This window comes from Columba livia, chromosome 17 (assembly GCF_036013475.1).
Source record: "Columba livia isolate bColLiv1 breed racing homer chromosome 17, bColLiv1.pat.W.v2, whole genome shotgun sequence".
NCBI lineage: Eukaryota > Metazoa > Chordata > Aves > Columbiformes > Columbidae > Columba > Columba livia.
The window spans coordinates 7774186-7882053 of NC_088618.1; the positions used below are offsets into that span (position 1 = coordinate 7774186).

The following is a 107868-nucleotide window of genomic DNA, read 5'->3' on the forward strand; positions in this document are numbered from 1 at the left end:
TTCAAGGTTACCCTACTCTGGTCTAACGTGAACTGGCAAAAGGTAAACATGAGCTGCCTACAAGATAAATCTAGAGAGGAACACACTCCATTGCATCTGTTCACTTCATATGAACAACTGCTGCAATCCAGCATTTCTGTTCCAACATATTTATGAGTTTCATACATCAGTGGTAAGCGATTAAGCAAAGCAGTTCCAACACTGCAAAGAGCTCACCAGCTGAACCGTGCGTGTGTGGGACGATCAGCTGCCAGTCTGAATCCACATGGATTTTGTTACCTGTTGCCCCTGTGCAACACAGTAATCAATATTAAGGGATTACCCTCTAAGAACATGAGTGGGGTTCAGTTTTCTCTAAGTGACCCAAGCACATGCTCAACGTGTTTGTATGAGGAGATCAAGTGAAAGATCCATTAGACAATAAAGCAGCACAAGCCCACGTTCCTGTGGGCTGAAGTCAAGGGCACATTTTCAAGCTCTGAGTAGGCTAAAGAAACCTGATGCTATCTGAAACAGCCCTCAGTCACTGTGTGCCGTCTGGTTAGAAAATTCTTATTATCTTCTTATCCTGCTTTGTACCTTGCTGTGTTTTTGCAGTATCTCAATAATAAAAAAGCTAAGTAGCATCCCAGAAAGAGAAACTGAAGTGCCACACAATGTTTTCTTTATGAAACGCTTCATGTGAATGCCTCCAATAGCTTTGTCATAGAAGTGAAGGATATTCATGGAGAGAGGCACAGCAGAATCAATCTGTGTCTGGAAAAGTTGATATGCTCCTTATTTCTTGTAACCTGAAGCCGTTGCCTTATTTTTTTCTCCCTTTCCTTTTTTTTCTTTTTCTTTTTTTTTTTAATTACTGGTACACGTTTGCGACCTGAGCCAAAATGATGTTAGAAGGAATCCTGCTGTGGCTTTGCTGATTCTTTGAACAGGTCCTTTGACAGCAATAAACACCTAAGCTGATAGCAGAGCATAGGGCAATTTCAAATCATAAAGCAGCAAAATCAGATGAGTGCTGAAAAAGAAATACCTAATGTAAGTGCATGTGGTGATCTACTACTGCAGTGCAACACCAGGTGCTCTGATAACTCCTGGCCAAGGGGGTTAGAGTGCTTTGAAAACACTCATGAGCTAAACACTGCAGCAGCACGTGGAAGCAGAGAGGTGCCGTTCATTCCATTCTGCAGCCTGGTAGAGCTGACACTGCTCCCACCCCTGTGGGGCTGGGGACTCTGATCCCAGCAGGACCACAGGATGCTCAGCCAGGAAGCCACTGATTGCACTGGGACTGAACCCACAACTCCCAGCCCTTTCCCCAACCAGGAACACTGTCCTTCCTCCAAGATGGAAGAAGAAAATAGACAAAGGTATGCTGACAGGTTGATCTGAGGGCAAGTGCCGTGCTAAATTTTCACATTAGACAGTGGTGATAAAGACAATTATTCCTATATTGAATACATGAGAAGATTAAAAACACATTTTCTTTTAATAAGTATTTAAAGCATGGCAACATAGTGCCAAACACAAGCACTCAATTTTATTATTTGGTCCCAAAACCCACAAGATTAGTATTAAGATAGCATAACTTGGTAGGTTGTTGTTTTCTTTTAAATTTCTGAGCCTTGAGTCCTGTTTTCCAGGTTTTTTTTTTTTTTTTTCTATGACAAGGAGGACTAGAAACTGCCTTGGTTTTTGAAAACTAAGATTCTCCTTTAATTACATCCATGGTTTTAGGAAATACACCAAATATCATATAACTTGGCATTCTTGCCATGTTTTATGTTCAAAGCACTTTTCAAACCTCAGTTAATGAATCCTGCAAGCACTGGTATATATGGAGGCAGTCAAAAACTATTGCTTTGAGCAGCACTTGGGACCCTGACAAGGCTTATTGGAGGATCGGGCCCTAAAGCAAGCTGTCTCAGGGTCATTGGAGGACTCATAACTAGGATCACAGCTTTGGATTCCTCCTGTCCTGAAAGCACATATTATTAGAGATATTAGCACTGAAACTCATTGGCTCTAGAGCAGCTGTTTATATAGCCTAGGTAGTTTTTCCTTTTTTATGTTACTCTATGATTCTATGATCTAGCCAACCCTGCAATAATAAAGCAGCATACATCAATAAAAACAATGGGAAAAAAAAAGGTTTTTAAATTGAAACAACACACACCTCTGTAAGACCTGGAAAGCAGCAAAGCACAAAATGGCAGCTCATGTTTCCACACCTACCTTTTTCCCCCATCCACTCACCCAAAATTTTAACAGGAGTGTTTATCTGGAAAAAGAAAAATTTAAAGCTAATGGATAAGAGATGCACACTGGGGATTCAGAGGGCTCTGGTCTGGGGACAGGGAAGGTCTCATTGCACCTGGAGAGCCCTTTTTCCTTTCACTGCTAAATCCCACTCTTGGGTGTCCCTTCTGGAAGGCTTTCTGAGGTTGGCAGTGTTTGCACTGCTTTGAAATGCAAGTCTCCCCCGCTTTGTTTGTTTTTGAAATGCTTTGAAAAGGAGGAGCAGACGTCCTTGGCTACTAAAGCTGAGCTTTCCCAAAACACAAGCTGCTGCTCTTTGTTTGCTTCTCGTTAATTAGCTGTGTGTCTAATTAGTGACAGGTTCCCTTTGGCTTTCCTGAAACCAAAGCCGCTCCATGTCAGGAGAGGTCCATCAGGGGACCTGTCAGTGCCCGAATGGTTTCCAGCTGCTCGGCGCCCCTCCGCACAAGCACACGTGCATGCACGCTGACACTTACCCACTTCAGCCGACTGACTGGTGATAGCCCTGCCAATGGAGATACAAGTCACTTGATCTGCACTGACCCCCTGATTTCAGCCAGATCCCATCTGTAATATCCTGATTCCATTGCATCCTAATTCACCATAGAGACAGATCCACAGCAGATTAGAAAACAGAGTCTTGGCTTCTAACCCTCGTCTCTAATCCACTTTCTCTTCCCAGTGCTTTGCTCTGACACCTTGGTCCAGATTCACCTCTGAGTTATTGTAGCCCAATAACACTAATTTCACCCAAGAGTGAAAACTACTTTTCAGCTGCACAGAGCATCGCTCAGCTTTCATGGCACTCACCACAGGATAGTGTTATTGCAGTTTGTTTATTTAAACCAAGGTGAGCTCAGCTTGTTACCAGCTTTAAATTCACCTTTTTGGGACTCAGTGAAAAATCCCTTCAGCTGTACATGCTGGTGTGTAAAGAGGAAGGACACAGACTTGCACCGTCCCAGGGCACTGCTGAGACTCTTCCTCCCCCATGCACACGCTTCCTGGTCTTCTCTGCTCACTTCCCCCCTATGGGTTTCCATCAGCAGGTCCCTAAAGAGAGAGGAGCTTATTTAATTCCCTACTGATGTCAGATCCTGTTGGTGCCAGAATGATTGATGGGCAAGTCCCATGACTGATGGGAAGATGCGCTTTCAATTAGCAGTGTGGGCTGTTTCCCTCTTTCTGCCCTCGCTCCTCACAGTCCCTTTGGGGCAGTGCTCTCATTGCAGGGTTTCTCTTTGTACCAGAGTTCTGTATTCCCCACCATCTCTTATATCAGCAGCGCCACTAAAAAACAACAACAACCAAACAAACAAAAAAAACATGGCTTATTTTAAACTGTGTAAAGCTGAACATGGAACTATCTGTCTTGGGCATAAAACAACCCCAAACCCCATCAACCCGATCCCACCAGAGAAGACATTTATCCCAAGAAAGCCATAGGGTTCACAGCATTTGATTCAAAACATTTCTGAAACCCAGGGCCTGTGGTACCCGGCAGATCACAGCTACAGGGAGACACAGAACCAGGAGAAAAAGCATAACCCTTACATGGTTTTGGCTCCTATTTTGCAGTAAATGTTCTAAGACTGGACTACACACACAAATTAAATGCCAAATTAAAACACCTAAACTAAAAAGCTTTTGCAACACTAATAAAATCAAGACAACTTCCAGCATTTAAAATGGTGATGGTTAAACAAAAGCACCTTTTTACTTTTCTATACAGTCCTGTGTTAAACTGTGATTAAAACATTCACTCACAGGATCCTGGTGTAGAGCGTTAAACCATGTATTAGTGAATCCATGAAGTCTCTTCCATAGCCAGCATCCAAAGGACAATCTCCTTTGACAGCATCACATCCTGGGAAGTATTTATCTTGTAAAAGGCACTTTCTGTAGCAGAATCTGACACTCAGGAGCGAAACACAATTTTCACAAAGGTAATATGCTGATTTTTCTTTCCAGGTTGCACTAGAAGTAATACCGTTTCCTGGAAATATTTTCCTGCACCAAGATTTTCCATGAAGAAGAAACAGTACAATCTAAACATTGACTACAGCCCAGAAGACTGAAACCACTTTCCTGTGTCAGAGTTTTAGCAATAGCCAGATGTGAATGAACAGCAGGTGCCAACAGAAAACATCAGCTCTGAGCTCACATGCTCTTCACTGGCCAAATCCAAAGCATGAAGCTCAGTTATTTAACTTTCCACAGTACAGGCAATCTAGTCAACGACAACTATGTGGAGATGAAAGAAATCAGGGCAGTAATGAAGAACTGGACCATTCTGGGACAATCAACTCCAGAAACAAAACCAGCAAAGTAAGAGATGAGGAGACACGTAGACAGACTTTGCTGGTGGCATACTGAAGATATGAATATGTAAGACCTGCTCTCCTGATCAAACAAAGCTGTTTTGAGGAACATATATGAAATGAAATCATGGCCAGAGAAACCTACCTTAATGTAAATCACCTGTGATTCATTCTCTGTGCCTCATCCCTTCATCCAAACACATTCTTGGGTTGATCCACAACCAGTAGATCTATATAGACCACATTACAAAACTCACTACTCCTAACCCACCAGCTTTATACATTTCCAGAAGCAATGTTGCCTTCTGGAGTATACGAAAGCATCTTCAATTCAGTTTTGGAAAAGCACATCTAGAGATGCCCAGCATTTATATATAACCGATGAATTTAAGATAAACACTTATGTACTGGCTGGTACAAAGATTATTTACACAAATTAAATAGTGTGCCAGTATCAATAGCAATTCAATACAGTTACAAATTTGTCTGTCATTTCCAACACTGAGCCAAACCTTCCTTGTTTTAATCAGCCACATAACTCAAAGTCAGTTACATTATACTTCTATGGTTTGAGGAATAACACTCTAGAACACTGGAAAGAAATAGCTTCTAACAGAGATCCTTTCCCACATTTCCATGTAGAAAAAGAAACCTCCAAGGAATGGTTCTGTTGTAGCCTTCCAGCCTCTTTTACTTTTCTCGTTCAAGCTAGAAAATGCCACAGTACATAGAAATGAATGAAAAAGAAATCAAACACCTGACAGATTTGGTTTGGGATTTAGGTGACATGCATGAGCAGATGCGTAAGACTTTCCTATATGACTCATTGCTCATCCTTGATCATCCACAATTAAGAAAGCAACAGATGGAATTAAAATGGAACAGAAATCCACGAAAGAACAAGAGCTGGGACATCAGTCAGCCTGACCCCAGCCTCAGTTACAACACATGAACCTGGAATAAGTCTGCTAAAATCAGTGCCATTCTTCCAGAATTACATACATGAAACTGAGATTAGAAGGTACTTCTGACAATAAATCAGGAGGCGTGCAATATCATCACTAGTTTCACTGCAGCTGGTGTACTGAAACACATGCCTCTCTGACAGGGAGGTGCTATAAAACAACTGAAGCCTGACAGTCAGAACTGGTTTGGACTCCGAAGGTTGGACTGCTTCATTTAGATCACACACGGAGGGATGGCAAGGTTGTCTATACACCACCTGCTGAGCAATTTGAAATGAAAAGGGAATATGGCTTCACTCTCCACTGTTCATCTGTTGGGAAAATAATTAGCAGAAAAAAAGAAAATGTATTTCTTTTCAGCTTTCTATCAAATTCCCCTGCAACTACACACGCTTTAAATCTAGTGTAAAGATGAGACAAGGGAGAAGGGAAATAAGGTTGTCTTTGCAGAAGCAGCTTAATTAGTGTAACTTGGAGCCAGAGAAAAAGGTCATACAACAAGAAGTTCAGCAGGCCGTGAGGGAAGTAGGAGTTTCAGATGTAACAAAACCAAGGAAAAAGGTATGTCTTTTCAGATACCACATGCTTTTAAAACCAGGGCAAAAAGGTACAAGGAATGCCATTAGTGCCAGTCAGTGCAGCATGTCTGGCTTCAAAGCTGCCAGTGCAGGACAGCAGGTGTTTTTTCCCTTGTGTCTGTAGACAAGAGCAGTAAACAGTCCTAGCAGAGCTGTGGTGGTCAGATTTGAGGCGGAGTTTGAAAAAGCCAAGTGAAGGTTAAGTAGGAAGTGCTCATACAGCCAATGGTAACTCTTAAGTTGGCTCTCCTGATCTAATGGAAATTCACACACAAAAATGCAGAAGAGCTGCACCCTGATCTGGGAATGTGTTCTCTGTAAAACACCTCCAGACTACCTGAAGTACTCAGCAAAGGAAAAGCAGAAGGTTCTGATCCAGGCACTGACTCTGTCAACATTTGCTTAGGCCACCAGCAGCAGAGATGAGCAGGAGACATGCGTGTCTGTGTGTTCAAGCCCTGTGGGCAGGCGATGAGATTCGAAGAATCCTTTTGTGGGAACAGCCCCTGGAGCCACCGCCCCAGACTTGCCGGAGTGAGCCAGCGGAGGGAAGATCCAGCTGGAGGAGGTTTCTATCCGAACTGCACAGAAACCTGCCCCAGAGTAGGACGTTCCCTTTTTCTCCTCTGCTCGCCGGTGGAAGCAGCAGAGCGAGCGCACCCCGAGGCCTCTCTCCGGGTGACTGGTGCCCTCTGCCGACCAGCGGGACACACCTGACGGGAGCGAGCAGGGGAGAAAAAGACCCCGGGCATCTGCCAGCCTTTGTCGGAAGGACTCAAACGCAATGCATAGCTCACCCTTGGCGTAGGAAACTCCTTCCGCCTCGCCAGTCTGACCAGGTACCCCATGCAGCCACACATCTGCAAAGGGACGATGAAATCATGCACACGGGATGACTGTGAGTGCCATTCTGAACCTCAGCATCCCTGCCACTCCCAGCCTCTCTCCAGTCACCAAGGGCAGGGCTCAGCCACAGGCATTTTGAAAATCACCAGCATCTGGGGGTTTGTTTTCAATGAACAGCCCCCTCAGCACTTACCAAGGTGTATCAGCCCCTATATTCTTGCACTACAATGGGGCAGGGGAAGAGCAGCACAGGCCAGGAGCACTCTGTTTGTTCGGATTGAAAGAGAGGATTATCTGACTGGGACTAAACAAGTGCCCTGAAAGTTCAAGTGATGTCCAGAGACAGATGAAAACAAGCTATACTGCGGCCACTCTGATGACATGAGATAAAGAGGCTGATGGCTTAAAGAAAAGGGCTCATTGCACAGGATAAATGAAGGGTAAATTGCTCTTTTTATTTCCTGTTCATGTCAGCTGGTGATGAATTAGGAATACAGATCCCTGCTGAAGAACTCCAGTGAGCTGACCAGCAGGCTGAGAGTTTGGGAGGTTCAGCTCCACAGGGACCCATGGGGCTGCCTTGTCCAGCAGCATCTTGCTGCTGATGAAGGGGATGAGGAGAGCAGAAGTGGGGCTCTTTGCTAAAGGTGTGCCAGCCTTTGAACTCCAGACCTTTCCTCTGCTTGCTCTGGCCTGGTTGACCCCAACATTTCTTTTCACCATACAGACAAAATTTAAGTTACAAAATTGGTTCTTATTTCCAACAAGGCCCCTTTCTAAAGGGGCTCATCCAAAAAGCAACATAAAGTAGTTCAAACCAGACAAACAGACAAGGCACAACTTTATCATGGGGCTGCAGTACAAATACTAGGCCTGAAGGACCCAGGGCACTTGCAAGATGTGCCTTCCTTCAGGACAGGACTTTCCAAAGCAAAGAGGGTTTGATCTACAGTGCTCAGTACCAACCTTGTGCAAGACAAATAAAGAAATCCCCAAACTATTCCTCCGAGGCCCAGAAATGAGATCACACATCCTACAGACAGAAAAGCTTACTGAGATTATACTCAGATTTTAAGAAGTGTTCATGCATCCAAAGCTTTTCTGCTTTTCCTGGCTGTATCAGCTTATCTGAAAAAGGATATTGCCTCTCCCTAGAAACCCAGCCTTGCTTGCCAAGCTTTAGGATAGCATTATGTAGAAGGAGAGAGATGGGCTAGCTGAACCCTTTTAGTGCCACTGGGATGCAAGGACATTGGGATATTTATCACTCAACAAGTTCACTTTCATTTCCATACATGGGACACGTGGCTGCTGCATCCTGTTCAGTTGGGATTTACTGAACTAGCCATGCAAGAAGTGACTGGGTGCTAGGTATGATTTCATGGTAACCTGCTCCATGCAGGCCTGGGAAGGGAAGGAAGCTTTGCAGTTCATCTGACAGCATCTTTAGAGCCTTTGCCCTCCCTGGTACAAACCAGGCTAAAAAGGCCTTCCCAGAGCAAGGAAGGATCTCCCTGTGAAGGGCATAGTGACTGCATGGTACTATTTATGATACACGCGTGCTGTAAATAGCTGAAAGGAAAGAGAGTGGCATTTGTGTTTGTGGGAGAGCCAGCCTAGCAAGAGAAGTTGCTGTAACTTTACACTGGGCCTATCAGGGGTTTTTATAGGATAGAAACACTGCTCTCTTAGCACAGCTTCAGCGGGGACAGCACATGGACTTCACGCCCCACCAGCTCAGAAGAACAAGCAGAGCTGCTGGCATCCTTTCAGCTCCAGCTTGTCCCCATACCCAACAGCTCAGGAGCAGCCAGAGCAGGCTCAGGGCACCTACACTAGAAGGCTGTACAAAATCCCATAGCCACAACACTGTTTCTCACACAGAAAAGGGTGAACCAGCCCCTCCAGGCTGATCTGCCACTCCCCAGCTTACAACACGTTTAGTCCTTGGCCACCCACAGCAATGTTATCTCTTCTTCATTTGTTAGGGTAGCACTGGGCTGAAGAAGCCCTTTCCCAGACCTGTCTTGGAGCCAGCTGACCTGGGTAAGAGCCCTCCATCCTTGCCTGACTCAGTGCATGCACTCTGCACATAAACATGCATCATTCACTGCATCCCACACATCAGGTGCCAAAGAGGAGGGCTGGCCTTGGCATCTTCTCTGCAGGCCCAGGAGGTGCACACTGCAAAACAACTGTTTTCAGGCTATGGGAACAACCCTATCAGGTCTCCATTAGAGAAGGCGATGACAGTCGCACTTATACAGGTGACTAGGTTTCACCCACAAGAGTCAGGCAGGAGGATGCTTTAATGAAGGGCACACCATGAAAAAGCACCTTCTCTTGGTTAACCTCTGCCCCCTGCTCCTTGCCACCCACAGTGAGCTAAGGATGCTCCTTCAGCCAGAGCAACCAGTTCTGGTGGCAAGAGCTTAGCTTGCTGTCACAGAGCAAGGGCCAGAGCTTGCAACAAATTGTGCTTCATACAAGCGCTTTCCTGAGGGTTTTCCCTTTGGTGGCACTGCAGCACCTCCCCTTCCCAGGTGCCCTCTCCTGAATTGGACCTCAATTAACTCACAGCCTCAGGCTATAAATCAAGTCAATAAAAGGGGCTGTAAAACAAACACGAACAGGTCTTCCCCTTTCCATTCAAATGTACTGATGTGGCAAAGCCTTTTTCCAAGCAGAGCTTAGACACCCTGTGCTTCACTGGCCTCACAAGAGGGGATCCAATGTGCTCAGATATTAATACAGGTGACCTGGTCACTGGGATGCAGGTAGCACTAAGAAGTGCCCCTGGCTTGGAGGTCAGCCTCAGGTCACTTCTCCAGAGTTTCCGTGGGGTGGACAGGTCTAATTTCCAGCTCACAAGAGCTGGAATTGAAAATTTTAGAGATGGAGGTTAAATAAGCAATGTTGTTGTTTTTTATTATAAGGTCTGGCCTACCAGAACATGAAGGCATAAATTTCACCCAGCAGAACCACCTGACACCTCAAATAAGGAAGAAAAGTAGAACTTCAGCCTCTGAGCCAAAATCTGCTCTAAGGGATGCCCATGGGGTCAGCAAAGTTGGCTGTGTGACACTGTCAACACAAAGGACTAAATTCTGCTGTCAAAGCAGCAGCCATGAGAACTGTGACCTTTTCTAAACAGAGTAAGGGAACAGAGGGCCCATAAACCATTGTTCTTTGTAGTGTCTATAGCTTCTAGCAGAAAATAGGGCCACAGCATGCTAGGTGCTGTAAGCTGAAGTGAGAGAAACACCCTGCTCTGAAGCAGTGAAATCTCTGTAGGCAAGGGGAAAAAAAGATAAAGTGAGAAGAGCAGAGCTTTAGCCTAGTTCTTCTGGTCCACTCATGGCCCTGTATTCTCCCCTTGGCAATGGAGCAGAATACTCCCTCCAAAAGCTGTCAGGAACAATCTTTCAAAGATGACCCAACTCAGGGAAAGTTCTGCCTCCACCGTCTGCAGAGTTCAACCAGCTCTTCACACTGCCCAGCAGCGCAGCATCCTCACTCATCCGGTCTACAGAAAAGAAACCAGCTTTACTACCCCAAACCACTGCCATTTCCCTCCATGGTCCAGAGCTCACATCAAACTTTTTTATAGCCTTTAAAGCTATATGGAACCTTGAAATATATTGTCTACCTTCCTGGGTCAATAACACCAAAGCATCAGTAACTCCTGAAATCACTGTACTACCTCACCCTTCGGACATCTTCCATCTTCCTTGTAGCTCAAAATCCAGCCCTCTGGAGCACCTAGCTCATAAGCAGACCGTTTGCTAGAAGCTGGATACCCAGCATATTATCATGAAGGAATAGATGAGGCAACTGCAGCCCGTTTTCATTAGCAGAGGGTCCAAAGCCTTTTCAGAACTGAGCAGCTCCTTGCACTAAGGAGTGAGCACATGTGCACACATCTGTAGTGGAACAAGAAGGGTTAAAGACCTTGGGTCTATCCTTTTGTGGCCACTCCTTCCGTGTTGATTGTAGGTTTGCAAATAAACGCTCATTCAGAGAAGCAGGTGAGACATCTTTAGAGTAATGAGATGGATCAGAAGATATTGAAAAAAAAGAGTTCAAGAGAGGACGGAAAAAGCTGAAAGGGACTGAAATCTTCCTTCAAGTCTTTGTGCCTTCTCTGTAAATGGGGAGCTACGACAATGCTCCTGTAGTTTGTCCAGTTAATTATAGAACAATACAAGGAGGAGGGCTGTGATGGATTGGTGATTTACAAGATAGGGGTGTGAGGGCCAGAGAATGGTAATTACACGAGGCTTCCACACTGCCTATACAACTGACTGTTTGACTAACCGAAAGAATCCCTCCTATCTGCCTTCCCCTTGCCGATAAGAGCCGAATGCCACACAGGCCGGGGTAAACAGCACAGCTTGGCTTTACTCAATCTCGAGGGGATGCTGCTTGTCCTTCCCCCCAGCCTGGTCCTGGGGAGGCACCTATGGAGAAGGTGAAGCACTAGCAACTGCTCACCTTGGCTGCAGGGAGTGGATGCCCAAGGCAGAGATAAGAATCACTGAAGCAAGGCCACAGGCGAGGGCACAATAGTGAGGCTTGGGCCACAGAGACATCCATCATATAGGAAACAAAGCTGTTGTCAGCAGGAACGGCTGCATCCTCCAGGCATGTCAGTTGTCGAGTGAGTAGGATGACAGGCTCATCAAGGACTGACGAAGCCTCCAGGGAGATGCCAAGAGAAGAAAGACCATACAGCCACTCGACTCCACACCAGTGCCAGGAAAGACCATGCTGCTGTATTGATTCCTTCCAGGTAAAGAAAGTGGAAATCTCTTGATATCAATGTTGTTTTTTTCTTAATTGAAAGATTTCTTCAGAAGATGAGGATGCAGGACTTCTTGGCACAAGGGAGTACCACAGCTGTACAAATTAAAGCCTTTTATATATCCTGACCAAAAATCCAAGCTCAAAGTATTCAGGGATTTTTTTTTTTTCCCCTTTTTTTCTCAGTGGTGTGAGCCTTTTCCTAATTAGAGTGTTGTAATGCTGAGCACATACAAGAAATCTCACCTGCCCTACAGCCCATCCTATCTCTTCCAGCACTGTGACCGGCAGCTAAGTGATACAAGCTTTGCTCCAGTTACCCTATTACAAAATGGAAGAACATAGCAGGACAGACTGTTTGACAGAAAGGTGGCAAGAAAAGAGAACTATAAGGTGGTACCCATGTTAGTCTTCACTCTCCTTCACAATTTATGCGTGTCTCAAACCATTACTTAAGGCCTAGCTCAGAAATAGCTTTTTTAAAAAGCCCCTTCAGTGGCTACTCTTATTTCAGACTAACATAGCTCAGGTTGACGCCTTGGCCCGCTGAAGTCTAATTGCCCCATATAGACAAGCCATCACATTAGTAGTTCCACCAAATCATCCACCTTGAAGGAACAAGCAAATTTCCCATAGATCCGCCTTTCTGAGTTCTGTACTGACCAGAAAACAGGAATGAAACACATGATTCTGATCATTTCAGAAGCTCCAAAAACAGTTTGATTCAGAGAATGGGCAAGAATTGGAAGGGGAAGAAGGGAAACACATGTCCTGTTTGAAGTGTAAGGTCTCATTTTTTTTATTAAGCCATCTTAGCCACTCTTAACACATGCATGTGAAATGTCAGCCCAGGGCAATGTGCAAAGTAGTTCATAATGCAGATATTAGAAGTTAAGGCATCCCAGAGCTTGGAAAATGCTGAATCTAGCAACATGGTCTGAGCTCATTATAAAGAAAGGTTAAACTGGGGATGAGTGTCTGAACTCAGACTCACAAATACCAGGGCTTACAGTGGGGTACATCTTGAATTACAAGCTGCTCTCTCTCCATTCTTTCTTCTCATTGCAGCTCCTGGGACTTTCCTTCTCTGTATCATGTTTGGTGACTTTTTGCTTATTTTTCTGCATTTGGGAGAGATGCCACAAACCTGGAGCTGGGCCCTTCCACCCATTAATCAAAAGCTACAAGTGCTCTGCAGGGAGACAAAACCTCTGTGTGTTTTCTCTGATATTTCTAGAGCACGGCATGGAGGGCAGGGGGGCTGGGCCAAGGACCCCTAGTTAGATTAACATTTTATTCAGAGACCTATTAATCAAAGTCAGAAGTGGCGTGAAGCGGCACCAAGGGAGAAAAATAGCTGGACAATCAAGGCTCTTTCAAAAAAAAAAAAAAAAAAAAAAGCCAACCAACACACCACCCCTCTCAGCTTGTCCTGATTTACTACAACTCACCCACAGTACTAGATGGGAGAGGGGGGATTTGCAGCCTCTATCCAAACAGGAGTGGACCATACAGGTAAATTCTGGCTTTCTTCACATTAAGCAAACAACTCTCTGTATCCTGCCCTGAGCACCAGTCAAAAAGGTCCCTATCTTTCTTTCTCCAGAGCATAACATGCTTTCATGCAAGCTTATACTTCTTAATTATTATTTTTGGAAGACAGCACAATTAGATTTCTTTTTCTTACAAGGAAAGACAGGCTCAGTTAACGGGAACGGGTCTGGCCAGCGTTCTGCTTGATTAAGGCCTTTTGGAAGGGAGTATTTTGCCCCACAGAGGAGGCAATAAATGGCCTTATACAACATGATACTGAAGGGAGTCAGGCATTTATGCATCAGGAGACTGAACAACCCAGCGTTTGTTCCCTCCGGCACCAGCACTAACCCATCATGAGATGAAGCACAGTGACACAGGTGGTATGAGCCTGAAAACACACAGATGCACTGGGCACAGTGCAAAAGGGGTATTTTGTTCTGAGATAAAGATCAGCCAGGAAAGAATTCAACAATTGTCTCTACAGTTTGCCCCAAGAACTCAGCTGCTGAAGTCCAGCATTTTTCAGTGAGAGTTCAGTCAATGCTTGAGCTCCATCTCCACAGGCTCTTTGGAGAAGGGTATCTCCAGGACCTCTGAAACCTCAAGGTACAGAAGGGAATTGGGTCCCATGGCCCGAAAAGGTAACGGCATTGAAAACATTGTTCTGCGGGGGTTTCACCAGTAATACCACATAAATTAAACAGAGCCCAGAGCAAAACCTTGTGCTTTCCTCTGAAAGTGGGACAAGCCTACTGGAAGAAAGAGGACAAGGGCTAAGTGGGAGAACAATGTTATGACCAGTCACACCAAGCAGTTCCTAGGACAATGGCAGCTGCTTTGTACAAAGTCAGTTTTGCTGCAAGGAAGGAAAGACTTGGCTTTTTCTCAGAAGAGATCGGGAAAACTGCATGTGTGCAACTTCTGCCCAGGAAGAGCTGAAGGATCTCCAGTGGCTCTGGTTTGGTTTTCTCCCATGGTAAGTTCCTGGCAGCTGCTGACAGCAGGAAGACTGGGGTGAACCTTCTCTCTTGCCCAGGCATCCACATCCTCCAATCCCAAAATGCAAGTATATGGAGGAATAAAAGTATTTTTCCTGTACAGGTACATGAGATGCCAGGCAAAGAGGGGCTTGTGGAATGCACAGCTCAATGGATCTGGTTTCCCAGAAAGACCGGCCTGGCCTTAGCAGAAGGTTAATTAACTCTGGCAGCTCAGGGCTGGAAAATGTCCATTTCATGCACTGGAGTGCCTGTCCACGGGTGAAGAGGGGGCCAAGCAAACCATAGGGGCAAAGGTCCATCTGCAGACATCTATGAAAAGCTTGGCTGGGCTTGTGCCTGGGTCCTGTGGGAGGAACACAAGAAAAATTTAGCCAATTGCTACAGCCAGAGCAGGGTCTTGCAGGTGCAAGGGGAGAACAACAAAACCACAAAAGAGCTAGAAAAATACAGCCATGCCAGGCGTAGGTGGAGATGCTTTATCTTATGGGACAGGCGTGCACTCTGCCTGCCCTTCTCTGAGCATCACAAGTGCCTTTGTATCTCAGCCTCCAGGAAAAATAACTGAGGCTTTGAAGGGTCTTGAAGACACATCCCTCAGTGATTGTTGTGGTTCACAAGCAGGGAAGCTAAGAAAATCACTGTGGCATAGCAGAGAGAAATGAAGTGACTCCAAGGCCATGCAGATCTGAGGAAAGCAGGATTTGGCCTTTCTTGTACAATGAGAGAGGACATTGTCCTATATTTCTGTGCACACTTGAGTAAAGTGTGTTTGGGACTGGAGACGGCTGTTCCTACTGCTAGTTCTGCACGTTGCCAGACTGTGGGATGCATTTCATGCTCAACAAGACCAGAGGTAGAGAGATCTCTTTCCAGTACAGCAGCTCCCAGGTGCACCACACTCCAAAAAAATGCCCTTGTTCTCTGCCATTCCTGTAACACCCACAATTTGAATATTTTGAGAAGACTGATGGCAACATTTTACAAGACTTCTGCTCATCTAAGCAGAAGGCCAACAGACAGACACTGACCCCAAGACTCTGGTGTCAGCCTGTAACGCCAGCTCTTCCAGCCTCAGACTTACTGAAACCTGCAGCAAACTTGATTAACTTAACCATGAAGAACAGGGGAATATGGTCCCTCTTCTGCAGTGTGAAAACTGAGATGAAAGTAAGAGCTACATGCAGGACAGCCACCTTGGGCTGCACATGCTTCCCTACCACTTCCCAGGAAGCTGGTGTGAGATGCAGGGGTGTTCAATCCCAGCTTTGCTCTGTGAGAACGAGCATGTCCCAAAACTGCTTCAGTTTCTCCATCTTTGCAATGGGTGTAGCAACTAATGTCCAGCTTAGAAAAGCCCTCTGAGATTTGTTGATAAGAAGCATCTATGAGACAAATGTTTTTATTTTGCTAAGTATGTTCTCTGCACTTCCTAAAACAGCAGGTTCACCACAAGGTAGGTAAAATGTTGAACGGTGACTGGAGCTATTTTAAAGTGTCCCATCATCCAAGAGGTAACAGACCAAATCCTCTATGCTGTGTTAAGATGGAATAAACAGCAGCTGGGGAACTTACAAATCTGCTCAGGGAAGCCTCTGTGCAACAAAAGGAGGTTGAGACATTAACTCAGCATATCTGTGATTCCTTGGCTTGCTGCTCAAGATTAGTATCGTAGCCTTAAATATTTGAGGGAAATACTAAACCTAAGCAAAGTAAAGTAAGGTTTGAACAAAATTGTTTGCAAAGAATAGGGAGGAAAAATAGAAGGAATAGAGGCCACTGGGCATTGGACAAGCCAAGAAAAATATTTTGAGAGCGCCATGCCACTTAGTGTAGTCAAATGTATTTCAAAAGCAAAGAAATAGTTTTTCGGAAGTTATCGCATAGCCAAGCTGTAGGCAGGAGGTATATCCTTGTCCCTGCTTTGAACCACAGATACATCCTCTCTTGCCCAGCATTTTTCACTTACTAATCTCAAAGCACTTACAGATGTTCAAACTTAGCATACTTCTGAGATTAACTTTCTAGATTAAATTTCTTGATAACTCTACTCAATACAACAGACTTCAGCTTTTTTCTTCTGTTCGCAAAGTCCCAGAAAAAGTTGCTTTGCTGTGAAGCTACAGGATTCCTCATGGCAGTCCACAAGTTCTACTGTTTTCCTTTCCATTGCAAGCATAAGCACAGCAGGTCTAATATGTTTAATGTTTTATTTTATGTACAGCTTGGCACACACTGTCATGGCCACAGCAACTCCAACAGAAGAGCCTCCCTTTCCTGCTGTGTTGGACTCTGAACCAGGCTAGATTAGCCAGAAAGGTAGGAGGGCAGGGCAGGAGGAGCAGAAAGCCATCATCAAGACAGGCAAATCCTGGCATTCCTCTCTGAGCCTGTAACCAGATCCTCCCTCCTCTGTTATTCTTGCCACTCATTCTCCATCTGCAGGAATTGCTGAGGATACAAGTAGGCCAGCTTAGTAGGTAACAACTGCTTCAGCATATGTAAATAGTCAGTAATCAGCCCAGATAGAGCTCCTTCTTGCCAGGAAACTGCCCATCAGGTCTAGCCCTTTTTTCTGCCCACTCCTGGTTGGTTTTCTTGGTCGTGTGCATAGACTTCATCCTGCGGGATGTCTGTGGTCAGCTTGCTTTGAGCATCAGTAGCAGTGATGCTGAACTCCGCAGTGAGGCAGTGTTTTCCAGGCAGCTCACAACAGTGAGTGAACAGCCAGCTCCCACACACCTGCAAGGGACCTCTCCAGCCTCTCTGTTGGCCACCCTGGGCAGCTAGTGAGGCCACCCCAGCCATGTTGCTCTTCTGCAGCCCTGGTGAACTCCCTGTCACCTCAGTCCAACCCTGCAACTGCCAGGTGGAGAACAGCCCATCTCATTCAATATGGGGAACATTGCCCATGAATCCACTCATGGCCCAAGGAATCAGAAGTTCTCCAGAGAAGGGTACAAATTAGTGCCCATGCTGTAGTAAGTTCTCATTTCTAACAGGTAGTCATTAAAGCCACAGCACAGTTTACACAAGGCTCCTGCTGGCTCTAACAGCAGGAAAGAGCGCGGTTCCACACAATATCTCGGCTTTACATACTTCTTGTCTTGGGCACAGGCATCCATCTCTGTACCAGCCTATCTCAGTACTGAGTTACCTTATGCCCTTGCTGGTGCCAGTGTTGGGGGATGCAGGGACCTGGCAGGATGCAGCTGTTAACTGTGCAGCACCCGAGCTCAGCATCGCATTCCACCCACTTTCCCAACCAGCCATGACAGCACAGTCCAAGAAGATGTCAGCCCAGCATCTCTGGGGCCGCAGGCTGCTCGCAGTGGGCAGGGGACCCAAGGCCCCTGACTTCCCTAATGCCAGGCCATCCCTGTGCTGGATCAGCCATCGGGATTCCCACTTGCTCCCTTCCTTTCCATGCAAGAGGCTGCCTCCTGCCCTACCCTCCTACCCCAGCAAAAACTCCTGTTTTATATGCACTCCAGCTGCTTCCCGCCAGAGGAGATGTTCCCTTTCTGACTGACATTTCCTTTGAAATAAGAGGAACACAGCAGGCGCTGGACACCCAGTGTGTCAACACATGTAGCTCAACACCTCCAGGGGTCCTGGGACCCCTTCCAAGTTCTGCTGGATCGCTGTCGTTAATAAACTCTCAGCCTCTGAGCAACAAAAGTCTTCTCCCTTTCAGGGGAGAAACCCCAAATGCTGTCAGTGCTGCTCCGCTTCCATCAGCTGGATCCACTTGCACAGCAAAGGAAAAACAAAGCTGTAATTTTGGCAGGATCCATCCCCTTGCAGGAAAATTTGTACCACAGAAGCTTGGCTCCAGATAGGACCAACCTCCTCAACAGCAGCAGCCCACTAGGTCATGAAGTCACTGGGAGCCCTACTAACAAAGATCATTTACCCATCCTCCTCTTTTTGTTCCTCTGCTGTCTCACCACACACAAGAAAACACACTCCAGCAAACAGACCCACTTCACTGTGCAAGATATAAAGTAGGTGGAAACCATTCAGTGAATTATTATTTTATTATGAAACCTCCAACTTGGCAAGACCAAGGAACAGTTGGTATAAGTATTTATTTTTAAAACATGTTTTTTTTTTTAAAAAAAGTATATATATAAGTCAGTGGACTTGTTCAAATGTGTGTTTTCCAGTCCACAAATACTGAAGGTCCAATTTTTGGATTAGAGGCATTTTTCACTTAGAAAGTGAAGTGGGTTGCTAGTAGGAAGGATGATGAGCATGAAGATGAACCAAGTTGTATGCCCTGGGTTTCAGCTGAATCATTTCCAAGATAGACTCTTTTCCCCCTACCTAAGATGGGAAATTTCTGAGATAATTTCCCATCCCACATGGATTTCACAATTTCCCATCCCTGGGAACGTAGAGTGCCTAGCACACGGGGCCCCACAGACATCTACAGATAAAGGCAAGGCAAGGTAGGAATGCTGGAAACTCACAGACAGGGATTGAAATTACATGCTAGTTTCTCCACAGCTAATTAACCACTGGAACCAGTTTAGGGGATACAGTGCCCAACTTTCCCCCCAATTTCCTCTCATTCTTACAGGACTTAGGTACTTGTGGTGGTTTTAGAAATACTTGCCTTACTTTACCTAACTAATGTTACACTACCAAGGCATGCACAGTCAAGTGCCCTTGCCCCACAGCTGTGCCTTCCTGCAGTGGATCTCATCAAATAAGAGATTCATCTTGGCAGTTTGTGTGCACAGCCTAGCACATTTCTACGCACTCCCAAGGCTCCTTCAGTGAACCCTGGCTTTATGAAGTCAAAGGCAGAACACAGCAGAGCTAGGATTTCACTCCCTGTTTCCATTGCATTCAAGTTACAAGTTTTCAGCAGTTGCATCTCCACATCATTTTTTCCCCCGCACGTCTAGAAAAGAAACTAGGGCACCAGTTTATTGCAACACACAGCCATGCACCCAAAGGGTGACTTGTCCCAGAGTGTGAACACCACCACATAGTTCAAACCACACTGCACTTAATACAGAGCTTTCAGGTGCACACACGAAAATATATCTTGTGATATATTTTCAAATTACAGACAACACGTTTCTTTTTCTCTGTCCTTGCCTTATGTAAGCACATCTCTTTTTCTTCTATCTGCCTCACACTGTCACATGGAAGCAGATAATATTACAGTCCTTTCTTTGCTTAGGCCAAGAACCAGCAATGGATAGCTATAAATCACTATACCTGAAGCACTGTAGAAAATTGCAGGGGAATTTGCATGCTGAATTTCAGGCACAGCACTTCATTTAGGGGTAGGCACCGCAGAAATGACAGCATTACTTCTTGTACTTTTGCAAATCTCAGACAAGGGGGAAAAGCAGCAAAAGAATCATTAACAATGCCATTCTTGACAGATAGTGGCAGCGGGGGTGAGAGTAGAGGAAGTGATTGAGAACAACAACATCATGATGAAAGCCTGCACTGGATTGTCAAATTAATCAGGTTGATGGTTTTGGTGCAGCTTGGCTGGCAAAGAACCAAGCATGGGAAAGTAACAAGCTATATTTTATGTACAACTTGAGAAATGCTGACAGCACTGGGAAGGGTGGGAAAGAGCAGGTACCAACAGAATAGGCAGCAGCTGACAGCAGAGCCGAGGATGAGGCAAGAAGGATGACGCCAGCTTTGGTTTGAAGTGAACAGCCAGCCCAGGGTGGAGGCTTTGGACTGGACCTGGAGAGAAGTGTTACAAGGCAGATAAACATGTAGAGCTGCACAGGGAAGCTGCCCTCCACTTCGTAGGTGTAACGTCAACAATCCTGTCACAGCACATAGGGATTTATGGAGACTAAATACAAAACGCCACTGTCATTTTGTCTCATGTCCCCATGGAACAAAGATTTTATGCTTTACCTCCCTTCTCTCTCCCTGCAGGAATCCAGGCAGCTGATCTAATATGAAGATTCACCTGAGAAAGGTACAAAACAGCCTGGGGAAAAGCCTTCATTTCACCAGCAGGTTCATTCACAGAGAGCACAACACAGCACATAAGGGGGCCATTGTTTCTGGAATAAAATCTGCATTTGAGCTCTCTTCTTTGGCCATGATCAATGGGAGCGAATTAAAGTCTCATCCTGGGAAAAAAATAGCTTGCTAACACTATGTTGAAAGATCAGGTAATGGAGATGCTGAGCAAGTGTGGGCACCTGCACCATCTGTTGGTGAGCTTGAGAATGTCGGAGGTAAAAGCCCCTGGTGGAAAAAGCTTGCCAAACACAGGCACAGCCCTTATGTTACCCCATGAGAGACAATAGAGTTAAGGGCTGTGATTCCTAACAGGAGATGCTGCTGTTTCACAGTACTTCAATACAGATTTCGGCTCCCCACAGCTCCTGCCCAGTGCAGGGGTATTTAAGTTCCCTGGGTGCTTACATGTTTGCCTGTTCAGCCTCTGAATTTTCCAACCCACAGATGCACAGTGATGATGGGCAAGTTTTTCCCCCACCTGCCAAGGGGTGGATTTCAGGCCTCCAAAGCTCATTGGTCTAAACACCCCACAGAGAACTAATACTATTCCCATTATAGCCGTAGCAACATTTTGTCCAGCTTCCCCTCCTCTCAGTTTCAGTCTGATGTTTTGGAACACCAACAAGAAAAGGACTAGTTAAACTGGTAGTTATAGGTTCAAAAAGCCACATCTGCTGCTTGGCCAACTAAGTTTGAAGCACCATTGTCAGTCTCTCTGGGCACACACACATAACACTTGCCTTCATTCTCTCTCAGGCCCACATGGCACGTCTATTTTACTAGTCAAAGCAAACAGGAGATTAAAAGCTATTTGCTGCCCTCTTCCGAGCAAACCCAATTCCATGTCAGTATGGGTAACAGCTCTGGAGACAGACTTCAATGAGCAGAGCTGCGTTTTCATGCAAAATTGATGACTCCTACGGCATCAAACAGCTGTGACAGGACAGGCTAGAAGTGATCATCAGTTATTACAGATGAGGGTGTCAGATCAGAGCTACAGAGCCTGAATCATTTTGCATACATAGAGAGCATTCTTGGCATTTTGGTTTCGTAACTCTCAGGTTAATGCTTCTATGTGGAAATACAAACAAATACCTCCCAACATATTTTGATAAACTAGGAGATGCCACACTTTTGCAGGACTTTCCTCCATATCATCTCCAAATGCTGCATAGAATTGGCCTGTCTCAGTGATCAAGCCCTACAGTGGATCAGAACAAGTTGTTCTTTATGTGATATTTTCATCCCGCATATGAGGGTGCAGAAACTATGAAAACCTATTTAAACCAACAGAGGTAAATTCCCAGGTATCACATGTAAACAAGCACCTGTAGCTGCCCCTTTGAAGCCACTGTGCAGCCTTGGACAGCCCTCCGCTTCAGAAAGAAAATCAGTTCTCTCTTCAGCAGCACGACAGAGCAGGAAAGCATCCGAGTCGTGCAGCTTTCTGAGCCAGAAGAAGCCAAGACACGCAGGCTCTAGATTTATGGATTAGACATGCTGCCGTGGCATACAAATCACTCTGCGCAATTCATTATCACATTGCTATGGCTGGTCACATTCTCCACAGGTGCAAATGATGCCAAAAAGGCTTTTTACCTTTCATGTGCTAAGACTTAATGATGCAGAGTCAGGACCCCTCCTGGCTCCCCAGGGAAGTGAAACCAGAGTCAGCAGTTGTTGTGTGTTTGTGGGCACACAGAGTCCTGAAGGTTTTCCAGCAGCCCTCAGCAGTGCTGACAGGCAGGCAGCTGAGCCGTCACAGCCCTGGGATCGTGCCTTCTCCCAGCCCAGCCTTTTCCATCAGCTGAGCCCGCGCCTGTCGCACTGTCAGTACCTGCCCGTGTGCACTATCAACATCCTCCAACCCAGCTAAATTCAGCTAAAAATCTGCAGGCAAAACCAGGGATCCATTCTGCCACACTAGCACACTTTGAAATAGCATTGGGGAAGCAAAGGGCCTTTCACATCCTTTGCATGTATCAGTAAAGGAAATGGACTTCAATAACAGGCATAAACCAGGTAAAACAACAGTATAATTGATCTAAAGAAGTGAGAAGGAAGGGGTGAGGGGAAGACAGTAGGTTGAGCTACTTCCTTAGACATCTGCAACTTGATTTGGGGAAAAGGACACTGGGGGAGAAAAATCCAGAAAACAGGCTTTGTATTCCTATGGAAAGCTTGTTTGTTTCTTTTTTCCCTAAGGAACAAACAAAAACCACCCAAACAGAAACCCAACCCAACCAAAAAGCCCCAGTACTTCAAATTCAGGGATTTGAAGTGTCAGGTGTCCTCATGGAGTGTTAGTCTTTGCATCCCCATGGAGCAGGCTCCTCTGGAGAAGCCTCTTGGAAACCACGACCACTGGTGATACCGCAGGGATATCACAGCCCCTGCTGAGAGGTGCATCAGCTCCAATTCGGGTTAGCGTTGGAGGGACATGGGGCAGAGATGGCAAAGGGAGGAAAGAGCCCCCTGAGGCAGAGCCAGGTCTCACTCACCTCCCTTCAGGCTGGCCCAGGCACACGCAGCACAGTGGGTGAACTGAAGCCTTCGACGCCATCGGCCACACCGCACATCGGCGCTCCCTCAGCACAACGCAGGACCTCACCTTCCCACCTCGGCCTCCATCTGCACAACCTCCACCCAAGCACCAGGGGCTTATTCCACTGCAGCACGTCACACTTTTTGGGCAGCAGGGAACGCTGAGGTGAGGCAACCTGAGGCAGAGAAGCCCCAGGACCCGCCTTTTCTGCTCAGGCAGCCCCTGAACACCCCTCCCGCTGTCCCGGCCTTGGCCACCAGGCGGGGGCTCGTCTTGCGAATAAACTCAGCTTTTATGTGGAGAACTTGAACCTCCGTGAACTGGGGCTGAGGGCACAGGGGCCGTTCACCTGCAGCCGGCAGGGCCGTTGCCCCACAGGTGTGCTTGCAACAGGAAACACCCTTTGCTTTCCAGCCCGCATCATATAAAAATAAGCAGCAGCTGAGGAGAACAACAAGGAACTCCTGTGGCAGCTGGCAACTGTCAAGTTTAACCCTATGGGGCACTTCTGGTAACACATCCACTTGCCTTCAGTATTCATTCTGCTTGGCTCTAAGCTCAAGCATCAGGGAGGGTGACAGAGTGCGAGACACCTAGTGCAGAATTGAAAAATAAGCCTTTTACATCATCATGCATCATTATTTTATTTCAATTTTGCTTCATTCAAAAAATAATTAAGAGACATAACCAACAGTAGGCACATCGGTGGGTATTGCAGTTTGAGTCTCTCTTGTGCCAGATGCTGTACAAGCATTGCCAGAAAGAGCCTCTGGTCTCAACAACTCTTGGCTTCAGGGTGAATTTCTCATAAACATTCAAGGCCCCAGGTTGACTCAGGACATGCTGAAGTCAGTATTAAAACTACCAGTAGATTAAAAGGAATGAAGATAGGGTAAGTAGGTAGGTTTTCAAACATCCTTCTCCCCCTGCCAGAAAAACATTGGAAATGATCCAACAGGCAACAAGAAACATCCTTTCCCTTACCCTGATAAGAAACTGAGTCAGGAGAAGATTAAGTCACTTGTTCAAGTGTTACTAAGGCAACCTGTGGTAGCATTAAGGAAACTGTATTTGTCCATTGTCCTAGTCCAGTACCTGAACTGTTCACTGCCTGTCTCTGCCCTCACCTGACCCAATGCAACCAGAAGCATCATGGAAAGTACAGCTGAAACACTCTAGCATAGAAGGCATCAAGCACTGTAGCCCCTATGAGTTTATAAGCTGTTTGAGTCAGTTCTGATTGCTGTAGTTTATGGTTTCCTTAGTCTACCAAACCAGAACCATGCCCAGCTCAGCAAAGCAATAGAAGTTTAAAGCAATAAAAATCACAAGGATCAGGTCTTTGGAAATACAGCAAGTGTCTGATCAGTTCAATTTCTGCTTTGCACTGCAGTCAGGATCAGATGCTGCACTAAATTGCCCCCTCTGGATATCACAAACCACATATCACAGCATCACCCAAGGGGAAGGAGGGTCTTCAGTCTTGTGACGTTAATCACCGTTGTAGGGGCTTCTTGAAGAAGATACCCAAGTGTCTGCTTGCAGGTCTAGATCTCGGGTGGCACTGCGGACTTCAGCAGTCATTCTCCGAAATTTCTGCAAGTAGACAATGATGAAGATAACCAAGATACCCTGGAGGAAAAGGAGGATGAAGAGGCATAGCTGAGAGAGGAGAGCCAGGTTGCAATACCAGTACTGGCATGTGGAGATGATCTCATCTTCTGTCAGGTAGGCAATGACCCGGTCCTGCAGGTGAGCTGGGGAGCTGCATCTCACATCCCTGTATAAGGTTCGGTTCTGCTGCCACTGGAGCCACGAGCGCAAGTAGAGGATGTCACAGTTGCATTCCCAAGGGTTGCCCTGCAGGTAGACTACCTGGAGGCTCTTCAGGTTGTCAAAGAGCCCACTGGGAATAGAGGTGAGCCTGTTGTAACCAAGGTGGATAATTTCAGCTGAAGGACGGAAAGCAGCTGGTAGTTTTGCTACAGTCAGGCCTTTTGATGTGCAGTCGATAATACTGGTGGCACACTTGCATGGCACAGGGCATGTAGGTGTCACAAGAGGGAGGAAGCCAAGGAGGGACAAGAAGAGAATTCCACTCTTCATCTTGAGCAGCAAACACCCCCCTGGTGAAACTGGATAAGGTGGGGTTCAGGCAAGTAGACACCACACACTCTAGGACTGACACCACAGCCCAGGTCTTTTGTTGGCTTGTTCTGAGGATGAGTTTCCAAAGCTGGGTAAATTCGGTGTCCTACAAGAGCTCTGAAAAAAACAGAGTTAAGAGAGGTGTGCAAATTCTTGGTCTCTTGTTACAGGAGAAGGAATGTTCCTGGTCTGCCAACCCTGGATTTGAGGAAGGATATGAACAGATGGCTACTGGGAGGCTCAGATGCAGCCATCAAATTTTCACTAGTACTCAGAAGTATACAAGAGCTGCTTGAATTTTCAGCATTACTGGAGGCACATTATTAGGGTAGCTAAGAAAATTTATGTAAAGGAATCAAAAATTAGAATATGAAACTGCTCATGTATTATCATAGATGTGAATTACATCTGTAAACAAAGCTTTGTTTGTGCAAACTGCAAGAGGAGATTCAGAAATAAATTTACTGTTACCACAAGTAAAAAATAGCCTTTCCAGTTTTGAAAATAAGTGATAAACAGTCCTTGGCCAACCCTTGCGGGTTGCTGACCACCGGGGTTGTAGGTCAGCAGAGTTTTCCACACTAGACATTGTTCCAGCAGGTGAATAATCATCAGGTGAATAATTTCCTTCTGGAGCTGTGACCATGCTGGGAGACTTGGGTCAATGAGCTGTCTTTGTACTGCAGTCTCATAGCACTGCTGAACACGAGCTGCTAGAACTTCTTTAGAACAAATACACACATCTCTAACAAGGCAGTGCTTTTCTGCGCAATCCATCAGCCAAACAAAAATAAAACCACAACAAAAAACCCCACAAATCAACAAACAACAACAAAACCAAAAACCAGAAGGTAGCTTTGTTGACTTACCAGAGTAGTTCAATCCTTGATTTCTTGCTGGCTTTACAAGAGACCTTACAGGCAGTCCAGCCAGTGCAGGAGTGTTTGCAGCTGCATAGCTGAGCTCCCGGATAATCCCCTTGCAGCTGGCTGCCAAGATAAGGGTCAAGCTCATCCCAGGGACACCTCCCACATGAGGCCTTCCTGTAAGTTTGGTGCATGTCACTGGAAGCTGAGGCTTCATTGAGCAAGTCTTCCAAGAAATGGGAGCTGACACTGCTCACAAGAACATGTTTGCTGGGAGGGATGCTGACTACTGGTAACTGTGATTCTGGGCCACCATGCTCAGTCCAACAGAAACACTGCAATGTCTCAGTTGCAAAACACAAAACTCAAAACACATTTCAAGCTGGAAGGTGATGTTACTGCTTTGTACTGCACTCCCTGAGCACTTTGGCCTTTCGTTTCCCATCTCGTCAGGAAGATTATCTTTTGGTAGAGTAGTGAGAGCTCACACTTTGCAGTGTTCTGGACCCTGAGGTTTCCCTTGAAACAGTGAAAAAATCTACTCCTAATTAGCAGTGGAAGACCTGCTGAAAGAAATGGACTTGCAGTGACCACACTGGTGTCAACAGCTGAGCCAAGGAGAAAGATCTTCCACACACTTGCATCCTCCCATGGTTGTTATAGAGGTAAAATATAACTCTTGGTGTTTCACTGTCTACATCAAAATAAACTAGTTAGATTCACAGGAAGGATGACAAACTGGGAAAGACAGTGTTCTGAGGGATCGCTCTTTTAATAGCTAAGTGAGCTGGCAGCTCTTAACAAGTGCTGCTTGCAGTTACTGAGAAAGACTGACCACATCCTGTATTCAGAAGTCGCATTACACGAACACTTGAACAGATAAGTCCAAGGGTCAAAACTACATTTAGGTAGAATCTTGTCTTCTCGAGGCCATTGCACCTTCACAGACATTTTTCTGCCACCAGCCTGACCCGAGGCATCGGCGACGTTTCTTAGGGTAAGGCCACCAGAATTCCATTGCAAAACTGTTGCCCCATTGGGCCCAACTCTCCATTACCCTAGTACTGGGCACATTGTACAGAACAGAAATCATGAGCACCCTGAATGTGCTGATGTTAACATAATTTAGGGTGCAAATAACAGTAGAAATAGGGCCTAAACAAGGGAAAAATTCTAATGCTCTAAATGAATCAATTAAGCTCTAAGTTTCTAGTAAACTGGAGATCATTCCAGTTGTTTCACTGTTGCAGGGAGGCAAAGTGGGAAAGAGATCTTAGGCTAACAAATGAACACAGTTTTTCCTGCAGCACCTGCTCTTGGGAGCAGCTTGGTTATTGCATGGTAAGTTTGCTCAGCAAACTTACTCATTTCATGCACCTGCTGCTACATTTATTCCCAGGCAGGTGCTCAGGTCAGGTGTGGCATGGAGCTGATCTAGAGTCAGACCCAACCTGGCTTTGCATGAAGCACAGACTCTGCAATGCTGCTTTAACCACTCACAAAATGGATTTCCTGGGACTGGATCCTGCCCAGCTGTCCATTGGTGGTTCAGGCACCACTCCTAGGGAACCTTAAAGACAGAAGATCATCTCATCCGGCTTCTGACACAAACACAGGCCAGGAATCCCATACAAGAAGGCCTGACTGGAGCCTGCTTTGATGGAATTGGATAAAAAGAGAAACAGTCAGTTTTGCTATCCTGTGCCCATATCACCAATGCTGCTCAAGGGGACTGCAAATTAAACAGAAAGAGGTTGGTTTTTTTGAATGTATTTATTTCACTGATCAATTCAGGTAGTAAACATTATTAATAATAATAACAATAATCATTTAATAAAATGGATATGTTTTTAAAGGTTTCAGTTTTCTTTGTTCACAATGACAAAATGTTCAAACGGAAATTTACAAAAAAATATATATTGTAAGAACACAACAGATGGACAGGAAACAAAGAGCCTAGGAATGGAGCAGGGGGTGAGGAAGTCACATGGCAGGACCAAGCCAGCATTAAAGCACGGGGGGGCAGGTTGTGAGGAGGAGCAGGGAACGCCATTGCAGAGCATGAAGAATAGTGGGACTCCCTCCTTCTCTGGGGGAAGCATGCAGGGAGGCAGCAAGGACTGCACGGGCAGGACCAGCACAGCAGCGGGACACAAGGAGTCCATGCCACAGCTCCCTCCCCAGTCAGGCACAAGGTCCCAGACATGATACCAACAGCCCCAGCTGCAGCCTGGGACAGCTCTGCGGAATGGGAGCCACCCCTGCAGTGACTCACTCAGCGGGGCAAAGCTTGGCAGTGGTGTGGGAATGTGCCTGAGGGCGCAGGGGTCGCATGTAAGGCTGTGGAGGGTTGTGTGAGGGGGGCTGTTAAATTACTTTCCTACACACACTTCTCACTGCCTGAGCCAAACGGCCAAGCTACACTTGTTCAGGAGTCTCTGCCTACTGTGCAGCTCAATGCAGCAGTACAAAACACTCCTATGTTAATAAACAGATGCCACCTTCCAGGACAGAGTCTGAATCCATGGTGTCCCCCAAAGCCAACCTCTAATCCCTTTCCACGCAGCCCCCAAACTCTGTTGCTCTGAGCAGCAAACCTTCTACACAGGGATGTGATTTCAGCAGTACCACTGCCCCTCAGTAGAAGCTGTCTCTAGTGCCTCCTGTGCATTTTTTTCCCAAGTGCAACTTGAACCATCTTTGCCAGCTGGTAACCGAAGGCTTCAGCCCTCTGTAGAGTACAGACTTGTGACTATTGACTTGATGTGGGAGCCATGTGTGCTGAGCTGATGGAGACTTCCTCACCCAGAGGGACAGGGGCAGAGTCACCCTCGGCAATCCCACCTGCCTGTGACCAGAGTACCCTGTGCTCTCACCTTCACACAGCCCAGGATAAAAGCTGTCAGCTCCTCCATGGCCATGCTAAAGGGTAAGGGCCTCCTTTATCTTCTAGAAATGAACGTGTTTGAAAGAGGGACACCTCTACCTAGAAAGGGCTCATTCACCATAGAACATCCTCCTCACAGACAAGTGTAAGAAAAGAGAGAGGACAGGTTCTGCAAGCTGTTTCCCATTATGCTAACACGGATAAAGCTGAGAACTCAGCAGTCCTCCTGCTTCAGACAGCAGCAAACCAGCTCCAGAGAACCAGGAGGAAGCTCCTGTTTCAGGCTACTCCACTGCTCACATAAGCACATTGCACAAAAAAAGGTTCTATTTCCTCCTTGGTCCTGCATGTTATTGAAGATGAGCTTAACCCTTTCCCTCTCCTAGGCTGGCACTGCCACTGTCACTCATAAACCCAACACAGGAGAGAATGAAAGAAGAAAACCAAAGCATTGTTGGACATGGCTCTTGCCCAGCTTGCATATTTGTGCAAGGGGCTTCCACCCTCGCTTTGTCCTTCCACACCGCCAGGGTCTCTCCCCTGCTCCGGCAGCCCGTTTTCTGGCTAAGCAGAGGCTCTGTACAGTGAATAACTGAAACCAGCCAACCTATTTACCACTTGGACAAGCTCTGATCAGGAATCTAAAGCCCCACCAGGGGAATCAGACAAACACAGCACCTAATAACAGAATAAAGGGCTTGGCTATTCCTGGCCAACACTGCTTCCTACCCAGGGAGCTCTACTGGGGAGAGCCAGAGATGGAGGAGAAGATACAAAGGGGGAAAGGGGACAGAGGAATTGGGCCAGGAGCCAGAGGAGCAGAAGGGACCAGCCCATGGCAACACTCCCTGGATCAGAGAGAAGAGCCAATTGTCTCTCCCTCCAACAGCCCTGATTCCCTGTGAGCGCGGCAGTGTTGCTGGTGAGGCCTGCCCTGCCAGGCATCACAACCCGCGGCTCTGCTCTGGCTGGACTAAAGTTAAAAATACCGCAGGAAGCAAGAACAGGACAGAAGCTGCTGCCCAGAGTGCTCTTATCTCCGCCCAGCAGATCCACCAGTCTTCCCAGCACTGAGACAGGAAAAGCCTCGGACAGGGGAAGGGGGAGAAGGGCTGAGTCCCAAGGGAAGGGCAGGGGAGCAAGTGCCAAATCTGCTGTCCATGCAGGGACAATCCTGCACCTGCCAGGCTGAGCCAACTCCTGCCTAGACAGGCAGCTGCAGATCTCCAGTACAGGCCTACAAAAACTGCCCCTTTCCCCAGGAGAAGCTCAGAGCCAGCAAAGCACTTGTGGGACCGCAAAGTCTGGGGGTAGGGCAAAGCTCTGCATTTGGGGTTGGATTTCAGCCCTCGGGTTTCCACTCCCTCCAAAGCAGTCCCAGCCAAGCACTCTGGCTGCCATGGTGCTTTTCAGAGCAGACACTGGAGACACTGCAACTGGATGACCAGAGCTAAACCATGAGATACCCTCACTCAGCTACTGCAAGGCCCTGGGGTTCTCCTACCAACACCTCCAGCCTGCTGTGGGAGGAAAGCATGGCTGTGAAGGTGCTCACTCCCATCAGCTCCTTGCAGGCAACAGTCGGCAATCCATGTTCTCTGCCAGAAAGACATAACTGAGAGCATTAAAAGCCATTTTCTTCTAACTGACCTCAAGAGACTCAGTCCCTTGCTGTTCAGTGTAAATATCCTGGAGTTTCTTGACAGAAAAAAAAAATCCAACCAATTAAATAAAAACACTTCAGAAAAACCCAAGCAGGAAACCAGGCACCCATCAGGACCCCTGAGCAGGTCAGTGCACAGAGAAAGCCCCAGCGCCAGCTCTCTGTGCCAGAGCTGGCCCCAGGCTGAGGAGCCCGAGCAGCACAGGTCACATTCACCGGAGGGTACGGCTGCCTTTACAACACTGGTGCTGGTCCCAGACAAGGGGAACGGGGAGGGGAGCACAGCACTTCAGTTGGGAGTAAACAATTACGTGCATTGACACAGACAGTCTTCAAGTTCGTACACCAGAGAAACCAGGACTTTAAATACCAGAGCATTCCCTAACAACAGATTAGTACATGGGAAAGGGAGATCTTTTTCTTTTCTGTTTTTCTTTTTTAGGATGCCTTAGAGACTTCCCAGGCTATTTTCTTTAAAAAAAAAAAAAAAAAAAAAGAAAAGAAAGAATAATTAATAAAAAAGAAATACACATCAGTAAACTGTTAAGTGAACAGCCTCCTCCACAATCCAGCTGACCGCAAAGCCAGCATTGCTGCTAATAAATTAGAGGGTGTGGGTGCAGCTCTTGCCCACAAGTCTCTATACAACAGGAAACCTTTTCTAAACGTCCACAGCTCTTGCCAGGCCTCAGATGGTCACTGGGGAATTCCCTCTGCCCTCCAAGTACCTTCCTCTCACTGATCCTGCATCTGCTGCTGCATCTTCTGCAGCATCTCTTGCATCCGCCGTAACTGCATGAGACAGAGAAGAAATAGTCAAAAAAGGGATCCGTGTGTCCTCCACACCAGCAGCCTGTGATGGTGGGAGGCAGGACCGGGAAGACCCAGGACAGCCTCTATGGGGCCATCTGGGAGAAACTCCTCAGATTCCAGCTCCAACACCAAGAAGGCCCAGGCAGAAAAGGGGTCTCACCTCCTCATCCTTCATTTTGATCAGCTTCTCTGTCTCAGTGTCTGGTGTTGGGAGAGGCAGGATGGGAATCGGGCTTTCTATCCTGTTGTCCTGAGTCAGCTTGCTGGAGAGACAGAGAGGGAAGAAATGCAGTCAGTTGTGGCTCAGGCTGGCTGGCTTTAGTGTCACCATGGCTGTCACTCACGATAGCAGACCTGTCAGCAAGACGGCATCATGCACCCAGCCAGGGCAATCTAGCCCAGAGGTGTGGGATGCACTTGCATACAGAATGAAACAGAAGTCAGTAAAAGTTTTCAAAATAGAAGCCTGTGGTTAGCTAACAGAGAAAACCCAAAACAGGCTTGCAAATGTTTCTGACCACCTTTTGTAACTGCAATGGCAAGCTTAGCAGACACGTGTACAGACAATTTATCCAGTCTACTTTGGCTCACCTGTCCGTACGCTTACATATATACACAGCATCAACACAAACTATCATCATCCCTAAGGTACCACACGCTCACCATGGTTCTTTTTTTTTCCAGGAAGATAAAACCAAGGGAGCACTTCAATTGCTGCAAGTCTGATGACTAACCTGGCCCTCACAGTCAGGAGGTGGGAGACATGAGACACAACAGGCACAGCAGCATTGCAGTGAGGACTGGAGGTGCACATAAGTGCAGGCAGGGGACAGAGAAAAGAGGTGACTTTCTTCCAAAAGTCAGAGCATTTCATAGGTGAGAAGGTGGTGGTGGCGGTATCCAAAGTCACCTGGGCTGAAACTGGGAATTCAAGATGCCACTTGCAGTTATTCACCACTTGGAGTCACCACTGGCTTGTTATTGAGTCAATTCCAGCCCTGGAGCTTGGGATCTCCTCCCAAACCATCTCTCTAGACAACGACCCTTATCCCATTGTGAGAAGTGGCCACAGTGTTTTCTGAGACTTGTTCGCTGGAGTTAGCCATGGTATGAGAAATGGTACCAAACTTCAGCTTTGCTTAAGCTGAACAATTGCTTTTTCATCGTGTTCTTCTTTTAATAGATACATAGCCTACCTAAAGAGCAGCTGTGACACTTCTCACAGATCTCTAGCATTTCACATAGTTATTTTGGGACTCCATATCCTCGCTGTTGAAAAAGACAGGCTCGTCTGCTATGCAAAAGTACTCAGATACATGTGTGAACAGAATGTGCCAAACTGCACGTTTGCACACATGCAGGACTGCTCCCTGGTAAAGCACAGCCACTTCTGCCCTGCAACGTGGCAGCACAGAGCTACCCAGCCAGCCCAGGGGAGGGTTTACAGCAGATGAGCCAAGACCTACTTAAACCTACAATTTTTCACCAGTATTTCAGTCATGGAAGGGACAATGGAAAAAATAAAAGGTTTCAAATGAGAAACCCATGAGCATTCTTTCTTCTGTTTTCTGATAATTGTGACTAAAACCACAGAGAATCAGATGCAATGGGAAGACAATGCAGAGAAATCTTTGGAGATGTGTTAAGAGTCTTGCTAATTGCCTGAGCTCTGTTGTCTGAGAAACAGCAGCATCCCAAGGGTCATGCTGTCATTTGGACAGAACTGCAGGCTGCAGAATGCCTTCCTCTTTGCAATGCACACAGCTACCACCCACCAGAGAGAGGGTTTATCCTTGGTTTCATGAAGGCTGGATATATTTCACCCAGTGCTAGGAACAGCAATTTAAAAGAATTTCCGGGCCTATTTCCCCAGACCTGCATGGGGAATGCTCAGACAGGAGCACGGATTCTCAGAAGCAACCCCTCCATGCGTTCAGACTGTAGGAGACATGCTTGGATTTGCTATTTTACTTCCCAGTGCCATTCCACAGGCTGCAGCCCAGCATGTCCCCAGCAGACACACAGCCTCCTGAGTGATGAGCCATTCTGACAGCAACCTCACATTCACAGAGATAAAGACACTCCTGCTGCCTCTGGTTAAAACAGTGGGGACCCACCTGGTCATTTGCTGGATGCACTGAGCTCGGTAGTTCTCATAGTGGACATCACAAGTGACATCCTTCAGGTCATGCATGTGTGTCCGGATCAGCATGTTCCGCAGCTTCACAAAGTCGCAGTGTGCCTGGTTTTCCACTGCGGAAGCAACAACAGGAGAGTACCTGGATGCCACATCTCACCAGCCCTGTCCAGGGAGCCCCTTTCCCACCTTCAGGCTAGACTAAAATATGCCACAGGTCTCCTTCCTCATCCTCCTCTCGCTCCCTCCCACCACTGCCTGGGGGTCACCCCTGGCCCTGGCCCTGGCGATGCTCCATGCTTCTAGACACTGAGGCCAGACTGCTGAAGTCACTGTGTTCACAAGACTTTTTCTGAGTAAGAGGATTAATTAAGCATGTGCAGCAGAGTCTTGAAAGTGGATGCCGCTCTGGGGTACATGGGATGTCATTGCTATAACCACAGTGAGTATAGCCAGTGCTGGAGGCAAACTGCTCATCTCCTCAGAATTTAGGACTGATCGAAAGGCCCCTGAAGGCAAAATCAGACCCTAAGGGGCAAAGCTGTGAGCTTTGGAGAGCTGAAAAAGCTGCTGTTAGCATGGGGAACCAGGCTCCAGACAGCACAGTAGGACTTTGTGTGGAAGGGCTGTGCTCAGTAGCAGTGTGCTTGCCATGGTGATCTCCGTTTATCTTTCTGCAGGGCTGGGGAAAGCTAGCTGTGTCAGGCCCAGGGTTTCACAAAGTTGATCCCACTGCCAAATGCCAGCACCCCGACAGGCACAGCCTCCTCCAGAGCCAGCCAGAGGGCAGAGCCAGCAGCTGGGCAGACCCAAGCAGCCAGTACCAGCCGATGGGTGCACACACAGGCATTGGAGATCTAAAGCTGCAACACCTTAAAGCAATGTGCCAGCATGAGGGAGTCAGCAACAGCAGCAAAAGCCATTCCAGGGTTATTCTGCTTATGGGCTTTATGAAATTTCTCCCTTTAGAAAGGAAGATAGAGACAAACACATTGTGGATCAGGACAGGCTCCAGCACGTACAGGAGCAGCAGCAGAGAAAGAGGGAGTGCAGGAGGGTTTAAGATTCAGTTTAGCTGAGGGCCCCTTGCTCACAGCGCCAGTTCTCAGGCACTGCGCTTACCTTCCACAATGCCCCAGGGGTAGAGCCGTCCACGGACACGCTGGCCTTTCGCCTCCACCACAGTGTTACTGCCGATGACGGCAAAGGGAGCGCTCTCCTGGAATGAGAGGCATTGCTGAGCCCAGCTCAGCCTGGGGCCGCCCTCAGATCCCTCCTCCAAGGGCCAAGCTCAAGTGGAACAGAGCGGGGGGAGGAGGAAGGTGCTGGTTGGAAAGGCATGGGGACATCCACGTGTGCCACAGCACACCACAACACAGTTGCAGAGAAAAGCCTAAGGCATGGGATCTGCAGGCAGCCTAATTCCCAGCCTGACCTTCTGAGCTGTCCTGAGGGAGGCTGTGTCTCTGCAGGTGCCGGCATCCCTTCTTTGAGGGGAAGCTCTACAAGGAAGCCAGAGCAGAGAGGCTGAGACACCAAGCAAATGGGACAATGTTGAGGCAGGGATGTACAGGCTGTGCTCCTCTCTGCTCAGAATGGAGTCAAAGCCCATTGCATGTCTCTTACAGGAGAAACAAGGCCATACTGCATGCATACACAGGGCTGGCTCTGCTTGAGAGAGGGTCAAGCCTGGCCTGCTGGGGCCTCCAGCCAGGTCTGTATGATCATGTTGTCTCCCCCCATGCAACTAATGTATCACAGTTGTGCCTCATCACTCGCAAAGTGCTCCTCCTTGCTGATGGCATCACTCAGAAATAGGTGCTTACAAATGCTGTACAACCCAGACTCCATCTTAAACATACAGGCTGCAGTGGACTGAAGAAAGACTGACACTGCCTGGTGAGAGAGCAGACATGCCATGCCTTTATGCCACACTTGACTTCATGGCACCAGCAAGGACAGCAGCACCTTCTCCAGGCCATCTACCATGTGAGCCAATGTAGGCTGTCCCCTGGGTATCAGTAGCACAGGCCTTTGGCACACATAGGGCAGCTCTGGCTCCTGAAGCAACTGCCAAATCCATGAGCTTGACTTGCCAGTCCCCTGCTGAGCAGGTTCCTTACCTTCAGCTCTCTGTCTTGCTGCTTGAACTCCTCATCTTCATCAGAGTCACACTCAGGAAACTGGTACACTTTAATGCCAAATTTGTCAATCTCTTCCCGGATCTGTGTCCATGCAAGACAAACACAAAAGAATACAACACTGAACAATACAGAAACGCCAGGTTTATTCCATGTTCGTGCTACCATGGGTTTGCTATAGCCTATGGACAGTGAAAGGATTTGACGTTTCTTCTAGAGCTGGCCTCTCTGCAGAAACCACCTCCCCGCTCACAGTAGAGCACTGCTGCAGTTATATTTGCAGGTAATGTGGAGATATATATACACACACATACATGCTATATTTATATTTATTTATTTATTTATTTATTTATTTATTTATTTATTTATTTATTTATTAACATATATATCCCCTCCCTCCTCAGCCCAACCCTGCCAGCACATCAGGAATACTCCTGTAGAGAAAGAGCATCTCACCCTCTCTTTTAGCTTCCGGATCTCAGAGGGGATCAGGCAGTCAGCTTTGGCAATCAGGGGCACAATGTTGACCTTCTCATGTAGAGCCTTCATGAACTCAACATCCACTGGCCTCAGCCTGCAGCAGAGACATGGAGGTACGTGGTTAGCAAGGACAGACTGGTCAGATCCCCCACCAACCCAGCACGAAGGGAAAAGAACAGCACTGTCACAAGAGCATGGGGCAGCACTGGGACAGCCCTCAGCTGGGGCTGTGTCTTCAGGAAACCTGTCTCAGATTTTAGCTGCTGAATGTCTCACACAGGCACATGGTATTCGCGCCCTCCAGCTGCCCTGTGCTGCAGGCAGACAACACGATCCCCCAGCTGCTCCAGGTGAGGCTGGCACATGAGCCAGCAAGGGGCACAGACAGAGGACAGCTTAAAACTCCCTCTCCTACCTATCAGTCAGGCTTAGCTAGATAGAAGATATAAATCTATGTGGCATTATTTCTCCTGAATTCCAAAACAGGCTGCAGGCCTGAGGGAGAACAGCTCTGCCCTATCACAGACAGTCTGTCACACCAGAGAGGGAGGTGGTATGATGCTCAGCTGAGGGAGAGCATCCAGACAGAACTTCTCGTGTGCCAACAGCCCTGCCATGCCCTGGCCCCAGAGCGGGGACTCTCACCCATGCCCGAAGGGTGAGATGAAGTAGAGGCAGCAATGCACTCGGTTGTCCTGGATGTTCTTACGGTTCAGGCCACTCTCATCACGAAAATACTGCTCAAACTGCTGGTCAATGTAGTCGGTGATGGGCTTCCAGCTGGGAAGGGTAATTCAATCAAAACAAGATCACATGTTTAACAGGTCAGTGTCTCCTAGGGACTATGAAGCAGCATCATCCCGTTCCCACTGCCAGACCCCCTTCCTGTGAAGCATCCACAGAAAACAGACGTGGCCAAGGACTGGGAAGAAGGCAGCAGTGGCCTGCTCACCACTCAGTGTTGTTAACAGCATCTCCAAAGCCTGGTGTGTCCACTATGGTCAGCTTCAGCTTGACACCCTTCTCCTCAATGTCCACCGTGTGCTTCACAATCTCCACGGTCTGGCTGATTCTCTCTTTGAACAAGAACACATGAGTTAAAGCTAGGCAGTAAAGCTGGGGATTCCTGCTCACACCCATCACAAGCTGGCTCCCTCCTTATCACTGAGCACAGGGAGTAACATGTTTTTCAAAAAACCCTGATTATCCTCTAAGGAGCCTCAAGGCAGTGGTACTGTGGGAGGACAACAGCAGGCAGACAGACTCAAGAAGATACACAGACCTCTGAAGTGCTTGTAGCCCTGAACATTTTCTCCACTCATTTGGTAAGAGGAATCCCTTCCACACTCTAGCACCCAAGAGCAAAAGACAAATCTCAACACCTCAACCCAACAAGACAGCATTGCTCTGCAGCCTCATCTTCCCTTCACAGGACAGAAGAGCCCCACAGCCAAAGCCTTCTTGCTCAAATACTAGTACCTCTGCAGCCAAAGGAGAGCAGAGCAACAAACAGGGCTGGAACGTGGCCAAGCTCATAGCTGCTGCTGAAGCAAGGAACCAAAGTACTAGTCCCTAGGACAGTCTAGATCCACAGGCACAAGAACTGTTCACTCCCCTTTATCCCCAACTTACCCTCTGCATTGAGGAGCTTTCTGTCTTTGTAGAGGTCTGTCAGGAACAGGCTATTCACCAGCGTGGATTTGCCCAGACCCGACTCTCCTGATTGACAGAATGCAAAGGAGAGGAGGAAAAAGCAAGCAACATGACCCACTAATTGACTTACAAATGAAACTCTGAACAAGGCTTTGAATCCTGAGTCAGAGGAAATGAGAGAGATGAGCTGTCAGATGCTGTTTATGGGCATCACATTTTTCCAGCAGTGGGAGGACTTTTGCTGTAAGATGTCTCAATCCTTACATAAATGTGATCTCCCAGCTCCTCCACCCTTCCCCTTTCTTTCCCTGGGTCCCTGGCTGGCCCTGCCTTCACCATGCAGACCAGCTGCCCTGTTGGAGGAGAAGCTACACTTGGTGCTGGCTCGAGAGGGCTACGAGTGGTCAGGGATGGCCTGTTCCTCCTAAGGGAACTGTCTGACTTAAGGGAAGTGAGGAGGGCTGGTCCCCTCCACCCACCCACTATATGGCCCAGCCACCTCCATCCATGGGCAGTCTCACCTGCGACCATCAGGGTGAAGTCGAAACCTTTCTTGACGGATTTCCGGTGGACCTGGTTGGGCAGAGTGGCAAAGCCCACGTACTGCTTCTCATGGTCCTGTGGGGCAGAGGTGGATGGGAGCAGGTCAGGGTGTGCCAGCCCTCCTGCTCGAGCCCCACACAGTGACACGAAGTTGGACTCAAGAAGCCCTTGAGGCAGAGCCAGGGGGTGGAGGAGAGGCTGGTCCCCGCTCTGGCAGAGCTGTAGGGCAGGGCACACAGTTCCTTGAGGCTCAGGGACTTCTGCCCTTCCCGCAGGTGGGCATGGAGGCCACTTCCTCCCAGTCACAGCCCTGCTCGGCTGCTCCCACCAGCCTCCCTGCATGGAGAGCACAAGGGAAAAGGCACATCCCACCATTCCCACCAGAGAGCACATCTGGGGCTGCTACTGATACACAACCTTCCTCACTCTGCTTCTCCTGCACTGTTGCAGGGTCCCTTCACAGCAGAGTCACCAAATGTCACCTGTCCCCTGGTCTTTCAGACCGATTTCTGCATCCCTCCCTCCAGAGGCACATGTGGTACGTGATGGACAGCTCTCTGTAACCAACACCCCTGGGTTTACGGTGTCCCAAGCCATGTCTAGAGGAAGGCACGGTGGCTTGGCTTCTGTTTGACCTCAGACAGGATTATTTCCTGCTGTGTCACAGCCACTCCTGGCTAAGCAAGAGGAAATCCTGAGTAATCTCTAGTGTTATTCTGAAGAGACAGAAGTTCAAGGAGCACAGGAACCGGGAAGATGCAAAAGAATTGAGAACACAGGCGAGATGCTTTTGGTGAGGGTTTACATATAGTATTGCTGGATGCTTGTGCAGGGTACATCCCAAAAGGCAAACATGGTTCATAACTGTGTGCCACACAGCTGACTCGCTCCATCCATCCACCCATCGAGCACCCCAGGCCTTCACAGCCCACACCCCCACAGCAGCACCTCCCCTCGCCAGGCCCCATCACAGAGGGAGTGTGGGCATGGACCCTGGTAAACAACTCCCTTCTCACATACTCTTCAAGCTAGAGCCAAGGGGAAGCAGCCGTTCACAAATGCCTGAGCTAGAGACATCATAAGACTCATCTTTTCAACATTACTTAAAATAAACATACCCCTGGGATTCACACCACAGGCAAATCCAGAGAGGCAGGAGTTTGTCAAAACCAGCCCCAGCTCCCACCCAGCCACAGATGCCTTCAGCTATACGGCTGTCCTCACCCCACAGCTCTCTGGCACTGGTTCTCCAGGCACAGCACAGAAGACCTGTGTTCCTAAGTTTAACTATCTCCATTCCTGGGGCACATGCTCAAAGAAACAGAAATTACAGTTCAGTGTGTCAAGCTTAGGGCAATGCTGACTTGCACCTATTTCCATGCTGCAGGTGGGCAATGCAGCTCCTAAGCAGCCTCTGGCTGCATGTCCATCCATGTGAGCATCTTTGGGCATCCTCAGCCACAGTGCAAGGACCAGTGTTGCTCAGTGAGGGGCACAAATATACAACATCCTTCCCCTTGCACTTCTCATACAGCCAAGCTGTGTGTCAGAGCAGGAAAAGACCCACCTGGATCTTCACCAGACTGGAAAGACAACGAGCACCTGCTCTCTCAGCTGAATTGATATGCAAAATAGTACTAGTAATGTGCTAATAAAACCATACCTGAGGCTCAGGGCGTGTTTCTCTTCTTTTCTTTGGTTTTTAACCTAGATGACTAAGGGCTGACAATGAAGACACTGAGGAACTGAGCTCTGGTGCAACTCCACTTACTTCAGCCAGGTGTAACTGGCTGAACCTGATCTCTCGCTTCTGTTCAGCCCAACCGAGAAACCTCTGGTACCTTTGGTTACCTCTGCATAGCCCAGTGGAATCGTAACATTTAAAATTAGCAATTCCCAGCTGGCACAGGACACTGCCCTTTACCCACAAATCATGGAGTCATTTCCTTTGCACTAAGGGAGGTCAGAGCTGAGAGCGACACCAAGAGCAGAGCTTCCCTCGCAGCGGGAGGCAGCCAGAGGCACAGGGGAAAAGCTCTGTCCCCAGCCATGCCTCCCTCCAATGAGCCACAGACGCTATCTACAGAGTGACTGTGTACAGGACGGAGGGCGCTGAAGAGGGTGTAGAGGACTGCAAGGGCTACTAAGGGACGCAGGTGGCTTTCTGGGTTGCGAAAAGCTAAAATCCATTAATTAGATGAGAGACTTGGACCGAGGGAATTCCTGGAGGCACCACAGCCCCCTCCTATGTGCTCCTGACCCTTGTGAGCCAGCTCCCATCAAGCTGACACAGGCTGGGACAGCCTGTCGCCGCACTTTGCTTCCCTGGCCAGCCCCAGCTGTCAGGAACGGGCCCCGGGCAGCAGAGCCAGCGGCACTCCGGCATGAGGAGCCCCTCTCCCCATCGCCTCCTCCACTTGATGCCTTTGTTGCCCCCAGCGTCCCACTCACAAGTGCCTGGGAACGCACCCACACACCGCAGCAGAGGACACCAACACATGTGGCCGATCTTTGGGGCCCAAAGCACTCCATGCCAAGCAAAACATGTCTGACTTCTCCCTCAGCACATGCTCGCTGGTTCACCAGACATCACAGCAACACATCACGACCTCACATCCTTCACCACCCAGCCGAGGTGGCCAAGGCCCCCTGGCAGGCAGTGCTCTCCCTGGGAGTTCAAGCCAACGAACAAAGCACTGGTGGGTTCAAGTCCTCTTCCTGTTGGGGGCAGAAACATTTGGGATCTGTTGCACAGGGGAGAAGCCATCCCTGGTACCGAGGTGTCCGCAGGGCTGTCTGCACCTCCAAGGCAGGGTACACAGCACGGCCTTCATCGTTCCTGCCATCCCTCCCTCCCTCCTCACCTGCTTGGTGGACACACTGTTTAAACCAATACAGACCCTGTGTGAATTCACCATTCAGCCTGAGGATAAATGGAGCCTTGCTGAGTATATTCCAAAGGGCTAAAATCAAGCACCATGGGACCACAGAAAATTTGAAGAATAGCCTCTACCCCAGGTCTGGAGCAAATCCCAGAAATTCTGGACCTTCTGCTGGGATCCTGGTGCCTGCAGTTCTTTGCGGGGGGCTCTCTTGGTGTTGCTGCCTCCAGGGCAGCCCTTCTTCCAGTCGCTCCCCTCTGGCCAGGCACAGCCGCCACATCTGCGTCCGCACGAATGAGCACAGCCCAGCCCCAGAGGAGAAGCAGACCCTTTGCTTCCTTTCATTGCCAGGAAGCTGCATAAATTCATAACGCAAGCAGCACCTGGGGCATCTCCCATGTACATCTGTTTCCTCAGGCCTGGTGATGAGCATGGGAGTCTCAGCAAAACCACTAGCCCACCAGCATTTGCTGCTGCAGAAAGAAAAGAGGCTGGCAAGGGACAGTGTCAACATGATAACACAAACCAGACTGCATCTGAGCACATACGCAGCTCTTACTCCTGCCCCGAGCGCCCCCACGGACACACACGCCATTCAGTTGGGAATCACTGCATCAAATAACCGCACAAAAATATGTCGTGCATCTCCCAGCTGTCCATCGTGCCCCTTGGCTCTGCTCCTGCAGGGGCTGCTCCCCTCCTCCTGTCCCCATCCTCTCTCCCTTACCAGTGTCTTTCCACTCCTCTGCTCCTCAGAGGTCTCATCTTGCGCTGCACACGTCTGCTCGGGCACCATCCTCCCCCTCCTGTCCCCGCCGCTCCCCGGCTTGCATAGTGCTATAAATACATCCCCGTACCTTCAGCTTGGCCGGGTGGCTTCGCTGTGCCTGCGTTCGGGGAGAAAGCAGCCGCTCCACTAACCGCTCCTGAATAATGATTGAATCCATAACCGCGACCGGCAGGACGGACAGCCACCGCGGGCCAAGAAAAAAAAAACCCAACCCATGTGTTCCCTCCCAGCCTTCGCTAAATCCATGCGGCAGCCCCCCCGCCTACGCATGCACACACACGCAGGGCTGGCTCAGCTCGCCTCACAGCCCGGCAAGGCAAGGAGAGAGGTGAGGAAAGTGGAGAGGCGATGGCTCCCACAGCAGCTGCCTGGGATTTCCTGCCTGCACCCGTGCCGTGCCGTGCCGCGGGAGGAGCCTGCCGGCAAGGACAGCACAAAAGCCACCGCGGCTGTGGGCCAGAGGACACGTCTCTTGTCTCTCACTCTGACAGCATCCCATGGAGAGGCTGCGCACGTACCGGATGCTGTCCCAGCCATGAGTCTGACTCCTCCTGTCAGATGGGCTTATTCAGCTGGAGGGTTTCTTAGACATCCTGACTGATGCAGCCGAGACAAAGGTTTGCTGCAAGGAAACCTGCTCTCAGCAAAAATGTGCTGCTTCTGTTTGTGCGTGCGAAGGTCTAAAGGGTCTGAAAAACACCCCAAAAGCCGAGTCCACACTTAAGCCCCAGATCCTAGCCCTGGTTGACGTGGATCTGCCTCCACGTGGTGTAGGTCCATCTGTTGTCTAGTCCAGGCGATATTGCAGCCTCATCTCTGAATCCAATTGGAATAGCAGCTGATGTATTCTGGATCATACAGCAACCTTTTCAGCTTTGAAGACATTTCAAAATAAATAAGTGTAATATGTGTATTTGTTAAGCACAAGTACCCAGCCCAGCAACGGCCTAGCATGCACAGAAAAATCATTTAAATCTCAAGGTTGGATTCTGAACCTACATATAAGACCTGCTTTCCCGCTATGCTGCCATAGAAACCAAACAGGAATTTATTTGAAGCAGACAAAAGCTGATAATATCTTATAATCATATGATTCCAGAAACTAGGGGGTTAATATCACACCGCCTATAATAAAGTCATACAAGATGGCAACACTGGTGGTGCTGGAGGAACCTGCCACTTGCCACACAGGTTCCCGAGCAGCTTTCTGCTCACTAACAGGGAAGGAAGCAGACTGCAGCCACACTCCCACCTCACTCCCAGCCAGAGCTCCTGCTGCTTCTCTGGGAACCACAGGTCTCTGGCAGTGGCTCCAGAAAGCACCTGATATGCAAGGTCTGCCCTGGTCACCTCAGGCCACCACCCAGGGCCTCCACCATGCACCCCAAGCATGGCTGACACCAGGTTCTGCTATAAGGTACCAAGTTACTGCAAGGGTTCCAGTGGCCTATTGGTGGCAGCTGTGAGACTGGAAAGATCTTAGAAACACACCACATGCTGATAAAAATGGAAAGAAGTAAAAAGAAGAACAGTGTTCTATCTATGCTGCCATCCTGCAGGCTGAGGGAAGGCGATCTCAGGAGTTGCAAGCACAAGGTCCTAAAGGCTGAGAAAAATAAATGGAGGAGAGCTGGGAAACAATCCCAGAGCAGGAAAACTCCTGCCATATTACATGCACAAAGCCTTTTTCCAAACCACCCTGCTCTGCCAGCAGCATCCTTAAATTACACCCCCTGGGTTTTGTTCCCAATCGTCTCTGCCTGTAACAGTCAAGCAGAGGGTCTGGACTGAGATCCAGGTGTGACAAGAATTGGCACCTCTCAGAACACATCCCTGTTTGGCAGCTCTGCCCCTGCTTTGCAACGTTGCTCCATTCCTCAGGGAGACAATAATCCTATAACATCCTCCCAGCCCATCAGCAGGTCAAGCCATGCTCATGACACTGTTTTTTTTCTCTGAGATTCACAATACCTAATCCCTGCTTTCCCCACTGGAGGACTTCACCACTGTGGTCTGCAGCTTGTGCATGACCAAGGAGCAATGAAGGTCTGCACTGTCTGCACTGGGCAGCCCAAAGATGCATCCAAACTTACTTGGGATAACACAGAGGTTTCACCAGTCCTTCCACATCATAAACCACAATCGCTGCAAGCAAATCCTGTCCAATCTCCATGAATACTCATGGCTTAGCAAATCCTTGACTGGGGACCACAGGCCACACGGCCAACAACCACAAGCATCTTCCATGGGTACATAGAGACATGCTGTGTCCCCACAAGCCCACTGTACCAAATCAGAGCATTCTTCTGAACTTGGATCACAGATGAAGTCAACAATGGTTTGGTCGCAACAAAACCACAGTGTTGATCATGGCCCCAAGAGCAGTGCTGACAGTGCAGAGAGGAACAAGGAGCCGCTGTCTCCTGAGCGCCTTGAGCTCTCACACATCTCTCTCGCTCTCAGGACTGGCAGCCAGGGAGGAACTCCAGTCAGGAGGCCATGCCTGGGAATGCAGAGAGTGGTTTAAGAAAAGAAACCCAGAAGAGCAGGTCTTGGCTACAGAGAGCATCTTAAGACTGCCTGGACAACTCTATAGCTTTCAAAGTGTTGAAGGAGGGTCAACTGGTCCCATACTTTGCTTCCTCTGCTTTTCCTACAGATGCTCATCTTGGCTCCTCTCCTATCCAGAATCATCAAACCAGAAATGACAGGCCATGGAGAGGACACATTTGTGTCCAGCAGATGTGCCACATGACACACCCATAGCCATTGGCTCAGGTTAGTCTGTGTGCAAACTTTCCAAAGACAGCCAAGCCAACCTTATTTTGCCCCTGTCCTTCCTGATTGTCCCGCTCCCTTTCCACGCAGCCCCTGGAAATGCCTAGAGTAAACCCCAGCCTCTATGACACTCTTGAAAGAGGAAAAATAGCACACAGGACATCCCACATCTGGTGTGCAGCAGAGCAATGCACATCTTTGCCCTTTCAAGACCTAGAATGAAACCAAAGTGTTTCTTCCCCTGGCTTGTGAACCACAGGTAGCTCTAACCTCCTCTCCAGGCAGGCGGCAGCAGCAGCTCGGGGTGAAGCTGGCAGCAGAATCCAGAGCTCTGACTGCCAGGGAGGAGCACTGCTCGGTCCCAACCGGCTGATCACTCAGCTAGGGAAAGGTAGGCTCGGGGTGCACCAAGCCAACTCCACCTCAAAGACCAGCCCTTCTTGTCAAACTGTGACAGCAAAAGAGGAAGACAAAAAAAAATAATCAATGACCACTGTCTGGCACAGCCCGGTCCCTCTGTGTTAAGCACTTGCTTACTAACAATGGAGCCAGGGCAGAGCCAAACCGCACACCCATCCTTCTGCAATGTCCCTCTCCTTCGGCTTGTAAAAGCCAGCGTGGGGCGACCACAGCCTCAAGGGCTGCTCCTGGCAGCGACGCAGCACATGTGGGAAGAGCTGTGGCTGTGCACTAGCAGTGACGGAGCAATGTCCTACTTCTTTTGTTAGAGGGAACTTCTAGCCTGCAGCACTGAAGACGGGCTCTGGGAAGAGGAAAGAAAACACATTATTTCAGGTATTTAGATGTAATCTCACAGAATGTGAAATTCAGCACTGGGCAGCTGGCTGAAGCATAGAAATGCTCCTCAAGAGTAGCCCATCAGCCTTGTAAGAGCAGGCAGGGGTGAACCCCCATGCTGCACTCCACACCGCCAGCCCAGGGAACAAAGAACAAGGAGCCAGGCTTCACCAACAGCACTAACTGAAGGCAGACACAGGGCTGTGCTATTGCACAGTCATCGGATGTGGAAGTGATACACCATTTAAAAAAAAACATGTGTTCAGGACATGGCAGGAAAATCTTCAGCCTGGTCCTGACAGACACTCTTGAGCAGCACAGAGCCAGGCAATAGGGTCCTGTCAGGGAGGCACCCAGCTGGCTTGACCTGCGTATAGGGTGGTGAAACTTGGTACATCCATGCCTCAGCAAGGTCAGTACAGTCACGTCATGACAACATTTATGTTTTTTCCTCTGAAGTGGACAAAGCTATTTTCGGAATTCCCCATAGAAGGGAAATTCGGTTCCCGGCTGTTTTCTACCAGGACAGGAGGAACAGTCCCAGAGGTGCTTGTTCAAGTCAAACAGGAGCAGCAGCAGGCAGTAAACCTGGCACGGGGCAGAAGGCCTGGTCCCAGCTTGGACCAGGGCACTGGAGGCTGAGAAGCACCCCTGTGGGTGTGCAGCTGGGAACCTCCATGGCTCAGTTCCCACCTTCTCCTCCTGCTGCCTCTGCTCCCACTGCATGGGAAGTCGGTGTTGACTCCAGACAGGTGAATCTTATGGGTGTCACAAGGTTTGGACTCTGCTGCTCTGTCACCAGGAGAGCTACACATTCACCCTGAGGATCCTGCTGACTTGACCCATGATTAATTAACCTTGAACTGTTACACAAGGCTCTAGGTAAGTGGTTACTGTGAGCATCAGGGCGCTGACACTTCAGTCAGGCTTCATCCTTTGATACTCAGAGAAAAGCAAGAAACCATACCAGCACTGCAGGAGTCCCAAAGCACAGAATTAATCTCCTGTACATACAGTGCCACAAGCACAATCAGCACAGCAACCAGATGTCTTGCCTTTTCTTTTACCTACACCACAGGTCAAGCTTCAATTTCCGCTCAAGGATCACTGCTGCTTTGCCACATAATCCCTCCAGAAATCAATCAAATTCAATTTTAAAGGTATTTGTGTCCCCTGCTTCCACGTGAAGTGCCTCACGCTTCCCAAGAGGCACCATGTGACGCACCCAATGCCTTCACTTACAGCTCTGAAAAAGGATCAACGGCCATAAATTGCCTCCCACTTGTTTAAACTCGTGACTGCCTCTGGAGCAAGTTCACAGCTCTTGTCACGCCCAGCTCCTCTGCCTATCATTTAGGATCATCTGCAAAACGTAACAAATAGAGCAGATGTAGAACTGGCTGGAACTTTTCCATTAGACGCTTGGCTGCTCTCCTCTCTGCAGATGCACAGGAGGAGCCACTTCCAGCCAGACCTTCTCAGTGCTGTACCAACGAGTTCCACACGAGGGAGAAGCCGTCCTGCAGAAGAGCAGGTCCTGTGGGGCACAGGGCTCAGCTCTGAACTGTGAGCTCCCACCCCAGCTCCCCTGAGCAGGGACAGACAGAAATAAATTTGCAGATCAAACATGCAACACTCATTGCTTCCGCCACATGTAGGGTCATAGGCACTGACATCTCTAACTGCAAACACGTTCAAAACATTAGCGAATAAGAGGTTTCCAAATTTAGCCTGTCCGGAGAAACCAGGTGGTGCAGGAAGGCCTGCAGAAGTCTCTCAGCGCTTCTGCTATTCATCTTTCCCTCTGCTTCATCCTCCAGTTCTGCAGCACAAATCAGGCTTAAATTGATTCTCTCCCTGTCATCTCAAAGCCACAGCTGGGAAAAGCAGAGAGAGGCAGAGCAGAGCCCTGCCAGCCTCAGGAAGCTGGGAACAGGAATGCTTTGGAGACAAACAGGTACACATTGCTCCATGGCACAGAAGCTGGCTGGACTGGGAGCTGTTTGGACGGAGAGGGTGGAAAATAATGGAGATTTAACCTCAGAAATGGAAGGGCCCTGCTTCTCCAGCTTTCAGGTTCTCCATCCAAATGACAAGAGCATCAGCAGTTTTGGAAGCTATTGATGCACATTAACTTCCAAGAACAACAAAAGGCTGGGGACAGGATCCTACAGAAGGTCCACTTTAAAGTTACAGGTAGTGGTCCCAGTCCTGCGATCCTTACTCACCGAGTAGTCCCGTGAAATAGAGACGACTGCTCACGTGAGTAAGGGATGCAGGATCAGGCCTGTCTACCAAAGAGGCTGGATCCTGACCTGAAGAGGACAAAATGGCCCCTGAGCAGCCTGAAACACTCACACCTGGTCCAGCAGGGCTGATCCAAGGGCATCGCCGGGGAAGACAGTCCAGGCTGGGGCACCACACCTGCAAACAGCACACCGAGCGGGGACCACAGAGAGCAAGGCAGTGGACAAATAAGGCTGGAAAAGGGATGCTCCATCCAAGCAGGGATGCTCCCAGTTCATCCCCAGTATACCCATCTCATGGATAGTCCCAGCTGTGCAAGGAGGTTTTTCTTAATCCTGCTGTCCTCCCAGCAGGCTCCTGAAAACAATAGTGGGAGAATATGAGCCAACTGTCTTGGGGCTGCTCCCGACCTCTGTTTGGGTCTCTCAGCTACAATTAACATAACTTTAGGAGTAGCTGATGCCCACAAGAGAGGAGAATGAGTCCACTCTTAGCTCAGTAGATCATTTTTAGTTCCACTAGTTAAGGAGAAAAAAAGGCAGCTCTCTAAAGCAACCTTCAGCCCTGGGAGGCACACAAGGAGAGCAAAGCCAGCCCCAGCCCATGTGATGAATAACCCCAAAAAGCTCTGCAGACTGCACCCCTCAAGGACAGACAGACTGCTGCTTTTCATGACTAGGAGGAAGAGGCATCTTCTCCTTTCCAGGGGGTCTCCTCCAGGTCTCCCCACAGTGCTCAGACCCCCAGGCTCCATTCCCTCACCCTCCCTCCCTGCCCCCGTGCAGACACTCTGCAGTAACACTGAGGAACGCTCACCGAGTCGGCAGAGGCTCGCAGGGGCCTCCACCTTCCTTCCCTCACCCTCAGACTTGCACCACCAGCCCAGCTGACAGAGAAGAACCTGCTGAAAGGTACCAGGCATTTACCCGCCTCCCTGTGCATCTGCACGGCTCTACCCACCCTCCTCTTCCACCGAGAGGAGACACAGCCATACCCGGCTGCAAAGTGCCACCCCTCAGAGCCTGGCAGTATCAAACACAGCTATGTGGCTTCCAGTCTCACCCACCTCCCCATGACGTGTGCTCAACCATCTGCCACCCCAGAGGGGACCCCCGGGAGCCCATTTCCCAGCCCCACCATGCAACCAGTCTGCGCAAACCTCTCTGCCCACATCAGCCCGCCCAGGGCTGGGCCCTGCATCATGACTAGTGTCTGTCTTTGCAGATGGATAATTAGATTCCCTTTCCATTTCCTTTTTCCTCCTGATGGTTCCTCTGGCTGGCAGTTCCCCCGCAGCTCTGTACGATCCAGCAGCATTAGTCAGAGGGAAATTCTGCTCCTTTCCCTCCCTTGGATGTTGCTCTTGGTTCAATACAAACAGCAGAATGAGCTGCACAACAGTTTGAGTATTTCGCTGCAGAAGCATTTGTCCTTTTCAGTCTGGCAAACACGGCTTTCCCTCCCACACCTGCACCCTGCTCCTTCTCCCCAAATGACACAGAAAATGTGTGTGATGAAAATTAATGTGATGTTGTTGCCAACTGGAAGCAATTAGCTAATCAGCACGCCTCAATTTATGAGCTGTGGTGCAAAACACTCCTTTCAGGTAGTGCCTAAAAAAGTACACCCGATTATCAGCAATGGTGAGAGATGCTCTCAGAAAAAGATCATAACACTCTCCTGCAGGAAACCTGAGGAAGAAATGGAAGAACAATGAAATTGGAGTAAATCAACACAAAAGCTGCATCACAGGAGCATATGCTCACATGAAGTATCTGCAGAGATGCTCACTGAGCCCGTAGGATATCTATCTGTCCTTCTCCCCTGTCACCAAGCAGTGGCTCTCTGGGAAGCAGTGCTGGTCCCTGAAGCCGTGATGGTTGCAAAAGCATCCCCAGACCTGCAGAGATGCAGACACACCATTTCCACCTGACAGAGGACAGTAGAGGAGGAGTTGGTCCTGCTGGACCACCAACATGGCTGTGGCACTGGCCATGCAGATGTAAAGCCTGGCAGTTTGCTGCACGAAAGAAGAAAAAGGACTGCAAGGCAGCAAACAGCAGGGGTAGTCCCACACTTCAAAGGCTATCAACGTGTTTTACAGCCCAAGGCTGGTGCAGCTGAGGTTAATGGAGAGAAGCTGGGGACCAGGATTATTCCCCAGTTCCCTGTGGCTGTGCAGCCATCCAGTGTCCACGCCAGCTCCTTGCACCCTGCCAGTGCAGACACCAAAGCCACGTCTGGGAGGATGCTGTCAGAATAATGAAAAAGGGAATAAAGAGACGCTCTCCAACACCTTTCTCTTCCCTTCTCCCCCATTTATTTGCTCCAGCAAACACCAAGCCTGGTTGCACCTTTGCTGCGCAAGTCACCACTTCTCTGTGCCCTGCAGCACAACTGGAGACCCACACTTTTATTAAATGCTACGATGATGAGAGAAAACTTCAAGTCACTGAATATCTAAATCAAATTGTGCTGTCAAAGGGAATGCAAACAAAGCTTCTTTCAAGCTTAAGAATAGTCGGTAACTGCTGAGCGTTGCTTCTCCTCATCAGAAATGCTGACCTGTAGAGAAATAGAGCAAAAGACCCTTTTGGATGGAGAAGTATCTGGCTCAGAGTCTTAGCAGAGATCGTGTTGAATATGAGAGCTACCCATGCCCTTCTATAATGCAGGTGCGAGGTCCAGAGCTCACAATAAGGATGCCCATAAGGATTATTTACCAAGACTGATGGACTCTGATAGGTCCTGATGGCTCTGTGGTACCCAGAGGAACATTCTGTCTGAAGCTGTTACAGGAAACACTGCAGCTCACTGGGCTGGGAGGCTGCTCAGCAATCCCACTGCTCTGCACCAGAGAGGGGGTAACTGGCACCCCAGCACAGAGCCAGGAGCCAGCATGCCCCATCAGCACAGCAGCCTCGGTGTTCTTCAGTGCGGCCCCAAACTTCATTAGCAGTTTTCCAGCAGCGAGATATTCCTACTAACCACTGAGATGACGCCATCTGTTTCCACTTACGTGCTGGCTTGCGGGAGCAGCTACAGAGCAAAGAACTCCAGAGAGATTTTGCTCTCCTGAGCACAGAGGGACTAAACTGTAACCAGTTGGGACAGACACACAGTCTGAATTCACTTTCCCCAGAGCCACCTAGTACTCCCTTCTGTGCAAAGTACACATCTGGGAGGCACAGCAGCCCTCCCACTTGGGTTGTGCTACCAAGCTCCATCATACACCCACCCACAGGCCATTTCCCTGGGGCACAGAGAGCTCCCAGCAGACAGCACAGCTGCACTTACTGCTCTGCATGGCACCGCAGCAGCAGAGGGGTTGACTAAGCTGTTCCCCCATCTCTTGGTCTGCCCTCTACGAAGTCAAAAAGCATCTGCCACTGATAAGCCAGGATCCCAGAATTAACAGCTACCAGGCCCTCTTTCTTTCCATATCAGGGTCCTGCGGAGATCACGCTGGGCAAAGCAATCCTTACGTAGGCTCCTTTTTCATGTATGCATTTGTATGTATGCACTGCTTGAGGCAACCATGTACCCACCTCCCCAAAAACTGGGCAGGATGTGCCAGCAGTCCAAGCCCACACAAAAGCATGAAGCAGACAACAGGGATAGAAACTGTAGTGTGTGGTATAGGAGTGACTAGTCAGCTTCTGAAAACAGAAGCAGGAGGAGGGAAGGGAGGAAAACGGGGGACACCCTGTGTGGGGAGGGCTAAGGAAGTATTTGCCCTGTCTGGCAGCTGAACTGCAGGACTCTGCTGGCTTGTTTTACCAGTCACACCTGCCTCAGGAGGGTAAATGGTTCTCTTGCTCAACAGGAGATTTCATGCTTTGAAACAGGTTGCTTAATTCTTAGAAATTTGAGTTCAGCAACTACCCTTTTCCTGTGGTTGCTGCTTCCTCTCTGAGTACACAGTGTTCTTCAGAGCCAGAAGAGATGTCGTGCTCATCCCAACCTGCCCCCAGGCCCTGCAATGCCCCTTAGCACCCCCCACCTTTGGAAGAGCTGGTGTCTGTGGTGCATTTGCAACTGTGGCAGAACATGCACTAAGCTCTCCTTTCCTTCTCAACAAATCTTTGTAGTCTTGCTTGGAGAGAGCTGAACGGAGCTTTCCATGGAGAATAGTGCTCTTGGGTCAGAAAGGATGAAATATCAGGACATACCACGAATAAAATGCAGCAGCAGCACACTTCCTGTGACACTGAAGTAGCAGCAACCAGATGGACAAAACTGCCACAAAATCAAAAGCCTAGAGCACCCCACACAACTTCATGCAGGTGATCCTTCCCAACACAGTCTTGTCCTACTGCCCCAACCCTGTCACCAGCTTCTCAGCCTGTCTGTGGTTTCGCATACCCCACCACCAACCACACCACTCTGGAGAGGGTGGCACTCCACCACCCGGCAGGCACAGCCGCCCTCAGCTCCGCACCAATACTGCACCCAGAGATGGGAGAGGAACCCCAGGGGACAGACCTCAAGCAGTCCCACTCAGCCCTGAACTCTTCCAAGAGTCTTCCCTGAACTTCTCAAAGCCCCACACACAGTGACGTTGCCATCCTGATCCATTACAGCCCTGTCCCAGTGACCCTGAAGCCATTCCTGGGGACTTGCCGCATCGCAAGGCACACACAGAGCCCGCACACATGCGGAGCTCATGGCTCAGGCCAGGCTGCTGGACACCAGCACTTGAGAGGTCGGGGAGTCCTGCCTCCTGCAGCTATTCAGCACACCGTGGCAAGCAGGACCTGCTGCAGAGACCTCCCACAGCAAAGGGAGAACTGGTGAGTGTGCCGCCAGCTGCCGGTTAGCTCTGAACCAGCAGCAGGGCTGGGCACAGAGCCCTGCATTAGCATCCCATCTCCCAAGCTGACAAATCTCCTGCTGAAGGCAGCGCCTGGTACAAAGGCTCATTTGTTCCCAACACACGAGCCCATTGCAGGCTGCTGCTCGGACACATCTTCTTTATTGTGCCCTCCTGACTTGGGCAACAGGCTCAATGGCCCCTTTCTGGAGTGCTGCAGGGGGCTGCCAAGGACCTGAGCCCTGTCAAGCCACGAGCACTGGCGCTGCGTGTCCTTCACCGCTGGCAGCAGCACAAGGCTCCCTTGGGTTCCGCTGACCCAAACCCCTTCTCACAGACATGGCAGAGCTCCTCTGTCACCCAGCCAGCCACAGTCACCTGCCACTGCACTCTAGTGTCATGCACACAGCTGCGGGATGTCCAGCAGAGGGAACAAAAGGGACATTTTTGGAGCAAAATTCCTGCTTTTGGGTTGTTCCATCACATACAGGCATGGAGACAACTCTGAGGCAGGAAGGAGGAAAATGGGACCATAAACTCTTGTCCTCACCATGATAAAGTCATGATGGGATCTGTTTCCAGTCCATGCTTCCAGTGCAACAGGGAAGGGGGGCAGGAGGGCTGGGGGATATGTCTTGGTAGATCCTATGAATGATTAAAATCTCCCTATTTAACAGTGGTGGGAGGGGATTTATCTCCAAGCAAGAGTCTTGATACCATCTGGGATGAGGCCAAGGGAAAAGTGAATTCCTCCTGTGAACTTATCCCCCCTCCAATACTGCCAACCCAGCTTCAGGGAGTTTCCTCCACAGCCACAGGGACATGAGAAAATACTGCTTTTATTTTCCCACTCACAGCCTGCCACAGCCCAGCATCTCTTCAGCTTGAGCTCGAGCCAGAAGACGATGAGGCTCAAGGGGAAGTGGCTGGACTCCCCCACACAGCTTGTGACACGGCACTTGGAAGCTGTCCTTCTGTCCTTGCTGGAGCACACGGTCATTTACTGAAGTTCAGAGCTGCGCCTGGTAGCCCAGCTCCAGCAGCCAGGGTGGAGCTGAGCTTGCTGGACACTGGCAAAGTCCAAGGACTCCAGGCTCTAACTGTGCAAGAGAAAATCTTGGCCATCTCAGAGGAGCAGACATCAAGGCAGGAGGAAGAAGGGCCCTTTGCCACGTCAGGAAGGAGAATTTTCTGGTAGTTTCTGCAATCAGCTTCTGCCTGCGCTCTCCTGAGCTCCCCACCACTACCTAGGACCTGGAGCTGACACCCCAGCTGGCTCCCACCCCACGCTCCAGATCCTCAGCGCTCCCACTGACATCTCCACTCCTAGAAAGCAAAGCCTCCAGGAGGGCTCTGATCCCCTTTTCCCCTGATCCACAGGGCCCTCAGACAGAAAAATCCCAGCAGAGACTCTTCTATCCACGGCAGACATCAGACATCGCCAAGCAGCCTTAAACCTTGGTAACTGGGGTGAGATGCCAGGACCTCACAGGAGGCCTCAGGGTGACATCTCACCACCCATACATGCCAAGAGCACTCTGCTGAGTCGCAGGCACAGGGCTTTCCCAGAGCCTCGGCCCCTCGCCTGCATCATTCAACTAGTGGCTTAAGCTGTAGCCGTGGCTCCAAATGCTGCTCCACCTCGGAGCTGGAGACAGATGAGGTCACCTCCAGTCTGAAATCACTTCCGTTCTCAAGCTGCTCTCAAGGCTGTGCCACAGACTGAAAAGAGTGGGATGGGTGGGGAGGGAAACCTAAATCAACAGAGCATGTTCCTCATTAAGAGCTCAACACTTCATTAATCTCTGCCTCCCCATTGGCTGCCATCTGAACCCTCCACCCTCCCTCCTTCCCCTACAAGAACTGCTTTGAGTTAAGAACAGGGTATGGCACAAGCTTCACAGGACTATGCCCCAACCTCCAGCTCCCCCACTCCAACCCAAGCAGAGCACTGGGGAGAAATCACAGCTTGTGCTGTCAGACCAGCTCAACCGCGTCGCTCTGCCTCGTGCCCGGCTCCAGCCGCTGGCCCACCAGCACCTGCACTGCAGTAGCACAACTCTCTCTCACCATGCACAAGGTGTTGGAAATGGTTTGTGCTGGCAACTGATGCTATCCATGCAGCACTGAGCACCAACACCACAACCCTGTGGCCTCTCCAGCACAGCCACACAGTCCACTGTCCAGGTGACCACACTGGCCAAAGCAGCAGCAGCATTCTCCTACTTAGATCAGGTGGTACTTAATCCAACACCTAAGGAACCAGGCTGAGCAAGGAGGATGGAAATTCAGGTCACCAGCACAGGGGCATCCTAAGGAAAAGAGCCTTGCAACGGCCACACTTGGTGAGGAGAAAACCGACAAGTTTAGTGGCATCATTTTAAAAACACATTGACCACAGATGAATCAGTGTCTCATTCTTGGAAGCACTAAACTGACCACAGTATCCAACAGTGCCTCAAGCAGTAACGGCCAAGACACATCACTGTCATACAGTTCCCTCCTACACGGTCGTGGTTTTTTCCTCTCACTCCAGACTTTGCTTTACACAGGAAGGCACTGAGGGTTTATGGGTCTCTTCCAGAATTCCCAGTCTCATTGCAATGGCAGCTATTGGATGGGGCCATTTTGTCAGCAAATACAGCTACTGCAACCCATATGCTGTTTGGACGCAGTTCAACTGCAGCCCATGTACATGGCCTTGGCCTCACGTGTGCCACAGCAACCCTGGGCATGACACCTTCCCTCACACCTGTAACTTGGTAAGATGCCAGCAGAAGTTATCAGCACGGTGATGACCCAGTGGGGAAGCCAATGTCCAACCGACAGGTTGCCTTGTTGGGAAGATGAGGAGCAGCGCCTGCCAGCTCCCAACAGGAAAGCTCCAACAGCCAGGAGCTGAGCAGGGTGTGTGTCACACCCCAGCGCCCCAAGGAGCACCCCTACAAGGAAGGAGCAGGTCTGAAGTTGAACATTTGGACTAAGGGACTCCTGAGGCTCCATCGCCCCTGGGAAGCTTCATTTGTGGTGTGAGTGACTCACAGAGGAGTGAAGCCACTTCTTCAAAGTAGCTCTTGCATATCTGTAAAAATCATGGCCTCCAGACAGAAATGTAGAGGGGTTATGTTGTGAGCTAGATTCTGCCACCCCCAAAACAGCAGTGGAGAGAACATGACTACGAACACCCCTGGCTGGGCCAGCAATGCCTGCCAGCCCCTCGAGGATCCTGGGCTGGAGGGCATTCAGAAGGGGTTGTGCTCTTCACCCTGCACCCAGACACCCTGGACAGCTTTGAGCCACCTTCTCTCTCCCAAGGAAAATGCCACCAACGCTGTTTGCAGGAGACTCCTGCTTGCTATAAGCTTCACACTTTTCCAGTGCTCAGCTGCTCCCTGTGTGCAGGAATGGACAGCCATTGTGTCTGCAAACAACTGCACATGAATAATCCTGCAAGTGAGAGCAGCCATGCACTAATGCTCCTACAGAGTTTTCCTACATATTGTTGTTTTTCTGGGTTTTTGCTTGCTTTTAATTTTTAAATTGCTCAATTTACAGGTAAAAGCCATTCAGACTGAAAGCAAAGGCTTCACTTGAGTGCAGCTTAATAAGAATCAGACTGTACTGTACTTGAGGAACTAACAGATGCAAAACCACATCCTATATTTTCCAAAGCTATAGGCTGGAAAGATGTACTGAGGGACTGTTGAATATTGTAGACAGCAAGATCTGAGGATATTAAAGAGATGCTGTGAAATCATTAGAATATTAAGAGCAACAGAAAGTAACCTAATTGAAGAAAAAAACCAAACAACACTCTTCCCAGACAAACCGGCTTCCTCTATGCAACGGAATTCCACAGACGTAAGGACATCAATGCCCTGGCAGAATTAGAGATGACGAAGGTTGTATTTTCCTATTCCAGTAATACTTCGATTTAACTATATAAACCGTTCCTGTGGGAGCAGATCCTATTTCACTGCTTACACAAGAGCCTTAGAAATGGATTTTAAAAGTGAAAGCACCCACTCCACACTGCAGGGAGCCTAGTCAATACTGATGTTCTTGCTATAGCAAGTAAAGAAGAGGATATAGAGGACAACTTTCAAAAGAAACAAGGTAGGATGATATGTTAAGACCACTAACCCACAATGGAGCATCTTTGCCAAACAAAGTCCCTAAAAAGAAGCAGCATTGTAAAAGTTTCAGTTCCAATAAAGAAACCTAGATTTTAGATGGGTCTATCACTCCTGAGCGTGGCCATGATTCTTTTAGAGCCATTTTCACAGAGCTACTGCTCTTACTGATTTTTTGAGACAAAGATGAAAGGGCCATTCAGAGCAGCCTGAAGCCTACCTCCTGCAGTATTTTTCCACTTAGTTTCCTTCATCAACCCCTTTCCTGGACCTGATCCGTGGACCGCAGCACATGAAAGGCAGCTCTAACCCTAACACCAGGTGTGTAAATTCCTCTGCAGCATCCTGCGCATGGGACAGCGCAAAAGCTTGTGCTACAGAGCAACTGAAATCAGAGAGAGCGATGGTGGTGGGCGGGGAGAACAGTGGCAAAGCTGCTCACCAGAGCCAAATGTATGAAAACACAGGAGGTGCCCAGCTTCTCTCAGTTTCAAAGGACTCGGGCACTTTTCATCCATATTTAAAACAAACTGGCTCTTGGTTTGGATTATTGCAAATTGCCTAAAAAACTTGCCTTTAAAAATAACTATATTGTACAATGGCCCTGTGGAAAAGCTGATGTTTCATCCTATTGCATTTCATCCCCACACCACCAACCCTGACCAGAGGAACGTGTCAGCTCCAGGGTTAGTTCAGAATACGCCGACAATCTCAGAGGCACTGCAAATGGGATCATTAATTGGGGGCAGGGGCAGCACACAGCTCTGGGCTGGCACAATGCAAAACTGCAGGGCCAGGAGAAGATTTCACAGATACCACCACCATGCACACACCCAGTATCCCCACCATTCTGCCACAAGGCCCCATTGAGCTTCGCACTAGGAACAAGAACATCAGAGCAGCTGTTATGATCTTCCAAAGAAGGGGTTTTTACAGGGGGTACAGGGGGTTTTACAACCCAGCTCTGCCATTTGGCAAATTTCACCAGTGATAATTAATATAAGATACTGTGGCCAGACCAGGCAACCCAGTTTGACCAGGACAGAGCCGGGATGGAATTTTCTACCCAATTTGAGAGAAGCGTTTCCACTCTCATAAAAAAATCACAGCCTTAGGAACAAATGTTAGCATCCAACTGGATTGCAGGAGACAAGAGAACAAAGCCCTAAATCTCACAGAGGGTCATGAAGGCCACACATTTTGAATCACATTGCTCCACTGCTCCTCAAATCCTTTGCACCTTAAGGTAACAATTTCCCTCCCCTCAAAAACTGAGTGAGGAAGCAGTCACAAGACGTTAGTGCCCCAAGCTGAAAAGCTAATGTCACTGCATCAGGGACACAGCCCAATCACACAGAACAAACTGGGTTCTTGATAACATCTGTTCTCTGCAGGTAACTTTGCTGTGACACTGGTCTTGCTGCTATTTCAGTCTTGATTTCCACTATAAAGTTCATCCCAGAGTCATCAATACGATCCCTATTTGCCCTCCAGCAAAACTGTCAACAGCAACTCATTAATACAGTTCTGATCTGAAGGAACAGATAATTGTAAATTCCTCACTCTTGTGGATTTTTGTAACGGTTTTGCTGATTCAACCTATTTCTTTCTGGGCTTCATCTGAAAATAATAAAAATGGTAAAGTGTGCAAGATATAAGATGGGAAATGCTAACACAGCAGGTGCTGGATGAGCAGAGTTCATGAAAATGTCACCTTTGAAATGATTATAATGGATTTCTGGCAGTCAGAGAAAGGAAACTGGACTAAAGAAGATATTAGACAAGACAGAAAGTCATTTGACTGTAAACACTGTGGTTGTTGGACACACAAGGCACAGCAATACCCAATGTTAGAAAGAACTCTGAAGCAATGGAGTGGAAAAATTGCATTTGCTGGATTGTGCTTCCCCACGAGGCAACCCAGAGGAAACGGAAACAGCCACGTAGGTCAGAAGGGAGAGCGGGGCAGGACAAGGAACACTCAGCTCAGTCAGTAGGTTAGCGCAGAGCCAGCAGCCCCGTGCAACGTCAGCACAAGTGACAGCCACAGCAGGCCCGGAGTGACTTGTCATTCACAGCCCTTTAACGAGAACGGGGTGCAAAATCAGGTTAGGTACCCACAAGCGGCTCTTGGGACCTGCAGCACAGCATGAAGCCAAACCGTTATATTTTTTAAGAATTCAAGGGTAGCCATCTCCAAGCAAATCCCAGAACCGATGTCACATGCAGAACAAGGAGGAATTTTCTTCAGCTTGCCAGGTCAAATCTCTTGAGATTTATTTTTAGGGATTTATTCTTTAGTCATGTTTTGCTGTGGGATTTCCCCTCACTGCACCAAGCAGGTCTGTCAGAAACGTGCCATCCTCTCACAGCCATGCTCTATGTCACACCATTCTGTCCAGACTCGGCAGCCCTACTCCAAGTCACCAACCCAAACAAAAGCAGCTTAACCCAGAGAAGAGGTTCTGCCCCCAACACAGCCGTCTGCCTGGCTCACAGTTGCCTCACATGCCCTCTGACTACAGAAAATCAAGGGTTTTTTCCCTTATCTCCAGCCTCAGGGGAAAAAAAGAATTGTAATGTGAGGATTTGTAACCTGCAGTGCCAAGGGACAGGGCAAGGACAGAGGAAGCCTGGTTTAATAATGTGCACAAAGGGAACGTGCTCCCTCACCCGCACACCTCTGGAACGGACTATTCCCACTCTACCTGATCAAATCAACAGCATCAGGCCAAATTCACGTCCGAGCTATAAGAAATTTTGATGTGACACTTTCCTGACGTAATTTTGCCATAGGTGGGGAAATCAGTTTTCAGGCTCATTTTGAAACCATTACCTTGCGAATACAAAGCAAGAACTGCTTTCCTCCAGCAGAGAAAACATACGCTGGTGTAGTACTGCAGGGTGCTAGCCAAAAGGTGGGTGGATGCCCTAATTATTTTATTTTTTAAAAAATAAGAAAGAAAATTAGTTATTTGTCATAAAGGGAAAGCCTTAATCCCCTAGGGGACAGGTTCTGGGTGCCCAATACACACAGATCCACTGGAGCCACAAATTATTATAGCTCAGCCCTCAGGCATACAGTGTCTGAAGAGGTAAGAGCAGAGGTCTCACCCAGACATTTCCTAGACATCCATTGTCATTAATGTCATCACAGATGAGATCTGAGCCCTCCAAGTCACCCACATCTGTGCTGTGAGCTCTGCCTCGCAGGGACACACGTCGGTACCAAACATACCTGAGTGCAAGATGCAGCAGAGGAAGAGCACACGTGAAGGAGCATCCACACACTTTGCAAAGAAACAGAAGATGGCTCATTAAGCTTTCAGACTAACAAGCCCCATGATATACCTCGTTAGCAACCCCATGCACATACTGCACTGCTGCTACATGAAGGGCAGCTCCAATAACACCATCACTTGTTTACCAAGAGAACAATTCTACTATTGACTGACACCTGCCTGTGACAGTGTGACCACGGGAGGAGTAGGGAGATGTTCAGATGACACTGGCCGTTCAATCAAGGCAGCAAAACGCCTGGCACTGGCCGGAGCCTCCGAGCAGCTGCTAAGGACCAGCCCTACCACCTCAAACAGAAAGGCTTTCACTGACATTAATGAGGGCTGCTGAAAATAATGCCATCACACAGCTACGAGATGGCATTCAGCCTTTCTGTTCAAGGACCAGCAGGCTGAACAGAGCAGGCACTGAGGAAAAGGAACACTGGGCTCCATCCAGCCACTTCTGGTTTATTTAAATTGCTGTGAAGTCAAATGCCGTGAACCTGGTGTGAGCTGAGTGTGGTGGGGCAGGACAGATGAGGCTTATCCGAGTGAAAAGAGGACACACTCCTGCTGCACAGTGATGGTGGGAGCATCCCAAACAGATCAACGTGACAGTACTGGAGCACACACAGAGAAAACATGTTTCTAGCTTGCTCACCTCTGTGAGCCTAGTCTGAGCTGCTGAAGTGCCAGCCCTGGGGCTGCCAGCACACTAGAAGAGATCCAGAGCATTTGGGTGCTCAGTGGACCTGGAGTCCTTCCCAAGCATGTGCCTGGATTAACTGCCTGGAAAAAGCACCAAGTCCTGTTAAATAACTGTCCTGTCTGATATCCGCTTGCTTCAAAAATACATGCACTGTCAAGGGCTCCTTCTAAGGGAAGGAGAGCTCTTTAAAGTAGGCGGAGGAGCAACAAAGGTATTAATCTCAGGAGCGAGAGACAAGCGGTTTCCCTTCTGTGTGCTCCAGCTCAGGGATCCAGAGCGCTGCTCCGGCTGCATCGCAGAAATCTATGCAGGGTCAAGATGGTAAGTGCAGCTGCTGGGAGATGCGAGATCATCTCAGAGAGCATCTCTCTTGCTGTCGCGATGACACACTCTTGCTCATCTCGTCACTGTGCAATCACAGCAGCGAGGCTTTGCTGCAGGCCAGCTGCATCATTTGCAGTTTAACCCCACTGCCTTGATTCAGCCCACCGCCTCCAAAACTGGGTAAACACACACCAGCTCCTGAAGGCTGTGATGCTTCTTCCATTGCTGTCTGATCCCAGCTGGCACCAGCTCCTCTGAGCAGCAGGATCCTCTGAGAATTTATAGAATCCTAAAAGTCATAAACAGCCCTGACATTTTTTACAGCAGACCTTGGGCAGAGGGAAATTACTATTGGTCCAGCTGGGCATTTCCAATACTGCTAATCAACATTTCCAGGACTTCATATCTCTTAATACCCAAGGCAGAGACTCAGGAGAGCTTTAAAATAAAAAGAAAGCCCAGCCACGGTGACCATGTATATAGGGCTGGCAGACAGCAGATGTCTTTGTGACTCATACTTCACCTGAATGTATAATTAATGTAGCATGTAATTTATTTGAAAATAAAAGTGGATGTAAGACTGCAGAATCTAAAGAGATTTCATGTGTGTATGTATCACAGCAAGAATGACCTCAGCGCAGCAGGCAGGATTAGAATAGTTCCCACACTAAGGAAATAGCCAGGAGACATTACAAAAGGCTGAAAGCAAAGCGACTTGCCTGGGAAGTCATCTTAAAAATAATTGCAATACAAAGTAAAGCAGTAAAAGGCCTGGCCTGTGCTCTCATGTGTGTTCACACAGCTCCAAGCACCAGGGGTCTGCGAGGAAAAATGAAACATCATCACTGGAGCCCAGACCACATCTGTACCGCCACGGGCTTTGCCTCGCAGAAAGCAGAAGGAAGATGTTAAGCCCTTGGAGCCTCTTTTCCCACAAGCTGAGTGGATTTTTTTTCCCCTCCCTTGCTTCTGCACTGAGAATGTCCAGAGGCCAGCAGGACAGGCTTGGTCCCCATGGCCAGTCTCCAGGAGCTAGCACTCAGGATCCCGCGGTTTATTTGCTCAGCCTGCACTCCCCGCTCCTCGTTTTCCCTGCCAGGAGTCACTCTGGGAGAACGGCACCAGCTGCCCCGGGCGAGGTCCGGCAGAGACAGGCCATCCCAGCTCCACATACACACACCCTGCACACGCTTGATAACGCGCTTCAAAACAAATGGGGCACTCCCAGCGTTCCCAGGAAGAGCAAAGAGCTGAGCTGAACAAAGCTGGCAAGTAAAGAACTCAGCTCTGCTGCTCCTTGGCTCCGAGCAGTCGCGCACTACAGCCACTGCAGTGGCACACGGGGACAGGGCAGCCACGGCACGGCTCCACTCTCCCCATCAGCCAACACTTGGGCCCTGGCACTGGCCAAAACTGCTGTCAGCTGCTGCCACCGCGCAGAAAAACCGGCCAAACTGACAAGGTAAAGAACCGGAGTTAACTTCTACTAAGGGCTTCCCACCTCTGGCTGACTTAACGCTACACTGGCTGCCACCCCAGAGAGGCCCAAGCTGGTGTGAAGCACAGCCCGAGATGCTCGAGCTCACTGCACTTCTCAGGGTCAGCCCCGAGCATCCCTGAGCCCTCTCTGCCGCGGCACAGGGCTGGTGCAATCTGAAGGCTGTGCATCTGCATCCAGAGACGTTTGTGCTCTCTCGAGCATCCCCTGCACACACTGCTAGAGCCCTCTTTGAGAGCTGAACTGCAGCCTCAACTTCTCTTTTTTTTTTTGACTTTGGGAGCAGACATTTGTATTAAAGCCAGAAACTAAACCCTCCTCGCCCTCTTGGCATCACACCCTTGCAGATGCCTGTGCAGGGTTTCACTTCCCCTTCAGCTCTTGGCCAACTCTTGCTCATCAGCAAGCCAGTCCCTGCAGCCTTCCAGCACGTTCTTCTCCAAGCCACATCCAGCACATGGCTGCTGTGACACTGCTGGGGGTACCAGCCCCATGGGTAAAGTCTGGGAGTGACAGACCATGGGACAGCACAGCAGTCTAGAGCTGAATGTTAACAGGCCATAATAGATGTCAATTAATGCACTGGAAATACACTGACAATAGAGAAGGAATTAAGAACATTAACCCATTCGGCCCTTAAAACAGAAAGGACTCTTACTTGAGTTGGGAGCAACAGATCTCTTCCACTCTCTGCAGCCCAGCCCCTGCAGCATTGCACATAAAAACGCTTCCTCTTCCCATGCTCTATGCCACCTTCCTCTACTCATTTTAAACAGTCTTTCTGGGATACCAAGTGGTGGAGGAACAACAGCACACATACTGGATGACAAACACGTGTTCTGGGATCCAATTCCAGCTTTTCTGATGCACCACACACAAATCCAGCTCCTGAACACCCTTGTGGGAACAAGACGACTGCAAACCTCTTCACAGCTCCAGGGACAGTTCTCTGGGAGAAAAGGAATGTGTAACAGCAGACAAACATTTTTTCCTGCGCTTCGAGGCTAACCACACTGTAGACATACACACGCGCACACACACAGACAAAATCCAGCCCATGTGGGAATTATTCCAGCATGCTATGAAACAACACGCACAGGCTTCACAAAAATCTGAAGTCGCACAGTTTATTAGAGATGCCATATGTTTCTTTCATCAATATTAGAGTGTGGTTTCTCTGTCTCTGGGAAATCTTTGCCTTGAGCAAGAAGGTGACAAAGGCTTAGTGTTGGTCAGGCAAGAAAGCTGTGCAGGTAAGCAAAGAGGGTGCCCCCTCCAGTTTGTGCTCTGCTATCCAGGAAAAAAGTAACACAGAAGCCATTTGAACTGGAAGAGGAAAAGTGGGAGAGGAACCCTCTTGGCCACGCAAGTGTTCTCTCAGCAAGAAATGCTTAAAGTATTAAGGACGGAGCAGAGCTCTCTAAGCTTGCTTTCAGCACACGTGAGCAGTAGCTGCGGCGCGGACAGAGGAGCCGCCGCTGCGAGCAGTGGGGTGTCCCAGAACTGCCAGGGAAAGTCCTCGGACTCAACGTTTAAAATGAATTTAGCAAAGCTCTGAGGATACACAGCAGGGACTCAACCTGGCCTGGCACGGGAAGCAACCAGCTGGCTGAAGGTGAAATTTCCCCTGGATGTCCAAGATGTCTATTTTATTGGGTATTTAATGAACAGCAATCAAGACTGGAACTGAGGGTGGACAATAAGGGCTCCAGAAGACACTGAACTCCACCAGCTGTTTCTCCCTCTAGACTTGCCTTTCCTCAGCTTTTGCAGGGAACTGCCATAGCATTCATTGCTAGAACAATCAAATGAAGAACAGCATCACTGTGAAGCCAGTATCATTTTTGAGATTATTAAGCAGTTGTGAGAAACTCCTTGACTTCGCAGACTAAAAGTATCCAGGGGCTGGGGTTGTCCTTCATTCAGACGGCAGCAACGTTCTCAGCTCTGCAGCTGTGAGCTCTGTTGTAACGCCCCAGCAGGCTGCAACCCAGCAGCTGAGCAAGTGTCACAAGCACCTCTTAGGGTTAAACGAAGGTTGCTCCTACTTCCTCAGCATCAGCAAGGATCAGGCCACAACATCCGTCACTCTTACACATTTGGCTAAAACGCCCACAACAGTCCTGCGCAATTCACACGAGAGCAGCAGAATTTGGGACTCATACACGAGCAGCCGAGCAGTTTGTGGAAATTCAAGTGACAAAAATCCCCATGCAGGAAACACTTCTCCTTTTCATAAACTGCAGATTGCTGCTCGCACTGAGAGGGCTCAACCTCTTCCCCTGCCCTGTACTAACGACCATTTTATCCATTTGGAGCATAAATAATTGAAGAGAGACATCAGCAGCAGCAGGCGGCAGATTCTGTGCCCAGCTCTCCAGCAGTTCTGTTTCACCATGCAGCCCATGTGCTGACCTCCTTTTACAGCCCTTTTCCAAGGTGGTAAGCAGACAAAGATGGGAGGAAAAAGAAAAGAAGCCAAAGTACCCAGGATGGACGTCCCTCCCCAGCCCAGAACAGCCCGTCTGTGCGACACAGGGACCTGCTGCCGCAGGACTGTTTGGACAGATGCAGAGCACAAGGACAGGCAGGGCTGAACCTCTTGACCTGCTGCAGTTCCACCCAGCTCCTGACACTGTTCTGAGCACTGAGCCCTTGCCCAGCTTAGAGGGCAAGGGACCAGGGTTGTCTTTTGAAATGGGCCAAAAAAAATGAATGAACTACAGAGAGCTTTTTACAGAGAAGTAAAAGCTTCCACTCCTATGATAGGTCTGGCCAAGATACACTAGGACATCAGAAAAACAAGCAGAGATGTGCTGCTTCAAGAGCGTTTCCAGTATTTACCTCCAGATGCTGTGACTAATTCACTACTCCCTTTCTGGCAGACACATCTTGGTAGCCAGGATGCAAGACCAGGGTTGGAAAACACAGAGGTTGGAAGAAACATTAACGTGGGGAGTCAAAGAGAAACAGCCTCACCCAGGGCGATCTATGACACAGTGAGAGACCATCCAGCTGTGGTGAAATATCCCACTCGCCAGCTGCAAATACAATTTTGCTTTCCCCTAGTGAAAAAAAACCTCACCACAACCACCCTGTCTGAATTGATACAGAGCACAACAGACAGCACGGGAGCACAGATCCATACTGCCACTGCCAGTGACTCAAAGAACCAGGACTATAAAATAATTGGTTTAACTCCGAGTGGTACTCTGTTTGCCTTCCAGGTTCCATGCTTTTCTGCACAAGCATAAGCGCCAAGAAAGAGCTTTCCCCTAGCCACAACACTACAAGAAGTGTTAATCTAAGGAAAATAGATGAAAGAAGGCAACACTACAAACATTTAATGCAGGTATGAATCCTCCACGCTGCTCCAGCACACTTTGAGGGGATTCTGTAAGGACCTGATCTTTGTTATACAGTTTGCAAGGGAACTTGTTTATACTTTTCATCACATATTTCACAAAACAATCCATTTTCACCACACAGGTGTCTACACAGAAATCGTGGGTCACACTAAGGTCATCCTCAACCAGCTCAAGACACAGGAATCCCCACTCCTTCCTCCTCTTAATCTGCTCTTTGTCATCTGGAGTCATCATCAGTATGTCAAGGGCAGCATCTAGAAATACCTCGGGTACCTCTGCACCATGCATAGCACAGCCTTTTCAGTGGGTTAAACATTTCTCTTAAGTCCATCTGGGCTTATCTCTCCACATGCACAGGATGGAAGACATCTCTGCTCTTGTAATATCTACTGTTCCAGGAAATATCTGCTTCTTTCCTTTTTTTCTAAGGAAGAAGCAAAGGAGTTTCAATTGAGTTTTTAAGATATAAACCCCAGATTCTCAAAAACCAAGACACAAGTGTAATTAATTCAGGACTTCTCAATACCCAGAATCACACTGAAACCATTCCCCCAGCCAAACTACCTTTTGCATAGCATCTCCTCTACACACAGTACCCCCCCATTTCTATTTTTACTGACAAGCAGACCACCTCAAAACGTGCTTACGTAGAAAAAAACCAAGCTTAATGCAAAAGGCACAGCCCTGTAATTTCAAACCCACTGAAAGAACTGGATCCACCAGGTTAGTCTCTGCTCCCACACCCAAACAGCTTTGCAAGTTGATTGGGCGGGGAGAGATCAACTTGGGATGGAGAGGTTCCCATCCTCCCGATTTAAAAAGAAACTATGACTTCAAAGAACATTAGAGACACGGGCCTGAGCGAGCAGGAGCCAGCTTCAGAGCCACGGCATGTAACACCCCAAACAAACACATGCCAACAACAGGAGCTAGGAGGCATGTTCTGCAGGAGTGTGCCAGGAGACTCCAGTTTAACCAGGTATCTGGGAGGTTTCACCTGTACTCCTCCCACAGCAACACCTCAGGCTTTGGCAGAGCATCCATCTGCCGCACTTGCCCCATTTGGTTCTCAAGTCAATACTCTTTTGACAAATTGCTATGTTTTCCTTACACAGGGCATACTCTTCTGCACATGGGACATTAGTCATTGCTTCTTTTGCCTACTGAGCTTCACCACGAGAATCCCTCTCAGCCCTCCAGTGGTATATACATTGCCAGGAGAGAAACCATCCCTCTTTGAGAGGTGCTGAACCAAGGTATAATGAGACTAAGGAGCTTTGTCTCACCAGGTGACCTGCTGCAGAGCATCAAACCAGAAACTGGTTTCCCCAGTCCGGGGTCTTAAACCACAGCCCTTCCCCTTGGAAAGCTGGATGCTCTGCACACAGACACCAGTATCAAACCTCCACTGACTTCAATGGGGCACGAGTTCCACACCAAATACACCAAGTAGGAGATCATTCCTTGGAAATCAGAGAGGTGGAGAATCTACCGTTATTTTTTCTTCATAAATGGTACCAATTAGGAGTTCAACCTGCAAATCAGAGTTTCCTGGACCCAGACAGTGCATCAGCCCTGACTAGGCTATAAGAGTAGATGAAGACATTCTTTGAAACTACACTGTTCCATTTTTTGGTCTCCACAATCCACCAATGTTATTAAGATTTTACTGAAGGCTACTCTACTTACATGCAATCTATTGTAGTGCCCTCTTAGAAGCTCATTTCATTTCTCAATTATTCATAAAGTATAGCTTTTACGATAAATTTTGAAAAATTGGTTCAAGCAAGAATTAAAGCTTTAGTAAACCTTTTAAATTGTTACCTGCTGCCAGATGAGGGTGGATTGGAACAAGGCAGCACGGGAGGAAAATCCCTGATCTCAAAGGATGCTAAAGAAAAACCATTTATGATTTTGTATATTCACTTTCATTTTAACAGATTGCTTTGTATTCACAGCTTGGTTTCCCTCCACCATCCACAAGTAACATGGCTGGCACAAATTCATAATGAACCGTGCTCTGTCACGCAAGACCCACTCTACACTCTCAGCATAAGATCCACGGACACACACACATTGACAAAGACCCTCCTTTGCCCCAGCAGAGCATTACGCTCTCCTGCTGACACGAGCTCTTTGGGGCACAGACTCCAGCCCACTTTTGCCTATGAGGTGTGACAAGGGCCTTTGGGAATTATGGTAATATCTACAACAGACTACTCTGATCTTCACCTTGCTTCTTCCCTTGGGGAACGAGCAGAAACAAGCCTTATACATAACATGCTTCCCACTTTATTTTAAAACAAATTAACTAAAGAACAGCATGTTTTCAGGGTGTTCACAGCTAACACTGAGTTTTCTACAGTTTCAGAACACATTCTGGATTGTTTCCCTCCAAAAATAAAACAAAAATTAACAGCAATACTCACAAATAACTACAAAACGCTAGCAAAACTAAGAAGCTTAAGAAAAATGCGCCTGATGACCCCATTAACTTATTACTCCTGGATTTACTTTGTTCCTTTCATCACTGCAATTAGCGGCTAAAAAAATTGCACAGGTGTCTTTTCACAGTGCCCAAGTCTGCACTACAGAAGGAAACACCATCTCCTGCACTGGCCAGGTGAATGCTCAAGCTGCTACAAAATTAGTTTGCTTGTCTGTGGTCCAGAACAGCTGTGCAGCACCACTGTCTATGCTAGTAAGGTATTTGCTGCCTAAGGAATTACAGCCCCAAACAGAGAAAGTCTGCACCCAAAGGCAAGCGCAAGCCAGGTTGTGAATGGGTGCACTATCTCCTGCTGCAGGGACCCACTGCACTGCCCTGCTGTGTTAACCATCGCCTCGTCCCCACCTTTGTGAGACAGAAGAGCTCCTCCATATACAGCAGACATTGCCTACATCATGATGATGGGTGCTAAGGAACACATGAAATCCTGCTGATAACATCTTACCTAGACATTCAAGCTCAGCAGGGGAGGATTCCTCTTCTTGTCAAACACCCTAAATCCCTCTAAACACCAAAAGCGAACAAAAAAGCCTGTCGATGTCATCCGATTGCATCACACCCCCCCCACCTCCAGGACTGAAAGGCATATCTCCAAATAGCTATTAGCTTTGCAAAGCAAAACAGACGTTCCCCAACGCCCAAATGCTGGCGGCCGGCGAGGTGCTGACCTGCCACAGCAGCCAGGGACCGGGGCTGTGCCTGCGCATCTGTGCTGCGGAGGGAAGAGCGAGCGATGGGAGACGTGCTCCTCATACTGAAATGCCTTCGCCAGCCCCTGCGCTGCCTTTCTCCACCCGAACCTACTCGACACACCCAAAGGCACCGAAAAAAGGAGAAACCCAACCCAAAACCCATGGACGCGAAGCAACCAAAATGCCTATTTCCCGGGTGGATCCAGTCTAAAAAGGGGCCAGCACGCCAACCCCCAGGCTGAAACGCCGCTGTGCCCAGATAGCAGGACACCCCCCACTGCCGCAGCACCACGGGAAAGCACAGAGCCAGCAGGGCCGGGGCTGCAGCGGCCGCAGACCCACCTACCTGCTTCTCGTCTGCAGGGCGGATCGGCGAGGGCGGGATGCCCGCGGCAGGAGCCGGCAGCGAGGAGAGAAAAGAAGAGAGAGTGAGGGGTGCGCGGTGCGCCGGGCCGCGGGGCGGAGCGGCCGCGCGTCCCCGCAGCCTCACCTGGGTTGACCAGCTTGCTCTTGTACCGCATGCCGGTGCTCATGGTGCCGGCGGCGGCCCGGCCCTCCCGGGAGCGACAACGGCGCCGTGTGCGAGTGTGAGTGTGCGAGCGTGTGTGCGGCGAGGGCCGCCCGGCGCCGCCAATCCCGGGAGCCCGCCCCGCCCCGGCCCCGCCCTCCCTGCCCGCCGGGCGACAGCCGGGCCGGGGGCGGCAGCGCCGACCCCCCGCTACCGCAGCGCCCGCCGGCCGGAGCGGCCCCGCTGCGCCGCCCGGGCAGCACGGCCAGGGCCCGGGGGATGGGCACAGCAGCTCCCCGAATCGCGGCTGTGTCCACCCACCTGAAAACACCGCACGAGGAAGCAGTCCCTGCTCCGGGATAGAAACACAACACCCAGAAGAAGGAATACACCGTTTAAAAAAAAATAAACCAAACACAAATGGAATAAATAGGAAATGTGTTTCCAGATTTAGTATCTCAAAATACAGTGGGAAGCCCTGAATCATACTGCAACTGTACTGTGCAAAGAAGGCATGTGTGCTCCATTTCCATTAAAGCATTTTAAAGAGGTGATACAGAAAGTTATTTTAGGTAAAAGCTGTCAGTATAACTGCGTAAGGAAAGGCAGCGGAGAACTCAAATGAATTCTAAACACTCCAAAAACAGTATAGCACGTGATTTAAGCACAGCTTATAGGAACCTCAGCTCAACAGTCGAGGAGCAAGCAGAGGGGCATGTGAAGCATCAGGACACCCAGCTCCTTCCACAGCTGCAGGGAGGGGTCATGTCTTCTACATTTCAATGACAGGTAAATTATCAGACTTGAAACTCTCCTGAATACAGGACAGGATAAGCTTGGCATGGTGACAGGTGCACAAATGCCAGGACAAGCCCCTGCCTTGGCACAAAACTGACACTGATGCCACAGTACTAATTTCTCAAATTACTGTAGTCACCACAGCACTTATCTTGCCCTTGCTTCCACCATCTCATTCAAAACATGCCTCATACTAAAACAAGAAGACACTTCCAAAACCACAGGTTGGCAATCCCAGGCACGTGTGTTTTAAAAAACCCATTAACTCATCCTGAGTTCACTTTTAGCCATCGATTCAAAGAATCGGAAAAAATATAAATCAGGTAACTGTCAGCATATTCGCTTGTTTTTAAATGCTAGAGCACCACAGACCATTACAGACTACACCACAATTAAAGGCACCAACAAGCAAATCATGAGCTGTTTTATCACCTGCCACAGTGTTTTAAATCTCATGAAGACCAGCAGGACTGCAGTCACCTGCTCCTGATCCTGTGGAACCATCATTAAAACAGTTACATTGGGCACCTCAGCCCAGTGCAGGGAAGTGTGAGCCTTGAGAAGGCTGGGATGGAATCCAGGGAAAGGGACTTGTGTTCCATGGCCCCAGTGCCACTGAATGACAGGCATGGAAATGCAACATCAGAAATTAGACTCCAGCCAGGGTCCTCTATCAGTAGCTTCACAGTAGCAAAGACTTGGCTTAACAACTCTATGTTCCCCCATTAAGCTGTCAAGTATTTTAACAAAACCGAGTTCAAACGTAACTGAAGATTATGATAACATCAAGCAAAAAAGTGGTAGAAGGCATAAAAATGAAGCGTACGTTGAAAGGAAAGCACTCAGTATCAGCAGTACTGCAAGCCCTCCTTGGACAATTATTAAAATAGATCTCAGGTTTTGAGCCAAAGTGCTCCAGCTGGAATCCACAAGCTCAAAGAAGGCAGAGACAATCGATAATCAGTATCTGCTAGTAAAAATCTGCTCACTGAGGCTTCATACACAAGAATTGTAACAGTGACTTCAGGTGCTCTGCTTTGAAAAGAGGGAGAGGGAAAAAAAGCTCTGATTTTAATAAAATTAAAAACTAGGTGCTTTGGAAATCCTGCTTCCCCATTGTCCTGGTTTGCTCTGAAAGATGAACCTTTCATGTTACCTTTGTTCACAGAGCTAATCCAGCCTGTACTAATGAATGTAACCAAGTCCTGGTTCTCAGGAGGGGTGTGGCTGTCCTGACTTTCACAAGCACAAAAGGACAGCACATCATTTTCAGAAGGTTACAAAATATGATGGAAAATTCTGGAAGAAACACAACAAGGAAGGTGCACACAACGGCACACAATCCACGAGAAAATGTTTCCGGTTAACTCTCTCACCTCATCCCTCTTGACAGACATCCTTACAATTAAAACCTTCATAAGACTTGAAGATACTTTGGATGAACACAAATCTGTCACTTCATTTCTTCTTTCAACTTCATGACAGCAGCCACTGAGATAACAATGTCACGTTCATTTTATGCAGTTCAACTCCAAACACAAGTCAAATATGTACCCCTGTGATGCACATTGTTTGTTAATCCTACACTCATTGCTACACAGCAAATTTGGGGTAATCGTTCCATGAAAGACACCGTAACTTAATACAGAAGACTAAGTGTCTCAATCCCATATTTGCAAAATAATTTACGCTTATGCATATATCATACATGCAAGACTACAAAAGCATGCAGAAGAGAGCTATGCACTCGGTAATAACATAAATGAAACAGCAACATTCATGAACTTATAAACTAAGGTATGCAATCAGATTTTCAAAGGTATTTACACATGTAAAAGACGTTGGTAGGCACCTAATGAACTCTACAAAACAAAAAAATAAGTGAATGCAAAGTCTTGCTACATAACTTCCCGTTAAAACACTTTCAAAGTTGTTTTGATATGAAATCAAAGCAGCTTGTATGTAGCCGAATTCTAGAGAACACCTTCATTCCTGAGGGTAAATATCAAAATTCCTTTGAATATGCACTGTGCATGATGTCATTACAATATTTCATAGATTAGCTTAAAATAGCCAAAAAAATCCAGAAACCAACAAAAACTACCCCAAAATTCAACATTTTCCACATTCGTACAATTTATTACAAAACTTCAATGAAAATTAGTGTTGTGGTATATAAAAAGTTCAGTACATGCCATCGCTCAGCTGACAGATAAAAATGCCTGTGACAGAAATTCTTGCAATCAATACTTGAGACCTGAAGACAAATCCTCAGAGGCATCCACAGAAGTTGTTGGCGTGTGTAGTGTTTATGATACGTTAAGGCACGATGATTTAGAAAAGTCAGCTTTCTTGCATCACTGGTGAATCATCAATGTTTTGTACATTGTCTCATATCACGCAAATATACATCACCAGAGATGAAGCTTCAAAAGCAACCAAAGCACAGAGAAAGTTACGAGAAACTGATACGATACATAATGATTTAAAATGGCAAGTGAAAGTTATGATACTGTGCAAACACATGTATGTTTACTGTAAACAGGCCACAATGTCTTTTACTATTAATTATGAAACTGTTCAGAATAACGTAGCAGATACATGATTAACTCCTTAAACCCACCACAATTACTAGTCCAAACAGCATACTCTATCGGTTCTGGTATAAAACGTATAGGAAGGATAATAAAACCACATTTATAAGTATGAAGACAGCGTTACCAAAAGAATCAAAAAAGATACATTAGAACTTGATTAACATTGAAGATATAAAACAAGCCGTTTTACAACACGATCTTCAGACTTTGTTTTAACGCAGGTCTTGATCTGCGGCATCCAGCTTTTGCATTTGAACGTTACCATGCGGTCAAAGAAAACAGAGCACCCATCCACTTAGAGAACCGTATACTGCTGCGAACAGAAGTGGAAAACAAAGAGCATTAGAAAGGACAAACTCTCAGCAGTGTCGGAGCGTTTGGGGCGGCCTGAGCCCCTCTGAGCAAAGCAGCATCGTCCAGAAACAGCATTTCAGGGACCTCCACTAGATCGGCTGAGTCAGAGGCAGCTTGGCCCCAAATATTTACCACAAATGTCTAATACAAGCACATAAATTAGAATCTATTTTTACTTATGCAATTTCTGAAACACCCATAGCCCCCTCCATCTGCAAGAATACAAGAAATGTGTTACAGCTCATCTCAACACTAACACACGCAAGAAACCAACCTTGGTCAGCCTGTTACTGCTGGTGAGGAAACCGAAAACCGCTTATCTACACTGAGCTAAAAGCAAGCAGCGAGTTTGATGTCGTGCACGAACACATTTATGACATTGCTTAGGTAAAACAGAAAAGCAAATAGATTTTTCCAAGTATTTTTACAGCAGCATTCATATGGTCAAAAGAAGGGATACCAGTCTGTAATTCCAAAATAAGTACCAGTTTTGGATGTGTCTGTTTGCCATTCGAACAGGCTGCTACACAGAAAGCAGAATTCCAGCTTTCCCTGGAAAATGGACCCTGCTTAAGCAGCTGTGTCAGATTTGGAACTTGGGAGATGCCTTGAATTCTCCAGTCCCAAAACTACTCATTCCCAATAGGAAAAAATAGCTTAATCTAAACATTCATCTGGATGGAAAAGAGAAATATCCTAGAAAACACTGTTGTGTCAACTCACTTGTCAAGTCCAGTGAAGCACTCAGACTACAGCTGCTGATTACAGGGGGGATAAGGAGCAGGGAAAGCTGACAACAGGGTCCTTTGCTCTGCATCATCCTCACAGCTGCTCAATACACAATTACTTAACATTTGAAGGAGGACATCAAGTCCCAGAACAAGCAAGCCAGCATTAAGGCTTTAAAGCCATAGTCCATACATTGCTACTTCTGAGTACAAAAAAAAACCCTAAATTTCTGCCATTGCCTGCCTAACTGAGAGAAGATCCCCCAAGAGAAAAGCATATCCTATGTTTCAGACTCACAAAAAGACTGGAATTTCCAATAAACATGAAGGTTTGGGTTTATAAGCACAGCTGTGCGTGTGTGTGTGTTTATAAGCACAGCAGCACAATATCCACATTTTATATGCTCAGTGAACACACTTGGGCAAATACATCTGTGCATTTCAGTGTGGATTCATTCCACTGCTCTTTCTTCCTAATCTCCTTATGAGACAATATCTTCTATTAGGTTGATAACATTCTTTACAAATTTGATCTCCAGTTTTATTAGACTAACATTAGTCCTCTATACTCCTTTCACCAATACACAGCTTTAATAAGCCCCTCAAACTACAATGTGAATTCATACCATCATTTAAGAAAGACGATACATTTCTCCAGCATGTCGTTAAAACAAAACTTTCTCAGTAAGTGGCACAACCAGTGCCACATGCACGTGGTCACACAGCTCAGAATCCCACATTTGTGAGAGTTTCAAAAGCCACCAATGTTTGCTGAACCTGGAGACCAATGGTGGGTGGTCTTCTCCCCCAGCTTCTAGCCAGAGAAACATCCCCTGGCAGTGCCAAGCAGTTGTTCCAAATACTACAAATTTGCCCAAGCTTCATATTCTCTAGACTCAATTTTGGCTGCCAAAAACTACAACATAATCTTCCCTAAGTGACATTTCTCATCAGATCAATTCAGCAGCATCGTTTTAGAAGGCTGGTTGCTATGACAACCCTTTGTGTTGTTCCGTTAAATGATGTCAATTCATTGGTATAAAGAACTAGTTGTTTGGTGCCTTTAATACTGTTCTTATCAAGAATCAGAACAGTGTTAGTGAGCTCAGGAGGCTTTAAAATACTTGTGGAGATCATGAGCTATACTAGCAGAATTTTCAACATCCTACAGATATTTTAAGTGCAAGATGCTCTCCTTTCTTTTTCTGAACACATTTCCCTAACCGTAACTACATTTCCAGCTGGCTATATCTGTTTTCCATAGTCTGGCTTCTGTTATTGGTTTGTCCCAGTATGATCTTGAAGCGGAGTAGAAGACAGACAATCCAGATTTGTAAGAATAACAAGAGGAAAACAGATTGCAAAGGGATACATTTCCAGAAAAAGAGAGGGAAAAGGAAGAAACACCCACCAATAACCATTTCACTTGAAAAAATAACTCCAGCTTTTCGTAATAATTGCTCATCTGAGGTAGATGAGTTCAGAAACTATTAAATATGCTGTTGGAATTACTGCAGGCATATTTCAAAAGCATTTGTTATTGGAGTATCCAAACAAACTTCAATCTGTTATTGCTTTGGTAACTTGTTCCACCCCTCCCTGTCCTTCCTCTCTAATCCTTCAATTGGAACCTTCAGATATAAGAGAAATAAGCTCCTATACTTTACAGCACTGTGCTTAGAAGCACCTCCACACACATTGTTTGTACACAGAAGCTATGAAATGTTTAGAGGAAACAGACAACAAGTATAGGTTACCAAATCTTGTTAGGGCCACAGTAAGTCTGTACTCACAGACTTTTGTCAAAAACTGCAGCTGGCACACTGGTCCCTACTGTTTCCAAAATCATCGTCTTCCTTTCCTACTTCTAACCCCATCTCCACCAGTGCCCTTTTTCACCCCCGTTGGGTTTCCATTTCTCTACAGCAAGAAATCAGTTCATCCTCTTTGGAAACTTCGAACATTTTCTGTGTATAATCTTTGCCTTTGTCATTCCCAATATGCTTCTCTTACTTTAGCCTTGAAAGTAAACTGCTTGAAGTAAATTCTCCCTTCGCTCCTTCCATAAAGCCTTTAAAGATGCCCCTACTCAAAAATGAACAGGCAAAACAGACCTTCCAGTCATCCCATCTGTGTAGCACTTTATGGTAATACAGATTCATTAGTCTTTTTGGCAAGGATTTGAGTTTAGCACTTCTTAATCATTATGCAATGCCAGACTCTTCCCAGAAAACCCTAAAGCTTTCAGCAATCTTCTCCCCACCCTGAAATACATCTGAAAACAGGAGTATTTCACATATTTGGATATTACCACATTTCATTATCCTGCTATTCAGTCTCCAGGTCTTATCTATGAAGGTATTTACACCATACTTCTCTTTTCCCAAAATATCTGAAAACATCCTTTTAACTGTGCTTTATGAAGTGGAAATTGTTAAGGGACTTTTGAAGAAAATCAGTAAGCGCGTATTTAAAATAAAAAGAGTGAAAATGTTGATTTCTACATAAATTATCTATAAAGTTACATATTTTTCTCAGCAGAAAGATAAGTAAAGGTGCAAAAGAGCAGTTGGAGGAGAGACTGTGCCTTCAGTAGCAGAGCTGATCCTTTCCGTTCTTGTAAAACTAGAGCCTGAGACATACTCAAGATAAGCTGTGATAAAACAAAAAGATTGATATCAAGTATATTTAAATTTGTTAGCAGTTCGGTTCTGTTGACCACTGTGCTCATTAGAAGTTTCTTGCTTTCTCTGGAAATAGTGAGTTCAATAAAATACAGCAAATAAATCTGATGGGAATGCTGGAGGCTGAAATCACTGTTCCTCCTAAACTGCGAAGTCAGTTAATGTGCACGAGAGAAACTCCCCTAAGGCCAAGTTCTAGGTGAGGAGTCACTTCAACCTGCTGACAGGTTCATACAGCAACACTCTGGTTCAACAGGGTTGCAGTTACAGATCTGACTGTGTGTATTAGACTTTTAGCATAATTTGTTGGCTATCTATCAATATCTCAAGGGTAAAAAAGGTTCAAGAGTCTTTCCTGAAAGCAAGCTGTTGAACAATATGATTTCCATAGCAGCTGTAGAAATATTGTTTAGCAGATTCCAGAAAAACAACAGCAGGACCTCCACATATGAAGATCTCATTCAAATCCTTCTCAAATTTGTTCACATTCAATATTTCAGACCAATTAATTTTCTCAAGAGTTAGTTGAAACTAAATCACAACAAGATCATGCGGACACTTAGCTAAATCTGCAAAGCTCTCCTGCTTAACACATTTAGTGGTCTGAGATGTATTCCAGATTAGCAATGTAAAGTATCTATAAAATAACATTTCACTTGGATGCACATGAGCACGCTCAGAACTCTGTTTACTTATGTATCCATGGCTGCAAATTCAGCCTGGGACAAACCATGCTTCAATTCATTTTTATAAATACCATGCCCAGTATTGCCAGAAGCTGTGAAACACAGGGAACCTGGTGCCATTACTGGCTAACCATTAGTGGCAATCCTGCACACCATCAGCCCTCAGATGCTGATTTCACAGCAAATACAGGAGGTAGGAACTGAAGAAAGAGCTCTGAATATATTTGTATCATTTGCCATCCCGTGCTCTGCAAGCAACAGCTACAGACAAGCCTGTTAGATTTAGGGGGGGGCGGTCCTTACAGAGTATCCGTTTCAAGGATGCTATGTGATCAAACGTGATTTGTAAGCCACAGAAAGAATTGAGCTCCTTTGCAAAAAAAAAACCCAGCAATATAATTTACATTATATACATTTCCTGCATCAAACAGCCATTTTCACACGTGGTCAGAGTTTGGCCGCAGGATAACAAAGCCACCACACAAACCTGGGACCTCCAGTTCAGAGTCAAATATTTAACAGGCTTCTTAATGACCAGTCTGAGAAAGCGAGAGCTTTATGTCAGACACCACTATTGCATATGCTGCATGGTGAGCCACAAAATTACCCTCAGTTTACATTTCCAGCCCTAGGACAATACATCTTAGTATGGAAGTTGGAAGACACGATGTGAAGGCTCCTCTATCTGCAAGACTTGGAACTGTGACAGTGAGAAACCTGAGTTTGAATTACTTTTTTCCCCTTAACTACTTAACTCAAAGAGCACAGTGCACATACCAGCAAAACCATCAACTTCTGTTTAAATAAGAATCCAGTGAATAAGTTTATTTCTTAGGAGACTTTTTTTCTTCTCTTATTTTGTTTTATATAAACAGGAAGACCGAAGGTTCAAATAAAGGCAACAAAAAAATCTCCTTATTTTAGGCTTGGAATGTTGGCAGCTGCCACAGGGTCATAAGGGATAATATAATCCATTTTATTCAAGCTTTACATTCCAGAAGACCAGCAATCACAACTGGAGAATTAAACTGAAGTATTAAGCAACAAGATTCCTCATATCCCTCTGTGTTTTTATTCTTGCATTTAAAAAGAAAAATTTTACCAGAAGAGCTGCATTCTGAAGAAAGCATGAATATTTGCTACAATCACTTGTTTCTTCACTCACTTGGATCCCACCTAATATATGATATATAACATCATGGAAGTCTCTATTCAGTACACTTAACCAGTTTGTCTAAACTTTCATTTGGCTCTTTGAAAAAACTGCTAAGAATTCAGCCGCCTATATGGCCCCAAACACCCTAACTTTTGTTTATATATAGCCAAATTAATTTTCTGAGCAGCTTGTGCTAACAGAAACAAAGACAGACGATCCAAAAATAAGGCACTGAAGAGAAGCATTTACAGGTCTTAAAAACAGCTACACAGGTAACATTTGCATACACATTTTTTTCTAGTCTACCCAGAACATCACTCAATTTTTTTTCTATAAGTACTTTAGAAGAATGTCCAAAGCGCAAAATTAGCAATAATCATTGTGCAAACCTTACGTAAGAGGAGTAAATGAGTCAGAAAAGTAATACCTGATGCATCCAGATGTCAAGCATCTTAATCGTCACCAGGCTTCATCCTCATTTGGGCTTGCATCTGTGCAATCATCTCCTGCATGCGGCGCAGCTGGAAGAGAAAAACACCCACTTGTTTAGAACAATTTCACGAGGAGTTCAAAATCCAGGAATCTGTACGTCTTTTTCTCCCATGGTAGAATGCAGATCCTGTTTGCCTCTTTATAAGTTGGAAATGGCACATTAAATTGCATAATTGAATACTTCACTTTTTTTTCAGTCTCAGATTCTTTAGCGTATTACATCTAACTTTCACAAAAGATTTGTAAGATACTTATAACAACAATTAAGCAAGAAAATCCAAATCTTTTGGAGCAAGCTATGTTTGCACACGTGTGAATCAACATTCAATCTACAATGAAGACAATATGCCATTTAGGTGTGTACAGAGACCCACTGCTTGAGTGAGCTGAAGCAGTTTTGTTCTGATACAAGTGCTCAAAGCATAATATTATGTATGAATACTCATCCTGTGGCTAACCAGGACATTCTGCAAAGCTTTAGCAACAGTAACAGCCGAACATGCAGACAGAATTTTAAAACTACTTCAAAAGGAAAACAGAAATATGTTTACAAAATTGGGAAAGACAGACTAAACATATTAAGCACCAATATTTTTTACATCTAAACAACTACTTTTCCTGGAAACAATTGTTTTCCTAAGGCATTTTCTTATGACACTTATAAGCTAATTTCCATCTCATATAATTCATTTTTTTTCCCCAAAAATAACAATTTCAATAAATGTTCCTAAGAAAGAAAACAAGACATACAGATTTTCAAAATGTATATTCAAATACCTCTGATTTGGTTTACAAATGACTACGTAGTTCCAGATGCAGGTGGGGAAGCTCCACATACACAATTGCCAAGTGCCCTATCTTACTGACTGGAAAAGAAATAGGCTGCGATTTCCATGCACACCGTATGAAATAAGAGTCCGTTTCACGTAATAATCTGAGGCTTGCATAGCAAGTTTTCATTATTCTAAGAATCATTGTATCATTTTATAATATATCCAGCCTTTCTTCCCTTTAGAAAAAAGTAATTACAGAATTGCTTTAATTTATTTTCAGAGACAGGGAGGGGAGAAAAACTCTTCAACTCAAAAAAGCACTATATGTTTAAACAATTAAACTGTATTTTCACCCAGTCAACCACATTAGCTATTGTGATACTAGTTACTTCACGAGATTCAACACAAAAGGATCTGCAATAAATGCTTGACTACATGTATGTGGTGTTGAGGTGTTAAAGTTCAAAGAAAAACAAACCAAAAACCAACACAACCAAACCCAAAACAAAACGCTGAAAATTAAGCAAAGCCAGAAAGACCACAGCAAAACTAACTGCAGATGTCTTTATTAGGTTTTCTTGCCTGGTCTCAGGTATACATTTGGGAAAGAGTAAGAAACTGAAGAGTAAAGAGTATGGAAAAAAGAGAGATTGCAGAGCAACCAGAGGTTACAGAGGTTGCCTAAAACCAGCAGGTTTATAAACTTCTGCTGCAGCAGCACAGGTTTAACAGAGGCTAATTCAGGTTCCTGTGACTGCAGCATAGATACATGGACAAAAGGAGAATCACACAAGAACAGCATGAGATACAGCTGGTAGTGATGGTTATACACCCACCTACATCTTTCTGCTAAACACTTTAAACAAAAAGCCTCTTATCAAAAACATAGCATAGTGCTGCAGGAAGGAGGGAAAAAGAGCAGGAAGTCTCAGAAATGAGAGTTGCATTGATTCCATGGCCCAAGAAAAAAGTTTCAAAGATCAACTTGTAGAACTGGAAGACACCTGGTCTGTTCAACTGCCTCTCTGCAGATTTACCATCAGAATAAAACCAGCTTTTTGAAAGCTCGCCTACTTGAGCCTTCCCAAGAGCACTCCAAGCTGAGCCATGAAACATCCCCAAAATAGAAACCATTCAGTAATCACAGGGGAAGATACTGCTGCACATGTATTACAGTGATTGCTCAAACACACTATTCTGCTAATAGCTAACGTCATATTTTTAGACTTAAATACAGCACAGTCTCGTGTTTTCTTAACCTTAATTGATAAAAATATGCCCACACCATGAGAGAAAACAGATGCTGTGTGACTCAAATGTAAGGTAGGACAAAAGCACCAGGAGACCTCCTCTGCTCTAGTGTTCAGATTGTAAGATTTTCCTTCTTCATGTGGTGTTTTTGGGGTCTGCTGGTGATGTGCCAGTCTCATCCATTAGCTAAAAAACGCTAAGTTTCTGAAGCAATTGTAGCATAATTCAGTAGAAAAACTTGGAGGCATAAAGCCTGTTAACAAAACTACTCACGTTGTTGTATCCTATGGCCACTAGTAGTCAAGTCCTGTGAACTCCCAGACATCAAGAGAGTAAACTTAAGTAAATTAGGTGGAGTTTATACCTGGGTTATGTCAGGACTAAAATTTAGTTCAAACTATTATGTAACTACTGGGTAATGACTACACATAACTACCATAGCAATACACAAAGGAAACAAACATTTAAAATGAGAGTCAAGGTTACAGAGTTAAAAGTGAACCCTACAGCTTCTTAACAGCTCCCATGTCACTAATAGAAAGCACAGATCCACAGCCCTGCTTTACCTCCAGGATTTCATCTATCCTACTGTGCTTTGGCCAGAATACCAACTACTCCTGTCTGAATAAGGTGAGTGGCTTTTTAGTGACAACCCTACAGATATCACAGAAAAATAAATGTTAAAAACCAAACAATATCTGCTTCCCACTGACCTGCTTCCCCTCCCCACACCAAGTATGATTATTTCAGCCCATGCCTTTACAGAAGAAAGTTCGTAAGGGAAGAGGCTGCAAGAACAGGGCGAGATGGAAAACTGCACAGTGCATTTTCTATTAAAATCGAGATCTTCCCATGATAGTTGCCATTGGTTAAAAATACTTCCAATACTAAAGCGTACAATTAATCTCGTTAACTGAAGACAAGAAAAATATTCCTGGCAAATTTACTATGATATATTGGAAAAGGGGCTACAATCAAGATAAATGTATTTCATAAGACATATCAACATTATAAATAATAGAAGTCACTATGGCCACAGCCATCACACTCCACAGGCAGCACACATTGTTCCTTCAAAGAACAACTCAAAAGGACAGAAAGAAAGCAGTTACTCCAAAAAAAAAGAAAAATATCGGTCTTCATTCCAGTCCCCAAGGGATTATCACTGTTAATTGCTTATCAAGGGTTTTCTTCTCATTATGTTCTCCCCGGACTAAGACTACGTCACCTTATGGAGGAAGTCTGAAGCATTTTGCTCCCCTGAATTGGGCAATAACATCCCACAAAACAAACGAAACTTCAGAGCGGTTTGTGCTTCCCCGAGGTCCGCAGGCCTGCACCAGCAGTCGTGCTGTCTCTGCACATCTAAGTTCTCACCTTATCTTTCCAGAAGACACGAATACCTGCAACACCAGGTGGTTCCCCACATGCAATCACATCCTCACCTACCCCAAAGCTGCTGCTGTGCCACAGCCCAGAGGCCCCCCAGCTGTTCCCTACAGACCCCTGTACCAAACCAGGGTTCTTCAGCTCAGCTGATAAAGGGTTAAACACAGCCTAAAAGTGCAAAGACATAAAAAACATTTTGACATCGCGATTAATTCTACTACATTCAGCCTACTGCTGACCAGCTTCACTGAAGACAGTGGAGAGAAGGGATTTGCCCAAAGCCTTGGGGCAGCTCATGGAGGAAAACAAACAAACCAAACAACCAACCAACCCACCCACAGAGGAAGTTTGTTCCTTGTCATTTCACGTAATCATGGTTCTAACATTTTTCTGGAAGTATTGCCTCTCAAAACTTTGAAATGCTTTTATTATGAGATATTTACAGAGTAGAAAGAGTATGGCACAATACTACAAGCTTTCTTAAATTTGTGCCCATTTGCACCACAACATCCAAATAATCTGAACTGCCGTATATTTACATGGGTGCTTTGCTTCTTATTTTCACATCCCAGCTCAGAAAAAACAGGTCACCACTTGCAAATGAGCAAAAATCACAACCAGACTGAGCAATAAGTTCCAAATTGCTGAACTGGGGACCACATCCTTTGGCATAATAAAAGATCATTTAGCAAAAGTGATGCCTTTATAAAGATGATCCTGGCACTAGCCCAAACATTCATTCCTTCCAAGGTTATATAAACCTCACAAAACTGTAAATAGAACGTCAAGCACCGTTACTGATGGGAATGCAAAACAGGAGGGGAAATGGATATTTGTTTTCTCTGCAAAGGCCATGGAATGCGAGCCCATTTCCTCTGTGCCTCCCTCCTCCCCAGACTTTTCCCAGTCTGAACCTGAGGGATGATACAGAGATGAAGGGATTTCATACCGGCTTATCTACAGAAGATTCAGCAAAGCCTCTTGATCTCTTTGGGACAATAGAACGCAGAAGTTAAAAATCTATTTGTTTTTTCAAATTCTAACCTGATCATCTCTGAATAACTGCTGCTGAAGTTGCAGATGATTATTCCCAGAGGAAACTTGCAGAGACTGACTTTCAAGAAATTAAAGACTTCACCCCTTTAGCCATGTTATATTAAAATAATACATTACATACATATATATATATATATATATATATACACATTCACACAGAGTGGTCAGAATAGACCAGTATTAATAATGTGCCTGCAATATCAACAGTTTCCAGTGGAAACTGTTACAGGAGAATCTCTTCAGACGTAAACCTTAAGACAAATAGTTCTACAAGGATACTCTAGTTTCTCCTTAACTACTAGACATGTACAATTTATATAGTTCAAGTAACAGGAGAAACAGTTATGACTTAAATTCTCTAAGGCCAGAATCCTGCAAGCATTAAGAACAAAAGAAGAAAAGCCACACACACCACAAAACCTTTTCAAAAAATACCTCTGACATTTTCAAAACATCCCATATCCCTGGCTATCAGCTGCTGGTCTACTCTTGTTTTACACACACATCAGTAAATGGGAGACAGTTAATCTGTGCACAGAACACTTGCAGAAGTTCCACCATCATAACTGCATGGCCATCAAGTGCACTTACATCGCTGAAATGAAGTTGTGAAGTTATACAGTGATAACGATGCAGTTCATTTAATCTCGAGTAATTCTTACTATTAACTACAAGTTACAGCGATAATCAGCTGCTTCTGCATTTCCTTTTAGGAAAATTTTTTACTATTTAAGTCAACATACCAGGGTTAGCTATTTTTAAATGTGGATGCTATAAAGGAAAAAGGAAATGCACAGACTGAAGTAACTATATTTCAAAAGTTTCCATGTATGGGAGCCTGAGTCTTCCACCTCAGAAACAGACAAAACTGCTTGTAGTTTTTTACTGCTTCATGCAAATCACTGCATATATGTGTTTATCTTCTAAATCATGTTTTCCTGCATTTATGGACTTGGATCCGAGCTGAATTGGACAAAAGAATGGTAAATAGAACAAACACTGTCTTCCGACTGGCAGCAGGTCTTAAGTTTTCACAATGCAAGCAGTCACAAGCACTGGCAGTGTACTGCTTGAATTTAAATACTGCGCTAAATATCTCTAAATCTTCAGAACTTTACCATAAAAATGTTAAGCTGAAAGGCCTAGTAATAATTTGAAACTTGAGTAAGAAATCAGATAGAAAACACCTAATCCATAAGTAGACTGGTACAATAGAAATACCATGAATTTTGCTGCAAGTCAAGATTAAAAAAACATACATATTAGTGATATCATGGGATTGTTAAGATTCAACAACATTTTTCTACTCCGGAGCCACAAGATATAAGAAGAAATATACTGGTAACGTGACTGTAGTAAGCCATGCACATCTATTAGACTATCAGTCTACCCCAACATACTATGTTTATAGCAGTATATATAGCTGAAAAACAAATTGACCTTAATACTTAAAAATAGCAACTATCCTTATGGAAAACTAGCACAACTGGAAGTGATAAATTCCCTGCCTACAACCAAGGATCCATGTGCTACCTACCATCCGCAGCACGCAAGTGACTATAACCAAAACACTGTATGGGCAACCTGTATGTTCAGATAAGGTCTGTCATTTTTCACAACTCCAGTCCTACACTCCATAGGCAGTTGACATAGAACACTGAAATTGAAATATAGCATGTTATATTAAAGAACAACAGTTTTAGAATCTTCCTCTTACCTCAGCCTCTTTCTGCTGGAGGATTCTGTCCTTATCTACCACTTCTTCTTCAACAGGCCTATTGAACAAAAGAACATGTTGATGGGTGTAAGATACGGAAGCAAAACTCTCCAAGAATAGATTCAAGGTTCATATTTAGTTAATATAACTACAACAAAAAGTCTACATGCTTCCATACAGGGGAAATTAGGATATTTTTAAACCCATGCTTCCCTTTTGTAAAACACCATCTTTACCTCACACTCATGTTATTCACTCCCCATTTCTTAAAATTTTATTTATTCACTGCTATAGTGATTTTTTAGCTATTTAGTCAAGAGATTCCCTCCACTATGTATCCATCGTACAAAAATCAAGCATCAAAAGGCAGTGTAGGCTATTTCCTTTCTTCTTTAAGATCAAAATGCTTGGCTGAATACTTAAAGAACAAGTGAAGCAGACACAACAATAAGTTGCTATTAAAAAAGATGCAGCACAGGTACGTGCATATTTTTTGCATGAAGTTGCCAAGGACAGAAACCTTACCAAGAAAAACAAAACATGCAAATCAAAACCACAAAAAACCACCACAAACATTACCAAAAATGATTGTTTGGTCTGAACTTCTCTCTTTAGCCAGATATGAACAAGCAAGCCCTGCAATAACTGGAGAAATAATATCCTGCCTGATCAGACAGGATGGGGCCTATTTAAATGTGCCCACTAGAATTTTTTTTCCCAAGTAGACATCGTTCAATAAAAAACTACCTTGCCTGCAGCCCACAACTTCTTTATGTACATTCCAATTAAAAGCATAGAGAAAATAGAATGGATACACAAGCAGGAACGGCTGTTTGTAAGCACTGCACTTTGCTAATATTACTGCTCTTCAGGGAGAACGTTTAATACAAATTTCAGCAACTCCATAGATTGAAATCTCAAGAGAAATAATTAGTTACAGGTGAGGTGAGTTAGATGAACAAGTTCAATGGCACAAAGGAAAAAGAAGAGACCCACAAGCAGCAATGCCCAAAGCCACACACACGCACTTACTTGCCGGTTCGCTTTAGCCTCTCCGAACGGAAGTTTTCATAGTGCAAGTCTTGGGTCACCTCCTGCAGGTCCTGCATGTGTGTTCTAGAACATGCAAAGGGATATTGAACACTTTGTCCTTCTTGTCAAAGGAAGAAAAACACCCTTTTATCTTCTGTTTTTGTTTTCTATAATGGATGCATTTACTGGAAAAATAATCCTTACAGACCAAGCGTGACGTAAAGCTAGCCAGAACACTGCTTTCATGTTTATTGGTCTTTAATTCACACTTAAGTGCCCTCCCACCAATATTCTTCAAAGACCCAAAGTATGTCATCACCCTCTTGTTTACTACTGAGTCTACAGGAGTTGTTCATACCTGTCTTTACAGTTTTAAGAACATTGAGAAGACAGTTATTCAGAAAGATACTTTAATTCCTGAAGTATTTTTTGCCTCTTAAGTGCTATTAGGTGTAATTTGTAACAGAGAACTAGGTGGAGCTCCTTGGCTCACAGAGCAGCTGACGTTGCCTAACAATTTCCAATTGTCAGGAAAGAAGTGCTCACTATGAGTGACCAGCAGAGGGCGATCCCTGCCCAGCAAAGACTGAAACCAGACCTGCACAACAGAATTCAATTTCCAACAACAGGGAGAGGTCGTAAAAACACACACACACACCAAAGCCCACCAAAAACACCATACCCACAACACGTAAAACCATCTACACAGGCACAATATATCCGTATCAACTAAAATCATAAAGTGGGGTATCCTATTTAAAACAGGATTTCCTATACTGCCAAGAAACCTGAGCTTTCCCTTCAGAACACTCTTCACATTTTAATCAATCACTTCTAGTAATATTTTAAAAGCTTTTCTGCCTCACCCGCTGCACTATAAGAAAACATCAATGTATATGTAAAGCCGTCAGTTCACATAAGACATAAAAACTGTCACATATAACTGTCAATGTAAAACACCGAAAATCTTTTCTGAAGTCAGAGATCAGAGGGTTACAGCAGCAAAATGAGCTGCAGCGGGCTAAAAGTACCTGCCATTAGAGTTCGTTTTGAATTCAGGAGTTCATGTTCTTGTAACTCTCTAGTCATTGTAACAGTTACATCACCACCGGAGATGGGATAATTTTACCATTACTCACACCAGCATTGTGCGCAGCTTAAGGAAATCATTGTGCTCTGGATTTTCAACTTCAACAACTCCCCAGGGATACAGACGGCCTCTGATTTTCTTGCCTTTCACCTCAATAAGTTGATTGGATCCAATAACAGCAAAGGGAATGCTGGCCTAAGTTGAGACAGAGCAAAACAAATTCCTGGTTTGATTTTTGACTGGTTACTTTTGCATGTTTTGTTTCTTTTTTAAAAAACGCAAAAAGACTTTTAAGTAGCAGACAGGAGGGGGGAAAAGAAATGCTGACAAATGCTCTCTACTATAATCCTTCCACATGAGAAAACCACAAAATCCTATTCTAGGTAACACAACCTCTCATTGTTAACACCTGTAGTTGTGTTAGGATCAGTTTGTCTTCAAACACAAGGCACAAAAGGAAATGACGGTTTGCTTTAGGAACACTTGACTGTTGTTGAAGTACAGTTTGGGCATAATGTGTCATCTGACATAACATCATGCATGGAAAACAGCCAACAGAAACATTCTTCAGATACAGATTGAAGTAGCTAGAGAGAATTTCAGATACATTCTTCAAGCACCTTTGCTAGTATCACAGCACTAAGAGGAAATTACTTAAAACATTTATTATCTGCTCTAACAAGAGGGAAGTTGTTAATTAGTATAGTAACCATAACACATGCACATTCTCTTTGCTTGCATGTAAAGGGTTTGAGTCAGAAAACAGACTGCAAATCACAGTTCTTGCTGAACAGTTGCTTACATTTAAAAGAGAAAGGAAAGTCATGACACGCTACATTTAGAATTCGGATGAAGCAGAAACTGGAATAAAAAGGATTATAATTCAGAGGAGTTAACATCCGAAGAAAAGTCGAATTTTCAACACATTATAAAGGAATAAAGTACCTTTAAGTATCCTGTAGGCTTGAAGAAGTACTGCAACAAAACGACAAATTAGGAGTGAAACTTGCCTTTAAAACTCTGGTTTGTTCTTTAAACTCCTCATCTTCATCAGAATCCGCATCAGGGAGTTGATAAATCCTAATGCCATGCTCGGAAATCTCATCCAGAACCTGAAGTTTACAAAAATGAAAGAATAACAAGTTCTTATTTCATTGAAGATGTATTAAATTAAAAACATATACAACTGATTCACTCGTCTGTCACATCCAGAAAAATCAGAATGCTCTTCTGCTTAGAAAAAAAATCATTAGCAGAAATTGCCATTACTTATGCTTTGAGCGTATGTACTACCAAATTAGTGTGTGTCCAACAGGACTATCTTACACGGCATTAATTTTATTCTACCTATGAAGAAAAAAACCCAGCATTTTTCCTTCATTTAAAAGAGACTTCAAGTCCACAAATATCCTGTAAACATACCAAGTAAATAATTTTTTAAAAAACCTGAAGATTTACATGGAGCATAATACAGACGCAGAAAAAACACAAAGTGAAGTTAATACGAAAAAATAAGTAAAGGCAATGAATTTGGAGAAGGGATTCATTAGTTACAGCATCAAAACCATGCAGCCCATGCCAAAGTATATTTTTGGGAATTTGATAGACACAAATATCTAGAAGACAGTGCCTATTGTCTCTTGAATCAAAAAGCTATTCAAAAATCCACTAAGAGAAAAACCATCCATACACAGTTTTCTCTATTGTCACTAATGTCTGAGATTAATATAAAAAAAATACCCTATCTGTATTCCTGTGTGCCTTCTTTCCCTAATGAAATCACTGCAGGCTAAGCAGCTAGCACAACGCCAGGCCTTGGGCAGTTTCATAAGGTGGTACGAGTCAATGCTTTCTTCAAAACCAAAGAGAATAATACTTCTACTGCCATACTGTTCAAAATCTTTAAGTCAGAAATCCCATCAAATTCACTGACAAGATTTTCTTTCACTAAGGGGTGGTGGTATGAGGAAAGCATGAAGAACACTGAGACTGCACAGTAACTCTCTTCAAAGGCATCTTGGATATCTCAGCAGAAAAGGTTATACCTGCAAGCTTCCCAGATTAGTATTCCCCAATGATTTGCATGTGTTAACCCCACAACCAGCACCTGAACCAAGCAGCAGCACCACTGCAGTAATAAACTCCAGTAATAAAACCAGAGGCGGTTTTGAGGTAACCATAAAAAACAGTCAGAAAAGCCTACGCAAGGCTGTCCATATAACTTGATAACACAAATACAACCAGACTTCAGACGAGACGCCTTAATGAGCCTTCCCATAGTATTGTTGTATAAATAAAACTGGTCCAACCAGAGCTTGATTAAAAACAGCTGTTTAAAATAAAGCAATCCTTCAGACCATTAGAAGAGGAATGACCATGTATGAGCCACGGCTATTCCCAGGACAATGTTTCCCTGCCAGGTATATAAACATCCCCCGCATTCACACACGCGCACAGACTGCATAAAATATTATGAGCTCCCACCTACACAGAGAGCAATATTTTTAAAAGAAAAAAGTTTGGGAATAAGTGCTGCCAATAAGCAATTAACAGTTACATTCACACAACTAAATGTAAACCAATGCATGTTGTTACTGTTTTGCAAAATGGAAGATAACTAACTTGTCACCAAATGATACTAAAAGATGCACAGCTGGAATAGGTGGGGCAGCACTACAGTGCAATGTCTTGGAGTAGCTGCATAAAACAAGAAAGCACATTTAACCTGGCTGAGATCTTCAAGATAAAATGCAAGCGAAACAATAACGGGAAGGCCAACAACAGGGGTGCTAGAATAATATATTACAGCTGTTAAACCTAGTGCTTTCCTGAAAGGAAAAAGAATTGCAATAAAAACAAACTGTATTTTATGGTCCTAACAATGAAACAGCATTTTGCTTCTTCAAATCTGAATTTTATTGGCCTCAGAGGATTCTGTGTTCCTAAAGATTAGCCTTCCCATGGGAAATTGAAAAAAAAAGTCAAAATATTAGTTCCCCTCTCATGAAGTCATTCTTTTGAGCAGGTTTCCTTCGCAGCCTCGCATGGCACAGCTTGTGAAACTGCCCTGCATTTCTTCCCACTCAAGACTTCTAAAAAATAACTTTGAATTCCAGAAAGACCAAACAGGAATTACTCCAAGCTGGGTTTCCTTTTCAAGCCCCACAAGCTGATCTTGCTGCTTAGTCCAAAGCGGCAAAACAAAAACATCACACTTCAGATTGATGGCCAAATGGCAGAAACATCTAAAAAAAAAATAGGACTTCAAGCTGCGTCAGCAAAGCAGAATTTTGATTCTTACTCCTGATTAGAGATTCTGTGAGCCGAGATGCTTTGAGTTAGAACAATATACAGTAACTAGACTTTCAAAGCTTTGGAACCACATTATACACTTGACTTAGTATAAACTCAGTTTGTTGAGTGACCTTTGCCAGCAGCACAAAAATAATGAAGACTTGTTTACCTGTTTCCTAACCACTCCCTCAGACTACAGCTTCAGTGCCATATATCTCGTTATATTTAGGCAATGCATAAATGTGGTGTCCATATATGTAAGTCAAGATTGTTTTAAAGTCTAGAAATAACTACATAAGGATTAGCACTGAACACGGTCAAGAGAAGTTGCCTTTAAATTAATCTGCTCATCACAGGGTATGTAAACTGGGATTCATCTCCATCTTCTACAATAAATGTACATCATTAACCCTCAATCTAACATCCCTTACAAAACTGTACTGACAAATAAGCAATTCCAAATTCACATTGGGAAACATGTTTGTTTATGCTACTGCCACGTTTCAGCTAAACTCCGGTGTTAACAACACACAGAAGCAAACATCAAACAACACGAGCACTGTGGTGTGTTTGACCCTAGGAAAGGCCACCAAGCAGCAGATAAAAGCAGCACAGAGGAGTCCCAAAACAATTACAGCAAGTATTGGAAGCTGGAAAGAGCATGTTCCTCTTCATTTCACCCAAGAGCTGCTTCTTGTGAAAGATGACTGTAGCTAACTTGTATCAGTTTATTTTATATACTTGAACTGACAAAGCAGAACATTCAGATTCCCAGTGAATTATATTGTAAAATGATTACCGTTCCACTCAAATGCCTGCTTCAAATCTTTCAACATCATTCTGCTAACAAATGCTGAACCAAAAAAAAAGTACCTCTGAAAACCAAGCCTGAAGTACAGTGCTGACAGATCAAATACAGATTCTTTATAAACAGTAGCAGCTCCACAAGCACTGCCTACTATCAGACAAAAATCTTTAACCAAGTCAGTACAGCTACAGAAGAAGAGAAGCAGTGAGGCCAGCAGCCACATCTGGCTTTGTTTTGCCCACAGTACCTGTCACCTCCTCATAGCATTTGTGGAGGAATAAAAAAATATCTGTTACGCTTAACAAGTGAATGAACTGATTTTGCAAACTTTTCTCAGGTTCTGTCGACTCAATCTCAATAAATTTTACTGAGCCATCTTCCAACATAATATAATCTCACCACCTACCCGTTCCTTTCTTTGTGTGGTGCATGAAGCCCGTCTGAATCAAAGAGGATAAAACAGGAAATACTAAATATTTACATTTTTTGGGCAGATTGTTCTATCATGAGATTAAATGAAAATTAGATCTAAGGTGAAAGAGTTGTACAACCACAAATAGGTATTTCATTCCTGTAGAATTCACTACCATGTCGTATTTGGCAGAGGCTGGCCTGTTTTAGGTTTGGCAAAATATATTAAAAACAGCCAGTAAACCTTCCAACACAAAAAGACTTTTTCCAATGCAATCCTGAGTACATCCTGGTATTTCGCATGAACAGATAACCTAGTAGGAAAAAATGTATACAAAACAACATACATTTTTCCATAACAATGGAGCTACCAAAAGCATCTGGATCATACATTAGTCCAACTGTCCTGCCTCTATATGAGCATGTTAATTTGTATCATGGGTGCACTTATTAAGCAAGTTTCCAATCACCCTGACTCAGCCACATTTTCCTACAAACCACGTGGCACAGCTAGAGTATGCAAGCAAGTTTGCTTTGGATGAAACTAAACATTAAATACTCTCGAAACACATCTAATGCTCACCCACCACCAATGGGCATTAAAGTCCACTGGACTAAACAAGAGCTAGTCTGAAACATCTACACTACATGCACTGCAGGATGATTTGAGCCCTCACTACAAACCGTTTTGCTCAAAACCTGCTCCAGCGGGGCGCGCTGCTTGCTACGGCAAATGAAGCAATAACGGCCAATTCTCGGCAAATGTAAATGGTAAAGCACATCAGACCCCAGTGAAGGTTTCCCACCTCACACCTCCTGAAGATTAGGTCCTTGGCCACTATCATTCACCCCTCTCCAGTTTTAATTTACTTTATATTTGGCTTTAACATTGTAGGGGTTGCACTGTTTTCATGATCAAGTGTTAGACCTACTCTTCTCTTCAGCCTTTCTCTCTCCTTCAGCGTCAGTGTGTCAGCCTTGGCGATCACAGGGACAATGTTGACTTTTCCATGAAGAGCCTTCATGAACTCTACATCTAATGGTTTCAGCCTGCCAACAAGAAAAAAAAACACAATAACAATAAAAACGTGAGTTTTTCATTTGTTTGTGAGGGGGTTTGGGTGGGTTTTTTCATGTTTGTCTGTTTGTTTGTTTTTTAAACAGACCAAATGTATTAGGAGTTATTTATTTCTGGCATCTACATAAACAGTATTTCCAGAATAAATTAAGTCAGAGCACTTGCTTATCAGCTTGGTTGTGTAGAGTCTAAATTGAAATCTAAATTGTCACTATAAAATAAACTGGATGTTATAAGCTCTTCTGTTTCTGGGTGATAAACAATGCAATACTGACTGCTCCAAAACAATATTAAAAGCCAAAAAGTGGACAAAGCAGAGTAGAGCATTAATCCCCAAGGACCATTTTAATTGCATTGGCTAACTGACAGTGTGGGAAGTAACTCAATTAAAATTAAGTTTCCAGTTCAAGTAATGAACAGACTTATGAACAAGATATAACGCTCTAAAGGACAAGAGCCCAAGAGCTCTTGCTTACCCATGCCCAAAGGGAGAGATGAAGTAAAAACAGCAATGGACTCTGTTGTCTATAATGTGGCGCCTGTTTAGACCGCTCTCATCATGAAGGTATCGCTCAAACTGGTTGTCAATGTACTGGATAATTGTTTTGAAGCTGTGATATGGGGGGGAAGAGAGGTATCTTAGATCAGTTTTAAAATAATAAAGAGAGTTACGCAAAGACAAAAACAGGACAATCACACTTGTCTTAAGAACATTTCTGTTACAAAAATTCAACTTGCTAGCATTGAATTTACTACTGAGGAAAAGCATTTCGATAATGTAAAAAGATATTTTCATAGCAACCACCAAGTGTCCATGCCTGAGCTACTTTTTTTACTCGGTCCACTGGATAAAAAGTTCGAGTGCAAGCTCAGAGAAAAGCACTGAGACAGTGCTGAGACAGCACAGACAGGAACACAAGACTGAGGATTTTTCTGCTTTTCTTCTGGGGGTACAGGGTGAAGATTTGTTTTTAAACCAGCTGACAAATGACATATCCCGGATATCCTCTTGATTTACAACCCTGACCTTAGAACCATGTTTCTATAGATACGTATGAAGATCTGGGTATTCTAGTCTGTTTGAATTAAGTACAAATAGATTTGCAAGTTATACACTAAAGCATCACATGATTTATTAAGCTATTTTTGTTACCTTACAGAATCCTTCTCTGTTGGCAAAGAAAAAATAATTCCTACTTAATTCAAGGTATTTTAAAATACATCCTTCAAAGACGTAAAGGAACACAATTTGATCACATAGATCAACCAGATACAAAGAGCAGCGACTAGAGAAAGAAAACACAACGCATTACTAAGAAGATTGTTTTAAAAATTCCAGACCATGTAGCCACCTGTAAACAACATTAATATAAAAGGACACTTTATATTAAGTACTGCAGGGGAAAGGGAAATGAACACACTGATGTAGATAAGATTAGGCAGATGACTGCACATCATGAACATATCTTAAACTACTTGGAGAAAAACTGAGGAGAAGGCTTAACTTGAAAAATAGTATTTCTGTTGTTGGGAAAGAGCAAATTTGACTAGAGAAATTTATGGAGGAAACAGACCAGAGAATGCAAAAAAATAATTAGTAATCTAGAAAATTAACGCATAAAATGATGGTAAATACTGTGACAGGCAGCAAAGTTCAACCCTGGGCTGCATGCCTGAAATGAAGGTAATGAAAGAAAGTTACAAGAATGATTGAAGAGATCCTGGAAGGAATTTTGTTTTCCAAAGCTGAGTAAGCTTTTGGATCTAGGAGTAATAAATCCATACTAGAACATATATATATACACACACGTTTATGTCTTTGCAAGATTTGCACTGTTCTAACTCATACTACAGAAGACGACAGAGCAACACAGGGAATTTATTCCATTTTGACCTTAGTGCTGCTCAAGTCCTTAAGAACTAATATCTTAATACTGAAACGTGGAAAAGGACAAGGATTACATTCCTGTTAATCTTAGATAGTCTCCTTTTAGCTGGTGAAAGGTAATGAGACTGAAGACGTAAAACGTTAGGACAGAAACCAAGAGCAAACAATGGGAAAGCAACTATCGCACATTTCTCTGGCAATGTAATTAGTTTACGTGCTGTTTTCTAGCTCTAACAGCTCTAATTTTCCCTATAAATATGGTGTCAGTGTCCTGTACCTCCTGGACTTCCGGGAAACACCTGCCCTGCAGCGCTGTGCTGACCATGACTGAGGAGACAGCACATCCTGCACTGCAACAGCAAACACAAGTGTTGCATTTAAGCCCACCAGGGGAAAATTAACACTATTACCAAGGTGCCAAAAAACCACAAAATACAACTTAACATGAGCCAATAAAAAATGAAACTTAGCAGCAGCAAGAAAGCAGTTACCAAAGAGTGACCTGCGACACTGCAACTAAGTGAGACAAGGCGTATGTTTAGCAATATCCAACAAGTTCAGCTGTAGACTGTTTTTGTCAACCATCATTTTGAGGTCAGATTTGATCCCAAACCTGTGCATGAAGCAATTTCTTTTCCTCCTCTCCTTACACCGTTTCTCTGTCTAATGAAAGCTGTTACTCCAAGGACATGCTGCTCTCACAATCCCAATGTCCTTATGCATGGAAGAGCTCTATGCTTCAAACTTCCCACTGTAAAGAATTTTTCTGTTCTCCAAACACACACCTAAACAGATGCCAAGAGCATTCCTGGGTGTAGTTTGATTCTAGAATACACACCTCCAGCCAGCACTAAAGCTCCACACAGACTCTAAAAAATTATCACTATGGTTAACTGTGCTTAGCATCTACCTTTTTTTACAGGCTGTTTTAAGTACAACAGCACTTGGAAAACAAAAAAAATCACTTTAGATATGTTGTACTAAATTTATAATAACTCATTTCCCAATCCAACGTTGTTGTTCTTCCAGTCCAGGAGACCTCCTGGACAAATTCGGGACAACACATAGTCCTTCCTAGCACTTATTCTATGATGGAAAAGACATAAAAATTGACACCACTGCACATCCTTGAAAGTCAAACTCTAAAATTAAGCCCTTTCATCAGTGCAAAGACAGAAACAAAAAGCCGTAAGGAAACCTACTCTGGAAAAAGATATTTGAAACACTGTCAGCAACTGCCGCCTCCTAGGGACATCACACCAGTTTGATTTACCTCTGTTCAGAAATAACCTTAGTAAAAATCCATCACCCTGAAAAAAACAGGCAGTGTGCATAAACTGCAGCTTTCCCAAAAAAAGTGCTTTATAAAGTTTGGATTAAAATCAGCACCATCTACTGGTTAACTATAATTGCAGTAAGTGCTCCTGAACACAAACATAAGTTCAAGAACACAAACCTGCTGCTCCCTCTAAACGGACAAGGAAGGAAGGTTGTTGCCCGGGGTTAGTCTTGACTACAGTTTGAAACAAAGAGTCCATCCATCCACGTCCCTGTGACATCCTGTAAAGACTAAGAGCTTCTGTCAAAACACCACTCATCACAGCTCAAAGTCTTTTCATGTAGCATAAGAAAACAGGACTCGGGAGAGAGACAATTAAGATTAACTGCATCTTTTTATTTTGTAGTATCCAAGTACTATTTGTTCTTGTAACGTAATTTGACATTTAAGATTTGTCACAGACAACTAAGTATAAGCTCATAAGTTGTGCTACTAGGTCTGAATCATCATGGAACAACTCTATTTAGCAAGCGTTCAGAAAGAGAGGGGAAAAACCTGAACACGTAGGTCTCTAAGAAACATCTTAGCAGAATAAACAAAGGGCATTAGCACACAATCAACAGGAAGGGCTCTGTGTAACACAATACGGGCTGCAGAGCTCCTCGCTCCAGCGGAAGGAAGCTCTAGTCACAGTGCACAAAATAAGCAAGACCGCATTGCAGCCCAGAAAGATGCCTCAGTGTTATTCTAGAAGTGCATTTTTTTCAACTTAATAAAGTAGGAAAAGTGAGAGGAAAACTTAAAATCCCACTACAGCTTCTCTTTGAAATTTTCATTTAGTATATTATATAAATTCACTGCCTTTATTTACACAACAGAAAGAAAAACTATGTCTGATAATGTTCTTCAGAATGCTCCAGATAACACAGCATTCTATCAAGAAATTATTACAAAACGTTCTATTGGCATTCTAGATGTTTATTTTATCAGCTATTTGCCTCCTTCCTGATCTTTAATTTATACTGAAGAATTCAAATCAACCAGTATTAGCTTTATGCTCCCGTTCTCTGCACAGTGACAGCGCTTGTCTTCGTATTACCCCCACCACAAAAAAAAACATCAATGAAAGTTAATGGCTAAGCAAAAATACTGTTAGCACTTCTTAAAAGACAACCACACGGAAATTGAAAGTTGAGCTTCTAGTTGCACTGGAATAATTCAGGCATCCTAGTGAGCACATTAATATATCTCATCTTTATTTGAAAAAAGTTATTATAAGATCAGTTTTCCACGGTTAAAGAAAAGTGCACAATGATGACAATCTGTAAATTCTTTCTTCACAATCTTTATGCTAAAGCAATTATGTATGTTGTCCTGTGTATCTGTAGACAATTATTTCAGCCATTAAAGATTATCAGCAGTATTGAGGAAAGAGAGAGCTAAGTAGTAAAAAACAAAAAGCAGTTCTATCCAAATTGCTAGTAGTACATATAAAGGACAGGGAATTAAAAATGAAAAGTACTGTCTTAAATTCACGGAAACTGGATGGGCCACAGACACAGAAAAGACAAAAAAAAGTTCCCTCCACCAGAATTCTGCCCTATTAGAACAGCCATGGAGACAAAAAAGTTGACCGCAGTTGTCAGAGAACCTAGAGGAAAGAAATTCATTTTGGAGGAGAATCACAGCCCAGAGAACACTAACCAAACCTTGCAACAAGACAAGGACACAAAATTGAAACAATTTTACTAGAGATGTGCATTTTAAACAACAACAACAAAGGAGAAATTTGATTTAAAAGTTGACACAAACTAAATGCTCATGTCACTGATGATATGAAGATGAGCACCCAGAACACAGAAGTGCTTAGAAGACTGTGCTTAACTGCAGGGGCTCAGAAAGGACCCACTACTATGAATTAACAATAACACCCCAATGTTAAGAATAATGAACTTGTTACTTCCTTTCAGTAAAAGTTTTCCAAAGATCACCGGCTGAATCAATTGAGTTCAGAGAGACACAGGTGCTAGAGTAGCTTTTGTGTAAGATACAAACTATCAAGCAAAGCAGCATTTACACACATACCAGTCCTGGCTGTTAATGGCATCTCCATATCCTGGTGTGTCAACTACTGTCAAACGCAGTTTCACCCCTCGCTCCTCTATCTCTACCGTAGAAGCTTCAATTTGAACAGTTCTCTCTATTTTCTCTAAAATGAAGGAACATTTTGATTGTTAGCATGCCTATCACCTGCTGCAGAAACCCCTGCACGAAAGAGCAACACAGGATGAAGTGCAATCTCAAGTGCATTTTAACCGACGTTACATAAAACGTTTTAAAGAAACAAAACAAGCTAGCTAGTCAAAATTTAACATTTTTGTAAATAAACAAGAAGCAATTAACTGAAAAAGGGGATTTACTCATGACAAAAATGCAAAAATAAAATTTGAATACTCAGAAGCATGCTAGATCCTTTGTCAAAAGGCATTTACACCTCTAAACAGGATTTAAGGTATTATAGGCAAAAAACATTAGAGAAGAGAGGGATCAGACCAAACCACATTTAGGTATATTGACACCTAAAAGGTTTGAGGGATTAGTCTCTTTAATAACAATTGATGAAGAAACAACTAAAGCTGAACCTTTGAAAGAAAATATAAATGAGAAAATAACAAAATATAATTTGGAGGATTAAAATACAGCTAGAGAGCGTGAAGAGAGGGTCTCATGGGGGAAGTTATCATCAGAATGTTAACTGGAAGAACATGAAATTTCATAGGGTATGGGCTAAAAGAACCACAAAATCACATTTACCGGCAGCTCCAGGAATATAACGTTCTGGATAAAGATCAGTCAGGAACAGACTGTTAATTAAAGTGGATTTTCCCAAGCCAGACTCACCTACAAACACAATAATTCAGGTTATTAAGCACACGCACTTTTACTGCAGGCTTTTTAAAGCACCTTTTCCCAAGCCCACAGTGTGGAAGAAAAATTTGTTCATCAGGATCCACCCTAGTTCTTGAGACAAAACATCAAAGGTCCAGCTAAGCACTTTAAAAACACAGGAAAAACAAGCCTCTAGTGTTTTTATAAGTGTTACATGAAAATGCTAGGTTTACTGTAATAGATTTCATAATAAAAGCTGAAAGGTCATACAGCACTTTGACTACAGATCTAGAGATAGGCCACTTCAGGGGAAATAAAAGCTTTTTTTCATATCAACTTACAAAATCAGGAGCTGTAATTCTCCTGTTGAGAATTTCCGAGAGCTTTAAGGCTTTCCTAAGCTAGAAATTGAACCTGGCACACTGTTAGGATGGAAAATGAATAAAGCAATCCCAAACTAGCAGTGGAGCTTCGCACCCTTATGGTACAACTACGTAGGTCCTAGGATATACGAAACAGACAATCATGCAAAATTCACCTGCAAAGTTCCACAATTCTAGAACTCCAGGTCATACAAATTTTGTTCTACAAAGTAATAAAGTGAAACCTGTAACTGTAATTACTAATCTGAATTTCAGAAAGTCACGTTTTTCCTAGACCAAGGAATCAAAGGAGTCGGCACTCAGAACAATCAGCCATGTTATTTTAGATGCTACTAACCTAAGAGACAGAGAAATTATCTGTATTTATTAGCACTAACTACATGGAATTAGAAAACTCTACACTTATCACAAGTTACCATTCAGCAATGTCTGTGAAACAAATAGGTCTGTCACCAAATAATCCCAAATGGTACTATAGATCATGGAAAATAAGAAGGAAGCGTTACACCTCTCTTTTCATTTTTCAATAACATGCCATTCCAAAGCAACTACTGCAAAAAGGTGATAGTACTGTATAACATATTCCCTTTGCACTTGTATAACATTAAACTGATGCAAGTATAATTTAACATGATGCTTAAAACAACTTTGTGCCTAAAACACTTTCTAAAGACTCCTACAGGTGCCCATTCACAGAACTGACAAATGAAAGGTTTACTTGTAATACCAGAGTCAGTATAGAACAGCAGAAAACACATGAATAGCATCACCATTTCAACAGCAAGATATTCACCATGGGCATTCATGCCTTCAGCTGGGGAAATGGGAGTCAAACAAAGATTAAGCAACTATCCCAACCACCTGATGATGAGTCAGGAATGCAAGAATGTCCTGTTGGCTCAAACTCGTCATCTTTAATCACTAGGAATAATTCTTCCTACTCAACATGAAAAGACAGTATGAGATTTAATTAGAGAGCATATAGAGGTTCAAAGTTTTTTCTTCTGTATAACAGTCAATTACTAATTAGGAAGACAGATATATATCTATGTGAAAAAAAAAAATCTGTTGTTGTCTAACAGTCAAAACCACTTAAACAAGTTACTTACCAACCACCATCAGTGTGAATTCAAAGCCTTTCTTCACAGATTTCCTGTGAACCTGGTTGGGCAGATTAGCGAACCCCACATAGCCTGCCGAGTCAGAAAACTGACAAGAAAACAACAGCTTAGTATAAATGAGATCCCCTTCCCCCTAAAAAGTTGAAACAGAATTCTGTTGATTCTATACAGTGAAGTGCAGAGGTATATGAAGTGCAGAGAAAAACAGAGAATGAAACAATCTTGCTGCTATAAAGACAGACCTCGAAATAGGCCCATTTACCAAGCAGTCTGATATAAATAGAAATCTGTTTAGCAACTTGGGCTACACATAAACAAGTCTCTCCTCAGACTTAAAAACCATACCTGCAAGCTCGCAAGAACACGCTATTATTAATCCTAAGGTGTAAACTTATCTAAAAATCAAAGACTTTAAGCTGGATGTCAAAAATATCTGTTAAAATTTGGTATCTGCCAAATATACCAAAAATAAATAATGCACACATTCACATGTAGAAAAACAAGAGCATTGTATAGTAACACAGAGATTACCAAGAATCACACAGAAATCTTCTGCTTGTTAAGCTGTTCACCTATCTTCATAATGTTTAATTTCTAACACAAAAGCAGGAAAAAGAAATGTGCCTGAAAAACTTATCAGAGAAATTTGGGCTATAAAAAGTAAAGTCTGTTTCACCATCTGTCATCAACTGACTGAAAACCAAATAGGAGTCTAAATACCAACCCAGGGACAGATGAGCTAGCTGGAACCAAACAGATGAGTTTATAATGAGAAAGGTTTTTATCTAAAGCCATACTTCCAGTGGGTGGGGGATATGGGGAAAATCACTTCAAAAGCAATTAGTTATTTGCTAACGATCCTTTTAAACCCACCCAGATGGGCAAAAACATTGCAAGTTAAGGTTTGTCAAATGAAATTTCCTTAGGTAAAGGCACAATTTTAAACGTGTACGTAAACAGTGAATGACCAGCAGACATCTGAAAGCATATCACTAGAACCGCATGCAAGTTGTGTTTCTACTAAACAGCTCCTTTAAAGAAACATCTGAGGCAATAAGGCATCGTTTATTCACTATTTTATCACTCCAATAAAACCACGAGTATCTTCAGAAGTTGAAGAGATTCTCAACAAAATTTTGTCTGTGCAGTCATCTCTTTACCTTTACTTTTTCACCTGACTGAGACATGGTTCGGCACTCCAAGCTTCAGACACTGGAAAACAAAATCCATAATGCATATTAGCTGACTTGAAGATCATATTCATTTTAATTTTGAACTGATCAACTGCATAGGATAATCACATTTTATTCTAGCAGAACGAAAAGTCACGTACTCAAAGATCACCTGAACAAGCCATCATCAAAATGGTGGTTTCTGTGAATCTATTCCGCAGAAAAGAAATTGCACAGATTTTCAAAAACTTAAATGTTTTAAAATAGAAAGATTCCTTTCAAACTTAAAATAGTAAAATTCAGTATTCCTAAAGATCTCTTACACATCCTGTCTTCAAAGAAAAAATATCTACTGAAAGGTAATGCTGATATTTACATGGTACTCCTGATGTGATTTTTCTTTTAAGTTATGACTCTGTAATTCGCTAACAAAACCTGAAATTCAAATATTCTGTTCCCAACCCCCTATGTAGAATAGCATAAGGAGGTCCCTTTCCTTCCATTGTCACCCTTCCCACTTATGAACTACATGTTTCTTTAAGAGGGTTTACAAACAGGTGTTTTCCAAAAAACTATATTTGAGAATTATGATCACATACAAAAAATTCACACGAGAACAGGACACCTATGGGATTTCCAAGTAAAGGTTATAACATTTTCAGTCACTTCAGAGTCCTGTTGAATAGGAACGCTGCAGAACCTTGGCACTTGGCTAACCCACACTGGACACAAACATCCACCCTGATCTGAAGGACTATCAAACATTTGTTCTTTAGTGTCGGACACCCAGAACCAGCTGGGCTTTGGCAAGCCCTTATCTTCTTCTCAAGGATGTTAGTTGTGCTATAGATTAGTTATCACGGCAACAGCGAGGCCCTTTTATTTCAAGCGACCGCAGAGCTCTGGCAGGAAACGCAGAAGTTCCCCACTTCACAGCCCGGGTTGTTGTCAGCGCAGCCCTTGGCCTGGGCCGGGAAGTGACCTCCCCGGGCACCTGCGTGTTCCACAGAAACGCTTTCCTGTCAGGAGCAGGAGTCCTGCTGGCAAGAGACAGGCCAGCTGCTGACACCAGCAGCTTGACAGTCGCATCCTAGCACTGAAACGCTGAGCTTTGGACTAAAGCTGAAGTTGGCATAACCGCAACTCGGACTTTTAAAGAAAACTTGTCTTCAGCTCACACGGCATTTCATTTGCCATTTCAAATCCTGGCAGCTGTGCAGACACCAGCCACCCTGTAAGCAAGAGAAGTTGTGTTTTCTCCAACTGCTTTTCCCCCATACCCAGTTCATTTGCTTGCTAATGAAAGCCTAATACACCAATCAACTGGAAAATAGGGAGGTCTTGATCCTAATCATCTTCTGACAGCCTCTAATTGGCTATTCCTCAACACAGCTTGGGAAATATCCTTTAAGAATGGTTTTGAAAAAACAAAGCCTATTTTTCTTTGACCAATTTGCAAGGGCTCTTTCCAGCATCGCAGATCCCTACAGAGTCACAGACAGATGTAACTCATTGCTCTGTCCACATCTTGCTCCTATGTTTGGAAATCTCTGTTGTCACCTTTCTCTATAAAATCAGTAACATAATTCAGAAGTTTAGAAAAACTCGTAAATAGTCACTGTCTGAACACTAACATAGACTTTCAGGCCCATTTCTCACAGTAATGCCAGATGAGAAGCCACACAGAGCAGCTGCCTACAGTTAAAGGTGAAAAGTGGGAGCAATTAACAATTAAATACATATGGCAAATTCTCTAATTACTTCTGCTTTAAACCGACAGTACAGTCACATCCATTGTACCATTATCCAAGCTACTTGATTAGCAAGCTGAAGAGTCAAAGTTGTCAACTGATTATGACTCATCTGGCTCCAAAATTACTCTGTCATCTCATCAAAAGTTAAATTTACAATAAATCACTCCACAAACATAACTTACAAAGCCTGTTTCCTACTGGGCAAGCCACATTCACTTTGTGTCACAATCTGACCAAAAAGGTGCTGTAGCCAAAGCTGTAGGACAGCTGCTCTGATCACATCATGACTGCAGCATATGCTTAAATGTCTGTGTGCAACAAGCATCCAACTAGATATCTCCCACCATATTTTAGTTAGAATATTTTTATTCTAACAAAAGTTAGCTGAGAAAAAAAAAAAATAGAGATAAAACTACCGTTCCACAATACATAACTAAGGCACTGAGGTTCAAATGAATCCTCAGTTATTCAACCTCAACACGTTTTGCAATTCATAATGCTGCCCTCGTGAGGTTGCCTAGAAAATTCAACCAGCCTCCCCAGATGACCATGAGCTGCTTTCTGAAAGCTTTACCATACAATTACCTTACAATTCAAACCCTTAGCATTAGCAAAATACCATATGTTACATCTTACAGCACCAAATAACCACAGCACTTGCAGCATTGCTTATAAGTGATAAGCTGTCAATGGACCAGACCACACATCAGTGACTGCTGAAATCCTGAAGTCTGTCTCCATACAACCAATTCAAACACTAAAATAACGTGAAGTTGAGTGTCTGACAACACTCTAGATAGTCCCACATCTGGAAATTTACATCAATTGTTCATAATGAAATTTTTTAAAACAAGTCAAAAGAGAGCAAGCACACAGCTGTTCTGTATTCTTTAGATTTTCAAAGGACTGTTTCAATCATTATAAGATGAGCAAAGGAGGACATGCAAAGTATTTCAGAGATAAAGTAATAGCTAAGATACACCTGCATTAACTTGCAAAAAGCAGTGAAACTTTTATTTGTAAATAACTGTAGGCCCCATTTAGCAGGTCTAGCAGAAAAAAAGGACACTATACTACAGCATAGTTATGTTCAAATCAGTTTTTTTAACAGTGGATAATGTAATAAAGTTTCATTTCAAATCCCAACAAATTCTTATCCTAAAACAATGTGCTGTTTGGCAATCAAAGAGAACCAATTACCACCAAATTCAGTTACAGCTGCCTCCTCTACAAATACAGAGGCCTGAAACGTGCTATCCCTCTGCCTTCTGCTAAGAAAAGTATTCCAGTGAGAGAGAAAGAGAGGGGAAGGAAAACGGGTCATTTCCTTTGTTCCTGTCAGGATGCAAGAAGTAAACTGTTACAGAACAGGCGGTCTGGGAGCTTCTTAATAGGAACTAGCACAAAGAAAATGCCATAAAAAATGTACAGAGTGTTTCCATATAAGGATGCTAAACAACACTTAAAAATAATCACTTTAGAGTGACCTTAACAATCTTCTTTACAGGCAGAATAGCCCTCCTGATGTATCAAATAAGGCCTCTTTCTTTCCATCTGAGATTATATAACTCTTTGACACTTTAAAAAAAGTATTTAATAGTCTAACAAGGAACCACAGAAAGCAGAAAAGACTTAAGTAGGTTTCTAAGTACTGGAAATGGTCTCAACACCACCAGCATTCTTGAGTCACCGTTTCAAACTTGAAACAGACAAACACCAAGAGTATCTCAGTAAAATACCAATTAAAAGAACTACAAAAGCCCACAAAGACATGTCAGAGTCAAGTACTAAGGCATATAAGCAAACAAAAGATTCAGAACTTCTCCAATCATCTGGCATGCAAAGAAACAAGGAAGTTATATGAAAATTAAAAAACGTTCTCACTGTATTCCCAAACTGAATATAGAGGTATTCAGATACAAAACAATTCACCTCCTGGTTTTTTGTAGCTTATGCTATCCAAGTTGCATGAATCACCCAATTCTATGTAACAGCAGCGCCTGTTCTGTGTGTCAGGCTTTGTCTGCAGCACATCCTCAGCTCTGTGCTCGGAATCCTGCTCCCAGGGAGAAGCATCACTCCTTCTCTATCACCAACCCCAGGTGATTCCATTTCCTTCATTAGAAACAGATGTCACCAATTGAAGGAAGCCCCTTTTACACATTAACAACTGAATACGTTTCTGCATTACTCTTCAGGAAAATGACTCTCACTTCCAAACAGAGAATTTAACAGTAAATGCAACAACAGCCAAATCAGCTGTGGCACCTGCAGGCAGACCAAGCCAAGTGCACACCACTGCATTGTCTTGCAGTCGGTATTCAGTGTTCTAAGTTTTACAGACTTAGTTTTGATCACGTGTTTGAATCAACAACACACAATACAGGTTATTCCTGAGAATGCATTGCTGCTCATCAAAACTAGTCACATTTTTATGTCTTTAATAGTCCTTCTGTGTCTTAGCAGCACATATGTGAGGCAAGGAGTAAGCACTTAAGAGAGAAAAATCTTGTACAAGTACTGTTCTTAAAAGGAAAAGATCTAGAAAAAGGAATGCATGAATCTCTAATCCTAAACATTTTATTTAAGGTTCCATTTCAATGTTAATATATTACTCCAGACAAGTCTTTATTTGTTATTTCAATTAATACAGTCATTTAAAAAGCACAAAGAAGGCAGTGATATCATTCACTGATATCATTCATATCAGTTTTAGTGATTATGCACTTCCTACACAAGCAATTTTTGACAGTATGTTCTCAGTGTTACTGTATCAGAGAAAAATACTGCTAAATCTGCCCTGTAAATGTGAAAAGTAGAGGCTTTTATTGAATTGAAAAGCTAAACACAGGAGCCATGACCACTCATGAGAAAATAGGCAGCTCTGCCTCACACCCACAGAGATTAACTGTAATTGTATATATACTGGTACTGCATACCAAACAGTGATAATTTAGTACTTTAAATCCCTTCCAAATCATGCTTATGTCCCATAATACCACACGGTCTCTAACTTACATGTGAAAAATAATTTATGACCTAAAAAAATAATGTTAAAGAAGGGAGGTAGAACACGCGTTCTGGCTGTTGCCAGACCAGGTCTGTGCCGTCCCGCTTCCCCGCAGCATCCCCGGCTCCGTGTGGCAACTGGAGAAACATCCGAGGAATGTCCCATGGAGACAGAACTTCCTGCCCCATCCTCGCCCCGTATCTCCGGCTACACGACGCCGGGCAAACCCCGGCAGCACAGGGGCCTTGCCCACATCCCTCAGGAACGAGGGCCTTGCTTTGAAAACAAATAAACGTGTGCCTAAAACAGCCCGCGGCCCGACACGCGTCCCCTCTCCTCATACATCAGCTTCAAAACCCTCGCCCAGGCAGAGAAGGAGGCCGGAGCCAGAGCGCTGGGCCTGTGCATGGAGCTCCGTGGAGCGGGCCGGGCCCGCAGCGCTGCCCCGCTGGCGGCAGGGCAGGGCCCGCTGCGGGGCGCGGACACCGGGCAGGGGGAGCGGTGTGCGGGGCGGAGGCGCCCACCTGCCGGCCGCGGGGTGCGGCCCGGCCCGCCAGCGCTTACCTGAGCCTCCGGCCGCGACACAACACCTCCCGCGGCGGAGCCCTCCTGCATCCCACACGCCACCGCGGCTACGCGCCTGCCTACCTACCTTCAGCGCGACTCTATGGTCTAGGCCTCTTCCCAGGATAAGGCGCGGCTCCGGGACTAGAGAAAGGAGGGATAGAGCGTCTCCCCCGCCCCTCCCGCTTGCCTGAGTGGCAGCGGAAGCAGCCAGCCGTGCGGCGCGGGCGTTGCCATGGCGACGCGGCAGGCGGTGCTGGGCGGTGGTGACTTTGAAATGACACAAGTCTGACCTGGTACCCAACTTCACATCCCCCAGCAGCGCCCTTGGGCATCCGCCTTGTACAACCAGCCTCGGCCTGGAGCCTCACACGGGAGCGAACCTTCAGGAATGAAACACAGTCAGAGCCAATTCTGCTTAAAATATCTCCTTCTCAAGTTTGATTCCTCTTTCCTACCCAAATACCGCTGAGGTTTCAGATTGCCTCCACCTACAGCAGGTTTTAGTGATAGTCCTCAGCGTGGAAAAGCTTTTGGTGCAGTAGATGTGAGAGCCAGGGGGAAATCCAGCTTAAGCTTTGTGCTGCTGGGCTGTAATGGAGTGTGAAATATGAGCCTGTGTGGTTGTCAGCTGCTCATCCACACAGGAAGCAAGCAAATGTCTCTCCCAAATGTTGTGCAAAAAAACCCAACATACTCGTTTGACCTACACTATTGCTGTCTTCCCTCTCATCATGGCCTTGCCGCTGGTGAAGTGGGGGCCACTGTGCCCAGGTCAGTGCCATCGCTGAGCGCTGAGCAGAATGCTCGGCTGCGAGTTCTCTGAGGTATCGGGGACTCCAGCAGACGCAAACCTAGAGTGTAAA

The 107868-nt window shown here is 45.4% G+C and overlaps 3 protein-coding genes across 14 annotated transcripts; all 3 read right to left on the reverse strand.

Annotated features, from left to right (window-relative positions):
• Window positions 1-24131: 24131 nt before the first annotated feature.
• On the reverse strand, window positions 24132-26044 carry GP1BB (glycoprotein Ib platelet subunit beta). Its single transcript, XM_021284512.2, has 2 exons — window positions 25905-26044; window positions 24132-25152 (listed from the first exon to the last, which is right to left on the reverse strand). Exon 2 carries the CDS (start codon window positions 24991-24993, stop codon window positions 24379-24381), a length of 615 nt encoding a protein of 204 aa, XP_021140187.1. The 5' UTR covers window positions 24994-25152; window positions 25905-26044; the 3' UTR covers window positions 24132-24378.
• A 4884-nt stretch (window positions 26045-30928) lies between these two features.
• On the reverse strand, window positions 30929-69674 carry SEPTIN5 (septin 5). Of its 7 annotated transcripts, XM_065033682.1 has the most exons (12): window positions 69531-69674; window positions 69387-69397; window positions 38197-38293; window positions 37655-37741; window positions 36975-37098; window positions 36668-36802; window positions 35999-36116; window positions 35525-35626; window positions 34524-34620; window positions 33382-33517; window positions 31425-31527; window positions 30929-31243 (listed from the first exon to the last, which is right to left on the reverse strand). In XM_065033682.1, the coding sequence occupies exons 1-12, from the start codon at window positions 69571-69573 to the stop codon at window positions 31187-31189; spliced, it is 1110 nt and encodes a 369-aa protein (XP_064889754.1). In that variant the 5' UTR covers window positions 69574-69674; the 3' UTR covers window positions 30929-31186. The 7 variants fall into 7 exon arrangements, with proteins under 7 accessions (XP_064889754.1, XP_064889756.1, XP_064889755.1 ...); XM_065033684.1 differs by lacking the exon at window positions 69387-69397 and having other exon boundaries at window positions 69531-69653; XM_065033683.1 differs by lacking the exons at window positions 69387-69397; window positions 69531-69674 and adding an exon at window positions 69017-69070.
• Window positions 69675-72464: 2790 nt separating this feature from the next.
• LOC102086013 (septin-2) lies at window positions 72465-107600 on the reverse strand. 6 transcript variants are annotated; one of them, XM_065033687.1, is made up of 13 exons: window positions 107091-107600; window positions 101663-101714; window positions 100491-100590; window positions 98924-99010; window positions 98195-98318; window positions 93419-93553; window positions 92797-92914; window positions 88362-88463; window positions 87401-87546; window positions 86262-86345; window positions 85230-85287; window positions 78979-79072; window positions 72465-73256 (listed from the first exon to the last, which is right to left on the reverse strand). In XM_065033687.1, the coding sequence occupies exons 2-12, from the start codon at window positions 101687-101689 to the stop codon at window positions 79004-79006; spliced, it is 1050 nt and encodes a 349-aa protein (XP_064889759.1). In that variant the 5' UTR covers window positions 101690-101714; window positions 107091-107600; the 3' UTR covers window positions 72465-73256; window positions 78979-79003. The 6 variants fall into 6 exon arrangements, with proteins under 6 accessions (XP_064889759.1, XP_064889762.1, XP_064889758.1 ...); XM_065033690.1 differs by having other exon boundaries at window positions 72465-73253; window positions 107091-107233; XM_065033686.1 differs by having other exon boundaries at window positions 107003-107124.
• Window positions 107601-107868: the final 268 nt, after the last annotated feature.

Excerpts from the sequence above, each read along its gene's own strand:
- GP1BB (XM_021284512.2), bottom strand. The coding sequence starts at position 24,993 with ATGAAGAGTGGAATTCTCTTCTTGTCCCTCCTTGGCTTCCTCCCTCTT.
- SEPTIN5 (XM_005498165.4), bottom strand. The coding sequence starts at position 42,047 with ATGGATTCAATCATTATTCAGGAGCGGTTAGTGGAGCGGCTGCTTTCT. Across the intron at positions 36,803-36,974 it reads GCTGTTAACAACACTGAGTG|CTGGAAGCCCATCACCGACT; the intron begins GTGAGCAGGCCA and ends TACCCTTCCCAG. Across the intron at positions 36,117-36,667 it reads ATCTCACCCTTCGGGCATGG|GCTGAGGCCAGTGGATGTTG; the intron begins GTGAGAGTCCCC and ends TCTCTGCTGCAG.
- LOC102086013 (XM_065033687.1), bottom strand. The coding sequence starts at position 101,689 with ATGTCTCAGTCAGGTGAAAAAGTAAAG. Across the intron at positions 98,319-98,923 it reads TTATATTCCTGGAGCTGCCG|AGAAAATAGAGAGAACTGTT; the intron begins GTAAATGTGATT and ends CCTTCATTTTAG. Across the intron at positions 92,915-93,418 it reads ATCTCTCCCTTTGGGCATGG|GCTGAAACCATTAGATGTAG; the intron begins GTAAGCAAGAGC and ends TCTTGTTGGCAG.